Source organism: Melospiza melodia, chromosome 4 (genome assembly GCF_035770615.1).
Source record: "Melospiza melodia melodia isolate bMelMel2 chromosome 4, bMelMel2.pri, whole genome shotgun sequence".
Taxonomy (NCBI): domain Eukaryota; kingdom Metazoa; phylum Chordata; class Aves; order Passeriformes; family Passerellidae; genus Melospiza; species Melospiza melodia.
In genome coordinates, this window is record NC_086197.1 from 62,064,006 (window position 1) to 62,208,184 (window position 144,179).

Here is a 144,179-nt window from a genome sequence, read left to right on the forward strand (position 1 = left end):
TCTTGCTATAAAATTAGATTTCTCCTAAAAAGCAAATGGGAAAAGATAAAGACTATGACGGCATTTTGCAATAGTTTACAAGAAAATCCAATATCAAGACTAATTTGCTTGAAATAAAAACTTCATTTGGCTAAAGGAACTTTCCAATAGGATGAATATGTTTTACTGTAAACCATTTAGTTTAGTTTCACAGTTTTTTCACTACTGCCTTAATCCAAGAGAACTGGTAATTATGATTTGGAATTTAGCACAGTACTTTTTAATCCTGTACTTTGGCCAATGATTATTGAAGGCTTTTCAAAAAATGAACAGAGGTGAGACCCATTTCTAAATCTGCCCATAACATTTTACCCTGGATAAGAGATAGGATCAGCTTCCAGCATCTTCTTAGTTCCTCAGTTTCTAGTACCCTTCCATCCTCTCAGAGCATTGAAATAGGCAGGACGGCTTGAGGATACCTGAACATGTCTGAAACATCCAAAGCCTGGCAGATGTCATGTCTCCCCAGACAAAGGGAAAGCACAGAGAGAAGGGGTTTAGAAGGCTGAGGATCTAGTTTATGTCACAGCACCAGCAAAGGATCAGCGTCTCTTAACATTAAATATGGACACATTCATACAAGTTTTGAAAGATTACTTCTTGTTGGCATTACTGTCTAAGTTTAAGATATTCCCAGCTCCTTCCAACACAATTTATTTCATTTCTAGCTTACCTTTACTCTATGATTAGGTATTTATCCTGATTCACTGCATAGCAGCATATAACATGAAGAACTTAGAACACATACTGATCCTTACAGCAGGCAAGAGATGTGCCACTACCTTGTGCAGGCTAGGGAGAACACTCAGACTTTATTTCCTTTGTATCACTCACTACATCCCACATCAAATCACATCAGGTGGTTCTATTGTAGAAAGAACAACCAAAAGATTATAAAGACATTGATGACAATTTTGAGACAGAAATGCTTCTCATGGTAGAGGTGCGTTACACAGCACTCTATAGAGGCTGTGTAAACTGGCTATTAGTAAAAACCAGATAGTAAAGAATTTTGTGCACTAATATTCACCAGAAAGTTATGGTTATTACCCTTCTGGCAGGAGAGCAAGAGATGGCATTGTTCTCCAGCTCTTGTCACCTATTATTCTTTCCTACCAGCACAACATGTCATCCCCTCCACAGAATCATAGAAGCATTTAGGTTGGAAAAGAACTTTAAGATCATACTATTACTTCAGCACCACCATGTTCACACCTTAACCATCACCATGTGTCATATCCACACTTTTTTTAAGTACTTTCAGGGATGCTGACTCAATCACTTCCCCAAACAGCCTTCTCCAGTGCTTGCTTTCTGATTTGGTGCAGAAATATTTCTCATTTCCAACCTAACCCTCCCCTGGCACAGCTTAAGGATATTTACTCTTGCTCTATCACTTGCTACGTGGGAGAAAAGATCAACATCCCCCTGGCTGTACCCTCCTTTCAGGGAACAATAAGGTCTCCTCTGAGCCTTCTTTTCTCCAGGCTAAACAGCCCCAGATCACTCAAATGGTCCAGACTTTCATCAATATCTCTGCCCTTCTCTGGACTTGCTCCAGCACCTCAATGTCTTTATTTCTCCAAAATAAACCTTCTCTACAAGTGTTCAAAATTATTAAACTTTTCTTAAGACAGTATTAATAGAATTTTTCACCCATTATTAAAGGTGAGAACTCAGGAGAGCCTCACACCTTGGCACTTCTGTATTGCTGCAGGGCGTATGGGGGGGGACCAATTACCTTATCTACATTTTCCACAGCTACAAGTGACTCTGAAATATTTAAAAGCTTGGATGATCCTATTTTATTTCCTTTACTAAGTTTTTTGTCCACTGAAAAATTTTATTTCAAATGCTGAAGAAAAAGTCTGCTTTCCCTATTTGTGATTTTTGTCTTTCAGGATTGGACTTAATATTTCATTTCACAAAGAAAAGAAATGTGTTGGGAGAGTAAATGTCTTAGAGAAGTTGAAGCTGGCAGCTCAAAGCTGTCTGTTTGTCACTAGCTGCAGTATACAGCTGTAGAGCTCCAGGATCACACACTGCCAAGAGAACAGCAACCAATTTCAGTGCCAGGGCTGGGAGGCAAGAAGTTGGCAAGGATACCCTCCTCCTTCTATACAAATGGATATACAGGGAAGCAGGGACAGCTAGGGCTAAGTCTGAGAAGAAGGAGGAGGAAAGGCCATTCAAGCACAGAAGGCCAAAGCTCCTGAGGAAAGGCTGACATTAGAAGCAGCAGAATTTGTTGATAGAAATTTTTAGCTGCTGGCTCCCATCAGATTTAACCATATAATTTCCAGTACCAGCCTGAAGTATGCTGTCTGCATCACTACATGAACTCCTTTTCTGTCTGACAGAAAAAGCATGCCTTCATTCAGCCTCTTTTTAAGAGGGTAAGCTATGATAAAAGATAGAAAATGGAATTTATTTAAGTTGTGGTGTGATTTTCCTGTAAAAAGGCACTAAAAAGGTTACATTATTGGTCTAGAGAAAATATAAATGGATATATGTTAGATGTGTATCAAACAATTAAGCACCAAAAGTACACTAAGTGCCCTTCTGAAAATTCTACAATAGTTAAAGAACACAAGGTAACTAAATGATACTGAAAGGCAGTTGGATTAAAATAGAAAGGTGTATATTTTACACGATTAATAATCAGCTTGGGAAATTGATAGCAATACAATAATTGAAGAATAACTTCAGAAAATTTTAAGATTAAAATGAAGTGGATAACAAAAATAGTTTCATTGCATTTCCTCTCTTTTTCCTCATGCTTTCCTAATGCTTTCTGAAATAACCCTTTACTAAATCTATGACTACAGAAGAAAATACGGAAAACAACCTTTCTGAAAACAGCTGTCAGAGAGCATTGCATGATGAGAGAAAAAGAAAGAAAGTGAAAGTCATTTAACACAGTCATCCAGAGCTGTAAATTCTGGGGAAACGGTTGCGACATGATTTTTTCCTTATAACAATAATACTTAGAATTCACATTACTTCATAAATGAAAACAGACTGAACTCCATTTCCTTTTTATTAACCACTTTTTAAAATGAGTGAATTACTTATTAAAGGTATTAAATGAGTACGTTTCACAGATTGAATGTATTAAATGAGAACTACCACTCTTACACAAAATCTTAAGAAAGATGAACAGGAAAATACATCATCCTTTCAATGTGCAAGTGGCATGTTTTCTATAAAATATGATCATTAACCCCACATGAAATCCATCTGAGAAATGACTTAGGCTAATTCATGTATCACAGCTCTACATTTTGCATTATTTTCAAACTGAAAGGTGGGAGAAACATGTCGTCTTCACATTTCTTGATGACGTATCCTGTCAGATCTCAGGGTTTTGCATGGATTAGTGCTGCTATCTTAATGAAAATGAAAGTCAAACTAAAAGAGTTTAGTTCTGTATTTCATTATGCTGTAAGCTGAACCATCAGTTTGTGTGATTTAAACTATTGGACAAAAAATTATTTTCAGACATTTCTTATCACTCTTACCAGACCTCTGTTTTGAACAGTGTCTCTCCAGAGCAGCACTGAAAACACCTGAGTGACAGTGACTCCTTGTAAATGGAAAAAATCCTTAACTTTCTACCTTTCCTCTCTCTTTATCCTGCAAAGGATGTAGATTCCCTGACTGGTCTCCCCATCCTCCCTTCTTCAGCACTTTAGAAGCTTTAGCCAAGTGTTTCCTTGAAGTAATGCAGGATGATGACCATTCCTCAGCGCACCATAACACCTTGTCAGTACAGCAGGACCTCATTGCTTCAGTGAGCTCCAAGAGCAGAGCACCTTAGTATGGGAGAGAATCCTTCAGCATAAGGTCATTTCTGCATTCTTCCCTTTCTTCTTGTTAATAGAATGCTTTGATTGAATTTCCAAACCTCAAAACAGAGGAAATTCCAGAATTAAGGTTGGCTTTTACAGCACAGGTGCTGTGGTTGGGTATTTCCTGAACATCTGTTTTACCAGCTTTTTTTTTTTTTCTCAGTATAATTTGAAAATACTATTTATAGTGTTTTCTCTAGAAGAGAAAGTCCAAACCACGGCTCTAGGCCTGGACACATTCTCTGGCCCCAGGGTGAGTGGCAGAGGATGGTTTGCATCCACACAGCAAAACTTTCTTCCTTCCCCAGAAACTGCGTGCTCAAAACAGGCCCTGGCTTGCACTCTTCCTCTGAGCTCAGGCCTGGAGATCACAATGCTGGCTGGACTGAACACATGCCAAAATGAGTGCTAAAAGTTAAGCTGCAGAGACCATTGCATGCCAGTACTTGAGCTCAGGCTTGGTCTCTGTTTCATTTATTAGTGTACATATTGTCAGTAGGCTGAGGAGGAGGATCAAAAAGCAGTAGAGAAAGGAAAAAGCTATTTACGGTAAAGCAGAACTTCAGCCCAAGAACAAACAGGTATAAATTAACAATGAATATATTAGGCTTCAAATTAAAAGATGGTTTCCAACCACGAGATGAGTCAAATTCTAAAGAAACATTCCCATAGATGAACAAGAGCAAGAAGGTTAACTCATTTTATGCTGAAAATGGATAAATGTTCAAACCAAAGACTGAATGATGCAGCTCTTCTAGATGGCATGAATCAAGCCTAGGAAGTCCTACTCCTACCTATGTTTTAATCCTTGCTATAGTCCTAACACAACCAGAATTTATAAAATAAAGAGAAAAGTGATGACATGATATGGCTGTGAGGTCACTCTACATGATACTGTATACCTCCCCCTTCCTTCAGACTAAATGAATTTTAAGGAAAAAAATGTCAATTTTTCATGGAAGAGGAAAGTCTCAGCTTTCCCTGTAAACAGTGAATATTTACATCCAATACCACTTACACAGCATTTTGTTTCCAAATGAACCCATTTTATTGTGAAACTCCCTAGGGTTGTAATTACTGTAACTAAGATGACACAGACCAATGCAAATCAAGAGATGTAGGCAACAAATCTAGGAACAGAGATATTTATTTCTCATACATTTATCACTTCCAAATTACTGGAATCAAAATGTGAATATAACAAGGAGCTACATTATTATGGTACAAATTATAAACTGTTTTCTTTGGAAAAAGAATTGTACAAGCAAAGTAGCACCTTTTATTGAGCTTGTATAGCCATAATTTATACATTAGGCATGATCTCATGAAAGGCAGAAAACATGAATTTTAGATGTAATAAGCAGTGGTTGTCCTGTCCTGTAATAAACATCAAGTTGCACTGTAGTCGTTCAAGGGGATGTATCAGCTTGAACCTGCCTACCTCCAATGTTGCCGGGCTTGGTGATTGAAGCGCATAATTATCTTATTTTTCTCACTAATTGGAAAACAAAGGAAATGCCAAGAAAGTGAAAAATCATGTGAATGTTGGGCAAATAATGGTTATTTAATACAGTAACTATAAGTCCTTGTGATTGCTGTAGGCAGTGTGTTTTATACTCTCCTTGGATATGCTCCTTGGAAGATGTGGGCACATTAACTACAGCGCTCTGAAGAAATTGCTATCTGCAGAATACAATAACTGCTCTATTTTCATTCAACATCTCTGGGGACACCCCTCAGCTGATGACTGGTAAACTTCAGCTAGATAATAGTTTTCAGAGTTAGGGCTAAAAACTGCATCTGCTGATCAGAGATTTGAGCACTGCTCTCCAAAACTCTAACCAAACCCAACACAAAAAACTCTGCAAGGAAGAGCAAATCGTCCTTGTGGTTTCAGTATACCATCATTTCAGAAAGAAAAATGGTGTTGATTGTTCTCTGGTAAACTGAGTCATGCTGAACACTGTTGAACATAACCACTAGCAACTACCACAGCATGGTGTACACAGCCCTGAGGCTTGGAAAACAGCTGATCTGTCCATCCTCAGGTATACTCCAGTCTCCTTTTAAATGCCGAGAATCAGAGTTGGATGAACAGCATTTATCCCTGTTACCTCCCCCCCAACAGAAGGAAACAGAGTCATGCCCTGATCTTTCAGGAGCACACACATAAGTAATTCTTCAAAAGACTAGTGTTTTTTAGTGCAATCCCAGATTCCGATCCCTCTTGGCACACATGTGAAGAAAACTCTGAGAGTTAAGACCAAAAAAATCTTTGAAATGCTGCTGTCCTCTGATCTTCTTGGAACTTTAGTGGCTGAAAAATTTTACACGAGTTTCAAGGAGCTTCACGTTTCTGCTAACATCTGTGAACATCATGAGGGTCACTCGAAGCCAAAAGGGGATTGCCAAGGATCAGAAAACTTAAGCAGCATCAGCTTTTCCCAGGTTTTGTTCTTCGAGTTTCTTTTCTTAGCTGAGAATCCACCCATACCAGTGAGATCTTCAGAGGCTAAAACTGTAGCATACTGAAAGAATAGTAGAAAAAAGATTCCATGTAGGTCAGATAATGGTTACTTTTTACTATCTACAACTATATTTTTACAGGCTCTGATTGAGTTTGAACAGCATCAGTGCAACTTCCTATTTTGGGCTTGTCTTCCTTGCCAAAAATTTCTCTTAGTAAAACAGAGTATCCTTTGCATGCTAATTAAACTAAATAGACAGAAGCACTTTTAAACTTCCAATAAAAGTCCATCATTCCTTTACTCCATCAGTATTTCAGACCAGGATCATACTCAAATAAACAAATCCCACCTTCCTTCTACTGACAACAAAGACTACACTCTAGCTTTTTCTACCTGCTTGTCTCCATATCTGCTTCTGGACAAATAAATCTCACACACAATCATGGAACTCCAGCCTTCTTCACTGGCACTTCTTGAACAGATTTCTGATAGTTTGAAGCTCCCTGGCTCCACTCCTATGATGTACTGCTTGATTATTTTTCCATTTAGATGGGTTTGGAGAAGCATCATAATGAGACACTGAGCTACAAATTCTGTCATTATAATAAATAATTGAATTTCAATCAATTTTTTTTCCTTCAGAGATATCTCTGTTCATCCAGAATATTGCATTTTCCCTCAGCTGGTGTTAAGATCTGATTAGTGAGAGATGCCCCTGCCTGAATTAAGGTACAAACATGCCAAAGTCACTAACACAGATTTGATTTATCAATGAATGTAAATTAGAGAGATAGAAAGAAACAGAAAAGAGGCATGGGGTGGGAGAAGAGAGAGACAGTTCAAGCAGAAAATAGTCACCACCCATGGATCCAGTGGGTATTTCTGTTTGTCCTTCTTCACCCTGGGCTTCTCTGTGGAAGGGTTTCTAAGGTCATTCAAAACTTCACTATTTGTACGTTTTAAGAAACAAAGCAATACATATTGGCTACAAAATTCTCTCATTCTATTGGTTAAATTATTCCCTCACTTCTACAGTTGCTTAGTCCTGTGCTCAGTCTTTTTTTCTAAGTGGGTTTCTTGAGTTGATGAGTTGATAGTCAGTGATTGCTACCTCCCCCTGCCAAAATTAACTTTTACCCAGTCTGAGCTGATTTCAGCACAGCTGCTGAGTTGGCTTTCCTTGTGGTCTGTAAGTTCTGCATTCTTTACGTCCATTATCAGTGATAGATTCTTCTCCCCCAGCTTGTTAAGCTCCCCCTTGGTCCAAGATAAACCCATCTTTTTCTTATCTCTAGTTCCCTGTGGTGGCTTAATTTACAGTCTAAATTCCAAGCATCCACGAAGGCATTTTCAGGGGGTTTCAGTGGCTGTTGGTGGTCAGAGATGTCATCTGTCCCATAACTTGAGGTGGCCCTTGTTTGGCCAGTGATATGTGTGTGAGAAGTTGCCTCTTTACAGTTTGCCACAGAGGGAATTTTTGTCCGGATGCATGAACCAGGATCTCACCTCCACCAGGCCTGGAGTCAGTGCCATCCTGTTGCTTTATTCTGTGCTTATCTCATAAAAAAGTCCTCCTGTGGCCCTAACAGTGTTTGAGACAGGCAACTGTGCTCTTTAAGTCCTTACAGCTGTCTGCCAACTACTCTGCCAAATGAACTGTGATTTTACCATATAATAACTTAATTATCCTTAAAATCTGAGTCTGCACTAATATATTACGAAGAATCAGTTACATGGAAACCACTTCTTGTAAATCAATCTTTAGAGGCAGGTTGTGTGAATGAAAAAAATACACCTGAATCCTGTGCTCTTATGGTGCTCAATGAGATAAAAAGTGGCTCTGTGGGGGTGTGCATGTCCCCGTGGAGTAAGTATTGATTGAGTCATTTGTTCACTTACTGACCAGTGATATTGAATATCAGCAGAAGTTCCCTGTCACTTGTATACAGCACAAAAGATGTACAATCCTTAGAATAAACTAACAGTCCCTTTGTAACTGCTGAACATAAGGCTCAATTAAAAATTCAAAATATGTGCTTTGACTGAATATTAAATATTGGTTTTGGTTGTGCTCCGAAATTAGAATGTACAGTTCACAATCACAGAATAACACCTAGAACATTTTGTGGTATCAAAGATAAAAGTCTTCTTAGGGAAATAGTTATCCCAATGTATTTCCTCAATGTCAAAGAAATTAATGTAGCTTTCTGCAAATCTTGCAAGGTTTGTCTTTTCTGTAGAAAGTCATTCCACTACAATCACATACTTCTGTAAATAAAACCTAAAGAAGTTTGAGGCCATCTTTTGAGTTTCTTGGCTCTACATACCTCCATTTTAAATATAATTTTTTCAATTCTGTCTGTCTGAAGTAGGTTAGGAATGTGTGTACTTAGTACTCTGTCATTAAAAAAGACTGGTGAGAGGGGATTTAACTGAGCTGATGCTACAGGCCAGGTCTCTGTGCCAGCAAAGCGCCCACATGCTCAGGCTGTAACCGATTGGCCGGGATTAGTATGCTGTCTTTCTAATACTCACACACTGGTGATTGCCTCCACAGCTTAAATGGTTTCATAGGAGAAATTTTTTCAATTTTCCAAGTTGACACAGAACAGTTTTTAATCCAGCAATCTCAGCGGCCGAGGCTGGATGTCATCCTGCATATTCCCAAATTCCAGCTGTTCCAGCCAGCAGCCAAGCTAGCAACAGAATGAGTGCAGAGCTGAAGCTGTGGAAAGCACAGCAGATATTCCATAAAATTACAGACTAAAAAAACATTTTAAGAGCCATTTAACAGCCATTTCTCAGCTGGTAAAGATGGTGAGGCTTTTCCATTCATGTTAGACTGGAAAGGCTTAATTTTCAGTTGGTGGCATTTCCATACAGGTCAAACAGTATTCCTGGTGAGGACAATCCTGCTGAATGGGTGGAACTAAATCCTGTGAAGAGCTGGCATAACTAGCACTGTTTTCCATATCTTCCCTGTGAAGGAACAGGTTTGTACAAAACTATGACAGGGCCTGTGTTCACCCCCAAGCATTTAGAAATGCAAATAAGGTAGGCTGTAGAAGACTAAACGTGGTTTGCAGTTGGCTTTGGAAAGCTACCAGTCAATGCACTAACAGTCCATGGCTAATCACTTCTCACCTCTAGGAAATGAAAAGTTGGTACTATGTTGGAAATGGGCAAGACTAATAAAAACATGCTTTCCTATGGGATCCAGACGCAAGATATTAATGATTTAAACTATTAAATTCTGAACTTCATAGAAGTTCAGACCAGCCTTCCCAAACCAAACTGAGGACAGACAGTGTCAGCAGTAATACACTTGAAAATTGCAAACACAAAAGAAAGAGATGAAAAGGGCACTACTTCACTATAGTTGGGATTAAACACAAGGGCAGGTTCAAGTAGTCGGATTGGGAAAGGGGGGAGAGAAAGTGTGCATGATGCCAGGGTGGTAAAGAAACTTAATTATGCCCAAGAGTGTTATTCACTCTGCACAGTTACCAATAATGTAACTGGATACAGGGCATCCACAAAATTTTTCCTGTCATGACTAATGGTGAACTGTGATAGAGTTCAACACAGAGAAAGACCAGAAGCATTTTCCATAAGGTTGGTAACTGCTGTGACAGACTGCTCTTTCACACTTTCCAGGCCTTCTCCCCAGGAGACTAAACTGGTCATCTGTTCTAAGGAGAAAATATGCCATAACATTTTAATTTCCTGGCTCTATTTAGTTAAATGTGTAGACAGTGAAAGTGATTTGGTTGATCACTGCTAGATGATACACAAACCACCCTTTCAGTGAATGAGGTCCTTGATTTCTTTTGTTGTTACAGGCTTCCTCCCTTTCACTGCTTACCTATTGCTTTAAAGGCAGAGACTATTTCTACATGCATATAAAAGTCTGACAAATTCAGCTCAGTAATAATCATGAAATGCAAAATAAAACTGACAAAAAGGGAATCAATCCATCAGTATTGTCATGATGTAAAAGAAAATTTTTGACCCATTTTCCTGGATTTGATGCAGAAGCAAAATTATATCAGATTTTTATCTGAAAAATTATATTAGATGTTTATCCAAATATATAGCAAAGTTGGGGATGACTTCAAAACCTTTCTGTACCTGAACAGCTCACCTTTGCTTTGGCAGAAATCAAGTCTTTACAAAAACTTATCATTAATTCCAGAAGAATATTAGACTGACTTTCTAATGAAATCTCTTATTGTACACTCTAATCTCCTTCAGGAAATGACCATTGACTGGGTCAGACTATTCTTCCTTCATTTTAATGTTCTTTAAACTTCCACCTAGTATGGCTGTTTCAGGAGATACCAGTTCCATAAACTGCTCTGCATTCCATTTAATTCATACCCAATATTTAATTCGTATTAACCTTAGGAGTTGCATTCTCTAAAGAGGACTAAAATTCTGTGGTTACTGCTATGATGGATTGGCCAGAAGACTCCAAGCAGTAAGTCAAAGTCGCTTTTCCACACCCAACACTAATGCATTATTTACACGGGATGCAAATTGTAACAGCATGTAAAAAGACCCGCAGGATCACCTTTGAAGAAGCGTTAGGAGGCACTGCTCAACAATTTTTTCTGTGTCTGGAGCAGGTACAGGAGTTTCTAAGCTCCAGCTGAAATGCTTATCCCAGTGCTTAACTTGCATTCACCGAGTATGGGAAAGCAGCCCTGGAATGGCAATGACAAGCCCAGGGCTGCCACCTCGGCCGTGCGCGCCGCTGCGGCGGCTGCTGCGCCGGGAGCACCGGGCACCGTTCGGGAGCGCCGCCAGCCTCCGAGCCCGCTGCCCTCCCCGCCGCGGCCCGGGCCGGCGGGTTCAGCCGGGGGGCACCCCCCTTTTCCCCAGCGTGGCCGGGGGACCCAACCCAAGGACTGGGCTCGGCGCCCGCAGCCTGGCCGACCTCGAACGCCGCGGCGGCGTGCGGCTTCCCTGCACGCTGCCAGAGCCCCCTCGGGCAGGGCCGGCGACCCCCGCCCCGCTCCCTGCGGGGGGATCGGCTGGGATCGCCCGTCCGGGCACGGCGGACGCCCCGGCACCGGCCGGGAGGAGCCCGCTGCGCCCAGCCCCGGGGCCGGCACCCGGCGCCCCCCGCCCCGCATGCCCACACCCCCTGCGCATCCCCGCCCGCCCGCGGCCCCGCTCCCCTCCGGCGCTGGCGAGGGGCAGGCTCGGCTTGTTCCTGCCTCCAACTTGCCCCGAGTTAACTCGGGTTTCCCCCGCCCCGCAGGGTCTGCCTGGGCTCCCGGTCCTCCGGGAGGGCGGGAGGGAGGGGAAAGGCGTGTCCTGCCTGTGCTGCCGCCGCCGCCGCGGTTGGAGGCAGATCGGAGATATAAAAGACCTGGCCGGGGGCCGGCGGTGGCTTCAGTGAGCGCGGACGCTCAGGCCGTGGGGAGGGGGCGCAGCGGGGCGCGCGGAGCGGCGGCGGGACGGGCGGAGGCAGCGCGGGGCTCGCCGTGGGCAACCCCAATGCGTGGACTATCGGCTGCTGCATTATGCTGGAGCTACAGTTCCGCTGAAGGGAGTTTGCACACGGCCGGCTGGGCTGGACTGCAGCGCTGCCGTTCCTTATGAAGAAGGCACAAGTGAGTGCGGCCGGGCGGCGGCGGGGTACCCACCTGCCCGCGGGCGGGGCTGCCCCGCGGCTCCCGGCGGAGCGGGACCGGCACCGGGGCCGGGGCTGGGGCCGCGGGCGCGGAGGGGGCGCGGGCCGGGGCAGCCGCCGGCGGGCAGTGCGCGTCCGCGGGGGCGGCGGCTCCCGGGCTGTCCGAGAGGCGGGCGGGGGGGACCCGCCGGCGGTGGGAGCCGCTGCCGCCGGGGAACGGGCTGGGGGAGCGAGGTGAGGGGGAGAAAAAATAATATCGCCCGGTCTTGCTCTCGGCGTTCCGCAGCCCGTGGAAAAGTTGCAGCAAACGGCCGGACCAGCGGCCGAGCCTCGGGAGATCTCGGAAGGCACTGGGGAAAATTGCCGTAGTAAATCAGTTGTCTGTGTTTCCCTGACGAGTGCGAGAACATGAAATAATGGGGGGCAGCAGTGCAGTGTCTGCGGTTCCCGGTGTCGCGGGCGGGTGCTGTGGGAACCCCGGCGTTTCGCCCTTCGCCCTCCCGCATCCCGCCGGGAAGTGCCGCTCAGTGCCGCTGCGGGGGCCCTTGCCAGTATCTCTGCAGGTTCTGTAGAGATTTCAGTCACTGCGCTGTGCGTTTTTTAGAAGGAAGCAAGGGACAGACATGAGTGGAAAATTGTAGCAAGAAGTGGCTCAAGGAAACTCTAACGGGAGAAAGTTAAAGGCTGGACTTTGCAAGGTGCCGATGCCCTCTTCCCGGGCAGACCCCAGCGAGAGCCAGGACTGCTCCGGGAGAGAACAATGCATGGACACGCACACCGCTGCCTCTGCGCTGGGGGCTTTTCCCTCCTCCTACATTGCTGCGTTAGAAGCGAGATACTTTTTGCCTTCGTCTGTTTCTTGGCAATTGCTGGGTCACCTACACACCGGTGAAGACACTTCAGAAGTCGCTGGAAAAGAGATAAAACATATTTTAAAAAAAGATCTTAGCAAAGTATTTTGGGTAGTTAAATAATTTTTCAAGAGATGAGAGGAATTAGAGATACTCACATTCTGAAATATTTAAATCTCACCTGACCGAAGCACTGGAGAATGTACCCATGTTAAAGGACTTAAAACTTGGAGACTTAGTTTTTATGATTCTGATGTACACTGGGGTTTTATCTTAAGTTATCAGGTCTGAATTTTAGCAATGTGTATCCATTGCTGTTATTCACATTAGATTACTATAGATACCTTGAACAAAGATGTTTCAGATCCTGTATACACAATTATTTAAATGTACTGAATAGATTATTAATTGTGAAGGGTCTCTTAAAGTATGAGAGTCATGTTTATGTGTTTACGAATGAGGATTTATGAGTGGAAGCAGTGAAGCATTTTATTACATTTGAACTGTAAACTTATAAAAGTCAACAGACTACTTTTGCAAATTCAGAGCAAAGCAGGAACAATCCATCTCTCCCAGTAAACTGGGAAAGACAGACAGTCTTGGCATTCAGGACCATTTGGCTTGACTCAGGGGCTCACAAGCTGCAGCCTGTGGAGCAGCTTCTTGTCATGGTGGTGAAGCATCTGTCAGCCTTCAAGCAGTTATGCTTCCTGCTTTTTGGAGGCACTGACAGACTCCTAGTTCTCCAAGGGGTTGTTTCCTACATTTGAAGGAGTAGCAAACAAATGTGATACCAAACCATTCATCATTCCAAGGGGATCAGAGCAGGACATACTTCAAGAAGACTTGCCATCAATACCATGAAGACCCTGCGCAAAGAGAGCGAGCAAGTGAAGGGGGTACAAGGAAGAGAGCTTTAGCCCATGAGGGCACTTGACACATTATAAAGTACATCTTAATCTATATGCTCTCTGTGGCTACTTCAGTCACTGTCTAGACTGGTAACTGTCATAATGGAAAGAACAAGATCAGAAAACTGGGAAAAAGGTTAATATTTCTTACAATAAAATATTCTGCAATAGACATAGTACAGAAAGCAAGAACCACACACTTGCTGAGCCTTGCAAACACTTGGTTATGCCTGGATATTGTTTAAAATAAATCAGGGATTTTGATCTTTGAGGTGATGTTGCACAGTGATAATATATAAGTAGTGCAGCTGAAGGAGTAGCTGAGTCATACATCAGCACAACGAAAGTGCTGAAAGAAGAGTCCTGTTGAGCACTAGACTCAATGTGAGCAAGTTGGTCCGTTTGTTTAAATCAGTCTTAACCTGAGAAACCACAGGAACTGCAGGAGCACATTCCCCAACAGTGTCAGTCCTAGAAGTGATGTTTATGAAACTCCGTGCTTTGATGGACACATAACCCCCCTGTTTTAAACATACCAACACCTGGATTTTTCTTTATAAGTCATGATTTCCTTAAAGAAGTGATTAAGCATTTAGGGTTCAGTCATACAAATCCTTTTTCAATGAGGCTATTTCCATGAATTAATCTTATTGAAGGATTACTTGGATGAGAGGATTTGTAGGCTTAAGTACTTAGTAATTAAAACTATTATCAGAAGTGAGTTTATGTCCTTTTGCATGCTAATATGACAACAAATAAAATGTCACTGATGTCTGGACAGCCTTTTACAATTTGAATAAAACAGGGTTAGTGATGCCAGTGTGATATGATCTTGCAAAAACATGTAGCAGTTTTCTGATTAGCTTGCTCTTTGTGTGATTTGAAGACAACCTAAATAGGATTAAGTTACTAAGAAATATGTTGCAAAGAGGGGTCACCTGTAGGGTAGCTCTGAAGGCTGATAAGGTATCACAGATACATGGTTCAGGCACTTGATCTCCTGCAGTAAGTTAGATGCACATCCTCTTAGAAACCTCAGTATTGAAAGTGTCTTAGATTTCAGCAGAGCTTTCTGCCTCTGATCGTGTGCATTATTGTTGGCAGTTAAATTACCATCTTAGGTTGTCCTGTCTGTATGTTTGGGTCACTAAAGTGGAAGCCTCTGTAGAAATTATTGTGGATCCGTACCTGGAAAAAGAGTTAGTACTTAAATTGGCACTTCTAGTCTCCTGTCAGCAGGCTAAATCAGAAATGCAAATCAGATATCTGATACCTTGGTGTGAGCTTGATTTTAGGTGAAATAGTGACTTCTGATCATCAGTCTTTCTTGCTCATTCTGCAAAAAAATGAACACTAGGAACTGGAAGATATTTGGAGCTCATGGCAGGTATAGATCTGCTGCTCATTAAATAGGAAAAGAGAATTTGCTGTAGCCAGAAAGATGCTGTGCAATTCATATTAGGCAATGGACTAAGGTCTCTGTTCCCTTGGTTTTGACTCTGTTCAAGGGAATCCAGTTTGCAAGTACTGCAGCTGGAAAGAACATCCTGGAATGAAGAGTGGTATGGAGAATAAACAGCAGATGACCTTGAATGATTCAGGGGTGGAGGAGCATTTTGTAAGGACTGTTTAGTGATATTTTTATTGATTTCTTTTCTTCAACTGCTTTTATTATGCACCTGCAAGTTCTTATCTCTGTGAACTATTCAGCACGTGGCTTTGTCGTTTAAAGTGAGGCCAGTAACCCAGTCTTCTCCTGACCCAGTTTTGCCATTGCACTGAAATCTGTTTTTTCCCTTTATGCGCTGCATGTCAGTCCTTCAGGTACGGCTCTGCAAGCTGACAGTGCCATTCTCCAAGTTTTGTTATGCGATTTAATGGTATGCTGGCTCATGCAATCACCATATTGTACGAAAGTTAAGAGTTGGCAAGATGCAGCCCTTGGCTTCGGATGGGCAATGCTCAGTATGCGGCATGTAAACACAACACCCATTTATTAGAAGCAAAGGAAGGAAAAATCTCCCTACGCAATTCCATTTGAGTGTTGTGGGAGCTGACATGAAAACGAAAGTGCTTGTTCTCGCCCTGGTCTTTGGTGTGCCAAACCTGAGATTAGTCAGCCTTTTAAACACACTGTAAAACCGCTTGTTTTTTGTTGGTTGTGTTTTTCTCCATGTGTTTGTGGGAAAAGGAGATGGATGAATGTAAGGTGAGTGGCAAGCAGTAGCACTTCTCTTTTAATTGTGTTGTTTGGCCCATGTTTGTATTGCCAACCCAGTCATATGTAAACCTGCAAAACTGACTTTTCGTAAATATTACCGATGCTGAAATAACTGGCTGCAGGGGGCACATCAAACACAGGCTTCTTTGCTGGATGGTTTTACTAATTGACAAATGTAAATAGTATCAGACATCTATTAGTATGTGAATGAAAGTATGAGAAAACAAAAATGGTGTTAAGTATTTTATTTTATTAAAGCTGGTAGCATGTACAGTATCAGAGGTCATTGATAGTATGATAATGAAGACATTAATTCTACTGTATGTCTGAATAAAGGCCAGTTTAGGAGGTCAGATTTATGAACACTTTGGATCATATTAGTGTAGAAAATAATTGTCATCTGATTTCCTACACTTATCTAATAACCTCTGGGTGAATGATTGGTTGCTGTTTCTGTTTAAACCAGGTTTAAATTATATAAGGTAGATGAATACAGTAATGATTTTAAATCTCATTAGGAATTTTCTGCTCTATATGTGTTTTTCCATTATTGTTGCTGTGTGGAGCAGAGCTAATTTTTTGTGCCAGGTGGAAATAGCATCAGGTGTAGCATCAGCAAGATACCACTGCAGGTATTGCCTGAAGAAGTCCCTTATGGTTCTCACTGCTGTGCAGCCATACTGTGGAGCACACTGTTTTGCAAAGTGGGGAGGTAAATGCTGATCTTCGAGCTATTTCATCACCACTTGAAGCAACAGTAAAAGTGAGACCATGTGCTGCAGGCTTGGGGGACTGAGTGCAAGCTCCTTTATTGCAGGGCCAATAGCTAACTGCTGCTCCACGGTGGTCAGTGCTCCTGGAAGGATCTCTCAAGCCTTTCACTTACCTCCCAGCTCTAAACTTTCATTGCTGCTAAAGAACACTTGGTTATTTTTGTTTTTCTTCACTTTTGCTGCAAAACCTACTCAATGGAGAAAATTGAGTTTAGGACCCTCAAGATCATATTTAGCCCAAGCCACAAGAGCCACCCTTTCTCCCACCTGCATGACAGTCATTCACATGTACTTGTTAATGTTCCAGCGAAGAACTTCTAGGAGTCCAGCTGGCTATTTCAGTCTTCTTCTACCTTCACTGGCTTCTCACTGGTTTTAGGCAGCAGAGCTGGGAAGTCAGAGAGAGGTGTTGTGTCCTGGCAGCCTTGGAGCTGGGCCAGGCGGTGGGCTACATTCTTCAGCTTAGACTGATGCTCTGCAAAGTATGCAGGTTTAGTCTGGGCTGTCACAAAAGGAAGCATGCATGGTCTACAGCAATTAACTCTGAGTTTGTGAACAACTTTGATTCAATCCAGACTGAAAAGCTAATCTAGAAAAATTTACGTGAGCATACGCACTAGAGTGAGACAGACACACATTCACATATTTTCTTGGGTAGCATCCTAAGTCTCTGGGAAGCTTCTGACTATCTAGTTTATCTTGTTGAAGCTGTTCTGTTGAAGGTTTATTTGTTCAATCTTGAGGGTGGCTTACACATGAGCTAAGAATGTGAGGGAGACTGTATTTCAGACCTCAACACCTAATTCACAGATTGTGAATCATGCCACCCTCGAACCTCCATTCAGAAAGATTTAAGCATTTTCAAGTCAGAGTCTGAAAATGTCAGTCTGTCTGTCATATCTGTTCTTGTAGCTTGGCCAATCCCACGTGACTGAACCTGGCTTCAGTCACCTTAAATGTCTTAGTGATGATAATCCCTTACCCAGTGTCTTATTTAGCAGGCCTTCTGCCTTTCATTTGTTCTGCTGCCATCAGCTCCAGGAACATCAGTTCACTGACAGTTAAAACCAAGAATAAATTTAGTCCAATTAGCTCTGTCATCTATTCTTTAGATATACTTTGAGAAGTTTTTAGAAGCACCATAAATACAGCTTTAGAGATATGTGAAGTGTATGCAGTGTACTTACTGTGGACCTGTATTCTGCATTTGCTATGGCTGGAATCTCTGTAGTTGATGTAGTCAGGATGACTTGTACTGATGACCTTCCAGTGTCTTTCCTCCTAAATGAATCACACTGTTTTGTAACTTTTCTCATGAGCTTATGCTTGCTTCGTAGCAGCAGACCAAGGTATGTCTTCCTTTTATGTTTGCAGCATGATACATCATTACTGGATAGATTCTTTGGTCTGTTTAGTAACACATGACCTCTTAATTACTTTTGGAAAAAAGTTATTCTGGCAGTATAAGTCAGACTGTAAAACCAAGTTGTGCATGTCCTGGCAATCTATCTCTGTTTAAAACACAAAATGAACTCTGTGCAAAGCATACAGCAGCTCTTTTTGTAAGACTTGTTCCAGGACAAAAGAATGAACTTGATGATGTGTATATAACACATTCTGAAAATGTGGTGTAATACACAGATATAAAAATTTCATTTAAAAGAAATTAATATATTTAAACTTTAAATATTATATTAGTGTACAATACTGATATAAAATACTATATAATGTTTGATGTTATAAAGTGCCTGTAATGTGGAGGGTTTAAAGTGTGTAGGAAAATTTCTTCCACCATTTCATGTTGGTCCAAAAAAATTCCTGTCTCTTTAGAGAGATTTCATAATTGTGTAAAATGGGAGTATGATACCAAGGTGCTGGCTTTTGTGGTCTAACTGAAGTAAGACACTAAGGAGTCAGGCATGATACATTTAAATTAATAATATGCTGTATATATGCAAAATAATTCACTAAATGAAAAGAAGTGCTTAGAAATTTAGGGAGGTTGAAATTTAAACATGCTAATAGTCTATTGTAAAAAAGTCCTAAGCTCCAACCCTCTAATTTCCACCCTTCATTTGCTCATTATTAAGTGAACTCAGCAAAATTTGTCTTCTGCATTAAATAGCAAGCAGACAATATTATGCATTATGTCTTTAAGCTGATACAGATCTGAATGTCAGTTCTTCCTGAGATTTGTTTTTCTTTTACTACTTTGAAGCATGCAGGAATAGGAGCATTAGTCAGCCAAATGAATTTAGGAAGCTTGTATAACAGTGCTTGGCACCCTCTTTCGTTTGGATTAAAAAACATGTTCCTGAATAAACAGAGCTTTTTGGTGGTTATTTTAAAAAGGAGGGAAAAAATGTATCTCCACTATTCATATTTGGTGTCTTTTTCAAGTTACTGTGCTTCAGCAATGTGTGCATTGCATTTCTGTTCTAACAGCAAAAACTACCAGTGCTGTATTTGACACCATTTTAAATGATTCTGATGGATGTTGCTTTATTTTCTAGGAAAGGCAAACCTTTCTTATAAACTATAAATTTCATTACTGTCACTGAAGGTGCTTTGATCTTCTGTTTTATAATCCCTGACAAAGAATGTGCCCTAGGTTGGCCATGCACTATCTAAAACTTCTGGCCATAACTGTAGTCTGTTCCAAACTGTTTAGATGTATTTATTCAGTGTTTGTTCCATTAATAGTGGAATACTAGCCAGTGTTTCAGGCTGCTAAAATCAATGAAAAACTTGCTATTTTTAAAAATTGACTCCAATCTCAAGTCGGATGGTGTTCATAGTATTCCATCCATTTTCTTCTGGATTTTTTTTCTTATCCTCATAGCTCAAGGCCACATCTGAAAATGTCAGCAAGTTTTTCACCTCTTCCCCTCAAGACAGAAAATACCTTCATTTCTTTGTGCAGCTTTCCCACCATCTACTGTGTTTAAGTTGGTGTCCTCACCTCTGCCAACACAACTTCTGCTCTTCCAGTATCCACAGTACTGAAGGTGTGTCTATCAGCATCTTGTTTGCTCACATACGCCTTAAGCTTCATCTCCAGTGTATGTTCTCTATATTTTTTCTGGCATTTTTATTTCCCATTACCTTTTGGAGCCCACTTCAAATATTAGTCCTCTGAATAACCTGTTGTCACTGTATTTTGTATCATCTGTGGAAACAAAGTCTCTTTGGACAGGATTAGAATGAATCCATTGTTCCGTGGAATATATTGGTTTTTTTGTTTTACAATTCTTACAAGCTATTATTACAATTAGGAAGAGTCCTCTGAAATACTGCTCTGCCATTTCTAGAAGTGACAATACTTTTTTTTCTCTGTAAAGTCAGTAGTTTTCTTAATACATTAAGAAATTCTTGCTTTTTTTTGTTTGTTTGGTTTTTCTTTTAATGGTCAGATACGTATTGAGACCAAAGGAAATCCTTTTAGAAGTATTTGGTATTGCCTTCCCCTGTGTGTCTCAGCTCTGTTACCTAAGCAAGTGAGAAATACCTAATTTGCTGCTTTCATTTTACTTTTAAAAAGTTCTGGACTAATAAGTTCTTTAAATAATTGAAGTGAATTTCTATCTTCTCATTCAGTGCATAAAAAAAAAATAAAAATCTCTTCTCATATGCAGGTTTTAGAGATCAGCTAAACATTTGCCAGTAATGGTCAGATTCTCTACAGTACTGTTGGTCATTTCCCACTGTAACAGAATGTTGTTGACATTTGCAAATGGCCTGAGACATATGTGAAGTTAATCTCCTTTTAGCCTACTAAAATCTGGTTCATTTCTATTGAAACAAGTCAATTCCATCCAAGAACACTATTTCAGTTACTGTTGAATTAGTACCTGTTCAAAGTGCTATTTGTCAAACAATCATGTTCTTTTTGCATTTATTCACTATGAAGGAGTCGTCTTCTTAACATACATACTCCATTACTTATTTCAAAGTAAATGGTTCAATTCCTGTAAAACTGGGAAGATTTTTTTCTCCTGTAAGAATTGACAAGTGTCACTCAAGTAAGCTTGCTAAAAATTATCGATTATGAGAATGCATAACTAGTCACTGGAATTTTAGAGTGCAGACATTGAAAAGTAAATGCTCTGAAGATATTTACACTAATCTTCTCAAAAATGGGTTATATTTTCAGTGAGATTAATTATGGAAGCCAAAGAAATTTCATAATAGACTAGGCAAATTAATGTGTCTTCTTTAATAAGAATGATCCTAGGAAGCATTTGAGAACTAGGTGTAAAAAGAATCCAAGAAACCACATTATATTGTGTCAATATTTGTATGAGTTTTCTATCAGCACATCTGTAACAAAGATGCTATTGAACCTCTACCAGAATAATTTCACTACTGACACTTGCCATTCTTTCTAATTCATATGAATACTTTTGAGCAAATGTAAAGCTCTGTATCACACTACACATGATTTACAATTCCATTTTTAATGAGTAAAAGTAAAGGTAAAAGAACTGTTTTTTCAAAGTATTGTGTTTTGTTGTATTGTTGCAGATGCTGTGAGAATAGCTAATATTTAATCTCAGTTATTTAACTAAATTCATAATACTGTGTTACTGGTGTAAGAGTCATATTACTGGTGTAAGAGTCATTGTATCTAATAGGCATTTATATTTCTTCAAAATTGTACAGACTTGGGGAGCTTTTTTTCTCAGATTTTTTTCTGTCCAGTTATGTGTGTGTTTCCATAGTGTAAGCTGAATGATTTAACTTCTTTTTGGAATGCTTACCCCACAATTTCTGTGTTTTTTTTTTTTTTTTTTTTTTAAGGAAAGCCACAAGGAGAGCTTCAGGTTTAAGATTAGATATTTACAGTTCTCTCTAGTTAGCATAACCCCAACAAAAACATCAAGATACCATGTGAATGACATTCATATTAATTCTGTAGTCACAATTCTGTGATGATGAAGGTAGCTGGGATTTATGCTGTGTCTCTTAACTGTAAGCTGAGAGCACTTGCATGTTGGTATATATCATAGTAATGTGCCTGTTCTTCCTGGACACATAGCAGAATTGTGGGGAAACACTGAAATACGAGAAACACTTTGATGGAGTTTCTTGTTGTTAGTCTATACAAATCCCAAACAAAATCAAAAACAAACAAGAAAACAATAACAACAAAAAATAAAAACAACAAAAAACCCCACCAAACAAACAAAAAAAAACTCTAAACCCACCCACAAACCACCAGAATATTAAAAATACAGTTTGTGTGAACAGATGTAAAGATAAGGGCAGGATATAAATTGTTAGTTGGGTTAATTTTAAGGTAATGACGAAGTGATTATAACTTCATAGATTTGGTGAACATGGTGGTTTTTAATTTTCTTGAATATATAGTACCTCTTAACACATTAACTCTTAATTCTTGTCTGTCGAATTAATGAATATGTCCAGAGTTGAGAAGAATTTTTCTTACCAGCTTGCCTCTATTGTTGTATTGCTAGCAGCTCTTGCTGTATTTAATTTGCTTGGTAGAAGGCAGATGGGAACTCTGTATTAATAGTGTTCAATGAAAGGAATAGAAAAGCCCAGTTCCTGTAAAAGAAATGCATTCAATGCATGAAATATATTTGTGTTTCAAAATGGATGAACAAGGAGGAAAAATGGAAATTACTTATTTAGATTCTTAAAAAATAAAGACCTAATAAAAAACTTAAGTAGCCCCACAGTGTATCCCTCTTATCTTAACAGTTTAAGGGGAAAAAAATTAATTAGGACAGAAAGCAAAGTGTAGGAACAAGTCATTAATTTGTAACATGGCAAAAACCTAAAAGGTAATGTTCTCTAATTGTCAGTAACCTCATATAGTTCAATCTTGTAATAGGGTTCACAGATTGATGACAACATGTGCAAGCTACATAAATTACTCAGGTTAATTGAAACTAAAAGAGATTCTGAGGAACTTTGTAAAGGTTTAGAGGAGATGGGAGAACAGATGGCGTGATGGCAAGTGGAGTTTGTTGTGTTGGAGAGCAAGGGGGATGCATTTTGGAAGGAATGTTTTGAACTAATTGTAACTGAATTAATAAAGGCCATTTCAATTACTTCTGAAAGGTACTTCCAAGCTCTTATTTATGTTCTTGTAGCAATGCTTGGTCAGGAAAATGAATGAAAAATCCCTATATTGTGCCCATAATAGAACAAATCAGACAGCATATTGGGATGCAGTAGGAGCAGAAAGAGAAATTCGAAAGTGGAGTGCTTTTATGATAGTGTTCATCAGCCATCCCAAAAAAAGTTCTGGTTTTTCCCATTGAAAAAAAGAGCATAACAGAAATAGGGATCTTAAAATAGGCAAAAGCATTATAAGGGAGCAATTTGCATATGATGAGAGACTGAAAGTTGATTGCAAGAAACTACTGAATGATATGCAGAATGTAGTAGAGAGAATGATTGATGGACATTACTGTTCCTTTCTTGGTATAAGAATAAATAAATATTTAAGAGAAGAGGCTAAAACTGGCAATGCCGCCTTAACACAAAATTACCACTCTGGAAAGGTTTTTGACACTAGATATAATATGGCTTGAAATGCAGCTTGATATATGTTAGAACAAGCCCAAGAGGTCACATCCAGAAAGGGGTAGTCCTAGTCTTCTCATCCTTGCACATCTCATCTCCTCCTCCACTCATTCCTCAGGGATTACTTTTTGTCTCTCAGCTGAATTGGCTAGTCACTGGCTGAATTTACTGGCTTGCTTAGGGGTCGGGTGAATGTCAGGGGGAGGGAAGCTGCAGAGAAGGAGCCCTCAGCTCTCAGCAGCAGGGAGCTGTTAGATGGCTTCAGACCATCTCATTAGCCTCCTTGACTGAAGAAAAAGGGATTATACACTTAAGTAAGTAAAACGCCATGGTTATTTCAGTTTACACTCTGTGCATGAAATGTTTCTCATCTTGTAATTCATGCAACTCAGAAGAAATTTTTATATAGGCAGTGCATTCTGTAAATCTGAATTACCAGGTTTCTTCAGTTTTCCGTGGGCACCAGACTAATCATGTACTGATCTGACACTTCTTATTTTTCAAATCTTCATTGCCTTAATTGTACAAGTCAGGTTTGGCCTAATTATAAACTCAGTTTCATACACAACCATCTGCCAAAATTACCATCTGTAACAATTCAGCCTTTAGCTTAGAGGAAAGGAAAACACTTTTAAGATATATTGTAGCTGAACTTCAATTACATGGGAAAGTAATGACAGCTGAGATGTTTATACTGAAAGATTGTTCTTTTACCATGTGACTATCAATGGTGAGAAGTCAAAATTTTAAACTTGTTGCACAGCTCTAGCCATTGGAAACCAGTGGAGTTTCCGTGCACCATCCCCGAAATGTACTCTTGTACAGCACTTCCGTGTTAGCAGGAAAAAACACTTTAAAAATGTGTCCACTGTTAGAGGTGCATAGGAATTAAAAGTATGCTTGAGTTTCTGATGCAGTAATGTACTTGCTGGATTTTTGTGTTAAAGGAAGCATTTTGATCAGTCTCACCCCATTTTTGCTACCTTAAACTTATGTTTTCCTGGAAAAATGTTACACATGTGTTGAAATTCTTAAAATGGCCATTCTGACAATCTGCTTTCTTAAAAAAAACCAGCAACATATGCCTCAGGAAATAATTTCAGACAGAATTTATAGAATTAACAATGGCATGATGCATTTTAGTACATCTTGAAAAAGGAATTTACGCTTGTTTTCTACTGTAAAAATATGCAGTTAGAATAATAATAACAACTTTTTTTCATGTGCCAATATTTTTGGCATATGAAAATGCTTTTGGTTTAGATCAAAAACCTGAAAAAAATATAGTTGACTTTTCTTACTAATATACTAATGTAATTACTTTAAGACAAGGCATAATGTGTTTGTAATTCCAGCTTGCTGAGGTAAATGGCTTATTGGCTGCCCAGTGCTTACGTTGTCTTGCAAGCATACTTAAATGTTTTGAAGATTAGTTTTTAATTTGATGTGTCTCTTACCTGATTTGTCTGCAGTCTCACAGGCTTCAAGACATTTGAGAATAATCTCATACATTTGTCTATTGCTTTGGATAAATATTCTTTTGACAAAAAACCATAGATCCATTATTAATGTACTTATATTCCAATAACAGTGTAAATGTAATGTATCCTTTTACAGATCATTACCTTAAAGCTAAATTATTCACTTTGGTTTTATATATGTATAGGAAGATACGCAATTCAAATTATGTAGGAAATAAAATGCTGTCTGACATATGAGGGAACTGAGTTGAAATCAGGCTCTGGAAAAAGTTATGGCATTTTGTGAGGCTTTTTTCCCTGGTAGAAAGTGTTTTAAACCTGATTTTGTCTTACTCTGTGTTATTTGGAAACAGCTAAGATAAACTTGTATGAATCTCACAGGCATTTCTTGGAGCACTACTAGTATGTGCAGCTCAGTTTCTCAGGTAAACTGATAAGAAGTACGTACTCAAGGTCTAATGAAACTTCAGAAATGTATAGTTTTAGGGGAAGTGGAAGCCTAGCAGTGTTTTTATGATCAGCTCAATGAAACTTTGATTATTAACAAATATGGAATCATGGGCTCCAAGTTTTTGAATGGTAAGGTTCAAACTTACACATTTCCCAGGGAAATACCTTGACAGACATTATGCTGGCTAATGGTCAGTTAACTAGTGTACCAAGAAATGCTCTGTACAAAGAACAGAATTTTTGCTGGGACAAAGATGTTCAACATGTTGAAAGTCCTCAGGGGTTTTCTTGTATCTCTTGATGAAGGAAGATGAAAATTTAACACCAAGGACAGGAGATGCAGGTTTCATTTTTCACTTTTTTGGTTTTTTAGTATGCTGACTCTTAAGCGGCTTGCCTGTAAATACTTTTAATCTTTTCCCCTACCAAAGTATTTACCAAAACCTTTGGCAGTTTTTGTAAAAATTGACTATGGATAATTGCTAAAATGTCCATGGGGCGGTTTATGGGAGCAGAAGCTGACCTCATTGCCTAACAACATGTTTTGTTTGAAACAGACAGAACATAATGTGGAAAGGATTATGTATTTTATTTAAATCTCAAACTGTTTCTGGCAAACAAGCTCTATTTTGTTGAATTTTCCTCATTCATTCTCTTATGGCACAGTGTACAAGGTGCTTGAAAAACATAGCATTTAATCTGTAAAATCATGTTTCTAAATCATGAATGACACATCATTAATAGACATTATGTGGGATAAAGTAAATTTTGTGATGAAAAATAGTGAGAAGGAGCAGAAACGCAGGCTTCACTATGGAAGACCATTACCTTGCCCCATTTCTGCAGCTGAGTTGTGTAATGGCACTCCCTCATGCTACTGGAGATCAATATGTTCAAAATACTTTTCATCCTTTATACATGCCCCAAGGTAATGATTTAGGTTTAAAATAATGTTTATAAAAGCATCTTTTGAATTCTGAAAGGATAAATAACGGTTTTTATTACTTATGTCTAAAATTTTAGGTGTCACTATTGATGATAGAAGGAAACCTAAAATATCTGTTATTTATTTCCCAAGAGATCCAAGATTTAACACAGCTGTAGAGCAGAATGACCTTCTTTCATTGGTGTTGTAGTTAGTGTTGAAACTTTCACCACAGGCCTGGCGAACTGATTGGTTCATTGTTTTATTTTTTTAAATCTCTTTGTCCTGATTTGAGCGGGGATGGAGGCAATTTTCTTCCTAATAGCTGGTATAGTGTTGTGTTTTGGATTTAGCATGAGAATAATGCTGATGACATGCTGAGATTTTTAGTTGTTAAGTAGAGCTTGCCCGAAGTCAAAGACTTCTCAGCTTGTCATGCCCTGCCAGTGAGAAGGCTGGAGGGGCACAGAATCTGGAGGGGACGTGGCCAGGGCAGGTGACCCAAACTGGCCAGAGGGATATTCCATGGCCTGTGGCATCATGCTCACCATGCACATGGGGGAGAGCTGGCTGGGGGCCACTGCTGCTTGGGAACTGGCAGCTCAGCAGGCGGGGAGCTTGAATCGTGCATCACTAGTTTTGTATATCACTATTGTTTTGTTACTATTGTTACCATTCTTATTTTCTTCTTTTTATGTCCCCTTAAACTGTCTTGATCTCAGCCTATGGGTTTTCTCACTTTTATTCTTCCAGTTCTCTCCCAGATCCCACTGGGGAGGAAGACTGAATGAGCAGCTGTATAGTGCTTAGTTGCCTTCTGGGGTTAAGCCACAGATACAAAATACAAAATTACTTTCCTCACCAACATACATGTTACATCATAATTTGGAAAGTTCTCAACTGGGGCTTTTGGGGGATCAAAGTGAAAACTTTTTATTTCCTGTTTCAAACCTTTTTAAGTTGATGCAGGTGCTGCTATCTGGAATATATCCAAAGAAGCCAGCTTTTGTGAAAAGTAGATTGGGTATACTTTTTATGTCAACAGTTACTTATCAATGGGAGAAACTGCTCTGACTAATGAGGAGAGATCCCATTGAAAGGTTGCTTGACTTAGTGTTGTTTTGTTTGTCTTCACTTCAGAAGCAACCACCTGGTTGGGTGCTGCACCCATTGAGACAGTTGTAACAATAAGAGTTAGGGCAATCCTATATTTACACTTTCTGGAGAAGAGAGTCTGTGAAGCTAAGGTACTGTAGAAAGCAAATAAATAAAATTTGTAATCTGAGAAGAGGTAAGAGGGAAAATTTTGTTTATTTCCATGAGATTTTGGGGGAGTTTATGTTGCTTTTTTTTCATGAAGCAATGAAAGTCAAATGGACTTTTTTATTATGCATAGCAAAGACTCAAATGGTAGGGTTGATTTTTATAAGTACATGAAGACAACACACCGGGAAGAGGGGATTATGAATGCACAAACAAAGGAGCAGTTTTTCCATGAGAATGCATTGATATAAGCCACTGTCATTTACAAACCACTGTCACTTACACTGGACAGTACCAGGCTTTTATCATCAGAACAGAAGATCTGAGATAATTTCCCAAGATTCACTTGAGATCCTCTGTTCAGTTCTGAACACCTCACTACAAGGAAGACACTGAGGTGCTGGAGCATGTCCAGAGAAGGGCAGCAGAGCTGGTGAAGGCTCTGGAGCACAAGTCTTAAGAGAAACAGCTGAGGGAGCTGGGCAGCTGTTCTGCCTGGAGAAAAGGAAGCTCAGGAGAGTGATGAGCTCTCTACAGTGACCTGAAAAGAGTTTGTAGCCAGGTGAGAATTGTTCTCTTCTCCCAAGCAGAGCAATAGAACTAGAGGAAATGGCCTCAAGTTGTGCCATGGAGAGTTTAGATTCGACATTAGGAAAAATTTCTTCACCAAAATGGTGGCCAAGCACTGGCACAGGCTGCCCAGGGAAGTAGTTGAGTTATCAGGCCTGGAGGTATTTTAAAGATGTATAGATGTGATGCTTTGAGACATGATTTAATGGTGGCAATGCTCAGTTAACAGTTGGACTTGATCTTAGAGGTATTTTCCCACCTGAATGATTTTGTGAATATTCCCTCCAATCCCACTTCACTCTTTCTATTTCTTTTTATCCAGTTCTATTAAAAATACAAGCTATCTTATCAAAGGAGTGGGATACAAAAAAATGGAATCTGAACCCTATGTATCCCAGGGGTTACCTGAAGGCCACAGTGTCTTTGAAAACTGATACCAGCTGTGGCGTGGGGCAGATAAAGTTACTGAAGAGATTTATGCTCCAAGAATACCAATTTTGTGAATGTCTGTCAAGGAGGACTGGCTAGACCTGTCCCTGTATGTTGGAATTCAGGTTAGTAATATCATTTGCCTTGAGTAGCAGATGATGCCAAAGTCATTCTGAATGGACTGCAGAGGACCACATTTGCACATGTTGGTCATGAGACCTTCTCAGTGAGAGAGGGACTGAGGAAAGCTTCTGGGGCTGGATCCCATGATCTTTATCATGATAAAAACCATATCGTTAACACAAACTCTATTTCCCCACCTTATTCTGAGTGTTCTTGTAGACCACTAATGTAGACAGCAACTATAAAAAGTCGGGAAATGAAAAGTCTTACAATATGTAGTACAATACTGATGTGAAAAATTGTCATCCATCAGCACTGTCAAAGCTTATACTGGTGTTGGCATATCAAAGAGCTCCAAACAGTGTTCTTTAATCACAGCTAAGCTTGTAATTATAAAAATGTAATACAGTTAAGGTAGGAGCTTGAAACAGAGTCTCGACTATACTGGCATCTAGTTTCAGTCTGTGTTCACCAATTACTCTTTTGTAACGAGGTCTCATATCAAGCAGGTCAGAGAAATTAGTTCTGGATTTATATCTCTATAAAGATACAGCCTGTCAGGGATGTTATCAAAAAAATTCTGAGTCCAGAAACAGAACAGTGGCTTTCTGAGAATGTCTTTGGTTTAAAACCAAGTTGACAATTCGGTAATTTAAATTTCGAAAATCATCCCCTGCTTATATAAAAAAAGTATGAAAGGGTTCAAAAGAAAGAAAAAAAAAAAAGTGCCCAAATTCTTTTTAATTTTTATAAGTATTTTTCCCTGATGTTTACTTTCCACAGGCTTGAGCATGAACTGAAAATTCTTCAGATTAATAATTAATTAATTAATACAGTTTATTATCTAGCAAGGTTTCTGTGCATGAAAGACTAAGAATCCACTTAACATTTTTTGCTTCATACTAAGAATGATATAGGAGGACATTTTCATCATGTACATGAGTTCTGGTGTGTGCCAAGTATCAAAATAGCTGTTTTCACTTTTCTATATTATTTTATTTATTTTAATTTATTTTGCCAATGTAATAGTTCTTCCAACCCAAACAACATAAAATTTGTAGCAGATGGTAAGAATTAAAGATCCAGTACAGAATTTCTATAACAAGTCTTATTTCCTTTTCTTTACTGGTGCTTAAAAGTCTAAGATTAAAGAAGATTGCTTGGTATATATTTTCATTATAATTCAAAAGAATATTTAATATAGTGGATTTTTTTTTTTTTTTTGCATGAATTTGGCAAACAAGCAAGACCTCTGAAATAGATCTTTAGAAAAAAATGTTTAATTAAGTATTTTATCCAAAAGACTGTCTTTTCATTCCCTGAGGAAGACAGATCATCCACCTCCATATAGTGTGAGGAGCTTTTCCTCCCTGCAAAGATAATTTTATCTTATGTTGCCTTCCCTTTTAAATTACTTAAAAATGCCATTGGGTCTATGCTAGAATTCTGTAAGTTCCCAGTAGGGGAAAAAAAAAGACAACTTCCTCTTTGAAGTTTGTGGGAGGTTTTGTTGAGTCAACTGAAGTCTGGTTGTCTGCTAATTTCTATTTTGATTGTGCATGTATTTGGATCCCAATGCTTTTTTTACAGGACAATAAATTATTGGCCTTTATCACTCTATAGACAGAAAGATGAAAAATTTCAGTATCAATCCTGGATGTTTACTATGGAATTTTACAAGAAGTGGAAAGGGAAAATCTCTCTTGCCAGTACACATGTCCTAAAAAGACTGCTAAGTGCAGGACCTTTGGAGATCCTGATAATCTCTGATTCTGATTTTATAGGAAGATTTCTTTCAAATTATAGAAGTTTTTAAATTCTTATCCTTTCTTCCAGCTGAAATACTTCTGTCCTTTAAATCTCCTGACTCTTTCACTGAACTAGAATGCCACCTGATGGATTATTATCAGTAAATATTTATTCAGACACTTTTAACACGAGTTCCAGAGGCAACATTCATGTATAATTACCTGTCTCTTGGTAACTTCACTTCCCAGTACTTGGGAACTAAACAAACTGGCTGCCATCCAGGACAAGTTTAGGATGCATGGAAACTGCCTGAATCCCTGATTGTCAAGTGAGATTAATGAGTGGACAAAATTTATTATGGATCAGATTACATTTTTAAAGAACCAGAGCTTATATTTTTAGAACAGCCAAATATTTTGCAATGGTACCATTATAGAGATTGAAAATAAATATGTTAATTTACACATTAAAAAGACTTTTTTGTAGTTTACTGAATGTAATTGCAAAATACCTGAATTGCATTGATTTGCAAAGCAAACTCTCTATCACTTTACAGTTCTTGCTTATCACATCCATCTTGGTTTCAGCTGAAACACACAAACCACACTCAGCAGGAGTTTGGGTGCTCCTTACCAAGTGTGCACATTGGCTGGAGCAGCCAGCTACTTCTGTCAAGAAGAGCTGCAAGGGGTAGAGGATAATAGCAGTTAGCCTGAGGTCATATGAAATGAAGTTGGCATATAGTCTTAAGCAGCTTCCCAGTTTTCCCAAGGTCTGGATGGTGGGAAAGAATGGTGTGACTCATCATTTTCTCAACACTGTAAAGACTACATATCTTAAATTTGTCTGATTCAGGAAATAGATGTGAATAACTTGGCAGAGCTAGAGAATGGTTTCTCCTCACAGCTGAAAAAGAAAAATATTGGAGAAAAAGTAGTTCTGCATCAGCACTTAACAGGTTTGGGACTACCTTTTATCCATTGACCTGAATAAAATTATTTCCAGTTCATTAAGAGTGTACCTTAGGAAGGGAACTGGCCTATAAGCATCTGAATACAGCAATTGGCTTTGCAAAAGCAATTTGCTTTGCTTCTGCACATATGGCTGGTGGAGTCTAGCAAGTTCCACTTTAACATTCTGCCACCAAATGAACAGTTAGATGAAAATTCCCATTCTTGTGGTCACACAAGTGAGTGCAAAGGCATTCTAGGAGTCCCCTGTGGATATACACCTGAGTGTAAAGTGTGGGGGAAGAGCTTCTAGGGTTGGGAAAGTTATAGAAAGGCAAATACAGTATTGCCACAAAAAGATGGAACAGCTATGAAAGAAGCTTGCCTGTTGAACTCATTTGAGTGTAGGTAGCAATGGCACCTCCTCCCTGCTTATATTTGTAGCATGAACTTGCCAATTTCCTTCCGCCTAACCCCTTGAAATACCCTCATGCTATGTATTTTAGATATTATGTGCAGAACTGAGTAGAAAATATACTGTGTTTTGTAAACAACCACCTATATGTTCAAATATTTTGTGTCCAAAACATTCTAAAACTTACTTTGGAAAAGAGTTGTTATTAGTATTTTTATAGTCTGTGTTGAAATCAAAATGCAGAAAAATATCTCTGATACTCTCTGTTGCTTACTTTTACCATCATACTCCTTACTACACATCATTGTTAAAAAAATAAAGAGTGGTATCAGTCACTAGAAAAGTATGTATCTGGATTTTGTAATCATAACAAAGCATGGAGGGTGTGATCCAGAGATTTTTAGGTGTCTCATCACTGCAGAGTGACTCACGGAGCTGGAGTTATGCATTTTGTTCATTGGACTGCCAAAAGGTTGTTCAAGAAAACCCACAGGTTGACTGGGGAGCTTCGCAGAAGTTAGGGTGCCCAGATGGAAGAGCATGTGTGAGACAAGGATACACACAGACATGGTGATGTCTGTTCAGTGAACATGTCTATTTTTCTACATATTGGCTTGACAATGTAAAATGCATAAATGTTGTGAAAAATTAGGGTCAGGAGTACCAGTGTACCCCTCGTTTGCCCCTTTTAGCCAGGAAGCCATAATAGACAGGAAATCAGCTCTAGAAGTGCAAGTGTGGCGCTTGGGGACGTGGTCTGCTGGTGAATTTGGCTGTGCTGGGTTTATGGTTGGACTTGATGATCTAAGAGGTCTTTTCCAACCTAAATGAATCTATGATTCCATGGTAATTACAAGGTAGATATATCAGAGAATCCCAGCTCACCTCCCGTGAGTTGGAATGACCTTGGTTGCAGGAAATGCAACCCAGGTCTGCCGCTCAGAGAGAACCCCAGTTGGTAGGCTATTGTATTTGGTGAGACTAGGGCCATTTTTGGTGGTCAAGGGGTGTAACTAGACTTAAGCCTTAACTATGCTTTATTCAGCAGTGCTTCTTTCAGCTACTCTGAAGTAATTTCCTGGGTACTTGAGAATGTGCAGGGGACATTGCCCGTTCCAAATGTGCTTGCCAAGTACTTCATTGTTCCAGATCTAGTTGGTCTAAAGTGGGTGACTTCTTTTTCCACACTTAACTCGCTTTTTCGGGGGCTTGAGCAATGTTTAGTACTCTAAGCAGTATTTAGGTATGGCCATGTTGGGTATTTAAGTTAGCACTGCCATTTGCAGGTGTGAAGGTGTCACTGAATACCATGGAAATTGTAATTGGATTACATTCTGTATAAATGCTCTTCTTTCATTTAAAGATTTTTCTATTCTGGCAGTTAATTTCTTAATTGGTTTAAGACAGTTCTTCCATGACTTTAATTATTTAATCTCTGTCACAGCTAGGTAACTAAATAGACCTAAGAAAGAATTACCATGCTTCTATGCATCTGGATGCTTTGTGGTTTAAAAAAAATAGCAAAGAAATCTATTTTCTTGCTATTTACATTTTCTCTATATCTTCTTACAAAATGTTTTTCAAGGCATAAGTATGAACATTGAGTTACTTGTCCATGATTGACCAACCAGGGTTGTCTGTGGCAGAAGTTCACAAGCTGTGTCTCAGCAAAGCAGCATATAAACACTGTCTGAGGGGCCAATACTGAAAGATGTTCCTACTCCAATGTTAACAGAAGAGGAAAATAAATTTGGGAAGCCTAGCCCAGGGTGAACATTGTTCCATATTGTCAGGTAACCTTCTTCAGCTGTGGCTTGGTTGTGATTAATTGGGTGATTTGCTCAGGAAACTGGGCTGAAAAATTCCAAGGCTAATATGATTTGAATACAAGAAATTTTAAACTGGAGAACCCGTTCATCTGTGTAGTTACTGCCTCTCCCTCTGCTTAATGCTTTTTTTGTGGTTTGCTATTTGCTTTTTTTTAATGCTTTCAACCTTCTTGTGATTAGAAGTGTTATCGGACAAACTAGATATTTGGGAATGTCCAGACTTTCCAAAGAATGGTTTATTTAGCAATGTGGTATTCCCCTTGCCGCTTTCCTCTTAAGGAATTAGCTGAACATTAACATGATTGAATATCTTTCATAGCATACTGTGAAAGAGATGCTAAACCACTCACTCAGCAGCCTTTGTCAACAGTTGAGATTGTAAATGAAGTGAATAAATAAAAAAGATGTTGATTTACAACTGAAAGGGTGGTCTTCAACACATTGGATCACTAGCTGAGCTTCTTAAATGCTGTTTGCTGAAACTCTAGATTGTGGCTTCCAAGCAATAGTGCAAATCATTTGCAGAATAAACAAATGAGTGTACTTGAAATCCTTAGTTTTAATTATCCTTTTGAGTCTCATCATTATTTTTTCCCCTTGCACAAACTTAAATATTCAGTATTTAAGAGATTTCAGAATCTAAAGACAATTGAATAATTTTTGAGCCAAAAATAGGAAGAGGCCCTTTGGTATACAGGTCTGCCTCCAGTCTGCTATATATCTTCAATTTAATGCTAATAAATGACGTGTGATTAAATTCTTAGGCCAGCTTTGAAAAATCCCATGTTAACTTAGGGGTAATTAAATATGGAAATCTGTTATGAGTGCTGTGTAGGTAACTTTTATTTATGCTTAGTAAAGTATAAAATGGGCATCTCTATTTATAAAGCTATTGTTTAAGGTTCCCATTTGTTCTGTCCTTGATTTAATTCAGCCTATTCAAGTTTTGCTCAAACAGCAGGTTTGGTCATTAGTAAATAACACAAAAATAGCTCAACCCTTTCATCTGTACAGTCCTTACATATAATGTGCCTGAAGGCATGCGTAATGTAAATATTTTGTAAGTGCAAATAATTAAAAGATTTTGTATAATAGACATGTTGAAACTAGCAGTATTTTGAAGATTTTTTAGTTCCTGTTGGATGACACAGGGAGAAAATAACCAAGAAAAACCTCAAATAATCTCAAAATTTGGAAATCATTTGGTTTTAATAGCAGTTATAAAATTATTATGCTTTTAAATCCCATCCATTTTTACATAGGAGAAAAAGTATTATTTATTTACATAATTATATAATGTATAGTGATTTTAAACTTCATGTACAAAAGTATTGTTATTTATTTACATAATTATATACTGTATAGTGATTTTAAACTTCAGAAGTACAAAAATTGACAAGGTGCATTAAAGTTCTGCTTTTATTTGGAGTGCACTACAGTGTTTATTAATATTACTTAGATGATCCGCTGAAAAAACATTTCTAGTTGAAGAATTTTGTTACTTTTTTGATTATTAGACTGTTGCGCTGAACATCATCCTATGACCATGACACAGTTCAGTAAAAAATTCCATCTTTACTTGCTAATCAATACTAAGGAATCCAATAAAGAAATTGTCAGTTCCTGGTGTGAACTCCATCTCCAACGAAGATACCAGGGAAAAGTCCCTGCCACTGTTACTGCCAATGCACTGGTTTACTCCAAAGGTTGAACGACTCAGATTTTGTTCTTGAAAGCAGTACAGTTATCATTATACTTATAATATAGCTGCAGTATATAGTTGTCATTAACTTCTTGCCTTTTTTACTGCAATTTATTTCCAAAAATTGTGAATGAGGAGGTAGCCTGTTAACTTGAGGTCACCTTTTGTTTCCTTTGTGAATCTGGAGCTTATGAAGGAAAGGGAGACGTTTCTCTTGATGACTTGAAATCAGTTATTAAACAGCTTTGAGCTCTAATACACTGCAAGGAGCTCTCAAAGGTCCTTTCTAAAACTAGCAGCATCTTTGTTTGTATATATATAACTGCAAAGCTTTCTGTAGCTTAAAAGACGGACATTTTGTAAGACAGACTATTAATTATTCTCAATCCTTCACCTTGGTAATTATTCTCAGTAATTATTTGTACAAATATTAAAATAAAATTATTTTTAAATACTAGTTTTGTTGAAGCAAGAGACATTCTCAAAAGACATGCATATTGTAAATGCACTTTGCTCAGAATACTTTTGATTTCTTTCTCTGTGGTGTCTGAGAGTACAGTTTAGGGGAAGGCAAGTGCAGGCTGCACTGAAATCAGCAGCCCTGGCTTGCCTCATCTTTGACAGAGTATTTCAGCTGTGTCAGTTACGTGGATCAGAAAGCTGAAAAATACTACAGGAAAACAAAAATGGAAGTTGTCTGCCTGGTATAACTGACTAAAACCATCTCTGCCAGTGCAGAAGGAGGGGAAGCTGGATTGTCTTTTCTACCAGCTGCCCACGCTGGTTTTACCTAAATATGTCAGGAAGCTGTATTCTAAGAAAGCAAACGACCAGTTTTACTTGCAGGATATATACAAGATTTAAGAGATAAAAGATACAAGAAAGAGATTACTCTTGTCATTTAACAGCTCTTTTAGATAAAGTGCCTGGCACTGTTCTGTCAAGTTTATGAAATTCCTGAGCAACCTTTATTATCATTCTTTCTCAGGCTCTCTATATTACTATAATGATACATCTTTTTAATCTGTGATTTTTCTCTTGCTTTCCTAGAGAATTGTGTCGCTGTTGTTTCATTTGCTTTGCTCTTAAATTGAAAGGCTGGACAGCACATGAAGGCGAGGGTGGAAGCTGGAGTTCTCTACCTGTCACACAGAACAGACGGGGCTGAGCTCTGTCTTAGTTTGTGCAAAAGCAAATCCTGATCTCAGTCCTGCCCTTATGGAGGCTGAGGAGCCTGCACAGGCAAATTCCATACTTGCCGTAAATGTACACCATCATCGGCTTTTGCTGACAGCTTCAGTCAGCTGGCAGAAGAAGCTTCACAACCCGAGGCAACTTTTGATTATCCATAACTTAAATGCTTTAACATTCTGGAGCTAGGGATCTGCAGCTTAAACTTGGCACGGGGCTCTGTGGGAAACCAGCGAAGCACAAGGAACAACAGAAGGCGAGGAAGTTCAGGCAGTGTAGCCAAGGAGACACCCAGGTGCATCGCAGCCAGTTATCTGGTGCTTTTCTTGTGAGTCTCACAAGCCTGTGTCAGTACATTGCATTGCTGTTTCCAGCAGGATTTAGGAGGGGAATGTAGTGCCAAAGCCAAGCTGGCACTTCTGAGAGGCCGGAGCACGTCACTTGGAGAAGATGTACAGTATTGCTGCTTGAGATGTCAGTACTTGGGCAGAGTCCAGTCGTGGGTTTGCTTGCAGTTTAAGTACTCAAATGAAATGGCTGTGATTATTAACCTTCTCCTTTTGTCTTGATCTACTCTGGTATAATTTTGTTCCTTATTATTTATCACATTAGAGCCACAGATCTATCAAGTGAATGACAAGTATACAATCAATTGTATTTTGATGATAAAGAGTATTGCAAGATTTGTATCTTTCTCTTCCTTGCAAACTTTGCAAAAACCCAGCTAAGAATGATCCTGTGCAAGTAACCTAATGGCTCAACACTAGGTTTTCCATTAACATTCTAACAATGTTTGCTTCCAGAAAAGATCAATTAAGTGCATTTTCATGGATTCCTGCCATGAAGATGATACTGTAATGGTGGTACAAGTATGCCTTCATGAAGGATAAAGAGTATTGTTGCCTCTAGACAGCAGATATGAAAAACATTACTGCAATCTCTTGTTGCTTCATATTTGGCAATTGCTTACTTGGGGTTTCTTGTTTCTTCTTTACTAAACAGACTTGGATTATCACTTGCTTTTGTCTTCAACTCCTCCTACTTAATCCTCTTGTCAAAGCCCAGAGTTCCTGCGGGAATCCAGTCACAGATGATGTGAATGACATTGCAAAATTGGTAAGTACCTTTAATTTTACATTATTCATGTTAAAAAAATTGTCAGTGTCTAAGGGCACTTACCTTTCTAATCAAAGTTAGCAAATCTGTATTGAAACTAGGGCAATATTAAAAGAAAATCTATCAACATCTGTCACTTGAACAAAATCTTTTTTTGCAGTGAAAGCAATTCCAGTGTTAATTGAAGAGATTACCTTGACCAAAATGGAGTGTGTGTACATATGTAGTTTCCTGACTCCAAACTTCAGTAACAATTGCCAAAAATCTTTATTTCCTCAAACATTCTTTCAGAGCAGATTGTTCCCCATGCAGATGAAAGATTATTGTCTTTGTGTTACTGACTTGCATGGAGCAGGCTGGCAGCAAACAGAGCTGAACTGAAGCAGAGTCTTTACCTCAGGTATATGAAAGACAAGTGGCACACATAAAAATAGTGTGGTATTAGACATCATTGTAGCAATCAAAGCAATAACAATTGGACAGGTTTTGCAGTCTTTGGGTGTGAGTGGGTTACACATGTTGTATGTTTCTCTGCTGGCTGTACACAGAAGTTGAAGTCTGAAAGACTCACAGCTTCATATAAAAACTAAATTCACTTCAGGAAGTTTTAACTGTTACTTAATTTACCACTGCATTAACCTGAAAAACAGCATCTGCTTGTGAAGTCAATTGGTGTTTAGCTCCACTGAGGTTAATAATTATGCTATTTTGCAGTAGTGCAGGATATAACACCAAGGTTTCTAAGAAATAATATATACTGAACACTTAGCAAGCATATCTTCATCTGCATATTGAATCTAGCTGAAAATTGTGGCTTCATTGTGGGAAAAAATTTGCAACATCAGTGTTATTATTGTCAAACACTTATATTAACACCCCTAGCATTTGCTGCCTGTGCAGTGTTCTTAACTTGTTTTCTTTGGTCCTTTTTATACACATTGGCACATAGTGTGAATCTCTAGGTGTGCTCTATAGTCCTACTTAAATGTTTAGTGCTTCAAATTAGTCCCTTTAGGCAGAATTTTGAAGTATTGGCATATTTATCCCAGATAATATTTCATCTCTTGGAAAAGTATTAAGCTTTGATGTAAACCTGTTGACAGCATGCAAGAACAACAGAATTCCTGTGAGGGCTGGTGAAATTGTGTAGTGCAGGGATAGTAATAAATTTATGTCAATTATGTGTCCTGAAAACAAATGCTTTAACTTTCCCTGTAGTATAACTTAAATTTCAAAATCATATAAATACAGATTACAAAAAATGTGCAAGCAGCTTGAATAATCACACTGTCCAGGTTACCCTGTTCTTCTGCTACTGTGGAGCTTGAGTAGAGTGGGGTTGGGCTGAGCTTCTTTGGACACTCCTCCACGAGGATGCTGTGTGGTCATTCTCCTGACTTAGACCCGTATCTTTCAGATCACCCTACAAATGCAAAATTGAGGTCAAGTTTCCAAACAAGTTCAAAGATACTTTGGGTTGGAGAAATAACAGACAGATGCAGACAGATGCAAAACATAGATTCTCTCTGTTTTGAGTTGCATGAGTTGTTTTGAGGAAAGCCTGTCTTCTGTTTTGTCTGTGTTGATATTTGCAGAAATAATTTCAATGAAGTAACTTGAGAATTAAAAGGATAAGGTGAAAATAAGTTTAGTTCTATCAATTTAGTATAAGAACTCTTTGTTTCAATTGATGTGACTAAATTGCATGTTGATCATTCTCTTTTGAAATTCTGGCAACTAGACATTGAGAACAAAAATTTAAAACTACATAATGAGGTTTAAAGTACTTTTAAAACAAAACTTTGTTAGCTGACAGTGTGAATATGAGGAGGGAGAAGCCTAAAGAGAATACTGACTGGTCATACTACTTTGTAGCAAGTATAGGGTTTTTTATGCTCTATGAACTATATCCTTGGTACCTATAAAAAGGACTCCAAAATGATATTACTTAAAAATATGGTTCAGGTGACCCTATAACTCTTGCAAATTGAAGTAAAAATTTTGTACCATTTCTGCTTTTTGAAACACCATATGCTCATTGAATTAAGGAGCAATATTCTGATGATGTGTTTTTTCAAAATTCAACCCAATCCCTTAGCCACTCCTCGTATGACTCACTCTCTTGACCCCTCCCCAGCTCTGCTGCCCTCCTCTGTTGCTCCTCTTGCAGTGAATGGCCCAGAACTGGACAAAGGACTTGAGCTCTGGCCTCACCAGTGCTTGTACAGGGAGACAATCCCTGCCCTGGTCCTGCTGGCCACACCACTGCTGATACAGACCAGGGTACCAATGGCCTTCTTGGCCACCTGGGCACATGTTGGATCATATTCAGCCAGCCCTCAACCAGCACCCCCAGGTCCTTTTCTTCCAGGCAGCCACTGTTCCCCTAGCACAGCGTAGAGTTGTTGTGATGAGTGCAGGACCTGCCCTTTGCTTTATTGGACCTCAGACAACTGGTCCCAGCTGCCTGATGGAGCCTGTCCAGCTCCCCCTGCAGAGCCTTCTTACTTTCCAGCAGATCAACTCTGTCACCCAGCTTAGTGACTGAGAGTGCTCTTGGTCTCCTTGTCCAGATAAAGATAATGAATAAACTGATACCGGCTGACCCCAATAATGAGCCCTGGGGAACACTAATCACCACTTTGTTGTGGCACCATTCATCATCAGTCTCTGGCCCCAGCCATCCAGGCAGTTTTTACCCAGTGAAAGGTGTACTTGTCCAAAGCATGAGCTGCCAGCTTCTCCAGGAATATGCTGTGGGAGACAGTATCAAGGGTTTTACTGAAACTGAGGTAGACAACATCCACAGTCTTTCCCTTTGTCTGGAGATTCTATGGGCCTCTCAGTAAGAGTTTTATTTCTTCACTCATCCAAAGAATCTGTGCCTGTAGAACATAGGGTCTTTAATAAATATCCTTCTCTTTCACACTGAGAACAAATTGTAGCCTGGAGGATTTCACAGAAGTGTTATGTGTACAGTTATTGCTCATAGTTATTATGATGTTATTCACAAACTCTGTCACATTTGGACACAGTGATGTAAGCTTTATTCTCAGCCAGACTGTCATGTTCTTTAACCCTTTTTGTCCACATTTGTGAGTATAGCCCCATCTCTGTGTACAACAAACTATCTGTTCAGCGGTAGTGCACAAATCCCATCTCTTAAGGATATTGCACTCTCTTCCTCCTGTCTCATCACAAATTATCAAGCATAATTGGTCTAGAGCCTAGCTTCAGTTAGGCATGAATCCTCCTCAGAGGCAGAGTATGATCTCTTTCATCTCCCCAAAATGTTAGTCTGTCCTGGGCTATTTCTCCTCACTGTAAAGTTGCGTCACCATGTCTCCCCAGCCATTCAGGTCTTCAGCAAAGGTGTCTGATTTGGCTCTTGATGTTTCACAGACCCTTCAAAGTTCACTTCTAAAACATTCATTGTTTTTCATGTCATAATAGGAGAAAACTTTTTCTTGTAGTTCTCTGGACAAACAAGTACATTTTTCTTCCAAATTCTTGGCGGATAAAAATCCAGTCTATGAAAAATCTTTTTCTATCTTCAGCTTCTGTAATTTTGCTCTTCTGTCTGTACACATGCTGCTCTGACCCATTCTCCTCTACTTATTTCCTTCAAGCTGTTCCTCCTTTTTTTTTTTCCACTATCAATGGCAAGCTTCTTGGGTTTATCTTCAAAGGTACTATTAACACTGCCTGTGTTGTCATAACACATGCTGAGTTTGCCCTCAGCTTCTCCTCATTATTTTCCATGGTATCTGTTACACTGTTTGTGGTTGCAGGGAAAATGCTCCTTGATGATCCAGGCAGATGCCCATCCTCTTCCTATCTCATGCTGAAATTCTTTGCAGTATGAATCCATGTCCCTCATTTGGCTTTTCCACCAGTATGCTTTCCCCCACCCCACACACACACTTGTACTGCAGTGCACCTACAGCTTGCTAAACAGTGCCACAATTCCCTGTCCAGTCTGCATTTATTTGGTACTGGGCTTGCTGTCAACTGGTACTGTAAACCCTCTACATCACTTTAGAAAACTCCTGAGCGTGACTGTGGCTGTGTTCTGCTCAACTTAATTGTACTATAGGGATATGAGAACATGCCTCAGTCAAGACCCTGAGTGAATATAGACATTAGATGTCTATTAAGCCTAAGCTATTGGAGAATTAGTAAGGCATGCTGTGCAGTGCCTGAAAATGTGGGTCATTTGCCTAATCAACTTTGTTTTGAGTAATAAATTGAGGAGAGATGTGTGCTGTAACTTGTTTTCAGTGCTCTTAATCTGGATTTTCACTAGCACCATGCTAGACTCACACCAGAATAAAGAAGTGGAAAGAAATTCAATAACTATAAGGTTTCTGACCATTGGTCAATGTAAGTCCAAACCAGACTGGTATCTCTTAGTAGAAAAAATGACTTGTATACTTTGTAGGATTAAATTTATTCTCATCTAGGTAATGTAATTTTGTCATATGAAGAATATATCCTAAGTAAAATGCTCTTAAGAAGCAAAGAACAATTGAACAATCATTTTTTTTTTATGGTGAGAAGTTCAAAAGAGCATAATTTCATACCAATAGAGAATGAACGTATTTAGAGAGCATTCATTCTGCGCTACTCACCACGTGACCTCCTGCTTCTTTTGTAATGAAGATGTCTGGAGGGAAGCACATTTTCCTTGATGAGCAAATGTTCCATATTATGAAACTGTAATTGCAGTACCTATCAATAAAGTCTGTCCCCATTGTTCTTTTCAGCACAGTAAGTCAGCAGAAAACTGCATCTCTGTAATTGTGCATTTGATTTTGCATAAGAATTAGAAATCAGTTCGTTATATATGTTTGTTAAATATGAACATCAAAACCTACATATAAATAGAATTTTCACTGAGCTGTGCAGTATGTACAGAATATACCTACATATTTTTGTTTTGTTCATTAGCAAAATCTAAAATACCTCTTCTTCCATGAACTACTTCTCTAAAGCAATTTTCTTCTTTTTAATTTTCTTCTTTTAATGTAGGAAAACCAAAATAATAGTCAGGATTTACTGACCAGTTCTTTGCTGGAGACATGCTGTCAAATACTTTGCTTTCACATTACATCTTTGCTGTAAATATGTACTTTACACTCTCTGCCACGTTTGATTTTTATTTTTAAATGGATTTAACTCTCCTGAGTGAAGGGGTTATAAAAAATGATCCAGAGTTGTTATGTTGCAAATAATCTGCCACTATGACTGTAAAAAGTGTGAACGGAAATTGTTAGCATGTTGTCTTATGCCAAATGATGAGGATTTTATTAACTGCTTCATTAGCAGATGAAATAGAGTGGATTGCAGAGATGAGGGATAGACTGTGGAATCTCCTGAAGGAAAAGAGGCCAGGGAAGCAGTGAGAAAGAGCCAGAGAGGGACTTTTGACAAGGGCATGTAGTGCTAGGACAATGGAGAATGACTTTAAACTGAAAGAGGAGAAATTTAGATTTGATGTAAGCAAGAAATTCTTTACTGTGAGGGTGGTGAGGCACTGGAGCAGGTTGCCCAGAGAAGTGGTGGGTGGCTCTTTCCTGGAAAAGTGTCAGGACAAAGTTGAATGGGGCTCTGAGCAACCCAGTGTAGTGGAAGATGACCCTGTCCATGGTAGGGAGTTGGAACCAGACTGTCTGTAAGGTCCCTTCCAACTCAAACCATTCTATTATTCTGTGAAAAGAACCGGAAAAGGGAAATATATAGAGAGAAATTCAAGGTAGAAATTATATCCAAAAGGAAAGTATGTTTTTTCCCATCATATGCTTCAGAGTAAAAAAGAAAACACTGACAATGGAAAGTGGTAATTTTATTCTATTAGCATACTTTATCTTTTGTATGTGTATAAAAATTATATCCATGCTTGTCTCCTTATAATTTTCATTAAAATCACAATAAAAGAAATTTTCAAGAGCAGGCCTCATTTCAATGGATGTGACTGCAGATAGGTCATCTCTCATGTCTGCTGTTGCAATGTAAGAGTAGTTTATGGAACCCAAATTACTTTTATATCCTTTTTTCATCTCCACATCTATGTGACCATGAACATTTTTTAAAACATGTTTGGGCTATGCAATGTTAACAGTGATGTATTAGATATTCAGACCTCTCTATGTCAAAAGTAATCTTACATTCCCCAGTTTAAGATTTTGTTACAACTGGGAATATAGCACTTACTGTTGGTTTTATATGGATTTAAAGATTCTTTAAAGAGCTAGATTCCCTGCTCTTCAACTCTTCTCAGCCTGTTAGGATATCTGCAATCACACACAGCAACTAAATCAGAGAAAAATTTAATGACATTTTAATAGCAAATCAATGCTTTTGGTTCCATACGTTGCTTGGCAAGATTATCAGTTGACATTCTCTGTAATGATCAAAACTGTTACTTCTGTTTAAACCAAGGTAAGTTGTGCAGGCAGGTGTTTTGTGGCCCCTCAGATTTATCACTGTACTCATGGAGCTAAGGTGGGGAACTAATAAAAAAGCCATTCCAGGACTCAGGTGGCTTCAAGGGACAGTTCTTTTCCAAATACTTTTGCTTAGGCAGGTCAGAGCCACCTTGTCATCTGCTCCTTGTCGGAAGGCACAGCAGTCAGGCACCCTTCAGAGAGTGGGTGTGCAGAATCCATTCATTCCTTTCAGGATCATTTGAGCAGATGAAAATCCAGTGGTTGCATTTGGATCAGTCTTGGTGGTTAGTGTTCAACAAAATTTCAAGATTCATTTCAGCAAAGCAAGGGTGTACAAAATGCAGACCTAGTACAGACATATCTTTCACTCTTACATCAGGGGCTTTACCCTATTTTCTGTGTGTGAATTGGGAAGTCCAAGTGCAATACAAATGTAAGTCCCTCACTTTGACTGAGATCCATCCTTTACCAGCACAGCCTCTGACACGTGGACTTCAGTCAACAAAACTTTAACAGCTTTCGTCTTGAGGCAGTGCATGCATTTTGTCTTTGACACCCTCCTCCCAGTGATCTTCATTTTTAGTAGTAAATTCAAAAATATCTTATCTGATTCACAGTCTGTCAAGAAGAGAAATATCTGCGGCTGAGCTGTTTGCTCCAGCTCTGATTGAGAAGGTGCAAGGGCTCTTGGGCACTTAAATTTTTTTAACTGTGCGTGAAAAGTGCTTGAGAGGCTCTGGTGCCAGGAAAGTAGATTGTATACATAATGCATGTCAATTCTTGTAGTGTGCATTTATATGGAACAAATTTAATCTTCCAGTGACCTTTCTTAAAGAACAGTGGTTTTGCTGGCATTGCTAAGTGTGGAGTCCCTCTAGAGTGAGTATGGGAAACTTTGCACGTAGAGTAGCATCTTCACCATCTGCACTGCTTAAAGTGCTGCTAATCCTACCTCTCTAGGCATGCAAAGGAAGCTAGAAAAAATACTGAATACCTATTCATATGCTGTGATGCCGTGATGTTTTAAAGAAAGGAATAACGGACAAAAAAATTTGGATGAGGATTTAGAATAAATCGATGCTCTAAAGAAAGAACAAATGTGTTGAAATATTTTTCAGTATTTATAGCATCTTGAATCCACTCACCAAAATGCCAGGTAAATAGAAATTAATGCAGAGAATTTTAGTGGTGCTTCTGCTTTGGGAATGTGTAGGTATAAAAATAAAACAAGAATAAAAGAAGAAACAAAACTGGTTTATGGGAGGGAATTTTTAAGGGTCATTTATACAGAAACTGTTCTAAAGCTGCAGGAGAATAGTAGATGTCATTGAGCTGAAAAATTGTATCTTAGCCCACATAAATTAAAAAATATCCGGAATTCACTTGTGTTTGGCTGTATATAAGCATTGCCCTTGATCATTTCTAGAACCATAATGTTTTTGAATAACTGGTTTAATTTTTAATTGAAACAAACTTTTAATTAAGAAATAAAACATTATGTTTTGCCAAACAAAATACTACCTAAAAACTGCTCAGGAGGAAAAGAAATCCCTGGGCTGGTTGCTATAGCAGCAGAATCAAAAGCAGCCATAACAGAATGATCTTTAACCTGAAGTAGAAATGTTTTTGCACCAAAGGAGCTACATCTGTGCATATTGTTTTTGACTATGTGGATTTCAAACCAGGATAATAAGTATCAATTGACACTTTCATTGATAGAAGATAGGTTTATTGTATTATTAAGCATCATATTATGATGCTTTTGAAAAAATATTTCAAAAAACTGTGGATTTGTGGCCGCCCAGTGACTGTTGGCCTGTTCATCTCCCAACCTAGCACATTGCCCAGATGTTCAGCTATGCCTCACAGTAGCGTTGGAACCCATCTGTGGCAGATTGTATAATTCAGTGGGAACCCTTCTTCCACTCCTTGTCTTTGCTGCAGCACGCTTCATGCTCGCCCCCTTCTGCAGAGCTGCATCTTACGTGTGTGGAAGCTCTCCTTTGCCCCAGGACATTGCTGTGATATAATGATATTGCTCATCATTACTAAGAAGCACAACTCCAAAGTTAATGTTTTTTTTTCTGACCTGGTACATAACTAAGCACAAGGCAGGCAAGTATTTAGGTTCAGATGGATGTCGAAGTTGGATGTTATTTGAAGGAAAAAGGGCAAGATACTTCTGGGTCCTCTATTGTCTATAGTAGAAGTTGTCATGTAAACACTTCAAGGCATTAAAAGACAGAAGGGCAGTGGAATTTCTGCAGTAAGGAAGAACATCAGATCACTTCTTCTCAACCCATTGTTGACTTTAACTTTGCTGGGAAGCAGTAGCACTGACCATGATCAGATGAGATCTGGGCATATTGCAGAGCTGTGGAAAGGTGATTCACTTGTGAATAAATAAGTGTCAGTAGCAGTTCCACAGGAGAGTAAGCATGTAAGTAAACATTTTTGCCTGCACCTGGTAATTTACCGAAAGTTTGTGTTGATATTTGGTAGATTTTGTTGAATGCAGTAATGGAAATAAAGTCTTACTTTGTGTAGTAAGTAATAACATTTTTATTATCTGTTTTTATTATTTAGGTTGGAAATCTCCCAAATGATTATATGATAACCCTTAAATATGTCCCGAAGATGGATAGTCTGGTATGTACAACCACTTCAGAGTTATTCCCAATAAAACAGCCCACTGGAACCAGTAATGGCTGGGCTGTAACATTCTGTACCTAGTCCTATGTTTTAGCAAGTTGCAGTTAAATAATATTTATTTCACTTTTCATATGGTTCCCAAGTATTTATTTAATAGAAATGTCGAGCAATTCCCAGTCTCTTAAAACTTTTATAATTACAGGGATTCTAGGAAAGTCTTTTTCTTCATATTAATTTTTTTAACTTATTTTTTTGTGAAAAGTCAGATTTTCATTGTGTTAGTATTTTGTCAATATTATTTCATTGTGTCAGTTGAAAAATATTACTTTCTTAAAGAAATAGGTTCTCAGTAATTGTACTTTGGAACATACTCTAGAAGTCCTTGTTTCAGCCAGTGGAAATGCCAGTAGAGCACAAGAAATACTAAGTAGCCAGTAAAGAGAGCCCCAAGCTGAGCAAATGGTGGTGTCGGTAACTAAACAAACCAGTAGAATTTCAAACATACTTTGTGTTATTCTTTCTCTATAATCCCATATTTAATACATAGTGGTACTTTCAAATAAGCATTATCTATACATCTTAAAATTATATAACATTTTTATTTTAAAATTGTATTATTTTATTGATCAATCTGTTACATATTTTTTGTTTTTCCTCAGTTTAGCAAAAAACATTTTGAAGTTTCATATTGAAAACTTGGTTGTTGCATACATTGCAATAAAAAGGAGGAAAGGAAGCAAGTTGAAAGTACAAATTATATTGAATGCTATATTGTTTTAAGGCAAGGAGAAAAGTAAGAAACTCGTGATTTTGTCAGTTAAACTGAACAACTCTGCGCCTGTCTTAAGAATTAATCATTGTACAAATACAGTAGCTGAAATTGTACAAATCAGTAGCTGAAAAATATCTGCTGGATTTAAGAAGCTGGTTTTGTGTCTGTGCAAAGTTTTCACTGTAAAAATCTAATTTGTATGTGATAAACGTATGAAAATGTGCCCTACCCTACCACAATGTAGCAAATCTAGCAATATTCCCTATTGATATTGGAAAATTATGCCAGAAGCAACATTCAACCCTGAATAACAAGAAGATGGGAGGAGGAAAAGGAGGGTGCTGGATAGTGAAGGGCACTGAGTTGTGAGGTTATGAAGGGTTATGTCAGATGTAACAGTGTTTTTAAGAGTTTTGCTGGAAGCTTGAGGTTTTCACTAAAACTCAGAGTACTTTGGAAAACCCAGTTTAAAGTTGGTTCTTTAGACAGGAAAACTGCAGAATAAATGCCATGAAGTCAGGTACTAGGTCCTATATAAATAAAACTAATAGAAAATTTTCCATTTCTTAGAATATCCAATATTTAGAGAAAAAGGAAGCAAGATTGGCTGCCACCATCCTTTGACTGCTGGGCTTTTTGAAATTCACTGGTCTTGCTGTCTGATGTGATGACATTCACATCTGTGGAGGACGGCTGTAGCTTGAGTGCTGTTTCCCCAGCTTCCAGCCCATTAGCTGTTGGGCTGCATTGAGGCCATTCCCTCCACTGCTCTCCTGGGGGTGTTGGCAGATGAAGAAGGCCAGGGAACCTGCTTGAGCAATGAGTCCTGGTTGTTCTCACTCCTGCCTCACTCTGTGGTTCGGTTTTGACTGCCAGTATGCAGATTCTTTTCCATTCTTTTCAGTGCTTTGTCATCTTGGTGCATCATGTCCAGAAATTTAGATCCAGTTTACATTTACAGCAAGCAGCCAAGAAATAAAAAGGGAGAAGTTCAGAGCTGAGACTTCCATGTTCCCTTTGCACAGCACTTTCAGTCATGGTAATGACAGGTGCAGCTCTTGGCCACATGCCTTCACAGGAGAAGGTACTCAGCAGTATTCGGATCCCACTTGGCCAAATTCTTCTCTGGGAATTTGAGGCTGTGTTATGCATACCACAGCAAGGGATAAGTACGCTTTACTCTGGTCCATGCAAGCTGATAAACCCATGACTTGGCCTAAAGTAAATGCCTTTTGCTCAACTCTGAAGGGATTGAAATGGTGCTCTGCAATTTTTTTTAATAGAATTTAATAGATTTTTTTAATAAAATTTGATTTTAATCTTCAGCGCATGCAGTAAGTGGGAAGTGTACTCAAGGTAGCAAGTCCCAAATGTAGATGACTAAAGGTAGGAAGGCAGGGTGAACACAAAGCAGATGGGAAGCCAGTGTAGTGCATGTAACAGGAACAGACTGACCCATCCATTAAACAAAAGGGTTGTTGCATTATGCACTAGCTCAAGGCAACTGAGTGGCTTTAAAAGTAGTCTTGTATAGAATAAACTGTGTAGTGAAACCTGAAGGTTAAAAGGCAGAGATGACAGCAAAGGGCTGAATTCAGAAGAGGAGATAACATTTAAACTTCTACAGAGATGTAGAAAGTAAAAGCCAAATGAGAGCTACCCTGAAGTACAAGGGAAATCACATTTGCAATTGCCCTAAAGTGTAAATCTTGGTCAAAGTTTACACAAAATATCAGAGTCAAGCCTCCATTTCTCTTTGCAAATAACGTCATATTTTTCAATTAGAGCAGTTTTATCCATGTTTTAGGTAGGTATTGACATAGCAAGTGATTGCACAGCTTGACATTACTGAAAAGAGAACTTAGAGCTTTTGTGAAATACAGCTTTGTAGGTCAGAACAGTTCAGTTAGAGGAGACTCCCACACGCATGCTAAACCACAGGAGCAACAAAATAGACTCCCTGCTGGAATTGCCAAATGCTCACTAGAAGAAGCAGCAAGCTTATGCTAGTCCGTGCCAGAGGATAATGCTCACCCACAAAACCTCAAAGGAAAAGGTTTTCAAGGTTTCCAGTTCAGGGAAGCACAGTAGTTAGTTCTGTGTCAGTGTTCCCACCCCAAAGCAGAGGAAAGAAAACGCGTTGCCTGTCTCATGGGGGCAGTGGGACATGGCACAACATACGTTGCTTGAACAGAATATGTTTCAACAAACTTTCTCTGATTTATTTGCTTCTGCCTCCCCCCTCACCTTACTGTCCTCGAAGGAAAAAGGGGAAGCAGACTCGAGTCAAATGCTACCCATTTTGCTTTTTGTTTTTTTCTTTTTGAAGTCATTGTTGAGATAATTGCAAAACATTATATCACTTACTTGCCACAGGTTATCATTGTGTGAAAGAGTGGTACACAGAAGTGAAAATTCAGGTGGAGCTGAACAATGTATTTACATTTGGTTCTCTAAGCCTGGAAGCCTAATAGTCTGATTAGTCTTCAGAAATGTGAAGTGTATATTTTTTCTTGTCAGAAACATTTACACATCAAAGCAGAACAACATCTGTGGATTTCGGTCTTTTTTAAAAAAATAATCCGTATGCAGGTTTATTGAAGAAATTGAGTAAATGAGATTAAGCCTAGAAGTGTGTACATTGCCAAACATTTGCTGTGTGCTGCTGAAGGTGGATTCAGTGGGCGCTGCCTATCCACTGCGCAGCAATTGGAAACTGGTTTAGTGATACTGAGAGTACTTTGGGTTTGTTGGGCCAAGATCTTTGTATCTGGAAGTCTTTAAGGAGACATTTTCAATATTGGAAAAATACTGTTATGTATGGAATAAATTCTCATAACATTTGCCATTAAAAAATTAGCTTTTATTGGGAAGGTATTTACAGGTACAAATTGCAGTTCTGACTTATGCATTACGTGTATTTTTGCTGATCATGCCATGTTAGGAATTTTCCTGGGCTGCGTGACCTTTTCCTCTATTTGACTACTGTTATATATGTTATATATGTATAAGTAAAAGAAGTTAATGACTTCCTCTAAAACAGCAAGATGAATTATCAGGTTTCAGTCATGTGAACAGCTGTACAAACTTTGTCTGCAAACTAATTGTATAGGTGTTAGTGTATACAGTGACAGGCTGTGCAAAACACTTTTGTTATCAAAGATTCAGGAAGAAGAAAGGCTTTTAGATCTAGAAACTGCTCCCAGTAATGACATTTAGTGAAAAAGCTGAAGAGAAAGAATTAACATTAACTCAGCTAAAAAGTTTAAAGGTGGATAAAAGCACACAGGGACTTCATGCAAAATTTTTAGGGAATCCCTTCTGAAAAGAAATTTAAATCAGGGATCTTTGGGGTCAACTGAGTCATGTAAGGTAACAGCAATAAATGAAAACTGATATTTAAAGAATTGTTAAGGCAGTAGGAATTGAAAAGAAAACAAATAGGTTAATGAAAGCATGGACTAGGGTTCATAGCAACATGTTCCAAGGCTCAAGTGCTCAACACACTGACACTTGGCATTCATTGAGAATTTAATGAAGGGATGGCATTTAACAAATAACCATATATATATATCAGTATCAGTCATAATAGAAATATTACCAAAAGGAATGAAGAGAAAATTGGTCACATTAAAGAAGAAGAATTGTAATTTGTACTTTTGAGATAGTTTAAATTGGAAAGAACAGTCTAATTTACTTTTACACATTGAGATGTTTACCCAGTTTTTACAAATGTCTGATATTTAATTTACATCTGTTTCTCTTTTTATCCCCTGACAGCCTAGTCACTGTTGGTTGCATTTGATGGTGCCTGAATTTTCAATAAGTCTACATAATCTTCTCCAGAAATTTTCAGATATTCCAGATATGTCGGATGTTTTAAGCAACTATTCAATCATCAATAATCTCACAAGGATAATTAATGATCTTATGGCATGCCTTGCTTTTGACAAAAACAAGGTAATTTTATGCAGGGTTTCAGCTTTTGTACTGGATACTTTTTTTTACTTTCTGTTGGGCAATATTCAGTAATAGTTTAGGAATTTCCAAGGCTTTATTAGATTTGTTTTCATTTCTATTCCTGTGCATCTGAAATCCTACTTTGTTTAGAAATGCCCTGAATACACTATACTAACATTGGTTAATTTTTTTCTCCTGTTTCAAAGAAAAAATTTTAGAAGGAATTACAGTATATACAATAACCTGTATGCAGTTATTTAAAGTCAGAAATGCAGTGATCTTCCTTAAGATAATTAATCCATTCTGATCTTTTTGAAGCTAGCAGAAATCTTCCTTGTGTATCCAGCTTAAGTTATATATTTTGCTAGTGATCTTAATGTAAATGTAAAGATTATTTAGTTAAAGTTATTAATGTACTCTTAGTATGTATCACAGTGTGTGAAACTCTAAAAGCTTTTCCAAGGTTTGGTTTAATTTTTTATATAAAGGCACAGCAAAGACCAGAGGACATTGGTCCATTTCCATGTGTTTCTGGATTCTGACAGCAGCTGGAAGGATTCTTGTTCAAGAGATGTCTCATTTTCTGTGCAGGCAGGGAAGGGGGAAAGAAATTAATTTTCTAGTCTGTTATCCAGATCTGACCAGACTATCACTAAATAAAAATAAGTTCTGTAGTTGAAGGTTTTGTCCTACAGAATAAAACAGGTAAAATACACCATGTCCTTTAGAGCAAGTATTTTATCTTCCATATACAGTTGTTTTTATCAGCTAAGTCCTTAGTTTTTGTAATTGCAGCTTTTCAACACCCAAAATGAATCCAATAAGTAAAACACTCAGGTGCCTTTAGAGTGGAATAACCTTGTAAGCTTGCTATGTATTTGCATTGCACTGCTGTGAGTATTTAGATATTCCCTACTTTTCCAGTTCAAACTGAATTATCTCCAGACTTCAGTGTATATATTTTTTTTCCTTTCTATTTTTGTCCTGATGATTCAAATCACTCAGCTGGGATGTGGTTGGGGAAGAGGAATTTTATTTTGTAGAATGGAAAAGTAAATATCCTGTAATTCAGCAAAACAACTAGCTGTTGATTTCCTTAGAGAATAACGATCTTAAGTCTAGTACTTTCAGCATCAAACATAAAATAACTTTGGAGCCAAAACCAGGAGGTTTTCTTTAGGACATACTTAAACCATGTTCTTACCACTGTCCTCCTTCTTAAGAGTACAGAGTTACCCCAGGCCAAACTTGACTTGCTGAGATAAAAAAAAAAAAAAAAAAAAAAAAAATAAGAAAACCGTTAATAATCATCATGGATCTCAATCATGTTGTTTAGTCTGGCATCACAAACATGTCTGTTAGACCTCAGAGCGACTGGGCTTCCTTGTGCTTCCTTGTTTATAGTTGCTCTTATTTTTAGGTCTGTTATCAGGGATCTCAGCCTGTTTCTGAGCAGTGGTGCACCCCAGCTATTGTATTTTGTTCCCCATCATCTTGATGACTATACCAATGATTGTTGTGTTCATGTGTTGAGATTAAAAGACTCATGTGAAACTTTGCGAAGTAATGTGAAATCCAGGGGGTTTTTTTAATGAGGGGAATTTTAAGAAGTCTCTTGGTTTTCAGTGTAGGATGGGAGACTGTCTTTCATTCCTTAGCAATTTTGCAACACTGTATTAATAATTCATTTCTATTTGCAAAGCTAATTTGAAATCCTCAGATCAGAAGGCTTCTTTGTTTTATGAAGATTGTATACAGCTAATCTGGTTGTCTGCAGGTTAAAAATATAAATGATTTTGTATCATCTTTGGGTATTTTTTATCATTTGTTGAGGTGTTGAAATGAGCATCTCCCTTGACCTTCTTTCAAGCTGAATTCTATATTTTACTCTAGGATTTTGTAAAAGAAAATGGTCACCTTTATGAAGAAGGTCACTTCATTCCTGAGGATTTTTTTAGACACTTTAATAGTACCATTGAGGTCTACAAAGAGTCTGCAGACAGATTGGATAAGAATGACTGCATTCTGCCTTCAACAGTAGGAACACCGGAGAATGGTAAGAGGGGTCTCCTTTTGGGGAGCAGAATCTAGGCAGATAAAAGTGTGTGATTATCCTTGGATTTCAGAGATGCCAAAGATCTGATACCATGCCTCCATGTCACCTTTTTACTGCAACTGAAAATAACTACTGACACTGAAGGTTGTGTTTCTGTTCGAAGTCGAGTTCTAGTGCCATCACTCCTAGATACATCATTTCTCAGTATAATCAAAATAACCTTGCATTATGCTGCTCTGTTTCTATTCATCCAAAATATATCCTGAATTTTTTACATTGTCCTTCCTATCTTCTCTCGATGCTCTATTTAGTTTTATAAGGCGGTAAAAGAGCCTAAGATTGCACAACTGAAAGGAGAGGAAGTTAGGACAAACTGTAAATTGCAGCAGCCTCAAGTCACCTTCAATTTCATCCCACTTTTCTTGAACAGGGAAATGTTTACTTCATTTGAACATTTTAACAAGCTCAGGTCAAGCTCCTGCAGATCTTTCTTATCCTTCCAGTAAATGGAGGGTTTGTATTACCTTTTCTTTTACTCTCTCCAGTGACAGATATTAGCTTTTTAATTAGGGCAGCGTGTCCAGTTGTACAGTTACATCAGTAGTAACTAGAAGCAGATCAGTGTCATAACTTAAGAACTTGTATGCAGTAACTGCTTTTCCAGATTAGCTATTCAGCAGCAGCTCAGCATGTAGACACTTCTGCGTCTTAATAAAACTGCCTTTTTTGTCTTAATCCACTTTATGAAGAGTCCTACAGCCAGCTTTTAAAACAGCCCTATAGCCCCATTAGAGTAGTCCTGTAGCCCTTCGTCTAATATAGAGGGAACTGTATTTTAAGTTTCATAATTCTGACACATTCATTTTCTATTTAGATTCCAGAGTCGCTGTCACAAAAACATTTTTGTTTCCTCCTGTTGCTGCCAGCTCTCTTAGGAATGACAGCATTGGCAGTAGCACTAGCAGTAACAGTAAGTACAAGTGATTGAATATATGTCTCCATTTTGTTCTGGTAGCTGGTTGTGAGAGCTCAGAGGAAAAGAATGTCATTAATTGTGCAAATTAATGGGAAGTTACATGTTCCTGATGGTGTACCATGTGTTTCTCAGCTGTCATACTGAAATGCAATGAACTTATCTAATCAAAATGTAGAGATGCTATCGAGTTACAATTATGTGACAGCAATCTACAACTTGGAGAGGGCAGGCCTCTTCGTTTTGGCTGTCATGAGGTCTCACTAGTCATATGGCCTCAGAAAATTTGGCCAGACATTTCATTTTAACTCTCAGAAAAGGAAGTTGCTCCAAATGAACAGAATAGCTACCCTAAATCGTATGAGGGTACTCGCATGAACAAAGAGGATACCTGTACATTGCATTTTGAGAGTGCTGTCAATCCCAACCAAGCTTTACACCAGCCCTGAGGCCAGTCCCGTGTTTGTTTGGTGTAGTTGCAGTAGGGCCACCACCGCAAGTCAGCGTGCTTTCACTTGGGGTTAATGGCAAAGTCACTGCCTTTCTGGCAGGCTGCAGTCTTCTCTCTGGCATACTCATGTCACCTTTCTTATCTGTCTTAGTCACTTATTGCATAACAGCTCCCTGATAAGAGTCCAGAATGGTTGCTGTAAGAGCCTCAGCATTACCTATCACGAGGTCAGAAAGGGCATAAGCATCTGAGGTGAAAGGAAACAGTGAAGTTTCAGGGGCTTTTAGTGACATCATGTACAACAGGGTGAACACTATCTAGAGCTTCCCACGTGAACAAGAGGGGATTTTCCTTAGAGGTTCCTGAAATGGTGATCAAAGTTTAACCTTGTTGTTTCCTTGTTCTCGTTTCCCAGACACGTCAAGATGACAATGTGTATCTGGCTCTCTTTACAATTTCCCCTTTTCACTCCGCAAAGATCTATGTTATCTGAGTGTGTGATGATGAAGTATGTGACTGGTACTCCCTGTGCTTGAGGAAATATGTGCAGAGGGGCAGCCTGATGTAATCTAGTGGGCACAGTTGTAGCTTCTGTTGGTGACACAATTGCTACTAGGCCTGAGTTTTTTCTCATGACCCTTCTCTTTGGAATGTGTAATCTGGTTACCCTCTGGGCTTTTAGCACCATGCATGCTACCTTGTAGTTGGCTCACAGCTGCTATCAGATTTGAAGCCCTTCTTGATTGCTTTCTAATTAAGAGTGGGTCTTAAGTCATCACAGCCCAGAACCCTCAGAGTAGAAGGAATTACAAAACCCCCTCCACTCCTGGCTGCCAGCCTGAGTCTTTGGAAAAGAGAAGACTCACTGCCATAGATTCCTTGCCAAGAGGTCACAGAGCTGTCTGCAAATAACCTGATGAGCCCAGGGCCAACTCTGAGGCACTAGGAAGGGGTAAAAGTATTCATACCTGTCTCTCTCTCAGGTCTGAACATGTGATAATTTTTGCTGTCATTGCTAGAGGAAAAATATTCAGCCACAGCCTGAAGCAATGGGAATGGATCAAGAAGCCAAAAGACAGACAGATTACAGGAGAAGTTCAGATGTAAGGAGTTTGACCCAGTACAGTGACAGGAGGAGGGATGCCAGGCAGTGCAGTGGAGTGTGGCACCTGTGTCTGTACTGTGGAGGAGAGTGCAGAAGCAGGATTATTAATCTTGTTTTATAATTGGAACTGATAATCAAGTAGGAAAAAAGCCTAATTAAAATAATGCAGTTAATTGCTTGGCTGCCATATGCTGTACAGGTGTGTTTTAACTGATTATCATTCTCTTAAGCAATTTATTAGAAAATTGGATATCAGTTAACAGCCTTATGTAGAAATGACATGAGGACTGCATGTCTGGCTGGGTCTGGGGACAGTTTGAACTCATAATCAGATTAAATTATATTAATTTGGATGCTGACTGGTTACACTGTAGTTACTCATTTGGAGGTTTTTTGCAGGGAGGGAGCTGTGGAATCTTTATTGACATCACTGGTTTATTTCCTGAAATAGCCTTTGGTGCCAATTGTAGTTTGGTCTTGACTTTATTGCTGAGGAAATTTTGGTTTTAGTTAATCCTTACCTTCTTGGAATGAACAACAGTGAATAAACCTTAATACTTCCCCTGTGAAGCTTCCCCAGCATAACATTCCCCTGGCTTCAGTATTGTTCTCAGTAAAGCATCACTAAATTCAAATTTCAAAAAGGAAAACATTGAGAAGAGGAGAAGCCTCTTCTCAAAAAAAGCATCTTCAGACATAAGCTGCAGTAATTTTTTTTAATTAACCCTTTAATTCTAAACAGTTTTAAGCTGAGTTATTCTTCAGTTTAGTAGTTTCTAGACTGTTTAGAAGTATTCAGTGTTTGCAAAAGAACCCCTCCAGATTAATATATTTTGAGTCTATTAATACAGTCTGTGTAGTCTTTGAACTGTAAATTCAGCTTAAACAAACCTGAAGTGCATCATCCAATAAAATAATTTGTGAAATATCATAGAAATTGTATATAAATTAGCTGTTATGGATTTATAATTTTGCTGTTTTTGTTGAGTCATATTTCATTACTCCATTGTTCTTACACAACAATAAAATTAAACTAAAATAATAGCGTAGAATCTCAACTAAATATACACAAAAAGTCTTAGCCCAGCCAAATGAAAAATAGAACAATTATGCTATTCTAATTGTTTTTTGAATGGTAATAGTGGTTTATTCCTTCTTGTATATTGAATGTAGACTTGTAACATGTTTCCCCTTTATCTTTTCTCAGAAGCAGAAAGATCTTTTCTTATTTCTCCTAAAATTCTCAAAAGACTAGCGCCACCATCCCAAATTTGTTCTTTCCTCTTTGTGTTACCTGACTGTAATCCTCCGAAGTTGCAATTAGCTGTTAAAGTTCCAGTCTTGCTCATATTTCTCTGCATGATTATACCACAGATTGCCTAGAGAATGTAGATGAGATGGTTCCTATGTAAAGAAGAAGGTTCAGGATAAGAAGTCTTGAGTCCTAATCTCTCCTTTCGGTGATTGAAGCCATCAGATGAATTTCATGTTGCTCTGATCAAAGCTTGAACTTACTAGCTGTGACTAAAACTTCTCCTTTAATTGAATGCCATAACATTCTTTATAATTTCATGAAGAGTTCGGTGTTGCTTCCTTACATTTTTGTCTGTAATTTCCTCACAATAATTTAGCCCTATTATTTAGTCCTGAGTACCTCAAAGAACATGTAAACACAGAGATCTCTGTAACTGCTTTTAGGAAGAAGGTCTCCTTTTTTAATTAAGCAAAAAATACCATAGTTTAATTCAGTAATTGCACAACAATTTTAAACTGCTCACCTATGGCTTAATGCAATTGGTGCTGCCTTCTGTGCCTTTGTTCCGTTGTTCCAACTTAATAGTTAATGGAAAACCCTAATGAACAGGTGAGAGCTGCTCTGCATTTTTACAGATAAGATCTTGTGGTAATTGTGCTGGAACTGAGCAGAGGTAAACTGGAAATTCCTTTGAGACATATATGGCAAAAAAAAAAAAAAAAAAAAAAAAAAAAAAAAAGCCAGTGCTTTCAATCATAATCACACATGGTTCGAGGTAGGAGGCAGTTCAGTAACTTCATTGTGTAACTGAGTGGCTTTTAATGTAAAGATATTTTGTTCACAGCTTAACATCCCAATGTCCATGAAGACTATACATAAATCAGCATCAAATGAGATCACTTCCTTAGGGCATCTTCCACAAGATACAGAGTGAGAGTTCTGAGAGATGCTGGCCTGCATCCACTCCCTTTTTTCACTCTGCTGCATAGAGTCAGCAGTTCCTCTGGCATTGCCCAAAGAGCTCATAAAGTTATTGGTACACCTGGTTTCTGCTATTCCTTCTCCTGCTCTGCCTTTACAACTGATGGTAATCAGGATCTTTCTGTGTAGAGCTCCAAAGTTTCTAACGGAGGAAGAGGTCCCGGTGGTAGCCAGCTTTCTTTCCTTCTCTCAATTTTCTTCATTAAGACAAGTCCCTGAGAGGTTCTCCAGACTGAAAATTCTTCAGTCTGTTCTGTTTTAAATTTTAATATAAATAAAAGGCACAGGAAGAAACCTGCCATGAATAATTTCATTCTCCCCAGATCTTTCAAGAGAATTTTTTCTGGACTTGAAAGTGAAATTAAATGTTCTGGTTTTGCTTGCTTTTTAAGGTAGTTATGAATTACTTAACTTTCAAATTATTTCATATACTGGCATGTTGTGGAAAAGAAAATCTGTTGTCATTTTTAAAAGGTAGGCTAAGGAGAGTATCACTATGGGACTGTATTTAGGTTCCATCCCTGGATTGCATGTCCCCTCATGGAAAGCTAATTATAAATTCCTTTCAGTTTGCCATAGATGATGAAGAAATCACCTGCATTGGAGATAACTTTTCAGAAATCAGATTTTTCCAGTTTTAGATACCTCATTGTAAAGGGATCTCTTCTGTTGATTTAAATTATATTAAATTTTTGAAAAATACTGTTAAAAACAAAGGTACAAAATTATCACTGATTATCCTGCATGCAGAACATTTCTCTAGAAGTTCATGTAAAAAAGAGCATGCTTGCCATGACATGCATGACATGCTTACTGTGGGTAAGCAGAGGCTTTTTGAGGTTATACACTCTACCGTAACATGTTATCAAACACATTATGCTCTACATGACCTGAAGAGTCTTTCGTTTGAATTTTATTTCACTTTTTAATTTTTTTCTGAAGTTTGCAGGGTTGAATCCAGAAAACATAGCCATCCCCATATGATTTACATAATTTAGCTGTAAAACTCAGCAGTCTCTCGCTGAGAAGAATGGCATTAGGCAAATGAGGATTGCTTTTTACTTGCTTAGAGCACAAGAGCAATATCAGAATTTTCTTCTGAGAATACAGTTTAGATAAATGAGCACAGGAGAGCATTTCTAGGGTTGTTCAGGCTGGCTACACCCATTTGATTTTGCCCAGTTTTCTTGCAGATCAGTTCTGCAAGCAAACATTCTCTGTGCCTAATCTGAGAGAGAAAGTAGAAAGGTTATGTCTCCCCAGTTAATGTCTGCACTTGGCTTTAACGTCTGAGCAGAGAGAGGCAGACTAATCAATAGCCTCTCTTTTTCAGCTGTTGTTCACCTCTGTAGAACTTTGTCTGCTCTCTTTCCCTTCTGTAGACAGATTTCTTTCACGGTAAGCTGGCATCGGTTCTGCTTGACTGATGTTCCCTTTTAGTGTGCCGAATCTACCAGATATAGGTGAAACTCAAGCCCCTGCAGTCAGAACCTAGACTTTGTAAATAGTGTATGAGACACAGAGATATATGTAGTTTAATGAATATATAAGATATAGACTTTATGTTGTCAAATATTTCTAACAATGTTGAGCCTAGAAAACACAGCTGAATTTCAGAGATAAAAAGAATATTTGTCTAAAACTTGAGAAATGTCAACAAGAAAATCTGAGAGTTGAAAATGAATTGCTAGTTAATTATAAGAACACTTCTTTCTAAACTAACGTATTTTCTTGGAGGCTGTTTAATAATGTACTAAACACATGTTGTTTGACACAGAATATCATTCTCTGTGTGCTTAGACATTTGCTGTTTGCATGAGTCATGCAAATTTTGAGTGCTGTCAGTTCATTTTCATTTCTATGTATCCAATCACCTACACTTTTCCAGTGCTTACAGTTTGGTTCTTTTCCTGTAATCTGTCAGTACACCCACCATTCGAGCTGCGGACACCCACTTTGAAATGAACCAAACCTGGGTGGACAAAATACCAGTCTCCTGAGGTTCACTTTGCATTTCAGAAAGAGGGTCCCCAGGTGATTCTGTTGGACTTTCCACGTCCTGCCCTTGAAGGGAATGAAGGGACTGACTGAATGATTGAAGGGATGTATTTTAGTCTCAGCTTGCAGACAGCTCCCAGTGAGGGGAATGGAATTGTTGTGTACATAAAAGAATAGGATTGTTGCTCTTCTATGCAAAATGTAAGAAGCTATCAAGAAATGGTTATAACCAAATAACACACTGTTAAACCTCAAGGTGCAAGGGTTTTATCTTGCTGAAGTCAGCAGTACCTTTCCAGGAAGCTTTAGAAGTGATCAGGTTTATTCTGTTACACTAACCTACCCTGAGAGCTCTTGTGTTGGTCATTGATTGGTGGCAAGGCAAAGTGTTTGCAGGCAGTGGGAGCTGTCTGATGGAACTAATGCAAATGCATGAATTGATATATATTCTTTTTCAAATAATTGCTCTGTCTTTCAAAGTAAGACCTTTAAAAAATAAGAAATCCAAAACTTTGAAGTGTAGGAAAGAGATGATTCTCTACAAATGGCAAAAAGAGAATTGGTGTTGGTACTTTTCAACATTGTTGTTTCAGAAGTGGGTGGAGCATCCTTGTGGTCAAAAATTTGCTGTAAGATTTTGTATGAAGTGCATCTCATGTACATTGCACTTTGAAGTATCTGTTCTGCTATTTAAGATGCTATTATGTAGGTGGTGCATGAAAGTGCTCTTGCTAATAGTGTTGCCCTGAAGACAGTTTTCTGCTATAAATCTGTCTTCACTAATGAGAGTATCTTTAATTACAGAAGAAGCTCTTGGCTTCATTAGCAGCTCCAGCCTGCAAGGGATCAGCATAGCCCTGACATCATTGCTGTCTCTCCTTATCGGCTTTATTTTGGGAGCCCTATACTGGAAGGTAAGAGATACTGCATATAATTGTTTACATAGTGATGCTACATCTCTTAGCTGTGGGGAGGTGGGAATAAGAGAGCCATGCTGTATTGGAAAGCAAGTGACACCTCTTTTGATCTCCACTTAACTGTGACTTCCAGATGTAAATCTGTGTGTCAAATTCTTGAATTCTACCATCAAAGTGCAAATCCTGTCTTATCAGCATGATCACTCTCTAATTGGAAAGAAAAATTGTGTGATTCACCCAATTTTCCATTTCTCCTATTGTATATTGAGAAAGGATTCTTTTTTTTTTTTTATTATTTTTTTTTTTTTTGCTTTTGGCCCTTATGCCCCTGCCTACAATACAAAACCTTCAATAGTAAAATTTATATCAGTAGTAGATGTATGTTAGAGGACAAGGTTTGGCCTACATTTTGCAAGATGACTTTGATATTGAACATCTGAAGCAAATTAAACAAATTGAAACATACAATTGTATAGTTACTAAAGAAAGCCTTAGAATATTTATAGCTTTAGAATATTTATATTTAGTGCATTTTCTTCCTAGAAAATACATCCCAAATCCAGACCAGAAAATGATGAAACTACACAGTGTCATGACTATCAAGAGGAAAATGAAATAAGGTATATTGTTTCACTTAAAATTTCTACTTACAGATGTAATTTTATCTCTGAGAACTACTTTGTGTTTAGCTGTGTGACAAACACAAAAAGGCCCCAAACACAAGGTCTTGCTGCAGAGATAAAGTATGTGCTTAGAGTGTGCCATTTAAAGGACTTTCTGGGTTAAGCACAGAAGCTGATATGGAGGATAGTTCTGCATACAGTGTTTTATTATGGGGACATTATTTTATCTGTCTTTATTCCCACTGTGAGAAAGATTGCTGAGACCTATAGGAAAACCAACAAAATAAAGTAAATGTTGTTATTTGCTGTGTGTTGTAAAGCTAGGTTGAAGTTATAGAAATAAATAGAAAGCAATAACTTTCTGGTTGTGCTCCTAAATCCTTTTAAATACCTTTTACAATAACATTTTTTATGTTCTTTCACTTTTTTAATTTCCCCAGGGTACTATGTTTTCTGGGTTTTTTTTGTTAGTATTTGTGGGAAGTTAATGAGAACTCATTCAAATGCCAATTACTTCTTAAGGTCATCCTGAAATGATTCATGGCTTTCTTCTTACTTATACAGTAAATTATCTGATTCTTAAAGAGAGAAAATTCTGAGAGAATCAAAAATATCTTAGAAATAACAGTTCAAGTCTTTGAAGTTCCTTGGACATGACTTGGACAAGGAATCTGTGAAATCCAGGAAAGTTTTTAGGGACATTTTAAGTAAGAATAAGTCTATGCTAAAACATTTTGAGAGTATTGTTTAACTTCATATTTAATGATGTTTGGTCAGATTTTAACTATGAATGATTTAGGGAAAGATCTGATGCAGGTGGCAGAAGGACATGTCCTGTAGTGTTCTCACACTGTGTGAAGTGCCTGGGCTGCCCATTGGTGAAGGGACAAATAGGCAAGGTTCTCATCCAGCAGTTTGGTCACAGGAGCTGAAATTTTCTGTGTTTAAGCTTGCTAAAGTAATAAATTCTTAAAAAATTTTCTTCATGTACAGAATATAGAATGGAAGGCTGTGTATTTATTTCACCAAGTATATTAGTTCCTACAAATAACTCATTCTGCACATCATCCTCATAGGTGTTAAAACCTGTGAAATGAACATACATCTTCCTTTTAATTTCACAGAAAATACAAAACATATTTTATATGAAGAAAAGGTGACACAGTTAAATGCAGGAGAGGACCTTTGCAGGAACTTGAAACAGATTGCGTTTTCTATCAGATGTCTTCGTAAATATATGGCATGTGTTTTGGCATACATGGCATAGATGCCTATTACAATTTTTTCCTCCCTGAGAAATTAGGAATTTTTATCTACAAGTAGGAAGAGCTAATATCAAACATAAATTATAATTCTTGGGTTCCCTTCTTTAAATTTTAACTAATTTATAAACTCTTCTATTCCATTTCCTTGGAAGGCTATTACTGTAGTAATAAAGTACCTTTTTTTTTTCCAGTATGTTGCAGCAAAAAGAAAAGGAACATCTACAAGTGTAGCTGTTGCTTTTTCTCCCTCAACACTGTTACTGTTTTGTGTACTGGTAAGTTGGTTATGGTGAGAGTTTTACCACAGACTGAACTACTTTCATCTGCTGCAATATAAAGTGATTCAGAGTCCATTTTCAGGAAAAAAAAAAGGAATTCTTGCTATCAGTAGGTAGCATTTAGCATTGTATAAGATCTTTAGCAGCTAATTTAATTAATCCTGTTTCATTAATATAGGCCTTTGATTTTTAACTTGAATGCTTCAAAATGAAATTTACAAGAATGCCAGAACAAAGCACAACTACTGCTTCTCCTTTTCAGTGTTAGAGCTGATACAGAGAAGCCTTCAGCTGTTACACTACAGCTGTTTCAAAGCAATGTGAACTAAAAAACACAATCTGGTAAAATTAGCAGGTGAGTGTAGGAGAACAGGCCAAGTAGAGCTGAGCTTTCATATCATTGTAGCTTAGTCAGCACATTTCTGTAGTCTGTGTGGCTTTATCAGATGCATCAGTCTTGCTTTAGTATGTAAGAGTGAGCAGCAAAGGTGAGTGAGGGTTTCTTGGTCCCAGCTGTACTCTGCAGAGCAGCACTTCTCTGGCAAGAAGCTGCATACAACAGAAACTGTGCTGTATTTAACCCATGGCATCTATGCAAGATTCTGGAAAATTCAGACAGCACTGGGCTCTTTATTTTACATCATGAGTGGAAAGAGCAGCGTCAGAGTATAACAGACAATCTCAGTCTGCAGGTCATCCTGTAGCAGTTACTCTCAGGTGTTCGATATGATTGAATTACTTACAGCTTGAGAGATTTTTCATTATCCTTAACTGCTTTGTTCTACCATATGCTCATTGAGAAGCAAAGTTGTCACTGCATTGGACAAGTTGTTCCATTTTTCCAAAGATGTAAACTCAGTTTGGTTTGTCCAGATGACTTCAAAGGGAAGTTTGCTGCCAGAGATTGCCAATACCAAAATGCCCAAACAATTCTGTAAAACATGAGAGTGGTTCCATTACCTTAGATGACATCAATGAGCTTTTGCAGGCAAGTGTGTTCTTGCATCAGAAAAGTACATCTTATAACATTTTTCCTTCTGAGTAAAGAAATCCCTATGCAAGTGTCATTAAATTTATTTCCAAAATTATAAGAAAAAATGTCTATGTTGTATGTCTGGGAAAAGATCTATTTTTTAGTAATACAGAAAGGAAAACTAATCAGCAAAATCAAAATTTCTGTTTTTCTCTTCAGGCAGGTAACAGTTCCATGTTCGCTTCATAAATGAAGCAGCTTTAAGCACATTCGTATTCCTTCTGGAGTGACAGACTGAGTCTGCATCTGTTGTTGCTGCCCATGACTCCATAGACATGATACAGAAATGAGGACAATTTGTGTTTGTTACTGTGAAACCAACACTGAATTGAACAATGACAAGAAGAGTGTGCACTTAGCAGGACTGTATCTTATGTGAATATCTACCTTGTGTGACATTTGAGGTTTTTTAATTGCATTAATACTTGCAGCTGACTCTGGCAAACAAAATATGTCCTGAACAAAAAAAGCATCTTTCAAATGCCTCCAACAGTGTGTAATCATTGCAAGTCACAAATACCTTTGCATCCTTAATTTAAATTCTGTGTCCTCTACCTTGATGTCTTCAGATGAAGGTCTCTGAACTGACAGAAAACACAGAAACGGATACAGATAACATACTCTTCAATTTTGTATATAAAACTTGAAAGCAAAGTCATGCCCTGAGCTCGTGCTCTAGACTTAGACTTATAAGGAGCTGTGTTTATGCCTGTCAAAGGCAGGGAGTGCAGCAACACGTGGTCTCTATCGGCTGCCAGGTGGCTGGTTGCCCACCACAGAAAGCCTCAAGAATTCATCAGCGTTGGTGGTCTCTGTTTAGGAGAACCAAATACTGGATGAAGACAAACAGGAGGTGAATGTACCTCGTGGAGCTTTGAAGAATTAAGTGTAACTGCTGAGTATGTGAACACTGGTGAAACTTCCAGTCATGCTAAGGCAAAGTAAAGAGTCTGAATTGCGTTCAAACATCACAATAAAGACAAACCCATGAAATGCATTTTAAATTCTGAAGATGCATGCCATTTATACCTTATCTGTAAATGTATAGCATAGAAAATCTGAAAGATCCTGAGAGTGTATTTAGCTTTTACTTACATCAGCTGTAATTAATGTTTGCATTGTGTTTTAAGTGATTAGTAAGCTTTAATATCTTGGCGTTCTCCACTCTTGAAAGTTAATTCTTTTGAAACAAAAGAGAAAGGCTTTGTTTCCCACCTGTCTTCTGCATCTATTACTGTTACAGTATCCATGGAATATGAACAGGACTGATGTACAGATGTGCATTTTCAAGTAAATCCTAAAAATACCATGGTGAAAGTTACAAGTGTAGTTGTGCATCTTTTCATCTTATCTCTTCCCAGATAATGAGTATGAATTATTTACCTGTATTAGGGGTTCAAATTCAGAAGGGTAAAGGTAAAGGCTCACATGAGGTGACAAACTGTCATCTGTCATGATATTGACCAGCTCAGCCAGAGTTTTAGTTTAAATAACTTGAAAACCTAAAAAAAAAAAAAAAAAAAAAAAATCCCACCAACCCTTTTAAAGTTTTGCATAAATTTGGAGTTCTCCTTAAAATCTATAGTTACTAAATTTTTTAAGAGTCCTTGTGGAAGTTTTAATCTTCTGCTCAATTTTCTGAGAACGATGCATACAAAGAATATGTCATACATATAATATATATGTGCATATGTGTGTGTGGGTGTGTATGTCTGTGTGTATTATTGGTAAAACTGTCTTTCAGACTTGTAAAGAGAAAAAAGTCTCAGAACCTTGCCATACTTGATGCTGTGGCATCATCAGTAGCTACACTGCGTGGAATTTTGACCCTACTGTAATAAGGTTGAAATTTCTCACAAATTCACTGAAAGATTTGATCATGCGGGATTTTTATTTTTACTCAGGCCTTTTTTGCACTGTCTGTTTTTCAGAAAAAGGTCTTCAAGTCCTCCTCAGCTGGTATAAATTAGCATAGTTCTGTTAAGAATAACAGAAGTTTGCAGTTTGCATCACATAAGGAACTTCTCTTAGACTAGATCAAAAGAAGCTTAGTGTTAGAATTAGGCCTTCACATGTATTCTGAAGATGCTGGAGCACTCACCAATTAATAACCAGGGTTGCTCATCACTTCTAAAAAGCAAGAGCATTCCTCAAAAAATGGAATTCCCAATATAAAGCTGAGTCTTCTTTGAATCTCTGTAGTTCTTTACTCACAAGGCCCTCAGACTTTGAGTTTCAAACTTTTTTAAGAGGTACCCTAAAAGAAATGTCAGCATGATGTAACTGATGGAAATTTGCACCTTATTGGTAAATGCAGAGAATAACTGTGTACTGGTTTTGACTGAATGGAAAAGTATCCACAGTAAATGGAAGCAATTATCCTTACACATTCTATGAAAACCTTAAATACTTCATACAATGTGCTCTTGAGGCTAGCTCATGCATTTGAGGGTTCGGGTTTTTTCCTTAGCTTCAGTAAAACAAAAACCTTATATTTATTAATGTTCTTTGTTGACAAAAAAACGTTCATTTTTCTAAGTGCATTCTTTCCAGAAAATCAAATACTCAATAACACTTAATTTGGGTCACATTGGTGTGCCCCAAATTATGCTTTGATATTCAAAAGCAGCCTATGCAAATTTTAGGCTTCTTAATCTTCAATACCATTGAAAATACCAGTTATGAATTGAAACAGAAATAAAAATTGATTATGACAAAATGTTCACTTTCCAGTCACTTTCAAATAATGTCAGACACTTTAATCTCTTCCATGGAGCAAGGTAAATTTTGAGTTATATGAGAACAGAAAGAAAGCTCATGTATACTTTTTGACCTTCACATCACAAACACTGTTCTTTGAATGTGTTCAAAAGTCGTGTGACACCTAGAGTAGCAGAACTGTTGTTGCACCACATGGTTTTCCCATTGTTTGCCCTCATTTTGAGAGATCTGAATACAAGAGAGATCTGATTGAGTGTTCTCAATCCTTTTGCAACCCAGAAGGAGACTTCTGGACATTCATGGATACACTAGGCGGCATGGCACTTTGAAGTGGCATCGTGAATTTACTGGAAACTTTCTGTGCCCACTGAGGAGATCTTTACTTTGGACATAGTGAGATTCTGAAAGACTACTGACTTGTGAGACATCTTTGAAATCAATGGAAATAGAGTAATGTACTCTTCAGTTGGAGATGGAGTGGCAGAAAAAGACCTTTAATTGCTTCTCAACTTCTAAAGAAATTTAACTTCTAAAGAATGATCAGTTTTTCAGTCTTCTTTTTGGGTAGACAGAGCCCATACATTAACATAGTTGGAAAATCAGCAGACTCCCTCTTAGAATAAAACTGGGGGGAAAAGGGGTGTTTTATTTTTTTCTTATAAAAGTCAACCAAATTTGGCTTTTGAATATCTGTGGTTTGGTGAGAAATGTAACATTTTTAGGTTTCCTTTGAAATAGTTGAACTTTGCATGCAATTACTAGTGGCCTTGTGAGAATAAAAAAGCAGATAGTCTTATACTGAGTAACTGTTCTACTTTAGATGTGTATTTACTTGAATGAATTAATGGTACTTATTTCATCACGAGGTCATTTTATAAGCATATAAAATGTGCTTTAATATGGAGTATGTGTACAACCTGCACATGTTTTAGATTCTCATCTGCAGCAGCTCTGTTTTCTCTGTTGCTCTACATAATATGCTGAAAGTGTTCAGTACACAAAACAGAATTATTAATTTGAAATTTTAACAGTACACATAAAATACTGATATTTTGAGTTTGATTTACGTTTAAGAATTATCCAACATTTTTCGATTCATAAATCTGATTCAGCTGTCTTAAATGCAGATCTACAGTAATGGTGGCATGTTGTTATTTTTTTATCAAATTAATGGAACGTGGAAACTTCAGACTCTTTAGTGATAGAGACAGACGTTTGCTGGTTGCATTATGGGCAAATTCATTTATTTCAATGTAAATGTCAGCACAGTTTTGCATAGTTACATTCTGACTGAAGGTGATCAACAAAGTTTATAAAATGTGATGTGTATGTACATATGTGTCCTCTTAAAGATAGATGTTTTCTCAGATCCCTTTTTATACCAGTTCAGATTTGGAATTTACATTATATACATATGCTTTATTGTTCTAAATAAAGATATTATGCACTGTCAAATAATTAGCATATTGCATTGTGTTAGTCCCAATTAAGACGTTTTTATGTCCTGTCATCTTCTGAAAGAATTCTCTGTCAGAACATATGCTGCTTGATTTAGACTCCTTCACTTGATGTGGACATTTCATGATAATGCACTTCTTTTGCAGGGAGTAGCATTTACCAGGAGCTCCTCCTGGTAAGGATGACATCCTTCCTTTAAGTTTTCAGCAGTTTACTGTGGCTTTTCTGTAAGAAGTCTGGAATGGGATGAGTTTGGGAGGAAAAAACAGAGCTGCTCAGGGAGCTCTGGCACCTCTCCCTTCCTGAGAGAGAATGAAAATATGCCAGCTAAAGACAAAGAGGTAAACCTGCTGAGACTTTCAGCCTGCCTCAGAGAGCATTAATGAGCCTTGGAAGACGGAGGGGATATTGCGGGAGGCGGATACAGAGGGATTTGTAAATAAGGATAAAGTAGAGACAGGACTGATGAGGAAGAGTAGAGCAAGGTTAACGGACTGGGACACAGGGGAACAGAATCTGTAGATGCCAGAATTTGGGGTATGGCTATGAATGAAAGCTGTGGCTGCAGATCTGGACACAGCCAGAAGTGCAGAGTTGATGGCTTGAAGAAGGCCATGAAACAGCCCTCACTGCTGGTGTAGCAGGAGTCATGCCCTGAGGAGCAGTGCTGGTGGCTCAGGTGGGTCAGCAGCAGGCTGGCACTCGATTCAGCTCAGGCTCCATGAGCACCATGTAGCTGCAGAGTTGGAAACGAGTGTACTTCATGAGCAAGCTGCATTAGCGCAACAAAAACTCCAAGTTGACCTAGAATTTCAGGAAGGCAGAAGTAACAGTAGGGTACCTAGAAAAGAGATTTGAGCACTCTTAGCTAAGGAAACAATCTTACTGAAATCAGGAGCTGGTAACTCATAATCTGGTCCAACGTCCAGATGGAAATTGGTGGTGAGGGATGTCCTTCAAAGGTCTTTATTGAGAAGAGAAGTGTTTAGTATCTTCATCAATGCCATAGACAATGGGATCCAGTGCTCCCTCAACATGTTTACAGACAGCATCAAGCTGAGTGGTCCCAAATGTATCTCAAGCTGCATAAACAGGAAGCATGGCCAGCAAGTTGAGGGAAGTGACTCTGGCCCTCTGCTCTGCTCCATTCTGCAGGTGACACTCCACCTGAAGTATTGCATCCAGCTGTGGGGCCCCAGCACACAAGAGGAATGGACCTGTGGAGAAGGTCCAGAGGAGGGACACAAAAAATGGTTTGGGGGATGAAATATGTTCCTGTGAAGAAAGGGTGAGAGAGTTGGGACTATTTAACTTGGAGAAGAGAAGGCTCTGAGGAGACCTTATGGCAGCCTTCTAGTACTTAGAGAGCACTTACAAGAAATATGGTGACTTTTTAGTAAGAACCATTGCAATAGGACAAAGGGCAATGGTTTTAAACCAAGAGAGGACTGATTCAGATGAGATATAAAGAAGGAATTGTCTACAGTAAGAAAGGTGCAATCCTGGAACATATTGTCCAGAGAGGTTCCCTAGAAACATTGAAGGTCAGGTTGAATAGAGCTCAGAGCAAACTGATCTAGTTGAAGGTGTCCCTGCTCATTTCAGGGGGACTGTTCTAGATTGTCCTTAAAGGACTTCTCCAAGCCAAACTAATGTATGATTCTATGAATTGTAGCGTAAGCATATGGAATAAAGGGCAAGAGGGAAGGTCTGGGAAAATGTGCAGCTCTTCAGCCAAAGTGACACCACCATAATATTTTTGGTAGTCTGTTTTACAATGTTTGGCGCCTTACATAATGCTGACTTAACTGCATACCAGCATCGCTGCTTAATCTGAACCCTGCAGATTTAACTGTGCTAAAGGATTGAGAGAAATATTTACCTTCAGTTTTCCAATTTTAGTTTCTCGTTCAGTAGATGGAAACAAAGGCTATCTTTGTCCAAATCATGGGCAACATTAATAATGACATTTTCCTACTTCTGTCATGCAGAAAAACAATGCTTATTATAATAAACAACTGTTTCTTGATAGCAATATGTTTTAACAGCTTAACACTTCCATGAAATGACTGTATTTTAGATGAGCTGGATATATGCCCACTCCACATACACTCTATGATACACTCCAGTGTAATTTTATTCCATGTTAACAAATGTGTGTTACTAAACACATTTTTGCCCAAAGCTTCTGAATGATAATAAATAATATGTTTTCATCTTAACAAGATGGGTTGTTTCAGGATTTCACACTACATTAACAGCTTATAGAACCACTTCCTTACTACTCTTCATGTAGCTGTTTTTGACAATTTTTCTCCCAAAGTTCAAACGTTTTTAAAATGGATTAAGTTTCCCAATAGCTGCAAAGAAGCATGTGCTAACACAATCAACTTTTATGTCATTACATACTTAAAAGGAATTATTATGTGATGGTGCATAGTGGAAAATATGGTTAAATTAAAGCAGACTGCCAAAATCGCAGAGAGTGTAGAAGAGAAGTTTAGCCCCCTTTTTCCTATGCCATATCCCAAGGTAAGTAATTTCATGTAACAGGAAAAATCCCAAATGCAATTATAGTTCCTTTGACTTGTGGTCCCTTCTGCAAAATTCCACCATAAGCAAGCAGGAACTAAAAATACAGATGAGACTTTTTCCAGACAGACATGAGCCTTGGGCTTCTGGCCAGCCACAAAATGCGGGGACCATTTTCATTCTCTTTTGGCAAGTTATTTTCTTGAGCTCATGGAAGAATATTCTGCTGAGATCACAAAAGCCTCTTTGTTTGTCACCAGTTCTGCTCTGCAGGATAATAGCATGATAGCAAAATTGGCCCAATTAGAGTAAAGAAGCTGCAGAGCAGAATGTATAGCTTTTGTCATTTTAAGTGACTACCACAAGTGACAAAATGTCATCTTAGAAATTTCCCCTTGTCATCTTCTACATTGTGAATGATGATTATTAGGACCCCCCAGGTTATTTAATCTGTCATGTTCTTAAAGTCAAATATTTTAGACCTTCCTTTTTCTCAGCAGTGCTGTCATCATTAACAAAACACAGAACAGCCTTCACCTTTAGAAATGACAAAAATGGGGATGTGTCTCAAAACCAATTAATAGCATCAGTGAAGGCAGAGGCATAGCATCTAAATCTTTTAAATATCATCCCCAAGAATAAAGCAATGAGTTCTTAGAAGTAATTACTCCTTTGCCAGAAGTTGAGAAGAAAGTATCTCATTGACATGGTGATACCACTTGGCAATTTTTTCTTAAGTCTTGTTTCATATTGTTCCAGAGGAATCCAATTGCCTCAGTTTCTAAGCACTGTGTTTTCTTGTTGATATTTTAAATGTTCCAACCTTTGGATCAAACAAAGAGTTGTGGGAATGAAGAATGCTATTAAGCGCTATAATTGGGTACTCACAGCATTTCAAATAGAAATTTGTGCTAGAATCAGTGCTAAATAACAAAGTTTAAGTGGGCATCCTAATGTACCTATAATGTAGTGTGCACGTGTGTGGGTTGAGGAGTGCTGGTGCGGGTGGAGGAAGAGGTGGTGCTTCAATGCAGCATATTTTTTTAGCAAATCAGGTAACTGCCATAAACTTCAATCATATACCCTGGAGGAATGGCTGCATATCACAGAATATCTTCACAACCAATCCAACCCTTGGCAAGAGTGAGCCTCAGGGTTGCCAAGTTCCATGCACTGATCAAAAGGTTCACTGGGCATCCCACGCTGTGCTGTGCTCCCCAGCCTTTGGCAGCTGAGCACCATCGCCCTTCCTGCTCCATGACTGTCTGTGCCAGAACCACACACACCTACCCATGTTCCCTGGGGGTTCAGGTAATGAACCCATCTATATTTCCATATAGGCCACCAACGTTATTTCATTCAGAGCCAAAAATCTGGCTCAGGGTTGCATAACTGGTCTTCTGTATTTCAGCTTGGACTATAACTGGAAACTCGGCAAAGCCTCAGGTTTTCTCTCTTGCGTATACACACCTTTGTGTCCTGTTATTATCCAGTCCCTCCTTCAGCCCCCACCCAGACTTCCAGTGCTCTCCTGTTGAGTCATACTCTGCAATTAAAGCATCATGTATCCTCGTTGCAGTTAGCAGCCCTACCATTAACAGTTTTTATGTAGACAGTAAACAATTGGGTTAGTATTTAGGAAGAAAACACTTCAAAATGTTTAGCAAAAGATTAGCCTTCTGGGGTCAGCTGTAACCAGGGCACTGCTAGTCTGACTGCAAACTGCACTGCACAGCAGTATGCGTGCCAGCTGCGAGCACAAAAATTCCCACAGTTTTCCTCAGAGGAACAAATAATTTATGCTGAATAAATATGTCAACCCTGTTTTCCTCTGAAAATATTTGCCCATCAGATTTTAAGATAGCAAGAGCTAGTCAATTTAATCAGATGCTTCTTCGTGCAGTCCTCTCTCAGAGGGTTCCTGCTGATAAAACTTCCTGAGCAGACTGACTGAAGTCTGACCTCTCCTTCTGGGGACCCTCGTGTTGATGTTACTCAGACTGACTGTAGCCTGCAGCCATTTTGCCAGGTTTCATCTTGCTGCATCCTCACCACCTCCTGTGGCCCTTGCCTATCCAACCATGGGTCAACTCAAGGTCTGTGCTCTTCCTACCCAAAACTGTGTCCATTACCAAACCTTGCTGTGTTGACCAAGGCTGAGGAGCAGCACATATTTCCGGACCAAAGACCCATTCCAACACCTTCTGCACCTTCTTATGACCATCCAGGCCAGGCTTGTATATTCTGACCAGTCAGACACAAAGGCATATGTCCTTAGAGGCAAACACTGCCCACTGCCTCCTGACACCACAACAGCGGGGCTGCTCCACAGGCTGTGGGAAGCCATGCCTTTGGCTTCCATCTACCCTGGTCTCAGGAGCCCAGATTCAAAGGGAGAGAGAAGCATGACCATGTACCCAGCTTGGTGAGCAGGGGATTGAGAACCCCTTCATTTCATTTTGCCTCTTTCACAGACTAATGCTTTAAGAATTTAGCTTTAAGAATTTAGCTATTGTGTAATAGGAGGAATATATTCTCCTTGTGTGCAATGATGGGTCTGGGATGGGATGGGGAGCAGGTCCTTGTGCCCAATATTAAAAATGAAAGCAGCAAAATAAAAGCACATTTTCTAAAGAAAATGTAAAGATAAGCAATAATGCAGGAAGCCAGTATGACTGAATGCAGTCCAAGATTATTGGTAAATTCCCCGATGGTTTTGTAAATATCATATTTAAATATCATGACAGTGGCTTAAAAGTAAACCTTGACTTTTCTACATTATGAAAAATGAAATATCTTTGAGAAACTGTACATCAGCAAAAAAATTAAGTAGCCCTTTCAAAACTGGTAATTCTTAAATTCCGCTAAGCCTGTCTAGCTCTGTAAATAGTGACAGAAAGCAACCCAAAAACTTAAAAAAACTACATCCAATAAACAAGTCATATACAGCAGCTATGCACTCAAGCGGTCAAGTTTTGGAGGTGTGAACATAATTTATTTTTTAGACAAAATTACTTCCAGGTTCTGGAATTCTCAGACTTCTTCAGAGGGCAGAATAAGCATAAAAGAAGAGGAGATCATAGGAAATTATTAATTCATATTTACCAGTTAGTTATATGAAACACTTGCACAATGGAATTTCACACAGGAATTCCTGCATTCAATCTGTCAATTTATAATGGACATTTTACATTGCAAATAACCATTTAATCTGAATTGAAAGTGATATGTGAGCAATTTTACTATGCGGAAAAGTATTAACTGTCATTATGTAAAAAAAGTATATAATTTCCACTTCAAACTTTTCTGTGTGGTTCTGTAAAGTGGTAACACTGCTCTAGTAAGGGCAAAGTTCAACTGCAGGACACAGAGGCAAGCATCATTTGATTTTGGCAATTAAATAAAGCGTTTGGAATATCAGAACATGCCATCTACTTGATAAGATGTTACTTTTTGTGGAAATTTAAAAATCTGAGGAAGAAGCAGCAAAAGAACACAAGCATTTTTTCTTTGAAGACTGCAAGATATCTTTTCTGTTGACAACCATTTTATGACCTTAAATACTTCTCTGCTCTACCAGTAAGGTCAGCAACTTGCCTTCACAGCGACCAAACACATTTCTGAGCTGAACTCCACTGCAACTGTTTCTTTATGAATTGTTTCCAGTCTCATTACAAGATTCTTTCTGTTTCAACATGTTTTGGATCTAAGCACTTTGGAAATCAACCAAAGCTACGGTTCTAGTGAAAACTTATCTGCAGAGAAGTCTCTAGTTGTTGTATGCTACTTTCCCACCATTTACCACAGCTCCTCTGCCTGAGGTTGCTGCTCTCAGAGCAAAGCTGGCAGAACAGCTCAGGTAAGCCTTTCTCACTGTTTCAATACCAAATCAACCAGGAAAACTTGAAACACTTTAAAAACTGCTGCTATTTAATGAATGAAGCTGAGGTAGGTGATAGAGCACTACAAGGATTGAGGACTTCTCTCAGCACACATTCTGCCACTTCTGGAGGGAGAGGCAACATCCAGCAAAGGACTGATAATGGACACCTGAAAATGTGAGGAAATCACACCACAGCCAATAGCAACTGTCTGTCTGCAGTGTGCTACTAAAAATAAACACACAAACATGCTGACAGAGCTGGCTGGAAAATCAGCCATCCTGAGAACAAACTGAGTGTAGCAACACAAAAGCTGATACTTGGTCATACTACAAGATCTTAAGAAATGTCAGAGGATGAGCTCCAGTTTTGAAATAATTCCCTGGAAACTAGATTTACAATTATCAAGAAAATTAAACTCTCCCTCCTTGCCTAGCTTCCTGTTAGTGGAGGCACACTTTTGCTGGAAAGTGAAGCATACTTTCCTGAGAGTTTCTCAATGACAGCCAGGACTTCAGAGCACCAGTGGGGCAAAAATAACCAAATCTACTGGCTTTTGCAGCTGGAAAGAGATACGGAATGGAAATAAATTTTTAAGTGCTTTTTCTGAAACATTACATTTCTGGGTTCAAGAAAAGCTTTTGAGTCACTTGGGTTGTTTGCTGCAAGCACTGATGCGCAGATTTTGCTTCCTGCAGTAACCTTGAGGACAAAGACTCAGTTTTTGCCCTAGAAAATAACATCAGTTACATTTTATCCATCTACTGGGAATATTTACTTTACCACATCCAAAATTGATTACTGCCTACAAAATTGTTGCATTTAGAATTCAGCCAAGCATAGTATCTGCATTGTTTATTCCAAGGAACTAGCATACTTTTTCCTTTTTTTTCTTTCTACACAATAGTTTGAAATCTTTTTCTCTTAAATCTAACCCGCTTTGGTTGTGTGTGTCTTCATATCTTGCTTGACCTTGTCTGCCTACCTCTAGGAATGAAAAACTAGAACATTTCATCAAGTGAAAGTCTTAAAAAAAAATTAAAGCATTTTCAGTTAAAAAAATCATCCATTTTTTGGAAGACATTTCATATTATGTGGATCTAACTCAGATAAGGTGGGTCTAGATAAACCTTATTATATTAAGTAGGTAGAATAACCAATATGCAAATATTAATAAGCATCAAAGTAATAAAAGACAGATATTTCAGGTTTTGACATACCACCTTCTTTTCTTCCCCCCACCTGTAACTTTCTCTAAGTTCTCTTCTCCCACGTGTCTAGAAATATAAAATGAAATTTTCTATCAAAAGTTCCTACTATGTTGTAAAGCTTTAAAATTGCTCAGTTTCTTACTTTAGTATTTTAGGAAAACAGGCTAGAAGAATAATCCATCCTTCCTCCAGTATAGAGTCAGTGTTATCTTCATCAGTTCTGAAATAAGTAATTTTTACTTGCCAGTGCTAAAGAGCTCATCATCTGTCTGGGTTTACTCAAATAACAGCAATCTTTATTCTTAAAATATTGTCCTTTAGTGTCTCACTTGCTGCATAGAGTTACTTGCTTTCCTAAAGCATGGAGAACAGACTATTACCTTTCTCTCTTCAGAAGTCTTCTATGCATTTAAAATCTATTAAATTGGGTTAATAAGTTTTTGAGTGTTTTTGTTTTAATTCAAACTGTGCTTTGATAAGAATTATTTTTGCAGCTAAGTCACCATTGCAAGCACATTTCTGGTGCAATGAAAATGCCAAAAATGGAAAAGTATCAAAATCCTTTAGATCAATGGGTTGTACAAAGCTGGAAAACACACATTAGCCTGGGAACTAATCATTCAACCAAGATATAATTATACATGTGATTATTACAGGAATTTTTCAAAATATTGTTGTTTGTTTGGGTTTTTTTACTGCCTTAAGAAAGCACACATTATATAAGTTATATAGTAATTATGTCTCCTAATACCTGTTCAATTAAGTCAAAATGCTCTGAACATTTGGGCTTCAATCTTTACAACCATCCTAAGTCGTCAGCTTTTATGTTTTTGGGCAGATTAATCAAAACAATGAAGAGCTCTCTGAGTCACACTGGAATGAGATCAGCTGGCTCTGAATTTCAGCAGCAAACTGCAGTAAAACTTGTTTTTGGACATGGGCTTTACATTCAGTTTTTCTCTTGCTTAGATAAAGAGTCACTCACTATCAAGTTGCAGCACCACTATAGCACCCTTTGGAGCTCTAACTTATTCAAAGTATACTGGAATTGTCTGTGACTGACTTGTATTAGCAATGGACATACATATGATAAAGTCTGATTCTCAGACAAAGCCTCTGGATCTGTAGCCAATTCTGTGCCACAGGCCAAAAGCACAAAGAAGCTCCTTTTGAGCAGAATTTAAATCACACCAAAGTGTACTTGTATGAATTTGTATGAATGCATTTGAATGGTCTCCTTTTCTCTGGGAAGAAACTTAAGTTCAGGGGAAGGGTTTAATGTTTCAGACTGATTTGTATTTGCTTATCCACCACAGGAACCTGAAGCTGATTCAAAACATGGGTGGGAGCAGTGTGGCAAAACCAGACTTGTGAGACAGCCTGGTGACCTTCACTGCTGGACATGGGGGTTAGACACCATGCCTGTCCACCAGAGACTATGGAAAAGTGATACCTGCTACAGACACTGAGCAGGTCTACAACTTCTTCTTTCTTATGTCTTCTCCTCAAGAATCTTGCTATTGTGCTTTTCTTTTTTTTTTTTTTTTTTTTTAATCCCCACAGATTCACCCATTTTTGCCAGGAAAGACTGAGAAACAAGTACACACATGAGATGAAATTCAGGGAAGCACAGACTACCTTTGACCTTTGCTCATCCTCTTCACCTATTGGTGAGAGTCTCTTGTAAAGGGCATTCTGGTGGTGATGTATTTGACCTTGTGCATGCTGGGGACATTACAGGAGGAATATTCCATCCTTCCTAGCAACACATTAAACCCAGCTTTCTCTGAATTCATTTGCAGCTTGGTCTATCTAGCTTTTTCATCTCACCTAGCAAGGAGCAGCTTGTGGCTGCTAGCAGTGACATGAGAACAATACTTTATGTAAATAACTAGCAAGTGGAAGTAGTCATTAATGCAGACAGTTCTGAAGGCAAGTGAAATAGCTTTGGCAGAAAGCAACATTAATGAGACTGTTGCTTAGTATTGTAGTCTGATTCAGAGCAAGACTTTCTGACTTCCCTATTTTTCACTGTATTTCCAGGAATACAGCTCCCCAAATGGACTTTCTGCTGTTGCAGAACAGATTATTTGGGAAGCTGCTCCTCTCCTCTTGACTGAGTAGGACAGACACACGAGTGCAGCAGAACACACTGGAGTGTACATATTTCATCTGAACATGCACAGCCTCATGAAACATTCTTGTGCCTATGCCAGCTTTCAATAGCTGGACACAGCAGACTGGTCTGAACCGAAGGCAAGCAAAGGCAGGGCTAACTGTCCCATGGAAAGGGTTTTAGGGTGGGTGAAAGGACAAGTTCTCCATTGTTAGCAGAATACTGAGAGCACTTGGGGATGTGAATTGTTTTGGTCTTGATTTTTTTCCCCTATAGCACATTAAGAAAGCTCACAGATTAGCAGGGAAGCAAGTGAATATCGGTTTTTTCAGGCATGTGCACACATAAAAAACGCCAGAGCTAGTAACAGACCCATAAAAGAGACAGTTCAATCCCCAAAGTAGAAGAATTTACACGTACATGTCTATTTGTCTATACTTAAATCATAGTATCTGACCAAAACTACAGGATGACAATGTAGGTTGGAAGGGCTGCATGGAGATTGTCTGGTCCAAAGCTTGCCAACATTTAGTGTACTTTTGGAGGGGTTCCACACTGAGTGGGTTTTTAGGACCTGTCACTCTCTGCCTCATACTGTGTGTCCCTGTCCCCTTCATTTTATGTAATGAAGTACACTCAGTGATTACAATCCTCCTGTTTAATAGAACATTTGTTGGAATACAAAGCACTACATAAATACTTTCACTTCACCCTTCAGACAAAGAACTGTAAGACTCAGACCCATTGCACAATCTGCTTTACACTCAAATAAGATTTCTATTTTTTCTATTTCTCTTGAGGGTTGTTTTTTTGTTTTTGCATAAGCACCAAGGCATAAAATAATTTTGTGCATTAACTAGGGAGACTGAGAAGAGAAAGAGCTTTCAACCTTTTAAAAGAGTGAGTTTATATGGCATTGTTGGAAGGTGCTGTGCTGTGTGTATGACAAGTGAATGAATCAGAAACCCGAGCCTGGATACTCTGTAGTTGTTTACAGTTACTGCCTCTGTTTTCCCAAGGAGAAAGTAATCCTTTCTGGCCTGTGACAGTGTAAAAAGCATAGAAAAATTTAACTCTCTATTCTTTCAGCATAAATCTGTGTTCTGCCTCACTTCAAAACTATTCATATACTAAGCTTTCAAAGACTTTAATCTCTGTGAAACTCAATTCCCACTCCTTATTAGTTACTGGAAAGTGAAAAAAAAACCCAAACCAAAACTCCAAACCACAAACCCACATGACAATTGTAAACAAATGCTATGCTAGGTGATGTGGAAGAAGAAGGAAGAGCTAAGTTAAATTATTTACTGATTTTACATAGAAAAAAAGAATAAAATTGTCTGGGCTGAGTGATCCCCAATGAAGAAAAAAAGAGAAAATATGTAGCATATGAGATGTGAATTTTTCATAGAACAATCAATAAAAAATTATCTTTTCTATACCAGCTATTCCATATATTTCATATACGAGTGAATGTTCTGTCTCTTCAGTGGAAAAGACTGGACTTACCAATATACAAAGAGAGAGATTATATAAAGGATTTTTTATTAAAAACACTCTAAGACAACTGCCATAGAAGAGCTCTTACCAAAGTTTATATCCTGATCAATTTTACTATTTTACCAAGATTCAGAGTAGTATTTCTATGTTTCTTTACAACATCTTGCTTTGCAGAAGGGGGCAAACAGCTGCAATTTGACTCAGGTTCTTGAACCAAAAGAAACAACTCATACAGCCAGTGACTTTCCCAGCCACACATCATCAGGCTCAACAAAAGAACAATTAATCTCTTTTGAATATTAAAACAACAACTAATTTGGAAGGAAATGCCAGAGTACTGAGATGTTAGATACTAACACTCAATGAGGATTTTCATAAGTCTCCATTTAGTTTGATATTCCATCATGTCTGCACAACAAGCCCAGAACAAAATAAGATGCAAATGAAAAGAGTTACTGTTCAAGCCCTTCATCATGAGTTTTTTCAAAATCTAATCTAGGATACAGTGTAGGATTGGCAGTATCAACACCAGCTGTGGCTTTCTGAGAGGGCAAAGGCAGATGGACTTAAAACATGACACCAGGAAGAAGGAAAGAAGCCAAAGCTTCTTCAGCAAAAATCTTACTAAGGAATCATACCTGTCATACCTGAATATTTCTGAGCAAGAAAAATGTCTTCTTGGTAGTTTTGGTTTGTTGGTAATTTTATTTCTCTAGTCATGCAAGCAAAACATTGTGATTATATTGCTAATAAAAATTTTACTAAAACCATAGCTGTTTCATACAATAAAGTTTTTAACCTAATGAAAAAAAAAAGTAGCAGAATTCTATTTTGGCCTCTAATAATGTCAATATACTTTGAAAAAACTTAACCTTTTAGTATTAAAATGTCAGCAAAATTTTCTGGTGCAATATTATTTCACAAAAGATGTAATTATTTTTTTTTGTGTTGAAGCGAAATAGCAGTTCATTTATAGATATGATTTACCTGTAGATACACCAGAAATTACAATATCTGGGTTAAAAGGTGTTTGCCAGAAATTAACTGCCAAACTTGATCACAAGACTCATTCTTGAGATACTCAGAATCTCACTTAGTTGCTGAGCATGAAATACAATCATTGAAAACTGTAGGTAGATTTCTTCTCCATAACTTCTGAAAAGCAGACCCTGACATAAAGCCCAGGTTAGACATTTGGAGCTGCTCCCTCTATTCATAGTTTAATGTATTTATAACCATGTAAATAAATTGTCACTTTAAGTTTGAAACTTCTCACGCAAAAAGTTGTTTTTTGATTGAAATAAAAAATATGTAATGGTCACCTACTGCTAGAAGTCACAACACCGCGGCAGGGCATACTCCAAAGCAGCAGTACATTTATGGGTGAGTTAGGTTGTAGACAAGGGTATCTACAAATTGGCAATCTGCTTAGTGAGGTAACATCCAAGTATCAGGAGAAAATCAAGACCTTTCTATAATCCTGCCCTGTCTTCTGCCTTCACTAAGCTTACAGGATCAAAAGTACATTTCAGGGCAGCTTAGCAGTTAGCAGACTTCAAACAGAAAGACATATCCATTCAGCTAATGTTGAGGCTTTCCCTTATCTCAGTGAAAGCTGGGGGAAATGAAAGCTTTGCACAGCCAGGGTGGAAGGGAGCCAGCACAGGTCTCAGCTCGGGGGGACTCCTGGCAGCATCACAGTTTGCCCCAAGCTCCCAGCATTGCTCCTCCCACAAACTATACCAGAAGAGTCTCAGAGTTTCTGGCTGGCCCTCCCTGACCATTCTCTCCGCTGTTCTCCATGATGGTGTGCCCAACCCTCATTCTATTCTCCTGCTGCCCTTAATCATACACATCCTGCACATGTCAAAATCCCCCTTGGCCCTCTCCTCCTTTGCTCATCCCCACCAAACACACCATGTCTCTCTTATGTGCTTCCACTTAACTCCTCTGGCTCCCAGAAAGCTTTTCCTCCTCTCATAAAGGAGCAGCTGGGTCAGTAAGTGGAAGGGTGTGAGGATCCAGCCCAAGGGCCCTTTCCAGGCAGGACTGGGTAAGAAGAGCTGGGAATGAACAGGAGGACCTGGCGAGCCAGGAACAGACTCCCATCTGCTCTGGCAGGCTGCAAAATCAACTCAGATGCTTGCAGGGATGCAGCTTCAGCCCAGGGGGATGCAAATAAAAAATCTGGGTGCAGGATTCTGCAATACTTTCTATGGATTGCAAGAGGTATGTGACAGAAACAGGTCAAGAGAGGAAAAACATAAAGAACCATGAGTGGCCAGGTGAAAAAGGAATGGCAAGAGACACTAACTGAGACCATACACAGCTTTCTGTTCAAAATAAAACCAAACTCTCTTACAATGGATTTCAAATTTAGTTCAGATATGACATTAATGCGATAATGACAATTGTCTGTAGGAGACTGTTTATATACGTATGGAATTACTTCTCTATTTACAAACTCCACACATAAATATTAAATCTATATAATTTCATTGGAGAAATACTACAAAATAAAATTTAAAAAAGCCCTAAAAACATGACAAAGGCAAAAAGACCTCAAACACATGCAATAGTATTTATTCTTCAAAAATCTTACTGTCAAACACTGATTTCACATTTTTTTATTTTTCTGATTCTAGTATCTCAGACTGACAGAATTTCTGTCATCTCTCTTTCCTCTCCACCATCCCTTCCTAGGAAACTTACTTTTTCTCTTGGCAAACTTGTCAAAACTGAGGGACCAAATGCTTCTAATTATGACAGAAGATTCTCTGTCTTTTTTCATCCTCTTATTTTTTGATTCCCTCTTGAGGAACTTTATCAAATCTGCTTCCTTCCATATGGAATATTTCTGAAATACTGTGAGGAACAGCCAACAGTAGCCACTTAGATATGTTTAGCTTGTTAACTCCTTTCTCCCTTGCTGAACTCAAGGATTGGGTATGCCAACACAATAAAAGTATTTATATATATAAAGCCACAATTTTTGCCAGTTTTCGTAATCGGATCGTTTTTAAATGAACAATATTGTTATCTGAATCCATAATGTGCTAAGCTGGAGGAATCACTACAGATAGAGAATATAAATATCTTAGTCAGAAAGCCTGCAAATAACTAGGGAGTCACTACTACACTGCTCCCACCCTTCCTTTCCCATCCCCCCTCAGAAAAATCTATAAAAACTCTTGCGTGAATGAAGATGCATAAACTTAAATTCGAGGGAAGGCACGCTAAAAATAACTCGACCTCAAATAGAAGCAGCTTCTTCTTTTTTTCAGGCATTGCCTGCTAACAAGCTGGATCAGATAATTTTCATCAGAAAGAGTATACTTTGCGGGGTCTTACCTGAATACTAAAAAAATCACATCACACTAATCAAAACTGACATAATCTTTCACTACATGAAACAGCATTGAAATATACAGAAGCACCATGAACACAGCCTATGAAGCAAGCAGCATTTCAGTCATTGCTTGAGCAATTCTGCATTTCAAAAGCAAAATGTACTTCCTGTTAAAATATGTTGGCTATTATTTTAAGGATGCAAGATGGAAATAATTCCGTCATAATCTTGTGAAAACTCTGAACTCTCATCAAGTATTCACATACATATTGAGCTAAATCTAAGAAGTAGATATCCCTCGTAGTTTTATATGATTAAATGTCGCATCAGTGGTACTGAAAATGAGGGAACAGGCTGGCCCAAATCCATTTCATTAATGCCTGGGAAGGAAGTATCAAATATATCTATTCACCTTAGTTTACATGATGTTTTTCACTGAATTAAACTGTCACTCTTATGCCTTCATTTAACCCCAACATATATCAACTGGATCTCTGAAGCTCCCCATGAAACAGCACCCAGCTTTTTAAGAAGTAGTTTCCACTGAAAGCACATATTACTGGATTCTAGCTTCATCTACACTGCCAATAATAGTGACAGTGTCCCCTGGGAGCATTCCCTGGAGCCCAGGCCAAGTTGCTGAGCAGGGGTCACATTGTGACTGCAGATGGTGATGCTCTTTGAAGCACACAAGCTGTATGCATGGTGATACGGTGAGTATGCATGCTGAGGCAGTATCCAGCTGAAAGCTGTATTATTTTGTTGTGGTAGTGCCCTTGAAAGCACCAAATTGAGATTGCTGAAGAGCCTAACAGGATGGTGGGATGCTCATGGTACACATTCCATACCTGAAGTATGGAGTAAAGGTGAGGAGAGTTAGCTGAGGACTCTGAACCTGCCAGGGCTTTGTTAAAGACAGAACAGAACAGAGAGACTCAGACCTTGTCCAAAGAAATTCTGAGAAACCATTACTGGACCAAAGCACTTCCTGGGCTCCATCACAGAGGGAGAACTAACAAGTTTGTTCAAAACAAGAATTTAGGAAAGAATTACCAAGTTTATTATATGCCAAACAAGATCAGGCCTGAGGAAAAAGCAGAGTGAAGTCACTGGCAGTTTGTCCTCCCGAACAGCCGTCTGCTTGCTCTGAGCTGGGGACACACCTGTCTTTTCCAAATTCCAAAGAGGATCTGTGAACCTGTTGCTCACCTACCAAAACCTGGCATTGCAGAACACAGTCTGCATCATCTGTCACAGTTTCTGTTTATGATTCTATTTTTAGGGTTATATTTTTATATCAAAAACAAACTTTGCAGACAGGATTCTGCTGTCTGCTGTTTTCTTTGCTTGAGGGAACTTTTCATAAAGCGTAGTCCCCTGAGATTGCCCAAAAAAAATACAAAAAATAGTTTTTCCTTTAAATAGAAAAATTCTTTTCAATGAATAATTATTGGGTAGGCTTAGTGTTGTCTTATTTAGCAATGGCTTTTATTACCTAGTAAGGGAGGAAAAGCTGCCCAAGAGAATTTGGTCCAAAAGGGTATGATACCAAATCTTGGCTCAGTACCTCCAGAAGGTTTCTGTGGGTAAGCCAAGGGCTTCCAAGCCTGCTGGTTTTCAGGAAAGCCCTGGCTTTGTTTATGGCTTGGGCCTCTAAATCATATTCTTGGACTAGATTTCTTTCTCAATTCTTGCATGGTGGAGGCATGATGCTGCACCCAGGTGCCTGAAATCCTCTAAATATCTTGTTCTGTGCTTTCTCCCCAGGAATTAAATGGTGTTTGGACTGAGGGGATCATCCTTGCCTCTCTTTGAGCCATGTTTTTTTTGTTGTTATCTGCCACAACATAGACTATGGCTTTAATGCCTTTAGGAAATTCTCCCCATGCAGGCAAACTTTCTCAAGAAGCAGCTTTAAGTGTTTCTAGGTTTTGTAGCCCTATAGGCTCTTTTGATGTTTTTATACAATAGTGTGAAAATACAAATAAAAGAAGATATAAAAAATGTGGTCTGTGGAAAAAAAACCCAGTGTTTTTTTTTTTCTTCTGAATGATTTTCTAGTAAATGAGATAATATGCCATTAGTTTTGGATGATGTGCTATTAAGTGGTCATCTTGAATTAGAGCTGCTTTACTAAAGAAAAATGATAGTAAAAGAAGTACTAGAAGGCCACTTAAAAAGATTTTTAATGGTGTTAAGACTGTTGACCTTTTCACAATTAATTGGGAGAGTGTTATTTCTTTTCTGAGAGACCAGTCTTATTTTTGGTGATCCTGCAACTGTCTGCAATAAGATTTGAATTACTTTTATTAATGTACATTACTCATAATACATGGAGATTAAAAAAAAGAATTGCAATGATACATGTTTCTTTAAAAAGAAAGGAAGACATGTATTTGTTTATTTTTGTCTGCTGGACAATACAATGGTGGGAGGCAGTTTATTACAACTTTTCCCACAGACTTGCCCTTGGGAATAGCTCTTTATAAAATCCTGTTCTTGTGGCCCTACAGAAATAGAACATAGTGCCTTTTTTAAATTGAAAATTACTACACCAGGCACTCTACAAAGCAAATGAGCTAGAACAAAGCTGTGTCCTGTAGTGTGATATGTATTTCTCTAATATGTACATATGCCTTCTTAACAGAATATTTAGAGAAAGTGGCTTAGTCACAAAGCATATAAACAAAGAATAAGTAGATGTGGCATTCTTAGCATTTTTCTGGTGTCCTTAATGGAAGTGAACTTTAAAATGTAAGGAGTCGTTTTAACTTGACCTTTCTGATAAGGTCTGTCACAATCACCCTAGCTGAGACATGAAATACCTACTCTCCACCTGTAATGTTTAATATAGCACAAAAATAAGAAAATATTTATATAGCATCACGAAACATCCATTAACACACTGCCATGAAGTGTATACAATCCCCAGAGCAGTCTACAAGGAACACAAAGCCTAGCCAAACCCCAGAGATGCTAATTTAGATTCCTTGGTATTCTGTAGACTGTCTCCTGAAGCTGCAGAAATCCTAGTGGCTTTAGATACTACAAGGAGCTTGCCAGAATTCAGCAGGAGAACGGGAGAGGGAAAGACTTTTTCACACAAGAAGGTTGCATGATATATTCAAAGTGACTTTTATCAGGGTAAGGTTTTTACAGCCTCCTAAGATGTTCTGAGTAATCCCCTCAGATCAGAGATTTTCTCAGCTTTTAGCTAAGAGAGAAAATCGAATTGCCTCTCTCTTGCTCTCCAGCATCATTCTGCTTGCACTTGTGTATGCAAATTGCTTTCTTCCCCAAGTTCTGCACAATCCACTTGGCCCTTGTAAGGAAGGGGGAAAGACACAAAATAGAAGAAAAGCAGATGGAAAAGAGTTTTGCATAGGTTGCCACTTCTCGCTTCGGAGGAACATATTTATGCAAAAGCTGCTAAACTCAGGGTTGTAGCCAAGTATTGAGACACTCTGTGGTGAATGTGGAGATCAATTGTTTGTGAAGGCAGGAAGGGTTCTAACCCAAGCTGATACTTTTAAGTTAAACAAATTATGTTAACTTTTATTGCTTAACCAGAACGATTACAAATGTTATCTGCCTGTATGACACGATCCTTTCTTTTTCAGTAGGCATAGTCTAAACTAGGCTAATGCTGTTTGCTGCGAAAATCTAGGGGTGTAATCACCATACTTTATTTGCAACTATGTTGTGAAAATGCTATTTCTAGAAAATAGTAGGGACAATTTTAAGGGATACAATTAATTGATTTAGGAAATAGGAAATGCTTTTACCCTACAATGAATGACTAGATACTTGCTCAGCTCACCTTGAAAATAATCTTTCATTTGCTCTATGGAAAAATAAAGTTAGCCCTGGATCATACCCAAGAAACATTAACTTTTCCAGGTTAGATTAAGCAGACACTTCTCTGGTGGCAGCAAAGTTGAAACTTTGCCCAAAATTCCTGTGTCTTACAGAGGGAACTTTAATTCTGTTACACTTCATCAGGAGAATTATTGTATTTGAGAATAGGAACAGCAAATCCAGGATTTTCTTCCACATATGTAGTCAGACTAAGTTAAGTTGTTTGCAGAATAGACTTCAGACATGAAGGCTGTGAAGCATCTTTCAGCTTCCTAGATGGCCTCTGAAGGGTGAAATGGCCCTTAAAAGCTAAAATGCTGTATGTTACTTCCTTTTAGTTCTGAATATTTGAGAAACAGTATCATGTATTTACATTTGGTAAATAAATACTTCTTTTGTTTGTTCTTACATAGCCCAGTTTGAGATAAAGGCTGATTTAAGTGTGTTGCCTGACCCCAGAGCATTCCATTCTTGCTTACATGAAGGGCTTAAAAGCAGGTCCTGGTCCAGGCTGACAACATTCAGTTCCCCAGTGCATTTCACTAAAGGATTGAAGAGCAGTAGCGAGAGCATGCTGCCTTGTAAGCTGAGCAAGCTGGTTTTAAGGGTGCTAATGCAGATGTCTGAGAAAAAAAGATACTTTTTCTGGTGAGGTGCTAATATAATTTGATTTCTACTGAAAAAATAATTTCTTTCATTAATTACACCTCAGTTTTTTTAGTGATAAACATGAATATTATTGAATGCAGCATTAGTGTAGCAATGCAAGATAGTCAGTCAATGCAATATAGCAAAGGTGCCACTAATGATGCTTGCACTGTAATTAATTCCAATTTCCCTTTATCACTGCATACTTTCCTATACCATATTGTTTTCTATAAATAGAATTAATGAAATAAACCCCACGCATTTTGCTTCCATTACACATGGCTGAAGAAAGCTCCAATTGTTGTTACTGAAATCATCATAATCATTAATAACTTACTGCTTCTCATTTTCCTGATATATGGTCATGATAATACAATAATTTTAGGAAGTTGTTTTCTGCGCCACCCTGGGAATGCTCTTCAATTAAAACAGGCCTAGTTATCATCTCTGCTGCCCAGTAAACATAATGCACTTTGATTCTGAGTTAAAAACAGCACTTTCAAACTTTGTCTAAAGAGGCCATACATGATTTTTAGATTTGGTTTAGATCAAACAGGAGAAACTAGCAGAGACTGGCACAGTCCAGCATTAAAATAATCATACCCCAAAGACCTCCACCCTTAATCTGAAGAAGTTTGTCCCAAACATAAACTTTTAAAAATATTTGCAAAGTATTATGGCTGAAAAAACAGATGCCACAAGTGTCACAAAAGTAAAATACTTATTTTCAGATAAATTAAATTAATACATTTAACTAAAATTGTGCTTTAAAAATAACATCTTCTAATTTTAAACTTGGCTACCAAATTTAACTTAAAATTTTTATACTATCCTTGCCATTAACCCCAAACAAAATAAAAATATCCCAGACAGAGATAATGCTGACACACCCTCCTTCATTTTAATGTTCATGAGACATATTTAGTTACTCGTGCTGGAGCATCCAAAAGTATACCAAGAAAAAGAAATCTGAAATAAGGTTTTGCAGTTAACTTACAGTGCCAAATTACATGTCCAACATGCTGTGTTTGACCACCATCCTCTACTGCTGCTCCTTCCTTGCGATTTAGCAGACTTGCAAGCTCCCTCCAGCCTTTGATGGACTTGTTCACACCATGCTCTTCTTGGGGCTTCCATGAGTATGGTACCATCCAACACCAGTCCTAGAGCTTCTGACTCACATGTGCACCATACACACCCCATAACCCTCCACACTCCTCAAGACAACTCTGATTTCTCATTCTGGCACAGGTTTTCCTTTCCCTTCTCTGTCTCATTTGCCTATGGAGGCTTTCCCCCTGTTGCCATTAAATTTTTTTTAAGAGGGCTCAGCCCATGCAGGTGTGACCTGTTCTCTTCCATTAAAAAAAAATCTCTTGTATGTGAGTAAGTGACTAAAACATAAGCACCTTGTATATATACTTTCCTCCAAGTTACCTCCAAACCCAACCCTGCGGGGGCTGTCTTGCCCCCTGTCCCTTGGTGCTTGCTGCCCAGCTTCACATTATCTCTACCCTGTATTTATTCTCCTAAGTACAAGACTTGAGGGTCATATTAAATGCTCCTCCAGCTGGAGCAGAGATCCTCCTTGCCTAGATCAAGGTGCAGGCCAGTGACTTTTGCACTCCACCAAAACTGGGGAGCAGAGATGGAAGGCAGACAGCTAAAAGTTCTCCCTAGAAGTCAAGAGAACAGGCACACTGTTTTGAAGTGCAGAAATATTTTATTGTCAAATATGAAAATATTTTCGTTTTGGCAAGTACAAAATGTGTTGTCCCTGAAACCAGTCCATGCTTGACTTTAACTTCAAGGACTGACTGCCCTCTTGGAAAACTAATAGAAAACAACAGAGAATATTTACATCTTGGCCAGCCTTCCTACTGTCCAGCACACATTAGGCACAGTGCAATGAGAATACATCAGTGAAAACTACCCTTTCCTACCAGGGCCATCTGGACTCTCTCAAAACATTTGAGATTTATGTTCCCAGAGGCCCTCTTCAGGCTATGGTGTAGGGAGATTCCTCAGAGGAAGTCATGGAATACACATAAAGGCAACACTACTGCTTGGCCTTTCAAGGCAGCTAAGGAATAAAGACTCACCTACAGTAGTAACTCAGGGCCAAAGAGCAGTTTATAAAATAAGAGTTGTTTCCTCTCTGCTGGAATTGGAATGTCTATGACAGCCATCAATAAAAATTGTCCATGGGAAAGGACAGAAAAAACTATTGGGCCTTTACTGTTCTATGGATGTATCCTGCCAGGCACAGTTCCCAAACACTCCCTTGTCTCTTCCTGCCTGTCACAAAAGCTATTTCTTAGGTCAGGAGGCCTCTGGCAGCACAGCTACTGTTCTGACTGAATGCCAAGACCAGCATGGCCATGGATATCTATGGGGTTCCCCTTTAGGGAAACCGTAAAAATGCCTCCTATGTTATGAGTAGGGAAAAGAACTTCTCTGGTCTGGCTGGATTGACAAACATTTGGAACCTGTGGAGTCATAAACCCCTCTAACTCTCTCTTGTGCCCTTTGAAAAGTTGAGACAAGACTGACTGTCACTTTTTCACCATATCTGTGGTGTCACAGACATTTTTCATAGAAATCCTTTCTTTGGGATTTGTTCATCTTCTGGGAAGCTGAGGCCCCAGAAAGAGAATGTAAACAATGATTATCAGCTGCTGTGGAATGCAATAGGGTGCACCTAGTGCCATAGTGATTGGCTCATGTTCCATGTGTACAATTAAGGGCCAATCACAGGGCAAGCTCTCTGGAACACAGTGACAGAGAACTCTCTTGTTTTTAGATTCTATTTTATTCTTAGCTTAGCAAGCCTCTGCAACTTCTCTCTTTATTCCTTTTAGTATAGTAATAATGTGTTATATATCATATATCAATAAATCCAGCCTTCTGATCATGAACCAAGATTCTTGTCTCCCACCCTGAAGACCCTCATCAGGTCACTGTAATACTGTGGCATGTTTTTATCCTACCCTGGTCATAAGAAATGCTGCTGCCATAAGAAAATGCCAAGTTATACATCTTGGAAAGAGGCATCTTGCTATTATCGGATGATAATGCTCCTGTTTAGGCTGGTGGGGTTCCAGTTGGTTTGGGGTCACAATAATATGAGGCCAATGCATCTTTGGAGGCCACAATAGTAAGAGGTGCTAATATATAACCCTTAGTGATATTTAAGCCCTTTGCATATTACAAAAGGCATTCCAAGAGCTAGGAAGTGGAAATGGTCAATGAGTTTATACTTTAGCATCACCATGCTGCCATGTTACAAATCAGAGTAGCACAAGCCACTTGTGTCTGGCTGATTTTGTGAAATGGGATATATAAATATGATGTTATTGGCAAGAGTTAAGAAGTCTGCTGCCTTCCTGCTTATGTGCTACTTATTAATCTGACAAGCTTCATGCTGTGGCAGCAATCTCAGTCTGGTATTGTGTCTCTCTCTCTCACATTCACAGCTACTCTGCATTTACATGAGTCAGACAGCTGGATATGCAGGTCTGTGATACCCAGGAGAAGTTAAGGCCTTGCACTGCAGCTGAGGAGCCTATCACATAGTTAATTCTGAGTTTAAAACAGTTCCACTAGAAGAGACCTGAGCAAAGCTAGTTGCCAGATGCTTTCTTCACTACATAAACTAACCCAGCATGTACTCCTGATCACAGAGTGGAGAAGTGGCAGATCCCTATTTATGTTGCAACAGCAGCTGGTACTGCAATATATACTGTAGCTAACGGCAGACTTCTTGAATAATACATTACAAAAAGCTGCAGACAAATTCTGTATGCAATCCAGTGTTTTATGTCTAAAGTATTGAAGTCAAGGGAGGCAAAAAGAACGACTGTGTTGTTTTAATTTGAAGGTTATATAAATTATTTATAGATCAGGTCAATCCATATACTTTCAATAGGGTAAGAACCTGTGAAAAGAGGACGAAAGACCTACATCATGATGCTTATTTTTAAACAGGAGCACTGTTTACACTGAAGGGCTATGCCTGTGTTGTTATCAGATGCATAGAAGCCAGGATTTAAAAGATTGACTTAGTAATAAGCTTAGCTCCAAATGAATATGGCTAATCTTCTAAAACACATTAAAGTATGTTCTTTGACAAAATGTGTTAGAGAAAAAAAATCACCTACTTTGCTTCTGTACGGAGCATCCGAGTCATTAAAATATCATATAGTATTTTATTCCCCAACTGACTGGGTATGCAAAAAATCTTATGGACAACTGACAGCTGGAGTTTCTCAGATCATGTGAAGAACAATACATAATGCAACTTTCAGATGTTCTCTTGAGAAAGACTGGTTATAATGTAGCAGTTGTGCAACTAATATTTACCAAAACTATCCAGAATAACAGAATACTCACCCTATATGGAAAAATGTCATATTTTGAGGTTTTACAGAGCCTGATTAGCTGAGCTAGAAGACAAAGGATCCTATATTTCCTAACAATGATGTTAGGAACCAACCAAAGAGTTATCAATAGTAATTAGGGAGCACGTACCAGCCTACATATGAAATTCACAGTAATTAGACAGTTCAGAGGAGTTAAAAATAATTTCCAGTGAATCATATCAAAACTGAAGTAAAAAGTGAGGGGAATTTTGGGTCGAAGGTGGGTCAAACTGAGAATGATAATGCTGTTACTTCATTTTTTTAATGGGCTTCTTAGAGTAAAGAAGATAATAGTAGGACTTTTAATCTGATTAGAGTGAATATCTGGTTAATAATCTTGTCTAATTACTCTGTAGTTAGTCAGAAATGTAAGAGTTAAAACTCTGACTAGAAATATTGATAAGATTATGTCCTTCTAGTTTATACTATTCACCTACAAAGAAAACTCTTTGAGGAAGACCATAAATATTTCTTTAAATTCCCTGGCAAACATGTTTTCTTTTTAACCACAGACATGTGACTGCTCACAGAGTGAAGGAAAATTGTTTACCTGAAAACAGAGAGAACAATTTCTCCCAAATAGGAAAAATAATTAAATTTTGACTTCTCACTTCCTCTGTAAGTATTTTAATCACTTTTGCTTCACAGAAGCAAATTCTTTTGTACCATGATATAAATGGGAGAGTGGTGAGAGGTGAGGGGTGAACATTGATTTGATGCCATTAGCATCAAATCAATTTGAGAAGAATCAAATTTTAACAAAGCACAAGCATGTTAGCAACTCTACTAGGTTATCCCTCTCTGTATTCCGTCGAAACAACTTTTGAAAACCCATACTGGGAGTTATCCACTCAGTTGCCTTGATAAAGACAATGCAATATGTTCACAAAACAACTCATTAAATATACCCAGAGAATTGTTAAGTAAAAATGGGAGCGAGATGATCTATTTAGCTACTTTCATGTTTGGGTCATTGCTGAGTATTTCAGATAGTAATTTAAGATTTGGACACCTATGGCCTTTAGCAAATCAGCGTCATGATTTTGTTACTTCTTGAAATAAAACTGTTCTGAAATGGTGTATCAATACACTGGCTAATTTTAAAATACAATAGTAAAGGTACATATTTTACAACATGGGAAAGAAACTTGAAGGGACAGGGACGAATGTGAGATGCAGTAGAAAGGAGGAACATATCTTCAGCTGTTAGAAAGGAGCCAAACAGCCTTATGCTTGGATATTCCTTTGGCATACTCTTAACAAGACTATGAACCATACTAGTAATAGACAAGATAAGTGGTTATGTTTCTGTAAAAGCTGGAAGAATCAAAAGGTACTTGTTTTTAACAATTATTTTCATGAAGGAATTTACAAAGGAATGGACTTCATCCTTTCTAGGTATTACTTTGCAGAGTTCCACTGATTTTTAAGGCATGTATCTGTTTTACACCAGGTAAAGCGTGGCCCAATGAACAATGCCACAACTGTAAGAACACTTTAACTAAACAGCCTGGAGTCTACACCTAAAAAAATCATTATCCCCATTACTTCTCTGAAATATCTACACTCAGATCTTCCATAATACATAGAAAGACATCAAAATGCCTGAAGGTTTCCTGCTATTTGGAGTGCTGATTAGGGTAGCTGCCAAGAGTTCACTGGGCTGGTTTTAAGACCAGCAGGAAATTAAGCACCAAGTAAGCCACTCCCCTTCCCTCACCCCTTTGGTAAGGGAGGGACAAAAAAGGAGTTGAGATGACAATTTACTAAAAGCACAAAGCAATGGATTAAGACAGGCACAATAACAACAGCAACATTAATAGCAGAAATATACAAAAAACGATAAGATATTTTACTGACAAAAAGACATTCACCTCCAGGAAGAAAAATAAGATGCCAGACACTCCCTGCAGTAGGATCTGCATTGTTTCCCCACAGAAGGGTGGAATGGTGACTTTTCCCATGTACCACACCACATGGTATTTGGGAACAAAGGCAATATGCTGGGGAAGCTCACAGAGCCAATGTTTCGTGGCCCCAGCCTGAAATAATGAAACCATCACCAACAGCAGCCCTGGCAGCAGTGTCAGCTGAGCAGGGGTCAGCCGAGCCCCGTTCCGCGCAGGTGCTGGCACTGCCACCTGTGGCTGCTCTCCACAGTGCTGGGGGCTGCTCTGTGGGCCATCCCTGCTGCCCTTGCAGGTGGCAGGGAGCTGCTGGGCTTCCAGCTCAAGCACCTGGATGAGATTCGTCTGCTGGGCGGTATTCTGTAGGAATGCCATTTAGTCTTCTCAGTCTGTGCTGCGAAGGCCTTCCAGGCTTCCAAAGGAGCATCCTTCCTGATCTGAGTGGGGGATGTAACAGCAGGTATCCACTTTGTCCCCACAACATGACTAAAGAGAGATGTTACGTTTTGTGATGCTATGAGGATGTTATATTTCCATGAGGACTTTTTGTTTGGATAAATCTAAGTTTCCTTTTGCTGGGTCAGTGGTGAAAATATTGAACCTGTGTCTTCACTTCACCAGCCATGAGCACAACCCAGGAGGAAAACTGTTGCCAGAGAAAGACGTTTGTCTTCCAGCTTCCCACAGCAGCCCACTAGCTTCTGGTCAACTGTCCCTACCAAACTCCAACAGAGAGGCTGAAAAAGTGTGCAGGGTTCCCACATTGGATTTTATAGCAGGTTAAGAATGCACTTGCAGTTTTGGCAATCTGTAAGCAAAACTGGTAATATTTTGGAAGAGCCATATACTTTCAAGAAGAGTCTAATATCTGTGTAAAATTGTTTGGGTTTTTCTATTTTGGTTTTTTTGTTTGTTTGGTTTTTGGTTTTTTTTGCCTAGAAATTGAATATAAAACAAACCCCATCCTTTTCCTATAGAAACTTGGATCACTTTGAATGCATGATGGGTTCCAGAAGTCAGAGACACTGTGTACAAATGTATGCATTACTGCTTTGCACAGCAGTGCTGTGACTGTACACAGAGGTTAGTTCCAGAGAAGTCATGCTACATTCTTTCTCTAGTTAATGGAAAGAGATGAGCTATTCCAGAGGAGCAATTCAGAACATCTGAGAGTTTCTGAATTGTCATCTGAAATATCTTCCCATTAACCTCTTTCTAACCCTCTTTCTAGAATCCTCCTGTTTTGCTGTAGGGAGAATGCATAAAAAATAAAAAAACCCTTCCTTCCTTCCTTCCTTCCTTCCTTCCTTCCTTCCTTCCTTCCTTCCTTCCTTCCTTCCTTCCTTCCTTCCTTCCTTCCTTCCTTCCTTCCTTCCTTCCTTCCTTCCTTCCTTCCTTCCTTCCTTCCTTCCTTCCTTCCTTCCTTCCTTCCTTCCTTCCTTCCTTCCTTCCTTCCTTCCTTCCTTCCTTCCTTCCTTCCTTCCTTCCTTCCTTCCTTCCTTCCTTCCTTCCTTCCTTCCTCCCACCTTTTCTCCCTTCCTTTTTTGTCTTGGCCTGTCATGTAGCTTTGTCCAAACTTGCATGCACATCCTGTAATTTATTATCCTACAGATAATCAGACCAGAATTCAAATTTACCAGACATTCTGACTTCTTTCACTTAGTCAACAAAACAAGTATCACACCTTTGCAGACGTAACCTGTCATAATTAAAATTGATCCAGGAATTTTCCTGTGAAATAACATTTGTTGAAAGATGCTGACTGACTGAAGCCAAAATTTTTATGAAGTTACTCAGTTCTGGGATGAGATAGCTGATGACAACTAGTCCAGCTAGAATGGATCATGCCTGTAACATTCCTATAGGGACTGCAGCAGCTCAGCACATAGCTGTGAAAGCTTTTGGACTCTCGCAGCTCCTATGTTTAGTCATTTGTTCTAGCTGCTTTTTCTACAAATTAAAACTGATGATTGGATTCTCCACTTTTCATGACTTGTTGTTTCAGAAACACAAAATAAAAAGTTTCATTAACTAGTGGCAAGGCCACTCCTTCAGACTGTGGGAGACCCAGCTTCAAGTTCTACCTCTAAATTAGAGAGGCCATAACATAGTTTGTGTGAATGGTTTGGTTATTCAGTGGTTTCTCTTCTTGCGGAGGTGTGAGAAATTTCAGAAACATCAGTTTCAATTATAGAGAGTATAACCAAATTCCCTTAAGCCACATTTAAACATGAGAGAGCCTGAATATCACCAAGCAACTTAATACTGTACGTTCTGATGTTCCAAAACCTCTACTGTTTTTTCTTTTATGCAAACCAGGGATCAGATGTGCTTCAGTTCTTTACTGGCCCTTTTCCCACTGGTGGTGAGAGGCAGGCCTAGAAGGAAAAAGAGATTTGAGCAAATTGTTTCACATTATTCTGTTTCTGATTTGTTATAAGTGAAAATTGTTGCCAACAGGATTTCAAGTTGATGAGAAATTTTTGTATCATTTTAACTTTATGACAGAAGCATTTTGAGGAGGAAAAAAGGAATTTTTTAAAGGAGTAGTGATGTCTCTCTTATCAAAGCTATGCAAAATATTATGGTTGCTAATGATATTCAGTATGATCAGCACATGTCAGAACACGACTATGTCAGAGCAAATGAAACGTCTCTTTTCGGTATAACAACGTCTTTGAAATATTTTCAAGTTTCAGAATTTTCTACCATGTAAATATAGTAGCAAAATATTTCCTTGACAAGCCGACATGTTTCTATTTTTCATCAGATTTTTGCCTTAAAAATTATTTAATTAAATTCCACTTACTAAAATAACTCATGAGCAGGCTATTTCAAAGCAGTTGACACTTGGTAATCCTCTTGAACATATTTCACAGGCATACAGATAGAGATGTTGTCTCTCGTTAACTGAAACAAAGGAAAACACATTGTAGTGTAGCCCCAAGACCATATCCATAAAAGATGTAAATGGCAAAATATAAAAGTAAACACCCTGTTCAAAACCCTCTAAATCACTTTTCAGTTATTTAATGCCAAATTCCTAAGGCATTAAAATAGTAAGGACACTTAGATTTTGCAAATAGGAAACTTAAAGTTCAGCCTCTGGATATGACCAGGATTGGTGTATCTCACCTTCTGCTAGACATCTGTCGCATGTATAAACTAGTCAGGATTCTGACAGGACATAGGTCTTCTCCCTTGTGATTCCTATACTGCACCCAAATGGACCCAAGGGCAGAAAGTGCACCAGGGAACTCAGGATGGTGTGGGATGGAAGATAAAGATCTCCTCCTTCTACTGTTAAATGTCACCGGTGGAACTGTCACTACATCACAGAGGGATCTCCAAACAAGCAATTCTCAAGCCTTTTGTAGTCAAAAATCACATTAAAAAACTGGTGCTCTTTGTTCCATCTGCAATCATCTCAGAGTGGCTATCTCTGCTTTATGCTTTCCTGTACCCTGATCAGGGCTGCTTCCTACTCCCTTCCCTCACTGCTCTGTAGATTTAGCTAGTAAAATTTGCATTCTCATCTTCCACACTTTCAGAAGTTTGGGTTGTACCTACCATCTTGGGCGAAACCATGGTTATTATATGTTCAGGAATCAGGTTTCTCATTATCACCCATTTAAGCTGCTCCCCTTTAGATAGTAGAATCAAGCATTAAGAAACAAGAAAATGTAAGAAAGCATGAGATCCTGACGCAATTCAGCAAGGAAGGAGAGAATTGGACTCCAAAGTCTGCTTGAATTAATATTTAAATTTTTTTTTCTTCATTTTCCTCTGGTTCAGTGAATATTTCAATGCAAGACCAAACAGCTCTCTTGTGAAAACCACAGCCAAGAGTACTTCTCAGAAAAGACTCAGCCAAGGTTTGTCATGTCATTTCTTAAGTAGTAAATGGAGAGTTGATTCTGAGTATCTACAACTAAAGATGTTGTGGAGTCTCCCTTACTGGAGATATTCAAGAACCATCTAGAAACAATCCTGTGCCGTGCGCTCCAGATGGCCCTGCTCGAGCACATCACCCACTGTGGTCCCTTCCAACCATTCTGTGATTCTGTGCTCCTCTGACTCTGCAGCCCTGCCCCTGTTCCCCTCTGTGGCTGTCACTGCCCATGATACACGAGGCCAAAACCCATGCAGCACTTAATGGGACTGTACATAACTCCGGGTGCTGAGGGATTAGACAGCAGGTGACAAGAATTTGTGCCTTACTTTTGGTTTCTGAGTTGTGCTCCTTGAAGGATACTGTGGTTTACAGCAACGCTGTCAAATTAAATCCCAGAGTAGTTGTATTTTCAAGAAATACAACATAGGGATTAATTGAAGACATTTGTATGAAAAACAAGGTGAAGAGATTGAAAACAATAGAAAAGTAATGTGTGAGATATTATAAAGCTGTTAGTGGTGGTCATTTTGACTACTGTCAGTGAAGCAGGTCAGGGAATCTTTGGTTCCCAATCAGTGACTGTAGTCTCACGCCAAAGCCACTCCTACTCTTCCTAACTTCTGCTGAAAACTGAATTATTCAAAAATTTTATCAGACATGGGGATATTACTGAGGCACAAGACTCATCACCACAAAGAATAATTTTCTTTCTGATGGAAGCAAAAGGGTAATTGTCTCTATTGAGAATCCAGTATGATGAATGCCTAATAATATATTATTATTTAACAATCCCCATGTGTGCTTTTAAGTAGAAGAAAGGTAGATTACTTCATACACAATGTTCTTTTATTGCTTTCCTGCTGTTAGAAGAAACTGTTCTATAAAATTTGTGCTAAGTATTACTTTCTCAGCTCCTATTGCACCCTAGAGAAGTTAGTTTAATCATTAGTACATGAGGGAATTTTTTGAATGGAACTGAATCTTTTTAAGGAAAGATGAGATCAAAAGATATTCACTAGAGACCTGTATGATGCAATTAGAAATAAGAAAGATATTTATGCCCTATTGGTTTAATTAATGACATTCTCCAGTAAAATATTTTTTAAAAAATAAATAGCAATAACAAATTGATAGGTTGTGAAGGAGGTCAAAGTGACATTATAAAATATGAAACTTGATGTAATATGAGTCACTGTTAAGCAGAAAACATTTTCTATTACAAAGGGATTTATATTATATTAAAACTCATAAATGGAAGACAGCAAAACCAGGCCTGAATGTATGTCAAATAACAATACAACTCTGATTCTCCTTAAAATGTTAAAGAACTTGTTTTCCAAAATCTTTTTCATATATATTGATTAGTTTTCTCATGTAAAGTTGTTTTATACCTTTTTAGTTGCTAGATATTTTATGTTCAGTTTAAAGGACATGAGATTTTGAATCAAATCCAAAGTATTTTCATTTTTGTGGTTGACCAGTTGCAGTTGACTTATCAGTTAACTACTTAAAAATTTAATAAACTGGACATAATTTATGTTATGGGCAATTGGAATTATAACAGCCAAAAAATGTTGATATTAAAAAAATAAATTGAAGTAAATAATATAAAATTGCCTGCTTGTTCAACATCAAATTTGCTGGAGTGTTTAGCTGGAGTCCAATAGTCTTTTATGGGACTGGTTTCCCATTTAGTCCATGTTTATTTTGAAATGTCCTCTAAGTGTTCAAATCAGAGTTCTGAGAGCAAGAATCTACTATCACAAATTTGTAATTAGAGATTACAGTCTATGTGTGTATAAACCCTTACAAATAGTAGGTGTTAGTCTGCACTTAGTGAGCTGCTTCCCCTTTCAATCTTCAAATTAAGTTTGTGTACTACTTGCAGTACTTGTGTACTGCAAGTCTTCTTCCACAGATAAAAAAAAGCTCTGCCAAACATTTGTCCAATATTTCTGTAATACCTTGCAGCCATGGAAAAAGAACAACCTGAGGTGAACTCTCCTGTTCCTCACTCTATTTTTATTATTTGAGACAATTTTTGATGTCTATACTTCTTGTAGTTTATACAAAAACAAGCAAACAAACATCTTTTGATTTTATTAATTTTTTACTGCTTCCTTCTTATTATTTTTTTCTGGAGTAAATATACCATTTTCTTTCAAGAATTCAATCCAGATCTTTTTTATAAAATTTGCTCACACAGCACCAGATAGCACAGACCTACTTCATTCATTTTGATTTATTTCTAATGGGTGGCTTTTGTCTTTAAAAAAAAAAAAAGAGAGAGATGTACATCATTTTCAGCATCTGATTTACTATAACTATGTTCTGCTCTAAAGTATTTGTGTATTCCTGCTCAAGCTATATCTGCACAGACGAACATTTCTCTGTAAAGACAGATTTTTCACTTATCCTATTGAATTGCAGCATGTTTCTGTCAGACCAATTCTCTGATTTGTCAAGATGACCTTGAATTCTGAATTTGCCTTAAAAATGCATGCAGCCATTCCTCCAAGTCACAAACAGAAGTGCTGAACACTCATAGGTGCGGGAGAAATTCCCACAGAAACTTCCTTTATTTGGTTGCCTGTCTGACACTGGAGCATGAATGACTCTTCCTCTAGATGCATATTTCCAGTGAGCTGTGCAGCTGCCTCTTCCACTTGCCATTTCTCTTCCTTCATCGTGGGACTGTGTTTTAAGAATGACTGGATAAGACACAAAATCTCTGCCAATTCCCCTCTTGCAAAAAAAAAAAAAAAAAAAAACCAAAAAAAACCCAAAAAATGAATACCTACCTTATAGAAGAGCATTATTTTTTAATCATATTTGGAGAAGTCTATCTTGATTGTTACTTAATTTCTTATTATGATCCATTTGCTTAGAAAATATATGCCTTTTTTGTTTCATCATATTGTTTGCTTGTTTTGGAGATGAAGTTAAATGGACCAGCCTAGTAATGACTGGTTCCTTGCTTTTATTAAATAAATTTGGATGATTCTGTTAGATCTTCAAAATATTTGCAACTCATGCAGCTATTTTTTAATCCATTCTTCTCTTACTGAAACAATGTAAACCCATTTTTGTCTCTGCTGCTCCACCTGTACCAACTGGCTGACTACAACTGAGTTTTTAAGTAAGAAAAAAAAAAAGAAGAAAAAGAAGAGAACATAAAACACATTATCAAATCAAGATAATAGTTCTCTGTCCTGCCTCAGGAACAAAGTTTCTTCTCTGAGTCAAAACTAACACTTATGTCTCTTGTTCATTCTGCACCTCGGCCTTTTTGTCTGTGTTTCTTTTTGTCTGTATTTCTTTTTGTCTGTGCAAACATTTTATATTAATCTTCAGCAATATCAATTAGAATCTATTTTCCGTGCTCTCCCTTCTTATTTTCAGGCTGACTGAAACAAGATCGCACCATGAAAATCATCCAGTCTGTGTGTGACAACTGACATAACCCTGTGTCACATAAATGCAAACGGTGTGTTTTGTAACAAGATTGTGGCTGAGCAGCCGAGAGAAAGGCTGCCAGAGCTGGCTGGGATTGTGCTTTTTGGTGCCACCTCTTCTGGGAAGGAACAGGGAAGTGGAGCTTGTTCTTCTCCTGAGGTGGGCAGAGCATAGCAGAAGTGCAGAGAAGGCCTTGAACGGCAGCCAAGGACAGAATGGGAGCACGAAGCATGAGCATAAACAGACATTTTGCTCCCAATAGGAGCGAGGGAGCTGTATGAAGGAAGACTTTCAAAGTTAAGACTGAGAAAAAAAGAAAGCAGGATACCCAGGAGGAGCTGTGTGTAGTTTGTAGAAACCTGGAAAGCTACTGTAGGTTGCTGGACAGTATGGCAAAGCTGAAGAAAATTGTGTTCTTGCAAGACCACAACTGACAGGGTTCTGGTTTGTTTTGAAGTTCTGATTTCAGGAGATGTGAGGTTTTCCTTTGTATGTAACAACATTGTGGATGCTTCGTATTTTGTATTGTAGTAGTACTAAACTTCAGATATTGGTTATATTTTTTTCTGTCCTTGAGTAAGGGACAGCTGTCCCTCAAGGTTTTGATGAATTTAGGATTTTTCATAGCATATATGGTGACCAAATACAAGAACACCCCCATGTAATTATTCATCATCTGAATTCTTGCAGGCTCCTAGAGCTAAGTAAAGACACAAGACAGTAAGTTTTTCTAAACAAGCAGCAAAGAGGGAAGAAAAGGGACGAATATCAAAGTCTTGAGACATGTTTTGGTGTTCTTTTTGCACTAAAAGGAAACTGTGAAGCCTCCAGGTAAAATTTAGCATTCAGACAACCACAAAACAACACTGTAGTTGATGTGCTGCTGTCAGCTCCTTAGTTCCCACAGATGATCTACAATCGTAAAAGTCCCTAAACCAATGAACTTGGAACAAAGAACTGCAGGAAAAAGAATTGGCTACCTAGAAAGTTCCTCCATTTGTTGTCTATGGACCTACACTTGGTGATGTACATAGATTTAATTTGTGGATTAAATTGCTTTGAAGGAATATTAAATAATTTGTGTATTCTTTAGAGGTAGTTTGGTAGAAAAAAAAAATTGCTGTGTTCATATGATATCAGTAATGAAGCAGGCTATGTGAATGTGTATTTGAAATTATAATGATTATATTCTGCCCTCTAACTCCTGTAAGGCTGTCAGTGCACTTTCATGGAAAATATGTCTTTATCATGCATGCTACCACACCCTAATTAAAGTATATTTTTACATCTGTATGTGTTCTTACTGATGTGCTGAGATACTCTCTCTAGCTTTAGTCTGTACTTTTTTGAGCATCATTAAAAAATATTAGAAAATATGGCATGACTTTCTGAAAAGTAAGTTTTATTGTACACTGGTATGGCTGAATAAAACAGAAATTCCTGCATTAAAAAGGGGATAGCTAACTAAAAATTTAGATAAATAATATATTTAAAAATATATAAATAATGTATAACATGTTTTAACTTGCATATGACCTTTAGTTAGATTATGCTTTTCTCTCAAGTCAGTGAACTATAAAGAAATTACTTCCTGAAAGATATTATAGCTGAATATCTTCCCTATGTTTTGCGTGTTCTTACAGAAACATGAAAATAGATGATGATGATGATAGAAGAAAATACCCACTGGAAAATCTCTACTGAAAGTTTGATTAACTTTGGAAGCAGTTGGAACTTCAGCTGCTGTTTACCCATCAAAGTAGGTGTCTCATAAACCAATGATTCATATAGTGACATTTTAGCTACATAAATAAACTTAATGAAAGCATGAAAACTTGTGCTTCATTTCTGAATGGTTTTGCATCACTTCCAGACTCTTTTGTTCCACAGCATTCTACCAAGAAAGAAATTTAGAATTATATTAGTTAACTGAATTTATTTGTACTGTGCATATGTTTTTGCTCCTCTGAAGAAGTTGCCATGTTAATGCATGTTAGGAATGCATGAAAAATCTTTTTGGTCTGTGGCAGAAACTTGTTTTGATTATTTCACAGTGGTATTACTGTAGGTTTGCTGTCATTGATTGCAAGATTTGTTGATAGATAATTACTGACAAGTTTCTTTGTATACACAAAACAAAAAATGTTGCAAATTGTATTATTTGTTTATGCTCTAAAATTCTGACAGTAAAAATTATCAGCTTCTTGGTGTCTTGCAGGTATTTGTAGTTTGATTAAACCATAAACTAACCTTTTAAGTACTGCTATCATCATATATTCTCCAATATCATATTTTCATTTTTTAACTTCTTAAAGAGTTACATTTCAACTTTCTCAGTGATTCTTTTAAATGAAAAGATGAACTTCTCATCTCTAGCCTAGATGCAACTTTGTTGTGCTGCAAAATGAAGTCTTAAGTATTTATTAATATTTATAGGCATTAAAAGTGCTATTCAGTTTCTTAGTTTTTATTATGAACCATACACATAGATTTGTACACAAATATGAATAGCCTTCATTTTTCAACTCTATCTTTGAATTCACCATACATCCACAAAATAAGCTCTTACATGGTTTGCATCAATGTTTTATGTATTCAAAATAAATCTAGAACAGATTGAAGAACTCCTTCCTGCAAAACAAGAAACCATAAATAACTTTATTTAAAGATACAAACATATCTTTAGCATTTAAAGCAGAAATATCTAGTCCTAATGGATGCATTTTAATCACTTTTTCTAGCATTTCTATAGACATGCCAAAGTCAGAGGAAATCATAGTAAATTTCTGCACTCTAAATACACTGAATTGTAGCTTGTCTCACCAGCTGGAAGTTATAGAGAAAAGGGAAAAAAAACAACAAAATCCTGGTTAGTATAAACAAGAAAATCAAAGTTACTTCCAGAACATTTTTCCTGTTTTAAATTTTCTCTCATGTCTGTCATAATGCTAGAAGACATCTTTCAAAGAATTTGAAACAATGTTGAAAAGAACTCAAACTGTAAAATGGTTTGACATACACAATCGGAGAATCACTGAATGGCTGAGATTGGAAAGGACTTCTGGAGATCATCTTGTCCAGTCCCCCTGTTCAAGCAGGGGCAGCCACAGCAGGTTTCCCAGGACCACTCCAGTTTTCTGCACCTCAGAGGATGGAGGCTCCATAACCTCTCTGGACCACGGGATCCGGTGACTGACCACCTGTAAAAAGAAACAAAAAGTGTTTTCTTGTCTTTGGATAGAATTTCATGTATTTTCATCTGTGCCAACTGCCCTTTGCAGAGGGCATGTTGTTGGGCTAGCAAGGGTTCCTCAGGGGTGAAGAGATAGATGAGAATCTTGACTCTATGATCAGAAGGCTGGATTTATTATTTTAAGATATATATTACATTATGATTAAGCTAATAGGAATAGAGAGAAAAGTTCGGACCATGCTAAGCTAAGAATAGAAAAGGAATGAATCGATCAGAGAGAGCTTTGCCCCTGATTGGCTCTTAATTGTAAACATGGAACATGGGTTAATTACAGGTGCACCTGTTGCATTTCACAGCAGTAGATAACTATTGTTTACATTCTCTTTCTGGGGTTTCAACTTCCAAGAAGAGAGAAAAATCTTAAAGAAAAGATTTTTCACAAAAGATGTCTGTGACAAGGGCACAACTGAGAGAAGTTGGTGACTGTTCTTCATTCCTCCTCCCAGGTTTGTACACATGGATAAGATCCCCCTGAACTTTCTCTTCCCCAGACTGACCATTCCCAGCAGTCTTGGCTGTCAGGTGCTGCAATTCCTTACTCATCTTCATGCAAGATGCACCAGATGCACTCTAGTGAAGTCCATATATTTTTTTGTACTGGAAAAAATAGTGCTGGACCCAGCTATTCGTGGCCTTACCAGTGCTGAGTAGAGGGATCACCTGCCTTGACCTGATGACAACACCTGTTCTAATGCAGTCAGGATAATTTTGACGCTCTTTTCTGCAAGAGCTCTGCTGGCTCTTGGATTGCTTTTTGCTCACAGTGACACCAAATGTCTTCTCTTTAGAGCTGCCTTCTGGCTCATTGGTCCCAGTTTGTACTGGTGCCTGGGGTTATTCCTCCTTCACCAACATGCAGGACTTTTCCCTTGCCCTTGTTGAATTTCATGGGAGTTCTGCTGTCCCATTTCTCCAGCCTGCCCAAGTCCACCTGGACAGCAGCATGATCCACTAGTGCAAAAGCTACTGCTCCCAGGTTTATGCAGCTGCAGATCTGCTGACAGCTCAATCTTCCTTCATCCAGGTCATGAATGAAGGTGTTAAACACAACATGTGCCAGTTTTCATCCCAAAAGCATACCACTAGTGATTGTCTTCCATATGGACTTTGTGTTGTTGATACCAGTTCTAAAATCCCAGAAGTTCAGTTAGTTTTCAGCCCACATTACCAACCATTTTCCCTAGCCTATATTTTATAAGGCTTTCTATGAGCTTAACATACAGTGTCAATGGCCTTGCTAAATTTGAGATAAGCAACATTCAGTGCTCTCCCTTCATCTATCAAACCAGTCATCTCATCACAGAAGTCTATCATATTGGTCAGGCATCATTTCTCCTTTCTGATTGTATGATGGTGTATTGGAATTTGGTTAAATTTGGCTATTTTTATCCATAATTCTACAAAATCACATTTCCATTCTGTTCAGTTTAACCAAAAGTTGAAACGACACAGTCTATACGAAGCAAGTATTGACCAATTGTTGATTAAATGATATTTTTAAGCATTCCAGCTATTGTTTTCAGCTAAGAAGTGACATTAGGGAAAACTTAACTATCAGGGGAAAAAGTACTTAAATTTGGACTCTGTGGCATCTAACAGTGTTAAGTGAAGGTTACTCTTCTGGGAGTTTTCCTTTTTGCTTCAAGGGTGTGTGAAATATGTGCTAAAATTTCATAACAGTATACAAGAAAAGATGTTAGCTAAAATTTACGCAAGGACTTAAACCAAATTATTATCAACATTTTCATATTCAGTCTTCATTGTACTTTATAGGGTTACATTTCTGCCAGTGTTCAAGCTCTGATGAAATGGAGATTATATAACAAAGAAATCCCTTTTTAATTAATCTGTCAAATGAGTCTCATTAACACAGAGTCTCATCATAGTAATTACTTAAGAACCAGGCATTAGAACATTTAACATCTAAAAGAGTTCATTATATTCAAATGTTGTGAAAGTATCTTTGAATATAATTTTATCTCCTTATTTCTTTTTTACAAGATAGAAATAGTAGAAAACAGTATATAATAAAAAGAATAACAAGAAAACAATGGAAACACAAAATTAATAAATAAGATTTATAGCATTTTATGCAGCAGATTCTAATATCAAATGTAAATTACCTAATTGCTAGGTTTTGTCCTTTTGAAATGCCTCAAGCAATGATACTTATGGGGATCAGACTGATGGATATCTCTTGCAATATCCCTGTGGTATTTGATAATAATATAATACCTTTGATTGTGTACTTGTCTTATGTATATACCTGTTGCAGTAGGGTCACAAAAGTTGTGTCAGGAGTTTTCCACTGTCAACAAACGAAGGAAGCAAATAAACAATCAATAGAAACTATATCAAGGCAATTTTGCAGCCGGCAGCTTCATTGATGCCAGAAGAGTCTGCAAGTATCTGGAAGAATCTAAACTAAGTTTTGGGGTAAATCCTGACCCTTGCTGATCAGATTTAAAACTGTACTTTCTAGTATCAAGAAAATTTAATGTAAATTCTCTCGTGAATAAAGCTAGTTAGTCCCAAACAGAAAGCAGGACTGAATTGATTAGATGTGAGATTTATTACTTAAAGCTACCAGCAGTACTGACTCCTGTGATCAAGAGGTAGCATATGTGAGTTCAAACCGCTGCTCAGATGAGCCACTGTATATTGCAAGGGTTTCTCAATAGTAATGCCCATCATTACTGCATTTATGCCATTAGTCACTCCTAACCTTAATAAAATTATAGGATGATGCTGAGTTTTCTTATACTCTTTTTTCTAAAGTAAAGCTGGAAGTAATTTACAGGATGCACCTCAGTAACTGTTCTTCCTTCTTCAATGATTGTGGGAAGGTGGCTCTTTGAAAACACCAATCCAATGGAAACTCAAGTTTCTTTTTCCCTGTCTCAGTTTTTGAAATACCTGCCTAAATTCAACGGATTATCTCAAGGCACGCAGAGCATATGTCTAGAGGAAAGGCAAAAAATTGCTTCAGCCTGTAAGACCTTGCTGCTGTCTGGGAAGTTAGTCAGTGAGAGATGGCTATTATGAATTTAGGTGTTTTTAGTGGGTGGATGATTTTACTTTTACTATATCTGAAAGATGTAGTGGTGTTAACACTCATAGTGAGAAATTATGGTCCAGTAAATATTTTGAGGAAAGTGCCTCACATGACAGCCTATTTTCTTAGAAAGTCTTCTACAAAGAACTACGTAAAACTTAAAAATCACTGACTTCTTTGAACAACAACAGGAGAGTTTTTAGAAAGACAGGAAGGCTAACTGACTAAGTTATGGAAAAGGGAAAATAGAATCCGAGGGCATGCTTCTAATAGTCAATGACAGAATTAAATATTTGATATACAAAATAAATTTTTTAGTATAAAAAATCAATTGTGTACGTGAAAGGGGAAATGGAATCCTGTTACAAAGGGCCTTGTGTCAAAGCCACTGGGATGTAAGCTCAGAGGTAGAAGTAGAGGTTTCTATTAAGAAGTCTCATACTAGGTATGAAGTACTGTTTTCAGGGTAGCTTGACTAGGGCATGGTTCAGTAGTGATTAGAAAAATGAGGTATGAAAGTGCATTTTATCTTTCCTGTATTTTCTTGTATATGCCGTCTAAAGCAAGAAGATACATTTAAAATATTTTAAATATTTTAAAACTCTCAGTTTCCTTTTACATTCATGTGCCTTTATAGTGTTGATCATGTGAAAGGATAGTTTACTTAAGAAGAGGTCTAGAACAAATGTGATTAAGCAAATACCGTCTTAGAGAGACCCCTTTTTGATGAGTATCAAAAGAGTATATCCAGAGATTTTAGTAGGAATGTTAGCAAAATTCCAAGGAATTCAGAGACATCAACTCAGAGGATACAGTTGGGTTAAGAATAACTTTTTAATCATCTCAATGGCCTTTTGTTATGACAAACAGCTTGTGATGATCAAAAGGAAGGAAACAAAATGCTAATTCAACGATAATTTCCTTAGACTGTTTCTCGGTTCTTTTTGCAACTCAACATCCATCCACCTTCTCCTTCTCTTTTTTCTCATGAGAAGTACCTACTTGCATGACTATATAAAAGCTTCCATCAAGACCATGACTGCCTTTACCTTTCCTCGTATTTAATCTTCTTTATTCTCAGAAGATCAGTTCTTACCGTCATTCATTCAGCACAGTATGGCCAGTCTGGGATCTCCGTAACTACTCACGAAACCAATTTCTTGTTTATCTTTAAATAAGATTCCTCTTAAAAACTCTCCTTTACATTTATGTCTACATCACCACTCATTTGTCAGCGCTGATCTCATATCTCTACTCTTCTGTTTATGGACAACCGCCTTCAGAAGCTGCCAACATTTTTCTCTGTATCTATAGAGTATTTAAACAGTCGGTACTGCTCTGCCAGTAGTGTTCATATATGAACATATGCTATTAAAGCCACATGCTATTAAAAGTAATCAATAATAACGTTATTAGTCTAGTTCTAGAGATTTGGAGACAGGATTTGATCAGGGAGATGGTGTGCAGCTTAACATGATATGTTGTAATATCCAGTGAAAGGAACAGCAAATATGGATAAAGGGTTGATGACAGAGATTGCTACAAGAATGCTATTTCCTTCTAGCCTTTTATTTCTGTAATTTATGGGTCTGATTATCTAAGACAGTAAGGGGCAAACCCTGTCAAGGTTTATACCCCAAAGTAAAGCTGCATACAATTACTCCCATCAACATCAAATATTTTAGTTACTTATAGTTAAAATATATTAAAAAAGGAAAACAATTATGTTAATGCAATCAAAATATCCTTTTCGTAAACACTTGGAAATGTTTTATTCTTCAATTATTAGAAAACAAAAGCAAATGAAAAGAAATTACAGCAACTGGTTTACAGATGAATTTATGAGCGAATGATTGGTGGGAGGATTCTTGTGTTTCACTCCAGATCAATTTTGTCTTAAGTGAGGGCTCAGAACCTAAACACAGATAAGTACATTTAACAGAAAAAGTATTTATCTGTGGCTGCATAAATGACCCACAGCATTTCCCATTCCAGGTAGTGAAATGTCATGGATCATATTCTCATAAAGCTCTTTACTATACCTTGTTCACTGCTTATGACAATCAGTTTATTCTTTCTAATTCTTGACACAAGAATTAAAAACATGTGGCTTTAATAAAATACTGCTTTTTTTTCTCACCACAGCTAATTAGCTTGGGCAGAACCCATACTGATGTGTCCAAGTTTTGAACTGCATCTCACTGCTGTGGAACATCTGTTTGCACTTGACTGTGTTAGGTTGCCAGAAACATGATCAAATTAACTGTGGAACCAGTTAGGAGCCAGGATCAGACCCTCTAAGTTGCTGTAAGCAGCTATTTTTTTTTAGTTGTTAAGAAATGTAAAATTCTTATGGTAAAAATAACCTAAGATTACATCTTTTGCTGTGGTTCATATTTATTTGAGAAACTGAAAACAAGCACAGTTAATATCACTTTCATTTGGCTTTTCCTATGGCTGAATTCCTTACCTGGGATAGGGCACCTTTGGATGAACAGACAGACTGGAGAATCAGAGGCTGGAGAGCAGAGCTGTGGGGAGGGACCTGGGGGTTGTGTTTGACAGCAAGCTGAACATGAGCCAGCAGTGCCCTGGCAGCCAGGAGGCACCAGACATCCTGGGGTGTCCTGGGGGAATCAGGCACAGCATCACCAGCCAGGCAAGGGAGGGGATTGTCCCCTCTGCTCTGCACTGGGGCGGCCTCACTCGAGTGCTGGGGGCAGTTCTGGGTGCCAAAATATAAAAAAAAGATATTAAGCTATTAAAGAGCTTCCAAAGGAGGGACGTGAGGGTAATGAAGGGTCTTGAGCAGAAGCCATACGAGCAATCACTGAGATCACTTGGTCTGTATGGCCTGGAGAAGAGGAGACTGATGGAGACCTCACTGCAGCCTGCAGCTTCCTTGTGAGGGGAAGAGGAGGGGCAGGCTCTGACCTGGGGGTGCTGGTTGACAGTCGATTGAATATGAGCCAGCAGTGTGCCCAGGTAGCCAAGAGGGCCAATGCCATCCTGGCCAGTATCAGAAATGGAGTGGCCAGCAGGAACAGAGAGGTCATTCTTCCCCTGTACTCGGCACTGGTGAGGCCTCACTTGGAGTATTGTATCCAGTTCTGGGCCACTCACTTCAGGAGGGACGTCGAGTTACTTGAGCATGTCCAGAGGAGAGCAACGAAACTAATAAAGGGCTTGGAACACAACCCATATGAAGAGCGACTGAGGGAGTTGGGGTTGTTCAGCCTGGAGAAAAGGAGACTCAGGGGTGACCTCATCACTCTCTACAACTTCCTGAAGGGTGGCTGTAGTGAGCTGGGGGTCGGCCTCTTTCTCCGGGCGACAACGGTTAGATCAAGAGGACACAGTCTCAAGTTGCGTCAAGCTAGATGTAAGTTAGAAGTAAGAAGGAAATACTTCACAGAAAGAGTGGTCAGAAACTGGAATCATTTACCCAGTGAGGTGGTAGAGGCATCATCCCTTGAAGAATTCAAAAAAAGACTGGATGTGGCACTTGCTGCCATGATCTAGTTGAACAGTTAGAACATCAGCTGGACTAGATGATCTTATAGGTCTTTTCCAGTCTTGAAAATTCTGTGATTCTGTGATCTGTGCTCTGTGGTGCCCAGTGGCAGGCCCTGCAGCATGAAGTTGTGTCAGGGTTGGTTTAGGTTGGATAACAGGAAAAGGTTCTTCCTCCAGAGGGTGGTTGGGCGCTGGAACAGGCTCCCCAGGGAAGAGATCACAGCAGAACACTGACAGAGCTCCAGAAGGGTTTAGACAACAGCCTCAGGCACGTGGTGTGACTCTTGGGGTGTCCTGTGCAGGGACAGGAATTGGGCTTTGATGATCCCTGTGGATCCCTTCCAACTCAGGATGTTCTGTGATTCTATGCTGTATTGTCCACTTCTGTCTCAGATAGAACATGATAATATCCTGAATGAGGAACAATTTTAGGCAAGGAAAAAAGCCCAACAAAACTGTTCTTCATATAAGTAGGAGATTCTTAAGTAGCATGTTGGCTATTTACCATTTAACTTTTTAACATTTTTCTAAAATTATTCCTTTTCATTTGTTAAATAATGTAGTTGTAATTAAGTTCAACAATCCAAATCAATCTATGATTTTGTATAAAAACTTTTCACGTGACCAGCAGGTAATAAGATTATGTTCAAAACTAGGAACAATCATTTAAATTGGGTCTATCAGTATAGCAATTACTTTTGCTGTATTATAAAAATTTTCTGGCCAGAATATCTAAGCTGACAACTAACAGTAACTAAGCAATTAGGGACATCTGTTCTTCTGTGCTCCCGAAATCTGTTTTATAAATAGATTTGCGATACATTATCTTTTTTTCAATAGAGTAGGGGTCCTGTATATCCTTTTTCATATCAAATTCTTAAGAAGTAAATCCTGACAATATAAACTATAAGTTTAACTCTTTTAATGCATTCTCACTTTTATAGGAACATCTCATATTTTAAAATGTTGTATTTGCATATAAATACGGTTCTACTTTGTTAAATATGTCCGATTATATGTCCCTGCCTTGACATATTCTTTCTGTTTACAAGAAAGCAGTTAGGTTTATCTTTTTGCATATATAAATTTTGAGTACTATGTAAAAATGAAAATGTGAACTTAAAGGGAGAATCTACTGAGTAGCTCACTAGGGCAATTTACTGTTATATACATTATATTTTACCAAAAAAAACCATGCAGTATTATTTCTTACCTTCAATACAGTCCTGCTTTGGGCAGATCAGTGTTTTCATGTCTTAGAGATCTAGGGCTTTACTGGGAGCATGGGATTTACTATTCAGTTTTCTGTGACCACTCTGCTTAATCTCATTCTCTAAACACAATAGCTTCCCTATATAAACACTAAAATGTGCACCTAATTTATGACTACTTGTAGACTTGGAACTTATTGAATTTATGGCCTAGAAGAGTAAAGCCTGTTGTCATCTCTGTGGATCAAAGCATTTCTTTGTTAGTAGGATGATGTTACTGAGCACTGCTGATGACAAAGTTGTACCTTCAGAGCAAGCCCTCTGAAAATGTAAAGCTGAAGCAGTACTCAGAGGTAAGGGGAAAGGACATGTCAGACTCAAAACTAATAAGATGTTTTAACTTTCCATATGCAGATTACAATGAAGTAGAAGGAAATTTGTTTTCTTTCATAGCAGTCTTATACTAATAACTGATACTGATGAAAGTAGTGATAGTACTTTTTTTCTTGTTTCCTAAATATACAGTCCATGTTGCCAAGGGTTCCCACATTTTCAAAGTGACAGGGTGAATTATGCATTCTACTTTTCAGAGGTATTATAGTACTGGTAGTACTAATGGTACTATTTCCAAAGAAATAACTGACAATCAAAAGAATATCAAGAAAAGTGTTCAGGCTTTTTCTCTTCATGAAATTGTTACTACAGTGTTTTCCCATATGTCTAACTCCACAGATGTCTATATTTTATAATACAGAGCCATTTTTAGTGAATATATATCATCCCTGCCTTATTACACAAAGTACTTTGATACAGACTTGCATGAAGATTTAAGAAATCTATCTCCTGAATCAGAAGGGTTAATATTTACATTAACAATCTTATTAGCTTTAGGGCTTTTGCAGGTTCTACAGCTAAGATATTGGATATCACAAGATAACAGAAGTATGCAAAAAACACAAATAATTTTTGAAGTTGTTTATTAGAGGATATGGTGAAGTACTGCAAGACAGAACTAAAGGACAAAACTACATGAAGACATTTGAGTTAATGCTAAAAATACATTGTCACTAAGAGAAAGTGGGATAGTCATTCTAAGGTGATATTCTGCCTTGGCTGTGGTGATTAATTTCTCAGAAAACTAGTTTCTTTAGGTCTAATTCTGTGGAGAGATGCACAGCTCTCTAGCACTGACTGAATGAGACAGCTTTGCGGTAGCCTGGTATCACCGTGATACTCCACTTTGCTGCACAGATTAACATATAAGGTGAATTTTGGAGATTTGGTCCACTGTTAGATGTTTCATGGAATAATTCACAGGTCTAACATGAGTTAGTAAGGTCTTTAATCATGCAACTCTGAAAATGCAGAACTTGACAGCCCCAAGGTCATAAAGAGAAGGAGAATGCCAGAGCAGTCTCAGAGCTGGTTTTATGACAACACAATCCTGAGTATATCATGAATATTAAATTTCTATATGAGAAAGTAAATAGAAATGTGCAGATGAATTTGAGAGCCTCTAACATGTGATTAAGAGATAATTAATATGGCGAGGTAAAAAGCTGAGCAAAAGGTTTATTTCCGTTATTTGATCTAGCTACATTTTAACAGAGAAATTATGTGCTTACACAATTTGAAGATGGGTAAAAAATAATAATCACTACCAAATAGTTGATCTATCATAAATTTGTTTTACAGAAGAGGGCTCCACCCTTTAAGGGCTGCTGACTGAACTACTCAGGTTGAAAACTATCCTAGAATGACTACTAGGGTCAATTGTTACATAAGACTGGTAGCATGCTTTAAAAATCACTGAAGTTTTTTTCCTTAACTTATGTTATAGGAATAGAAAACCAGATAAAAGAAATAGTTTACACCAGCTTTTAAACCCCAAGTTTGTATAGAGATATGACATAGGTACATTTCTTCTTGGCAAAGACTTAAAGGACATAAAATCACACAAATTGTGTAGAAGTCCTAAAGAGCTGCAAAAACTGAGGTGTGGATAAAGAGGATATCCCAAGAAAATGTAAGACGAGGGAAGAGTTCATTTATTCTGTCTAACCAAGGTGCTAAAAGATAAAATGCGTTTTGAACTGGGACTGGGCTATGCGGGTGGGAGGGGAGGAGGTTACGTTTTGGGAAGTAGCTTTTTCTAATAGGTACCTTGAAAAATATAGGGTTCTGCTTTCTGTGATTTCCAAAAGGACTGTTTGGGGTGGGGGGCACAAAGAAAGGAAAAGCATCCTCTTTTTAGTTCACTTTCTCTAATATCCTGATTGTGATGAAGTCATTCCAGCTGGCACATATGAGATCCTCCTTCATCCCTGTGGTAGTTGACCTTGGCTGACACCAAGTGCCCACCAAGCCACTTTATCACTCCCCTTCTCAGCAGCAGAAAATAAGATGAATAAAAGAACTTGTGGAGCAGAAAATAAGATGAATAAAAGAACTTGTGGGTCAAGGTGGAAGTAGTTTAAAAAAGAAACAGCAAAGGTCGTGCATGGAAGCAAAGGTAACCAAAGGGATTTTAATCACTACTTCCCATCAGCAGGCCATGACCAGCCACTTCCTGGCAAGTGGCTTTAGCACTCCAGAAGACAAATGCAGCTTTTATTGCTAAACAGGTACCATATGGTATGGAATAACCCTTTGCTAAGCTTGGATCAGCTGTTTTGTGTGTGCTCCTTCACAAACTCTTGCCCATGCCTCAGCCTACTTTCCTTTGAAGGGGGGACAGTTTGGAAGGACAGCTTTGGTGCTCAGCAGTAGCCAAACACTGGTGTGTTATCAACACTTTTTCAGCACCAATACACACCATAGCAAAATGAGGGCTGCTGTAGGGAAAAGTAACTCCATCCCAGCCTGAATCAGAACAGCCCTGCAGAATCTGAAGAGAATTCAAATTTTATTTCCAGAAGGCTATTTTAATCATAAATCTTTAAAAATTAATGAAGCAACATTTCACTGGCTTCTATAGGACGAGGTAGGATGGTCTGAGCTCTGAGAAATGTTAATTTGAATGTTGCTTGTCTGCATGTAAATAGAACTCTGGCATGGTTCAAATTTTACTGTTTTTTTGCAAGAAATATGTGCTTTCTTTAAAGGACTGTTAAACTACATTCCATACCTGAGAACAAACACATCTGCAACCATGCTCAAATATACAGAATGAAAAATTCAACACCTTAAGCAAAACACCAATTCCTTCTTCCCCAGATTAGGCAAATTTGTAATTTCAGTTACTATTGCAGCAGAAAGTTTTTTAAGGCTTAGAGACATCAGCATTTTCTCAGATGCAAAATGGTTCAGCTGATGAAGGTGTGACAACTTCTATTGCCAAGTTAACATCCAGCCTTCAGGAGGATTTTGTAATCCCCAAAATAAAAGTGTTTCCTTTAGTCCTGACATCTGAAATCAGGGTCTGAAATATTCAGCCTATTGGAGGACTAGAGAACAGTGGATTAATCTCTTCCATAATTCTGAAAAGGGCTGAGCTAAAAGATATGTATCCTTTCTTGCTGGCAATCCCCATAAAATAAAATCACACATTTTCCAAACTGTGGAGCCTATTTCTGTATAAAGCCCATGTCAGTGAATACATGCCATGTCTGGGGTGCTTAACTGCATGTAGGCAAGCTTTTAAACAAGCATGAGAACATCCACCAAAGCTGATCATCCTGAAGTTGGACCAGTTACACAGGCAACAGGATAACTAATGTTACTTTTTCTAAAATCCTAATATGATTTTAGGAAAGATCCATCTGCCTGAACAAAAACAAAAGGCTGATTTATGGTGAATTTCTTAAGAGGTTAGTCAGACTTCAAGCTTCTGGAAGAGACACATAACCTGTCATAGAAAATAAATGAAAACACTGATGAACACCCACCATCTCATTACAAAGCAATGTGAACATAAATATATATATTTATATAAACCAGAAGATACTTAAATCGCATTACTTAAACTGTCTAAAGTACTAAACATTTTGCATGGTACTGCAAAAGAACTCTGGCATAGCATGCCAACTGATGGTAAATACAAGGAAACCTCATGCAGCAAACCTTGCTGCATTCTTATTAGGAGTAGCACAGGCTGGTAAAATATGTGTCACAACATCCATCAGCAATCCTCAAACCACAACTACCACATGTTGTCTAACCTCTGGCATATTAGGTATTATTTTCTGCACATCTTCCCTTCAAAATCTGCCCCATCTGACACATGAGTTTTGAAACTGAAGTTTTCTTTGTCTGCTCTGATTTAATTTGTCTTATCTCCTGTTATGGTAAAAGTGGAATATTTTCTTTTCATTAGTCCTACCTAATACAAGGATAACATGTAGTAGCCTTTCGCAATATTTAAATGTGAAAATGATGGCTTCTTAAAAGCCCATTTTTTTCAATATGCAAATTTCGAAATCAAACATTTCACATGAAACTAAACCACACATTTTTTACATGATCCAGAGGTCTGACTATTTCTAATTTTTCTTTTGCTAAGATTGTTACATTAAATTACTATTCTATGTCATATTTTACTGATTTGAATTCTCAGCTGTCTTTTGAGCTAGGACAGAAATGTTAATAAAGTGCTAAAATGTTTTAGATGTCAGAAACAACTTTTGCCATTGCATGGCTTTAGATGTAACTTGTTCGTTTTACCTGCTATTCTTCATGTTCTTCAGATATTGTTGCAATAACTCAAAGCATTCCATTCCTCAAAGTGTAAATATATACATATATATATATGTATATATATATATATATATATATATACACATATTGCTTCTTGTGTCCATAGGTTAGAAATTAAAAAATATTTGGTCATACTAAGTGATTCTATCTAAGCCCTGTCTCTGCCTGAAAAAGTTTAATCTTATTTAAGCCTGATATGATTTGGAGTAGTTCTTATTAAAGGCATAAATAATAAATTCTTCTTTTTATAAACTTTTCTGGATACAATTGCTGTTTCATCAGCCAGCGGTTTTCTGCCTTGGATGAAAGATTCAGAATAACATTCATAAAAATATTTTACAAGGCTTTCAATCATGTGTTTATGCAGTAATTTTTACAGAGAATAAAACAGCCAACAGGAAATATGGATATGTATCCCATATTTGAGGGTTTTTTTCCCAAACTTCTTAGTCACATATGAAACTTGTGAAATATCTGGACAACTGCCCTTTCATTTTATTTTATTTGTATATTAGTCATTTAGATTTACTATTTAACTATGTCCTCACTTCATCTTCAGCTAGATCTCTTATAATTTCATTATTTAAAAAGTAAAAATAAAAATTTCTGTACTAAGAGATTTCATCTTTCTTTATGGATAGCTGAAGGGGGCTCTGTACCATATTGTTTTATCCTTACTTTGATAGAATAAAAAGACCAAGTTTTTACAAGACCATGTTTCTACAGGTTTTTTAAGGCTAAATGAATTGACAGAAATAAGTAGGGATTAGCAATGCTGATCTTTGCTGCAAGTAACATTTGTATTTGGATCAATTACACTAGTTTGTCCTTTAATTGTAGATATTCCAAAATGTTGTATTTCAGAATATGGGAAAACTCAGTCTTCAAGTTTCTGGTTTTGTGTTTCATTCTGGCTGCATAATGATTTAGGGAAGTTAAATTCAATAGTTCTGGAAAATATCCTGTATTTGACATTATCTGTCCATATTGTTAAGTGGGAAAGAAATGTTTGATTGAATGGCATAACAAATCTGTATCTCATATGAAAATTCCTCATTTTGCTCTTTGATAGCTCTCAAAAAGCAGAGATGTCCTTCAGCTCAAGCATTTTTCAATGGGCTGATCTGTTAGCATTTCAGTAGGGCATAATGCAGCCTTTTCATCAGACAGAGGCTTAAAGGTCTGCTGCAGGTTTTTTCTAGTGACAGAAGAAGATCCCAGCAGGGAGGAGGCTGTAGTCAAATGTTTTACTTGGTTATAAATAAAGGATTGAAAAAGCAGTTCTCCATTCTTGACAGATCCATTGATTTCTTGAATTTTTGGCAGGTTTGTTATGGCAGATGTGCTCAGTAGAACTGTAGGGTATGCTCATAGCTCATTACAGATTTTTGGAAACTGCTGTTTCTGCTAAGTTATTCAGTTAAGAAGTGGAAATCCACATTTTATAATAAAACTTGATGACATCTGTCACAGCTTGATTACTTACATTGGGGTAGTAACTTAAGTCCTTTCATATGAATAAATAACAGTGTGATAGTTTATATCTAATGCTGCCATCTATCCAAAGGCTCAAATCAGTTTTTGATCAAGTCTTGAAACAAAAAAAGGCTCCAAATAGGTATCAGGCCAAATCTTTTTACCATAAGGACAGTCAAGCATTGGAACAGGTTTCTCAGAGAACGTCGTGTAGTCTCATTCTTTGAGATTTTCAACCTAGGCTGGTTAAAGCACTCAACAATATGGTTTGACCCTGCTCTAAGAAGGACCTCTTGAGTTGCCTTCCAACCTGATTTTGCCTGTGATTTTTTAAAAACTCTTTTGTTCCTGATTTAGGATCATCAGTGTATTATTATTGCTGTATAGTAGTGTTAAGTCAACGGCACATCATCTGAATCAGACATTGCCTAATAGGACACCTCCAATAAACTACTCTATAATTGTAACTATTAAAGTTCTAGTTTTTAGATATAATATCAAAAGAAAATTTTAAAAACTTATACAAACTTGGGATGACTTTCCCCCTAATCTGTAATTCTTAAACTTAGGCAGCAGAAATTAAACTGCTTGAGATATGATAAGGAAGTACACTGAAATACCAGATTTCTATTGATAGTCTGGTTTTGGTCTACAATTTTATACTTTTCAGTGCTAATCCAAAGAAAAAATGATGAATATTCTTTTTCTCATATTTGCCCATTCAATGCTCTAAGAACATGAATTAATCAAAAAAAGATAAAGTCAGAGTGCAAAAGCAGTCACGACTGCAAAAAAAAATGTTCACATGACTTGAGATATCTCCAGAAACAAGACTGAATTCAAACACAGCAGAGTAGCAGAGAAGGGAGAGGAAATTTTGTTTTTCTTGAAGAGCATTTTTAGTGGCAACAGTGGTAGAAAGGCACTACTGAAATTTCAAAATATATTGCTTTACTCTGTACACAATAGGGAAGGGTATAAAATACTTTATGATAGTTCTTCAGAAATAGAAACTGCACAATGTATACCATAATTTATAACAGTTTTGCTTTCATGTACCAGCTTTACCTGCAAATTGGCCAACATCATCATCTACATGAGAATTACACAGAGTATTTTACAGAACTGGTACTGAAAGACTAGAATATTGAGTGGATTCTGGGATGTTAAATGAGTTTGTGGTGTCAAGGAATCAAACAGTAGTTTATTATTCATCATGTGACCAAAACTTCTCTCTAGAGGCTGAATTTCTCAAGTAACAATGAAGCTCATTAAAATTTAATGAAATATGAAAAAAACAGACTGGGGCTTTAGGAGAAAACTACTTCAGTTCAGTGAAAAGTAAATTGGACTTATCCAAAATTTTTGCTTCTGATAAAGACAGAACAAAAGGAAAATATATACCAAGAATTCACAATGTCAATCTCTTTAATTTTTCACATTTTAACTATAAAATAAGGAGGAATAAGGCAGTTATCATTGTACTTGACCAGCTTGAGGGTTCAATTACAATTCTCTTTGTAATTGAGTACCCTAAAATGGGGTAATTTCTGAGCATTCACGCAGAACTAAATTTGTTCTGCTGAGTTAAAAAAATATTTTTGATGCCAGTGGTAGTTTACAACCTGTTTTGTGGAAATGTGTCCAATGTAGATAACTATTTATTAGATTTTATAGTAGTTCTCAAGCACATAATATTTATTGCAAACTCCATCTGTGGGTACCTTTTGTTGTGCTTGGCTGTGAACAGATGCATCTAACATTAGCATCTTATATTAGCATCTAACAGTAGCTCTCAGAAATTCCTCCACACACCAAAAAAAGAAAAAAAAAAGGAGGAAAGTGTCCAGTTTATATGAAATTGACCTCATTACTAGGAGTTTGGCAAATGCAGTCATTTTTCTGGGCACGCCCACAGGTAGGCTACACAGAATTACACTGGACTTCAGGGTTTAAGTATAATACAACTAAATAAAAAGGCTAATTCTTGTCCTGAAAAGCAGTTAGATGAGATGGAGCTGGGAATAAGCACTAAATCTTTCAACAGCCAAAGTCCCTACAAACTGTTTCATGCAGCAGATGTATTCTAAAAGTGGAGGTGTGAAAAGTGTATTTCTAGTATCCTTTAAAGGAAAGCAGACGGCCTAACACAAACACCCCATATAGGAATGATTCAGATCAGAAGTCTTCCTTCTCTCAGAGCCCATATTCATCTTTGGGGGGCAACAGCCCATAAGGAAAAGGATGCTATGACCATAATTATTTACAATCACATGGAAAAATTACAATTTGAGGCAAAGACACTGACTACAGCATCCAGGCAGACTGTTCCGTTTGCACTTGGTCACGCAAACTGTGAAGGGCAGGTGATATATTAAACTATTCTGTTGTCTTACAGAATGCTATAAACCAGCAAGGCAAAGAGTGCTCTGTGGAGGTAGGTTATTTCCACAAAGAGTGTTCTCTGCCTGCAGGTTTATGAAGGCTGCCTGCAGGTGAACTACAACTACCAGATACCCTCGACGTGCACATCTCTATAAACTTGCCACGAGTTCAGCTGGTGCCAAGTCATAAGGGAACTTGTTGGTCTGCAGCAAGAACAGAATAAGATGATATGTGATGGCACAACTGGTTAGAAAACAAACCAGCTTTCCAATAGCCCGAATTTATGAGGTTTTAGGAAAAGTGATGCCTGTCCCATGGTTCTTCTCCTCATTATCCCCAGCAAGCTGGTTTTCTCTTTCTGGCCTCTGTTGTGCTCAGACAATCCAGAATGCTGAAGCTGCCTCACCTGGGGCAATACCCACAGCCATGGGCCCAGAAGAGACCTGGGCCTGAGCTAGAGCAGTACTGGTGGGTGGTTTAGTGAAGGCATAGCTGGTGGGGACCATGTTGACCCAGCACCAACTTGCAGGGTGACTCCCTGGTTTTACTGAGCCTTGTCTCATCACTATGTGCCCACTGGGCGTCTTCTGGACCTGATCCTGATCTACAGATGGAATTCCAGGCTTGACTTCAGACCTACTCCCTCACTGTACCCTGATCTGGACTGGAGGTCAGTCCTGGCTGCCATTCATGTTCAGATATGATCCCTGGATGCTCCGTGTGAACCCCCTGCTCTTTCCACCCCTCATCCCAAAGGGAGCAGCTGGCCTAGAGGCCCAGGCACATTTTGCCAGTGTGAATTTATATATGCAGCGCCTGTGCTGCCAGGTTGTCAGCCCCCCAGCTCCAGCTCTGGTGCTCAGAACATTTCCTCAAGGAAGCATTCTCCAAGGAGGGACCCTTGGGCAGTCCCTCTGTCAGTGCCATAAAACCAGCGCCACACACCAGTGTGTCCCAGGTTCTGTGCTAGCAGTAATTTGGGAAAAGTTTCAAAGCTGGTTTCAGTATCTTGGGTTTGATTTGGGTTTGTTTGTTTGGGGGTTTTTTGACACAGAGGTTTTGTGAGGACTTTTGTCAATCTGTTCTGATTTAAAAAAGGAGCTCATGACGTTTCTGATGGATCTGGCCAATGTCAAGGCTTGACATCCAGTCTTTCCCTAGCAGGCTGGTTTTGACTCTCAGTGCTGCAGGGGGCTGGTACACCTGCTGTAGTCTTGCAGTCACATTTAAGAAAATACTTCCATGACATAAGCACGAGGAGGAGAGTGGGAAGAAACACTCTAGCATAGAGGCATCATCTAGAGCTTGCCATGCATATGAGCATATGTTCTCAGCCACTGCCGCTATGTTTGACTAAAACTTTTCACAGGTGATTTTTATGCTCAATGTTTCTGTTGCAGGTCTGTAAGAAACATAAGTTTGTTTGCCTGAGATCTGGGTAAAAAATAAACTTAAAATGCAAATGTTGGGATGAACAAGCAGTGCTAACTTATATAATCCTATTATGCATCATTTGCAGGTCTGTCCAGAGAAAGCTTTTCTTTGTATAACGGGCATCTGCTTCAAGAATGGTCCATAACAAGCCCTCTGAGAATTCTTGGTAATTAAAGAGGCTGCAGTATTAAACACATTCTGAAATACCAAGGAAGGTTTTGTATCACTTAAGGTACTTTCTTCTATTAACTACTTTTGTCATTCAAAAGTGAATTGCTTCTTTGATAATTCATCTGTAAGTCTTTCATGTTATCAGCTATTTGCAAGGTGATTGATTTTATGGGAGATTGTAATTTGTGGTATAGGCAGCCTAATGTTGTGTGATGAGTTATGAAAATTCTAAACTTAATATCTGGTGCCTGTAAGATGAACAATTGTCTTTACAGGAAATGGGAGGATAAGAAAAAAAACAGTTTATTACAACATAAATGCTAGTTACAATGTTTCAAAGCACAACTACCCTTGCACTGAGAGTTAAGTTTCTGGTGCCGTAAAAAAAAGAGCAAAAAACATTTAAACTTGAGTCTCATCCATGTGCCTCTTCCTCATCTTAGTCCCTCTCCCTTGCACTCCCATGCACGCACGCACGTCTGTGCATCCTGTTTCCTCGCTGTGGTGGCTGCCCAAGTCATTATTTCCACATGCAGCACAGTGGGGAGGTGCTAGCAGCATCAGCAGGAGGCAGCTCCCGAGGGAGCTCTGGTTCCTGAGAAAAAGAGGCCGCGGGGTTTTCACCACCACGGCATGCTATGTGTTTGTTACATGGCCCCACAGCTGAATCCTAGGAAATTGGACATGGCAGCCGCCCCAACACAGCGCTGCTTTGGGAAAATTACAGTGGAGTACAGTGGAGACGCCGATGCTCCCCTATGGCAAATACTCCTGAAAAACTGAGAGACTGAAAACAGTCCTTGAAAGCATTTAACAGCTGCAGACAGACTCAGAGCATAATGGCTCTTTGATCTTGTGTATGATGGGAAGAGCACCACTGGGAGCTTAATGCCATCAATTTATGCAAATGTCATGGAAGGAGACTCCATGTAGTTAAATTGTTCCGTCTCAAATGCAACATTTATGAAAGCCGTCACTTCTTCATTAATCTCCAGGTGGATACAATAGATCATTATATAATAGAAATTAAATCTAAATGTTATCTCTGAGTTTGAAGAACTAGAAGATGTTTTAATTAGAAAGAGAAGTGCCTGCGATATATATAAGCCTGTTTGCAAAAAGCTACTTTTGAGAAATGCTGACTGTAACTAGTAATTCAAAGCCTATAAAATTATAAGGAAAGCCCCATATAAATAGCAACTGAAAATGCACAAAAACAAACCACAGTCATTGTAAGAAAAAGAAAAATCTGGGATAGAATTTCCATTTACTTTGTGCAATCTTATTATGACTGAGATGAGCAGAGATTTTTTACAAAATGGGCTTAGCAAATAAATTATTTTTGAAAATATTGTAATCAATGTTTACAGACAATGCCTTTATATTAAAGAATAGGATTTCTCCTACCTGATCTTGAAAATAAAATAAGAGCAGTAGAGCAGTACTGACTTCTGACTTTGCTCTAAATCTCTAAATTCAGACTTTTTTTTTTTTCCTAGAGATTTCAAGGGAATTTTTCTTTTATTTATCTGAATAAAACTATGATTGCTTCGTCATAACTTTCTGGTCTTTCATGGGATGAGTGAGTTTTAAAACTCCATGGAAACAACAATGATCATCTGAACAAACTGCATCTTTTAACTTGCAGCAAATATTTTTACAGTACAGATAGAAAACGTTTTTACTGCACCAAAAAAAAAAAAAAAGTTAAGATCAATAGGTAGAACCTCTAATGAAAATAATGCATCCAAAAATCACAGAAACAAACAGCGCATCTCTGTATTTCTTGAAATAAATTTCAAGTCAGAAATAAAAATGGAAGTTGGCTAGAGAGAAAGGTATATATAAGCTAGAAAACACATAATGAGAAATTTGAAGATAAGAAATTTGCTCTAAAATGCTTGTTAGTAAAAATACATAAATAATTTAAATAAATTTCTGCATAAAACCCTTTGGTTAAAAACAGCTGAGATCATAATTTTTTGTTCAGTTCTTTACAGCCAAAAACAAAGCCAATTAAAATATAAAAGTTAAGGGTCAATTCTTATCCTGGACACAAAGTTACTAGATTTTTTTTCTCTTGCTGTTGTTAGAAGGTACTGATTATGACTTAAATTGAAAAAAAAATAATGTGGATATAATTGATATGAAAGATTTCTTCTTTAAGCATAAGGATTTGACAGCTATAGACGCTAACTCCCTGTTAGCTCCAATGTGCATTGATCCTACGCTTTTAATGACCAGCAGCAATGCAAATGCAGCAACTCAACGACTGGGATCCACGTGTTAGAGGAACAGCAGAACTTTAGATCACATTGCATTTAACTGGCATTACCACTCAGAAATACAGTGATAGATTGGTCACGCTGGTTCCAGTGAAAAGTCCATGGGTTTTGCTTATTTGCTCACTTATTTTTGCAATAGCGGTAGTGGCAATTGCAGGAAATATTGTACTTTATCAAGTATAGGGACAAGTAGGAGACAAGGATTTGTAAACTGAACCCTGCTCCAGGGGGTTACTGACCTACAAAGCCATATTGCTCTGTGATTTATGTCACACATGTCAGTGCTGTCCCCAACACTAGGAGTAGCCAGCCCTGCACATGAGCCATTCTGCAGGAGCCCCAACTCCTCCACTGTGTTTTCCTGATAGCTTTGGATTATGGGATGTGACCACTGGCCACGCACGTCCCATTCCACTGTTACTGTAAGAAGGGCGGTGTGCTGCACTGATTTCTTTTTTCCTTGCGTGCCAGAGCACATCAGAGCACAGTAAAACTCTTCTTTGGCTTTTCTTCAGAAAACTATCCAAAAAAGGAAAGAAAAATAAATCTCTCCTCTACCCAACTTCAGTTTTTTACAAAGTTTATACAGTCTGGTATAATTTTGATAGCTCTACTGCTCTGATAAATTTGGTTGCAATTACACAGTTAGTTCAAAAGTTATTGAGAAAGTATCAACAAGAGATATATATGCCATCTCCATCATGTAACTGAAATTATATCTGCCAAATGAAATACACTGGGAAAAAAATAGGCTATATTAGGAAAAATAATTAAATCAGTTTAAAAAAATTGTAGCATAAAATATAATTGATTAATCAATTTTAGCAGGATTTAAATGAAGAGATGAAAGATCAAGTAGGTTTCTTACAAAATAGGTAACACACAGCATGCGTCTTTCTATTTACTACCTATTATTGAAAATGCTTGTAAAAACATAGGGTTGCTTTTGCAAGAATATTCACTTAGAAAAATTTTTTAAAATTTTCTCAAACCAAAGGATTGATCTATTACAGAAAGACCTGAGATGATTCACTTTTTACATAATGCTGACAAGCACAGTATGTTTGCTAAGGTAATGCCTAATAAAAATTCACTTGGAGAGCCAACCCAGGTGTCACTGTCACACTGTTACAGCAGATGTTTCTTACTCTAACACAGCTGAAATGGCTCCTAACTGTATCCTAGAAATGAAGAGTACAAGGGGGAATACTTTACATGAATATGGTATTGTGATTCATAAGAATTGGACATCATAAAAAGGCTCCAGAGAAAATGGAATTGTCTCCTTAGCTCAGGGAAGTCTTTTGTCATGGAATGACTTTGTTCCCACGCTCTTTGATGAGAAAACCTTTTCATAGTGTTTTTAGTAGTTTTCCCTGAATCTTCTTTTAAATCCTTCATGTTATTTCACTAATTGAGACTGTGCATTTCATATTCTGTTCTCAAAACCATACAACTTGGTACCATTTTTGGCCCAGAACCCTGCTGCAACAATGGGTTGAAATATTTAATGAGACATAGATCAAGGTTCAGGTTTTTCCTGGGGATAATCCTGCTATCCACAGATACACTATCACTTCTGGGACTTAAACTGCCTACTGCCTGCCTTTCAGGAGGACACACCCTACAACTTTGAGCAACACTTAGGTCTGATCAGGAATTCCTGGCATCCTTGTCAGGGCACATGATGTCAGCTACTGCATTTTTATACTATTTAGCACAATGGAGCTCTGTTCTTGGATGTCCCTGGGATGCCATCCTGATAGAAATGATAATATCCTTTCCCGCTCTCTGACCATCTGAATTTCTCTGAGAAATTCTGAATACTGGTGGCATTACAGATAGAAAAGCCAAAACTTTCTTTCAGTTTTATTTCTTGACATGCTTCTCAAAATTAAATTACTGCCTTAAATGTCATAGGCCCTGTCTACAAGTCATGAATTATACTGATTTTCACTAGGTTGTTTTGAAGATCCACTGAGAAAGGAAGTATAGGGAAGATTCGTTATAGCTTGCACTCTACTTTCAGTAAAGGGAGGAGCAAGCATATGAGTAACTGCTGGTAAATATTATCTTACCTTTCTCACATTAAAATATCTTTCAACCTGAACAAGAGGTATCAAATTACTGCATGATAAATAATCACTTTCCACTCATCACTCAAAGTGCTTCTTCCTCTATTAGTCATTTTCTTTCCTTATAAAATGTATGATTAAGTCCTCAAAATGAAATACAGAGGCCATTCCAAGTTCTGAACAACAGCATGTTCTGAGCTTTATGTGAACTTAGCGTGCTGTCAAAACTCAGTAGGATTTTCTGTTTTTCTTATTAGTTTTCCTAAACTGAAATACAAACAGTTGTAATATTCAATAGTCAAAGAATTTTTTTTTTTTATTTGCAGATGCTGTCTGTCAATCCCTTGAAATCACTAGATTTTTACATGGGATGCTGTCCCTTACAGAGCTGACTACAAGGTGTGGGCTCAAACCACCATTTTAAAATATATTTGAAGAGATAATTCTTTCAATGTTGATTAAATACCACAGAAGTAACTGAAGTGTTCAAGTTTTTGCTGTGTTTTATGAGTATACTGTAAGTTGATAATTCCTAACTTGAATAGAAATCCCTGTCATGACTTCTTTTAAACACAGGAACTGTAGAATAATAGGAATGTGACTGCTTTGGAATAAGGAATAAGGTATGGTTGGATGGGGTTGTGCTGATATTTATCTACAAAGAAGAAGAAAAGCAAGAAAGCACCACTGGGCTAAGACCTTTCAGATGACTAACTTAAAAAAAAAAAAAAAAGAAGAAAAATAAGTTCCTTGGGAAAGAAAAAGCATTAAAAAAAAAACATTAGAAAGTAGTTTTTGTTTCCTATAACCACAGCAGAATTCCCAACCCTATTTATCCCCGTGAATGAAGAATTCAGATTCCAACACCTGGTTAAAAGGATTCATAATGCCCACTACTGTGGGACATCCCTAATTGCAAAAGCACCTGACAGGTAGAATTGCACTGGCATGGCAGAGATAAAGCTCAAGAGGTTTCAGGCAGAAAATAGCTTGCAAGTATGACACTTGGATTCTTCAGCCCTGCCATATTCATCACACAGCTTCTGTTGGTGCTCTCAGAGCACAGACACAGCCAAGTGCTACTGATGGTATGGGAGACAAGTCCCAGGGTCTTATCTTCCATTCCCATGAGGTCTGTTATTTTCCAGTGCTTTCTCATTGTATAAGCTCACAGAACTTTTCCGTTGCTAAAGTAATCATGCATGCATTCAAGTGCAACTGTGAACATTTACATCTACTATTTTTACATCTACATTTTTACAAATTTTTAATTCTTTAACAAATATGTAGGCCTACAAGTATTATATCTAAAATTTCTATCTTCTGTCAGAAGTAGAAATGTCCTGTCTATCTCCTGACCTGATTAATCAGACCAAAAAACCTTAAAACTTCAGTGAAAGAAATTGTGACAATCTAAAATCAAACATATCAGAAAACAATAATGATCAGTTACCATATGTAAGTGTTGTAATCAGGGATTTTTTATGTTCACTTGAATTATGGTAGGTTGGTGTGTCCAAATTTTGAGTGTGATTCCAATGTGTCATAATCAAAGGTAAATACTGTTCCTAAAATAACAAATAGAAGGTATCATATATAGTGTAAAAAAGATGCACTGCCAGTCCTGACCCTCAGTTTCTCTTCCCTAAAATTTGTTACTGGCTCCAAAGACACTAATCCTTAGCTTCCAATGCACCCCTCCACCACCTGCTGTAAAAGCACATTAGCCTTTCAACTTCACCTGTTCTACCTCATCTCTGTTGAGCACATCACCAATGGCATTTGGTGGGACCACAGATATTGCACCTGCCTAATGAGAACTCTGGATTTAAATTCTTCTTTCTACATCTGATGTGCTGCCATGGTTCAGGGCTTTGATGAAACAAAATAATGACTATCTAGAACCACTAATTACATGCAGACATAAAATAAATAGTTTTTGAAGCCGTTCTTCACTTTTTGTTTATTGTTTTGGAATCTGCAAGGGACCTGACTTCTCCCTTTCAGGCTCACTCACAAGAGAGTAACCCTGGCAGTGAAAACAGTTTGTCAGTATGTTTTCCATACTCTTCAGTCAGGTCTATAAAGTAATCTGATACCCCTCTTAATATATTACCTTGTCTTTCTCTTATTTACACTCTCCAGGGTAAAGAAGCATTCGGTATGTTGGGACAGTAAGACACGCTTCTGTTACTCCCTTCCAAAGACACTCCTTTCCAGAATATGGACAAGAGAGGAAAGATTTACAGAAAAAAAAAAAAAAACCAAAAAAAAAAGCAGCAAATAAACAAAAACCAAAAAAGTATTACACAAAATATCAGAAGTATTCTGTCAGGTAAGTGCCAGCATGGTACAGAACCACTGCTGCAGGCTGTGCACGACACCCAGCTCCTGTCATTTACACTCAGAGAGATAATGGTGAAATGCAGAGTACTGAGCTGCACATTACAAGAAATATTGCTGTGAATAACAGCCCACTTTTCCAGTAGTCTGAAAGATAGACAATAGCTGTTGTCTCATGAGTCTTTATTCTTGCTCATATTAAGCAAGAATGGCCTGGAATCTGTGGTGATACCAAAGTATGGGATTTCTGGAGACAGTAGATCCTCCTAACACACAGGAAAAGGCAACCAGGCACAAGTAGGGCAATGATATTCATGGCTTGCCTCATATCTTGTGCAATGGCTTTCTCTCAGTTAATATAAAACAGATTAGTGTCTCAGGAGGTAATAGAGAAATTGAACTGTCTTGCAGGAGCAGAAATAAATAGCCTGAGACAAGGAAAGGAAGGAAGCCCATAATCTGGCATTACTTGTGGAACTGCTGCACTGGGGAAGCGCCCATTGCTTTCATTTCTCTTTCCATCCAGGACTCATAATGAGCTACAGCTTACGGAATATCTGGGGCTCTGCATACATCCAATTGTTTTAAATTAAACCTTCATTTTTAGCCAAAAGGAGAAATTAACAAGTTTAATTAAGGCAAAATTGCAGTTCATGCCTTGCATTTATTTATTTTCAAAGAAACCATTAGTCATTATATATATGTGTGTGTGTGTGTGTGTGTGTGTGTGTGTGTGTGTGTGCGTATTATATGTATGTGATATATATAACATTTTTAAATATATGTGTGCAAATGTGCAGTCAACACAGGCAATTTATTATGGGCATTGAACATAAATATATTTGTATGTGGAATAATATTGTGTACATATTAGATACATATATATTCTTTAGTTTGTTGACTTTTCCCTTTTGTACTTTGACAGGAATCTCGCAAATGAAATTATCAGAATTTTCTGTTCCCCTGATTTATTGAAAAGTAGTAGAATTTCTAGCTAAAGATCTAGCTAGTCTCCAAAATTGAAGCTAAATGACTAGTAGCGCGTATTACACTGACATGTTTTTCTGCCAGAAATAAATGTTTATAACTTTCAGATTGGGTAGCTTGGGAAGGTAGTAAACTCTTTTTGTAAACTAGAATTAGTACGGAAAAGTTCATTACTGCTAATGCTATCTAAACCTTACACTATTAAAATCCTTTGAAACCATTCTGAGATAGCATCTTTGACAAGTGATCATCTAGATACCACTCAGACAATGTAGATTGACTGAAAACTGTGCTGTCAGTACAACATTTGTCCTCTCATAATCTGTCAACAGGACTGTGTGTTCACCCAACAAAAAATACAAATATTTCTAAGAAATCCAAACGAATTCAAAGGGAATACCAAACCCATAAATATAAGACAGAAGCAATGAAATGTTTCATGTATCATGATTAATTTGTCTTTGGAATGTTTTTTTATTAACTACTTAAAGATATTTATTGCAAATCTTGCTAACTAAATTTCAGCATTCATCATTTCAAAGTAGCTACTTGGTCATACTGATCATTCCAGGTTCACATTGTACAATTTATCCCTAAGACTTGTTACAAAGCAGGAGAAAAACTCATGTAGATGGAAGATGTTATTATGGGAATTGAAAATAGCTATTTCTGACTAAAAACTAAACTCTAACAGATGAACCCTGAGGGTATACACTGCAAGAAAAGTATTATGTAGTAAGGAATATGTTCTGAAGTGTCATATACACGCACACCTCGCTGTTATGGCTGACTTTTCTGAACTAAAATAGACCTCTGTTGTTGAGGACTTCCTCTATTCATTGTTTCCTGACATGAATGCAACAGGAGTCTCTTCCTGCTTCTCTGTAAGGGAAGAGATAAGAAGAGCAGCATCATACCACAACCAGTTTGAATGAACATTTATAAAATCATTCCTCCTTAGTATACTTTGAAAAGTTATGTAACTGCGGCTTTTTTTTTCTATGATTATTTTTCCTACAAATTACTGAGTGACAAATTCAAGTGGCCATGTTACAGGTTTTGGGGTGGGGGGAAGGAGGGCAATGTCACACGACATTCCTAATGTATAAGGTGTCTAAGATGTCCAAGGAGTTTCAGAGTTTCTAGTTTATGCATTATATGCATATATTTAAGGCAAAAGAGAAAAGAATAGCATACAAAGAACTAACAGTACAAAAGCTGACCTCTTCTCTCCAAGTGATCAACTGAAATACAGCTTATATGAATTTTGCAAGTAATGGGCAATATGTGAACAAAAACAACCAATAGGACCAAGACATCAACAATATTGCTCAGATTATGCAGTCACCACATTCTTATGATATTTCCTTTACCTTACGGAACACCTACTTAAAAAGAAACAATTGTCAGGCAAATCTTTTTCCTAATGAATAAAATAACATATGCCTTTATTTTTTCTATACCAGAAAGTTGGTTTTAATATGAACGATACAGAAATCCATATTTATTGATAAAAACACATTGCTGAGAAAGTCTCCTAGTACCAGCAGCTGCTGTTTGAATGGCAGGGCTGGCCCACTGTAGCACGCCTGTAATCAAACCCAAAGATCTAGCATAAGGGGAGAGGCTTAATTAAATATGACACAGTTCTGTTTCATTTATCTCCTGAGAGCTGTTTTAATAAAACACCAGTGTCTGTAATACTGTCTGTCCCAGACATCCTGTCTTCAAAGTGAAGTTGTTATAATCATGGTTTGTAACAGCACATCTTCACTTGCCAGACCAGCACAGCACCAACAATAGCTCTTATGTAATGCAGAGCTTCAAGGCCTTCTGAAATTATTCAGTTAGCCTCTGACATACCTTATTCTGCCTTTTGGACTTGAAAAACTTCTTGTTCTAAGTATTGCTGGGAGATGGAAAAAGCAGTTTCTTCTAACAGTGCCATGTTCTGCTATTTACATGTCTTAAATTGATGCTTCTTTCCAGGAAAAAGTGCAAAATAAATCTTCTTTTTCCTCACCAACTGAATATTGGAAACGTGGCTGTAAATCCTTTCCATTATGAGTCTAACTAGGGTGGATGTATAACAGCACCCTTAATGTTTCAATGTCTGGCAATCATTGACTCCTACCATCTCTAGCATCTGCACTTTTCTTCTGAAATACAATATTATATAAGTAATTTTGAAGTCTAATCTGTCCATTTTTTTCCTTTAATTCCCAGTTCTTGAGTATTATGTCAGTGGCTAATAGCATGTTAATCTGTGCTCTTCCATGGCAACCATGCTAAATATGGATCTGTGTCTGACTGTATTCTTTTTCAGTATGCATTTTATCAGTCTGAGTATTTTCTTTCTGTCAACCTCTGACACTGGGTTATAAGCACCAGCAGTTACATATCTAAATCCATATTTCATTGTAAACTGCCTAAATCATGCCCACAACTCTCAAAAAGTAGACCCCCGTGAATATAGCATGACTAAAAATAAAACAAAAACTGAAAAACATTTTCTAGTGCTCATCTAATAGAAGGAAAATAATTAAAGTAAATGAATAATTTAGTGAATTAAAACCTGTTTCTATATATTTATTTTATTTACTCACAGTTTGGTGTATATATAAAAGACAAAGTTCCCTCGACATTTCTGGTTTTAGGGATAAATACAGTATTGAAAGATGGGATAAAAAAAAGAACATGGCAGAGAGACTATAAAAGCTTGCAATCTCTCTTTCCCACCAACCAAGAATGCTTAGTGCTGTCTATTAACATGTGTGCAGGGAAGGCCAGATTTTCTAGTAACTAAAGAGTTGTGATCTTGAAGCTGTCAAGCAAACCACTCCAGTGAACATTTGCCTTCTTCTGTCCTGCACAGGGGTCTATTTGGAAGACTCTTCTGGAAGACTGTCCTGTAAGAGAACAGAGTTCTAGGGGACCTGGCAATTTTCAGGGATCATCTCCTACAGGACCAAGATCCATCTTGACAAGTAAGAAATCAGGCAAAGGTGGCAGGAGGCCTTCATAGATAGCCAAGTAACCTTTAAAAATCCCAACTTGAAAAGCAGACACACAAGAAATGGAAGCAGGACCACATCACACAAGAGGAATACAAAACCACTGTCCAGCTGTGCAGAAATGGTGCTAGAAAATACGCAGCAGAAGCTGAATCCGGTAAGGATCATGAAGGACAACTTGAAAGGCTTACAGACACTGAAGCAGTACAGCAAGACAAGAGAAAACAGACCTTCAGCTGACATGGGTGGGACACCTGGTGACAAATAACATGGAATAGGCTGAGGTATGCAATGTTTTTTTTGGCTTGGTCTTTACCAGTTAGACCAACCTTCAGTAATCCAAATTTCCTGAGACAAGTGAGAAAATTAGGAACAAAGACCCTTGGTGAACTACCAACAGTTTCAGAGGGTGCTTAAACAAACAGCACATCGTTAAGTCCATTGAGCCTGGTGGGATGCACATTATAATCCATTCAATGCCAAAAATCCAATCACAGTCAGTAAGATCCCAGATGCACCAAAAAGTGTGTGGTTGTTCTCATTCATTATCCCAGGTTCACAAAGAGTGTAGTTTACCAATTCAACACTTTCAGTCTGGTTGAGTTCAACAGGAACTTTCATGAGCAGAGATACACAGATAGTAGGAGCAAAATATTATAGATTCTTTTAGGATAATGGCGATAAATTCACTAAACTTGCAAAATATAAATGTATAGTTCTGTTTACAAGTATTCCTGAGCATAGTCTGATGTGGTTGGAGGTGCAAATATTGCCAAAGAGGTGTCCTTGATTTGGGGAGGAGAGATGAGAAAGCCCACCAACTTGCCCGTGAGTGGTCATCCTCTTCCCCTGAGGATTTCAAATTCCAATTTACACTTTTGAGAGAGTGGGGGTGAGACTGTAGTCAAATGTTCTGTTACTGCCATCATAAATGTTGGAAAGATTAGAAAAATGAAGATGACAAAGGCTGTGGGTCTTGTGCAAGGGTGGAACAGAACTGTGACATCTTAGTATCACTGCCTTGTCCAGCTGGCTGGTTGCACCACAAGGGCTGTCCAGCCTCCACCTGGTAACCCCTCAGGCCACCATGTCCATGGCAGTCCTATCACCACATATCTCACAGCTTATCACGTGGCTGTAGGCCCCATTCCCACGAGGCTGTGGAGTGTCCACCTCCATTATCCAACATGCTGCTGTAAAAATTACCTTTGTACTTTGTTTAATTGCATTTTTGCAAGTTTTTTGGAGATTGTGTCTGTGACATGCATTTATTTTCTATCCAGTTTTAAACAACATTGGTTTATAATCTGATTCATACAGACTTAGTTAAAGACATGAAACTTTCTCATGTGCATTGAGTCATCTGTTCAAAACAATTATATATATATATATATATATTTGGAGGTACTTAAAGTAGGTGTAATATGACCAAATCCTAATAAACAATAAATAAAGAAGCATAATCATGCCTGTTCTTTTCCATTTTCTCAAAGGCCATCTTGTTCAGCACAGGTAGAAGCATTTCAGTGGAGGTTTCAAAATACAAAATTAAATACCTTAGGATGAATTACAGTTTCAATTGTTATTAGCGCTCAAAATTCCAAAATCTCTACATTTGCTCCTAATTCTTTGCAAGTACTGGTGGGGAACTAAATTTCATAGTTCTGTCATATTGGGAATTTGAACCTTTGTAAATTTAATTTTTCAGTCTTTTATATTCACTGCATGTCTGTGGAGAAACATTGCTCAACAGCATTTGCAAGACACCAGGTTAAGTAACAAAACTGAATAAAAACTTTCAAGGATAACCTGTTTCATGGACACTTTCCTCACCAATAAAGGCAGACACATTGCTGGTGATCTCGGCTATGCTGTGATCTATGTGTACATGTCCTGTCTAAATTCCTTTCAGCTCCCTTTTGTCTTTATTAAGGGTTTCTCTGTTCTCTGGGAGATATTTTTTAACTACTTAATTGTCCTGAACCCCTGAACCCACAGTGAGGATATCCTTCTGACAATAGCATAGACCTTGCTGCTTGGCCAGTCCAATGGGAGCCAGCAGCTATTTTTCTTTGTACTACAATATATCTCTTTAAATGTGTTATTCACCAATGTACATATTTCACATGTTCCTTCAGGAGGAATGTGCATATTTCAGCTTCTATTGTTTTAATCTTTAAATATACCAATAACTCAAGCTGCTGTATTCATTCATTTTTTTTATTTTAGGAGTTAGTTCCAAGTCTTACAGCAATCCTCCCCTCTAAATTTGTCTACAGTGCCAGCTGCCAAAAAAAAAACAAAAACAGGAGAAACTAAGACTCTCTGGGAGAGATTGTCTATATAAAGGTGTGGTGGATGAATATCTACTCCACAGTGGATCTCCATGGGCTGCAGCTGCCTCACCACGGCATTCACCAGAGGCTGCAGGGAATCTCTGCTCTGGCACCCGGAGCACCTCCTCCTCCTCCATCCACAGTGACCTCGCTGTCGGCAGGGCTGTTTCTCTCAAACATTTTACTTCTTTCTCTCATCTGCTGTTGTGCAGTGTGCTTTTACTCCCTCTTTAGAACACTATCATGAAGATGTTCCCTGCATCACTGACAGGATCAGCTTTGGACAGCTGGCTGAATCTGGCTCTGTCCAGTGTGGGAGCTTCTGACATCTTCCTACAGATGCCACCCTTGCAGCTCCTTCACCATCACAACCTTGTCACATAAAGCCAATACATTTTGGCATGATCCAGCACCTGAATGTCCAGCCACTTCAAATCTCAGCTGGGGTATGCCCTGTTAATTCACAAACGGAGGGTCCTACCTTGAATGTATTTGTACTCAGTCAGATGCAAGTCATAATTTTGTCTTCCATAAGCCTTGGTGAGTACTCCTTGGTTTTGCCAAATCTAGCATACTCAAATCATTAGTGTCTTCTACTGAATTAATTAAAACTTTGAGAACTGAGTCAGGGTTGCATGACAGTCAAAAATAAAGCTGCCTTTTTCAGCTGGCCAGCCATGATCTGCTGGACATCTCTTACAACCTCCAGTAAAATCAGTGTTGATATTTAAGTCTCAGTATGCCATGATTCATATAAATTATTCCTTCTTTGTTCTTAAAAAAGTTTCTGTATCTATTTTCACAGTTCACAAACATTCATACACACACAAAAATATACACATAAATATTTTCTCTATAACTAGATTATACTTCCCTAGGGGAAAAGCTTTTACTCAAGAGAATTATTACATATATATATATATACATACATATATATATATATATATATATACATATATATATACACACATCCACATGCTGAATTAGTTCTTGCTTAGCCTTAAGCTCTTTAGAAATTGAACATGTATTAAAATAAGAGTTAAGTATATGGTTAAAGTATGAAATGTGTGTGAATTAACTCAAACACCCCAGACAAATTCTCAGTCAATTATCTTCTATTGCACCTTCTGTTTCAGCTCCATCTTTTTTTTTGCCTGAGTGAATGATTATGGAAAAGGTAAAGAAGTATTTGTAAAGTTAATTGTAAGCACATCTTAAAGGCTAAAGATAGAATTAAAACTGCAAGGTACAAAACCGGCATTGACATAATATTGCAAAGGCAAATTTATTCCGTGTTTCCTAAATTTTAAGAGCATCTCTTTGCAACCTAATGATGATATATGAGTGAAGCTGCACATAGGTTGATGAAATATAAGGTAAAGATGCCCCTTTGATGCAGTTAGACATGAAAGATCTACTTGCCCCAGAATTCAAACTGTTTTAATTCTCTGACCAGCTTAAATTGAAATTGGAAGTGACAATAGGGACATGTTTTGTGTTGAAAGAACAAAGGCAATGTTAACTTTTAGAACAGAGGACAAGGTACTGACTACACTAACTGCGTCTTTAAAGATATCACACAATTCTAGGAAGTTTATCAAAAGTATCCATTTTTAAAGAACAACAATAATATATAGGACATCAAAGAAAAAATTCTTGCCAAGATTTTAATTAACTTCTGGAAATAACAAAACCTGCATTTAATTCAGATATTTTTAATTTGCCTGTTGGTCTGCTATTACTCCTAAGAAATATATTCACATATATATACTTGCCTGTGTAACTGCCTCTTCATAAGTTATGTAGCCATGGAATATCTGCATGTAATTTCAAAAGAGAAATCCTACCATCTCAATTATTTGGATTAATTTTCACATGAGAGCTACACTTGTTTTTCAGTTATCCCATAAATAGAAATTTGTTCTTTAAAGGGGAAACCATTAGAAATGCTTCAATTTCTACAATTAGTCTATTCTCCATTCTCTAAAAAGATGTCCTTTCCTGTTTACAGCATGCTAACACAGCTTCTGGACAAATATGTGAAAGAAAATTAGTGTTATATTTGATGTAATCAAAGAATGATGAATCATTAAATGGTCTGTGTGACTTGATGGCTTGACAGGTTACAAACACGGCAGCTTGTAGTTGTATGTCCTTTCTTAGCACAGAATACTGAGGGAAAAATTACTTTTCTTGAAGTGAAATTTAGACAACTGTTGATTCTAAAACTCAAACAGAGACACTGGACAGCAAAGTTTAGCCACCAAATTCTGCCTCATTCAGGTGAACTGCGGGCTTTGACCGCTTCTCAAATGACACCTGTCTGATACACTTTAGACTAGAAGATTTAAATGCTTTGACACATCTCACCTGCACATTGCTTCTTATGTTCAAAACATATCAGATCTACCATCCACTTCTCATACCAACTTCCCATTAAAAAAGCAGTAACACTCAGAGATTCACAGAATCCTAGAACGACTTGGATTGAAAAAGACCTTGAATATAATCTATTTCCAGCCCCTCTGTCATGGGCAGGGACCTTCCACCAGACCAGGTTACTCAAAGCCCCATCCAACCTGGCCTTGAACGCTGCAGAGAACGAAGCACCCACGGCTTCTCCAGAATGAGGAACCCCAACTCTCTTGGCCTGTGTCCTGGGTTGACTATATGATGCTTTTATCCCAAATCGTCTCATTCTGTTTATGTTGAATAATAAGTTTTGCACCTTTAAGAGTGTTCCAGAGAGTGAAGGGGGGGAGAGAAGAAGCGCGCAGCTTGCTTTCAGACACTGCACTCACTCCTCCACATTCCTGCTCCTGACTGTGTTGTCTGTGGACAGACAGCGGGACAGAGCTCTTCTTTTGCTTTTTAGTTAATGTTAGCTAGCTGAGGCAAAGAAGTTCCCTGGACTGTGTTTTTTTTTCTCTTTTCTTTGGACCTCTTGAAACCTGCTCTGGACTGAACACCCAGGAGAGCACCAGCAGCTGCACCTGAGGCCCACCGGGCTGGGCCTGGCCTGAGACAATTCCAGCACCAGAGGGACTCACCAGAGACTGAGTGAGCTGAGCTTCAACCCGGGGTTTTCTCAGTTTGTCATCTCTTTTAGAGTGGCAAGGGGTCTCATTGTTTGATATTGTTTTTATTGTTTAATAAACAGGTTTTTTCCACCTTTCTCCAAGGAGGTATTTTTTCCTCCTGGACCAGTTGGGGGCAGGGGCCGATTGGATCGGCTTTTCCCACCGGAGCTCCTTTGGGGGATTCTTCCCCAAATTTGCTCTAAACCTGGACAGCCTGCCTGCACAGGAGAGGTGCTCCAACCCTTGACCAGCTCCATGGCCCTGCTTTGCCCCTGCCTGAGCAGGTCCGTGCCCTCCTTATGCTGCAGGCCCCAGAGCTGGACACACTGCTCCAGGCAGGGATGCATAAGAGCAGAGAAGAAGAGGAGAATTACCTGCCTTGACCTACTCATCACTAATTGTAGTTCTACTACTTGCTACTAAAACTACTCTAAAAACCTGGCTGTCATATTAAGTTTCGTTTTGTTTGTTTGGTTTTTTTTCTGAGTGAAACAGAGACTTAATTTTGTTTAAAGACTGACCCAGTAACCAAATTAAAAACCAGTACAACAAATAACTACAGGTTAATGCAAGTATTAAAGTGACATTTATTTAATTAAATATTAATTTAATTTAATATTAATTTAATTTAACCTCATTAAGGTTTTCTAAGAAGAGGATCAAATTGTAATTCTTAGGCAAAGGTCATTTAAAAGTCAAATATTTTGAAGGAGATAAAGCTCTCATTAGCAGGGCTAATGCACTCTGCCTTTGACTCAGTCATGGCAGTGCATCTTCATCCATCTAATCCTCTAAAATCTTTCACAGAAACATCTACATGAAAAACAGTTATGAATCTTTAAGTTTACAAATTCTTAATTTCATAGAACCATATTGTTTCATTAATTCTTAAGTCTTGTTTTTTTGAAACAAAGTCTTAATTTTTCTTTTCCTGGAAAACATACAAACAAACAAAAGAACTGTAATATGTCTTCATGCAGAAACATTTGCTATTATAAAGGAAAGTGCATGTTTCACTAAAAAGCCTAATAAAGACCTCTGAGTGCAAGAGATAAGAATTTAGCTGTGCCATAAACAGCAATTAATGTCTTTCCTTAAAAAATTAACCAATAATAAGTAGAGCAGGAATGGGTTTTTAAAGGATTTTCAAATTATTTCCTTTTGGCAATAATTAGTGAAAATCTTGACAAGAATATTTTCTCACATCTCTTCCCATCTTATTTCCATTTACTCTGTTCTCATAATATTCATTAAGCCAGAACTTGAATGTGAAAAGGCAATTTAAAGTCTTGTGCTTCCTCTCATCTGCACAGCTACCTCTTATTTTTCTTTTGTCAATAAATGAGTGTGTCAGAGTGCAGCTTTTCTCAAAAAGTCATATATCTTCTCTGTGTTCAGGAGAATGGAGTTTATGTGATAAGCAGTCCTAACATTTTAAATGAATTCAGAATACTGTTCAGAAAAACACATATTCTATTTTTAAAATGTCTTATTAATTTACAGCGTAAGATTTTTTAACAAGATACAATTTTGATTAAATCCATTATTTCACATGATCTCTTCTTTTTCCAACACATCAAGTCATTAGTGTTTACAGAGAAGAGCAGTAGGCAAGAATAAGATAAAATAGATAGAAAATAAAAGGAGCAATAAAATGCAGGACCCTAAAATAGGAAATTGTGTCATTGTATTTAATAAAGTACAGTGCTTAAGGTCAGAAATACAAACTCCGTTTTTATTTCAAAGCATGGAAAAGCAAAATTTATCTTTTATTTTCTAAGAATAAGGAACGATCATCAAACTGCACAATTAACATGTAATGCAAAGCAATCTCAGCTCTGTTGTCAATCTGCTCATCTCTGGGAGGTCGTTGTGTGCAAGCCCACTACAGTCTGCTGGAAGTACTGAGGTTCCCACATTTTCTTAGTGAACAAAATTATAAATCTGAAATATTGTTCATTATGCAGCCGCAGTGCCATCCTTTCCCAGTTTATTCTTAGTTAGTGAGGGTTTTCTGCACCTTCTGTGGCCTATAGGAAGTAGCTCTCATTAGAACTATATAGCAGATTATTATTCTTTTTTTTTTTTTTTAATTCAGGCCTAATTAATTGTTCAGTAAAATAAGCACTCTTTAATGACCTTTCTAAGAAGCAGATAAATTTCTGATTCCTTTAGAATATAAAATTTAGAGGATTTGGGTAGTTTTGTACTACTGCTTTTCTTTAAAATTTCCTTGACACTAACTTAAGAGTCTTGACACAATTTGGTAATGTGCTGCATTAATGGACCCCCTGTTGAGAGCTGATTGTGAAAGGTGATTTATAATCCCCTTTCCACTGATTGCTTATGGTGAAATACTGAAGCATTTCCTAGAAGCAAGCACTGGTCTGGTTTATGGTAAGTGAATGTACTGACCAGCTGAATCACCATGATTCAACTAATACTTTCACACAGGACACACAATGCAAGAAATACAGACTTTCTTTTCCTATTCTATCTATTCCCTCAGCTTGCAGGCCTTAGTGTTTTAAATCTGCCAGGGCTGAAATTTAGGTTGGTTGGTGAAAGGGGAAAAGGCTTTGACAGATTCAAATCTAGCTGAAGTGAGGACGTCCTCATGTTGGCCATAGCACTAGAGCAGAGCAAGCCATCAAAAGAACCTGGCTCTGTACTGGCTCTAAGACTGGAGGCAATTGGATATTTCCTCCTCTTTATCCCTTGTACACAGACACACTCCTTGGATCACATCATATCTGCACAATATTTAATATTGTTTGACACTGTTTGACTGAGAATTTTTTTTACATCCTTCATCCCAGATGAATGTGGAACACTGAACTCATCAACTTATTTCATTTATTTTTATTTTGAATATTATCTTCTGATATCGGAAAATTATGCCTGCTAGACTCACATCATTAATTTAGATTTTGCAGAGGAAGTACTTTGTTTCCCTAGAAAAATAATCATCTTGTAAAAAATATTTATCATGGTTAAGAGCTCAATGAAATGCTGCCAGGAAAACTCAGGCAATTTAGATTTCTTGCAGGACTAGGTATACAGTACATGGCATCGAGAATGTTGTCTAAACTCTACCTGCACTATTTAGATCAGTAAGACAGATTTGAAGTACATACAAATCACAAAAAGTAAGTGGATGAAATGCATAATTACTGCTATTGGTATAAACTTAAGGGTTTTCAGTTAGAACTTCTGATCTATATTTCAGTCAGAGCACAAACTCTGCCAACAGAACATTAGGAAATCCTTTGTAATAAATGTAAATACTATATTCTGATTCTGTTTAGCATCAATATAAACTACAGAGTTTGATTTAATGGATAATGGACTGTGCAGCAAGGTCACCTTATCTCAAAAGTCTATCAAACCACTGTCTATTTGAAGTAGAAATTATTGGCTTCAGTCAATAATAATCAATAGGCCCAATATATGTTGCAAAAGTTTAAAAACTGTACAGAATTAAAGCTGTACAGAACACAGAGAACAGAATAGAAATCCAGATGGATGACCTCTGATGTTTGGTATACTTAGTTTGTTCAGAGCCCAAAACCCAAATACATTAAAATAAATAAAAGTTTAAAGATACTGAAAAGTACTTCTAGAAATTAAAACAGACCAGGACATTTAAGACAGAAGTAGAATTAAATTAAATATATCACATGCAGAATTGGTAGAAAAAGCAAGATCTGAAAACAAAATCATCTATTTGCTCAACTAAGACATAGGATTCTCATTAAAAAATTATTAAATTATAGTTAGTTAAAAGAAAGGTTACTCTATCCAGAAGCTGAGATAGGATAAGAACAGCCAAATATGGACATTTTTCAAATTCATATAACAAAATCTTTTGAAGAATTAAACAGAAGTTCTATAATTTCTGAATTTCTACTGAAAGAGGGTAGAAATACATGGCCTAAAGTGACTCAAAATATAAATATTTATCAAAAAAAGAAAAGAACTCCATCTGCAAAACTTTCACATCTGTTGGGAGATGAATCAAAACAAATTCAGTCATGCTCTGAGTGTTTCCTGTAAAAGAGGAGTATGAGCCAGGTTCTCTCTTACAAATATCTTCACTACTACATGCTATCCATGGCTACAGCTTCTTCTCAGATCTGCCTCATCAGTCACTTATCAGAAAGTGCTGCAAAAAGAGAGTTTTTGCTGATAAGCACCAGGTAATTTTGTCTCCCAAATTAGGACCAATACATGGCCTACAGGAAAAGAAAAGGCAGGCCATCCAAATATTTCCTGAAAATAGTTTGGGAGTTGGAACTACTTGGAGCAGATCAGGGAGTTTACGCTCCTCACCTACACTGACTTAAGAGAGGCAGCACAAAGACATGTAAGCTACACAGACCTCTTAAAAGTAGCTACCTTACTCATAAAAATAATTAAAAAAAAGGAAACAATCTAAATAAATGCAATAAAATTGGAAAATAGAAAAAAACTTCCTGAATTCGTAGTTATCGCTTCTATGATAATTTCTGATTTTACAATTCAAAGAGATCAACAGATATTACAGTTTCAGGATGTTAGAACAATAATTAATCTGATCTCCTACAAAAGAGAAAAGAGCAAAGTTTATTTCTCCATAACCCATAGCAGGTCATACCTAAGGGCAGCAATTGAAAGGTTTGAGCATTAAAAGCTAACTGCAGGCTTGTTTAACAATTATTGATAGAAAAATTAAAATTAGTATTTCTGTAACAACACGAAGCTGAACATTGTATCACTAGTAAGTAAGCCTCAGTAAATTTAGTATGTTCCAGATGCTCCATTAAACTAAATGTTTATTTTTGGTACTGTACCATGGCTTCTTTCTTCCTTTCTGTTGTTTTGCTATTGTTTATAGTTTGCTAACAAAGACTGATCGCAGTGCTGAAAGAGCACATGAGAAAAAATTGTGCAGTAGAGAAAACTGGAAATCAGGAAGCAAACCCAGATTAATTATTCATATTTCTCTAAGGTCACACCAAAGATGGAGGAGGTTTCTCGACTTAGTTGTACACAGCTAATAGCCTTCAATGTTTTTCAATTTTCAAAACTGTAATCAGAATAAGCTTTTGTGTATTCTTGACTCCAGTTTTCTTAATACAAAATCCTCTACTTCATTGTTCATTTTTTTTGTTGTTTTGTTTTGTTAAATTATCCTTAATATTAATGTTCTAGCTATATTTGTTTCATTGGTGTTCTTGTAATTCTTTCGGGAAGTAATACTAATAAAAATTTTCTTTGGACCAAGAAATAAATATATTTTATTGTAAAAAATTGTAAGTCTTTCTTTATCTTTTTCTTAGTGATAATTAATTAGAGTACCTAAGTATCTCCCTATATATGCACATCAACCACCAGTTTTCACATAAAAGAGCTATCAGGCTTGCATTACACAAAGTTTTACATTTAAATACTTGTAAATAAATATAATAGCATTGATTTGGAGAGATAATCAAATCCTGGTAAGTGCCATGGTCTTTGAGTCAGTACTTACATAGCATTTCAGGGTATTATGGGTTTATTTCAGAAGAAACTGGGCCATAATTTCTTATGACTACTAAAATCAAAACATCATAAACAGAACAAGAGAAGTGATGCATTAGTTTGTTACCTATATTCAC

General features: G+C 37.9%; 1 protein-coding gene across 2 annotated transcripts; it reads left to right on the plus strand.

Annotated features, from left to right (window-relative positions):
• The first annotated feature begins 11,826 nt into the window (after nucleotides 1-11,826).
• On the plus strand, nucleotides 11,827-65,588 carry KITLG (KIT ligand). Of its 2 annotated transcripts, XM_063154927.1 has the most exons (10): nucleotides 11,827-11,979; nucleotides 37,390-37,503; nucleotides 46,539-46,601; nucleotides 51,157-51,336; nucleotides 53,230-53,392; nucleotides 54,267-54,362; nucleotides 60,960-61,069; nucleotides 61,616-61,692; nucleotides 63,152-63,235; nucleotides 64,431-65,588. In XM_063154927.1, the coding sequence occupies exons 1-9, from the start codon at nucleotides 11,965-11,967 to the stop codon at nucleotides 63,189-63,191; spliced, it is 858 nt and encodes a 285-aa protein (XP_063010997.1). In that variant the 5' UTR covers nucleotides 11,827-11,964; the 3' UTR covers nucleotides 63,192-63,235; nucleotides 64,431-65,588. The 2 variants fall into 2 exon arrangements, with proteins under 2 accessions (XP_063010997.1, XP_063010998.1); XM_063154928.1 differs by lacking the exon at nucleotides 54,267-54,362.
• The last annotated feature ends 78,591 nt before the right edge of the window (nucleotides 65,589-144,179 follow it).

Excerpts from the sequence above, each read along its gene's own strand:
- KITLG (XM_063154927.1), top strand. Across the intron at positions 37,504-46,538 it reads TGAATGACATTGCAAAATTG|GTTGGAAATCTCCCAAATGA; the intron begins GTAAGTACCTTT and ends TTTATTATTTAG. Across the intron at positions 51,337-53,229 it reads TTGCTTTTGACAAAAACAAG|GATTTTGTAAAAGAAAATGG; the intron begins GTAATTTTATGC and ends ATTTTACTCTAG.